The sequence below is a fragment of the Teleopsis dalmanni genome, chromosome X (assembly GCF_002237135.1).
Source record: "Teleopsis dalmanni isolate 2A chromosome X, ASM223713v2, whole genome shotgun sequence".
In the NCBI taxonomy this organism is placed as follows: domain Eukaryota; kingdom Metazoa; phylum Arthropoda; class Insecta; order Diptera; family Diopsidae; genus Teleopsis; species Teleopsis dalmanni.
Genome location: NC_051848.1, coordinates 71705696 through 71849874, shown reverse-complemented (window position 1 = coordinate 71849874; position 144179 = coordinate 71705696). Strand labels below are relative to the sequence as shown.

Sequence of the window (144179 nt, the reverse complement as noted above, 5' to 3'; positions counted from 1 at the left end):
ATTACATATTGGAGCTTCGGCAAAATGTATATTCCATCACAATGGTGATTCCTGATGACAGAGTTAAAGATATTTTATTTTGTGGACGAATGTAATATAGTAGCAAAGTAAGGAGGAACGATTTTTCGTGTTTCGTCAGGTATATGAGGGACAAACAGACCACCTTTCCTATCTGAACTGAGAATATATGATGTATATATATAATTTTATCGTAATCTAAATCTTCTTCAGCAAGTAGAAGATGTTTCTTTCCTGCGACAAAAGCTTTCAAGTCCTTAATATTCAATTAATGATCACTCAATAAACAGCTATCAATTTTGGAAAATGAATTGCTTTTTAACAAACAAGTCTAACTTTTTTTAATGAAACTTAATGCTGATGATAGGAATTTTATTTTGTATGTCAATAACAAATGTTTATTAATTTCAATTACATAAATCGACCATAATAAATAAATTGCTTGATTGCTTCTTATTTGGAACTGTGATAGTTTTGAATTTGATTTATATTTGAATCGAATTATAGTCTTAAATCTAAAATAACTTGGAACACACATTTCCAAATCTATGTATAATATTAATAATAATATTATTTTAAAATAAATTTCTTAAATATTTCTTGAATATACTTATCAAAACTATGCTAAACTTAACAAACCTGAGAGGGAACTGGAAATTCAGTGCAGCAAAGTTTTTTCATAGTCGCATATCTATCTTCTCGGTTGGTTGGAAATATACTAACAACGATTTGCGTTTGTCTCGTAATTGCCTTCCGTAAAGCTATCGCTAAATTATCAATACGATCATTATCCAGCATTACTGTTTTAGGTCTTTGTACTTTTATTCCCATTGCGTTAGTACAATATTCATATTGTTCAATAAATGTCCTTGCTGCATTTTCGTCCCTTTTACAATAAATTAATATCCAATCCAATACATTTATTGGATTCAGCAAATAATTATTTGTCGCGTATTTTCCAAAATCGGTAGATACACCACAGCCGAAATTTTTTGATCCAAAATACACTCGTTCTTCTCCTAATACTCTACCCATTAATGGTTGTGGTTTTTCAGCGAGAGATAAACCCCAGCTTGATAATATTAATTTGGCTTCTGAAGTGTTATTAACATTATCAACAAATTTTTCTAAAGACAGCAATCGTTGATTTGGCGATGCTTTTGTGAATGTGGCGATTTCACGCATTAATTTAAAATCTGAACGTAAGTTATCTTGAAGACCAGTTAGATGACACAATTCTGGAACTAAACTAAATACACATTCTTCAACTGTATTATCGGGACGAGTAACCGTTTTTATGGTTACTAAAAGTGGTTGTTTTTTATCCTTTATATCAATTCTGTAAGTTTTAAAATAATAATCAACATATGAAATTTTTTGTCCTTTCATATCAAATTCATCAAGAGGGTTAGTATCAAATTTGATTTCATCAATTCTGTACGTCTTATTGTTATAACGTGTTATTACTACAGAACCAAGTAAAGCCTTTTTTGCATTAATTTGAAATTCTGATGGTTTTGATTGATATATTTCAGTAAGCAATTCAAGAACAGTTTTTTGATTAAGCAAGCGATGAGATAGATTACAACAAAGCATTAATCCTCCTTCACATTCAGTTACTGCAGTCGCATATCCAGGCCAAATTTCTAACTTTGCAGTTGGCATTATTTTGGGATTTGTGGGATCAAACTGCTTTTTACCAACACGAATGTAATTTAATGTTTTCATAATTCTATCAAATAAAATATTATACAGATGTAAGCAATCTTTTACAGATTTTTTTTGATTAAAAGTAATTTGTATCTTAACTTCAGAACCATCTCTATCGTTTCTAGAAATAAGATGTGTTTGTGTATTTGGTAATAACTTTGGCAATAGTAACTGTGATCCATTGATCATCTTTGTTCTGCCCAAAATTTCTTCGTGGTCATAAAGATATTTACTTTTTAGGCTATTAATTTCAATATTTGGAGTGAATTTTATATTATATTCATACACTCCACTATCTGGCAACACATTAAGTTTGATATAGTTGGCAACCATAGATACTTTAACACCTGTTATATAAAAAAAATATATAATTTTATAATTAATATAGGCGAAATACACTTATAAAAAACTAAAAAAAAATAATTTTCTTTTTCAATATTTTTAATATAATTAGTGATGGTATGTTCTATACACTATTATCCACATATAACCGCCCATGACGATATGTCAGCGATTTATTTAGCGGCTTTAAGCTTTCAGGTCTCTTTATTACTATGAAATATTATTTCGGACATACTACCTTATGTACTCCTTGTGTACGCCCATACCATTTACTATAAACTCGTTTTTTATTCTCAACTATATATTTAAATGACTACACTAAATCCAATACACAAACATATTTAAAAAAATTCTGTCTATTTTTTTTTAAATAAACATAGTCGTCTATAAATGATAGACTCAAAATATTTTGCGTTGTAAAGATCGATTATTTTAATTGATCAAACAATATTTTTTAAACAAAATATACATTGAAAATCATCAATTTTTATTTTTGATTTAAATTTATCATGAAATATTTTATTATAAAACTAAAATTTTCCCGGTGAATTTCTCATTAATTTTTACTTAGCAATTCAAATTTTCAAAATGGTATTATTCTTGCAAGTATTTTTAAAAAATTAACGCGCTTATTTCAAACTATATTTCCCTCCCAGTTAAAAATAGTATTTGTATATATTACTAAGAATGTACAACTATAAAGTCAATACAATTTGTCATCGCATTACCTTCAGAACCTGAATAATCTCCTTGGTTTTGAACTTCCGTTTGTGTTGGAATGGGTTTCTGATTATAAATTTGTGCTCTTTGTTGAGGTTTGTTGCTTTCTTCCGTTTTTGTACTAATACTTGAAACCTCTCCTAACATATGCGCAAATAGTTTTGACCGTCTTCCGACACCTTCAACTTGTCGGAGTGGTACTTCACCTCCTGATGAAGAAGTACTCTCAGAACTTGTTGAAATAGAAACGGCATTTAACTTTGATGATATTGAAGACATATTCGGCGCAGTGCGGTATCCACTGGTAAGGGAACCATCGTTGTCTGAGAGTAATTCAAATAATTTTCCACGACTTTTCCCAGCCATTTTAATATTTTATGTTTCTGAAAATACAATATTGTAAAATATTTGAATAATTTCAAAAAATCCACAACAATAAATTTTAAAAACGTTGTAACGAAAAAAAAAAAATAATCGGAGACCATAGAAACGATATTGATATTGATATACCTATTATCGACATGATATGTCAAACATATTTAACAATGTCCGTATGTTTGTCTTGATGTTGTTAATTTACCCACTTACTAATTTATAAAAAAGTTTGCATTTGGACCCGACCCCATTGAAGTGGCTAGGTTATTCCGCAATTAAAATTCCACATATTCTTACTATTACTCAACCCAAACCACGTATATTCAGAAATAAAATGTTTGCTCAAGCCACATAAAATATTTGATTGAAATAAGCTTCTTATTAAAAATTAAATGCATTGTATTTAAAGTTAAAAAAAATTATAAATATAGTTGAAAACTCTAAATTACTAAACATATAATGTTATAACCATACCATAGGAAGATATTGAAGTTTCGGCAAAAACAAATTTGCCATTAAATCCTTTTATTTTGTTTTATTATTATTAAATCTATTTTATTTCGTCGCATTATATATACCTATAACAATTAATTATTTAAGTCTCTACATACAGCAAATATTATAAGCTCAATATCAACACAGGAAAGACAAAATTTATCATTCTAAGCAAAAATAGACGTCTAGACAGAAATGCAACATTAAGTATTGTCAATATTGAAGTAGGAAACGTTGGTAAATTTAAATACTATGGAGGAATGGAAATGACAAGAGATGAAGAAGGTACAAACACGTATCTGCTTGTATAGTCTTTTTTCGGTGTGGTCGAACTGGCCCGGACGTAGAACCGAGCGTTCTTGAATATATTCATGTACTAAACAGTTACTTATCACACATAAAAACGTCAGTTCCCACTATGTGCCCCTACTCCAGCTTTACCCTCACGAACTGCACTTAGTGGTCGAACTGGCCCGGACGTAGAACCGAGCGTTCTTGAATATATTCATGTACTAAACAGTTACTTATCACACATAAAAACGTCAGTTCCCACTATGTGCCCCTACTCCAGCTTTACCCTCACATAATGTTGCCGATCTTTCTTCTGCACCAACGCACATAAAAACCTGAGACTAATCAACCTTTGGTATCGTCCCAATAGAAGTGACTAAATTTCTCTGGTTAACTTCAATTTAAATCACACCCATCTCCCCAATCCATTTCCATTTCTTAATAATCCTCATCGCTCTTACATAATCACTACCAACTACATTCTAACCCGTGTGTTTGTAATGTAATTCAAACTTTACACGTTACTTTACAGATATCTGCGGGTAACAACAACATCACGAACTAACTGGAAACATTTAATATGTGATGATACAGGAAAAGGCTTAGAATAAGAATAGAAGAAAATAAACAACTATGATGTGACATAAAACGACGAAAAATTGAATACATTGAACGCATCATAGGAGACAAAAAAATGTACTGCAACTAATCTTGCAATTAAAAAAAAAAAAAATATATATACATATATATATATATATATATATATATATATATTTGACAAAAGACAAATTAATTGAAACTATTATTAACAACCAAAAGATTTGTTATATTAATTAATTAATGTCTTGCTTATTGAATAATTAAATAACTTATTAATTCGCCATTAACTGATAACTAATTATTTAAAAATTTAATAAGTTAATAATAACTGCGCTAAAATTTTAAAATATTTTGTAATATTTTTTTTTTTTTTTTAAATTGATATTTAAGAGTCTAAGTCTAGAGCATTTTTTTAATGCGAAATATGATTAAAAAACACATCTGAAGCAAAAAAAAAATCTTGCTAGCAATATATAAACTCTGCATCATCCATTATTTATATGCATCATCCATTATATGATTTGAAAGTGATAGACTAAGTAGCGTTGTGGTCATGTAGACACAATAAATTGTAATTGTACAGGTCGCCTAATGAGGTAATAACTGAGGATAAAGTGGGTAAAATTCATAATCTAGTGATAGGCTTTCGCGGGTTTTTTTTATTATTGTATTTTGAAACTCCATATAAAAATTAAAAAATAAAATTTAACGTATACATATACATATATTTTGTATTTAAATTTACAGCAATATTAGCATGTATAGATTTCACAATAAAAAAAGGTGCACTGCAATCAGTGATCTTTTTTAGAGAATGCATACAAAACGGTCTAAACTTCCAATTTCGTTTACAGATATAACCTCTCGCAAATGAAAATCAGAATACGCAACTTCTGATAATAAAAACATGCAACAATATTAGGCAACTGCAAAAATTGCACTAATAAAAAGCAACGGAACAATGAGTGCTCTTTGCGATCTCGTAAGGTCTCGTAAGATCTCGTATAATTGTTTTTCTGGCTGTTTTAACAAAAGAAACAAATTCTTCTCTACAATATTTTTTGCTAGAAATATGTATCCGATAGATCAAGTATTACAAATCAAGCATTTTTTAATATAATATAATAAAGCTTCAATTATAAATAACATGAAAGAACATGTCCCGTTATAAATAAATTACATTCACTCACATAACTGTAGTTTCCTGAATCATTTGCACCCAGACACCACAAATTTGTATAACTAAATACAATTCTTTAAACTTAGACAATAATATATTGTATTATAAATATTTACACCACTATATTTAAACTAATTTCACACAACTCAAATTACAAATGAATGTCCAATGTCCTCCTCTATAAGAATCAACTAAAGTAATGTAAACAAGCGTAATTTCGCGGTTAGTGAAACAAATAAATAAGTGGAACGATACATTTTATTAAAAATAAAAAATGCTTACTTATGCTGTGCTTACACTTTCAATTATGCTGACGATTACCATAAAATGGACTAATAGCATTGACAGACGAGCGCACTAAATTATCATTAAGCAGCCTTAAATGATCATTTTAAAAATATGGATAAGATGGATAAGAAAGAAAAATTAAAGAAACTTGCTTTAATTATATATAAAAAAAATATAAAAAAAAATATAAAATATATAAAAATATAACGAATATAACATTTACCAATGTTTCCAAATATGTTTTGTTCACATTTTGACAACCAAATAGCTTGAAATTTGTTCCATTTTTTATTTCGTTTCACTTGCATATGCAGCATTAACATTTCTAAAAACCTAAATGACGAATAAATTGGGTTAAATTCGGTCATTTAAAGACCATAAATGATCATTTAAAACTGCTAAATGAGCAAATAAATTATAATTTAGCCCCTTAATGATGATTTAGCTCCCGTCTGTCAATGCTATAAGCAGTCATTACACGTATATTTGTAAATAAATAAATTCAAGCATTTTTAACTGCAATTAATATTAAAATAATTTCTTATAGAATATATATTATTTATAAAATAATTTTTCATAAATTTTTAAATTTTGCATGTATAATATTTTTTAACTTGCGTGCTAAGCTGTGATATTTACACTATTTTCCACTGTTTACTTAGTAGCTTAACTAATTAAGGCCCTGTGCAAGTTGGAGTAAATTTATGGTAAATTAAGGAAAATAGTAAATTATGTCAGTATAGCAACGAAATTGCCGTGTCAATATTACACAAAATTGCCGTGCTTCCCTCAACGACCTAGCTATGTGCGCTAACGTTCAACTTATCTGGATTCCTGGTCATAGGAATATAGCGGGTAGCTGTAGGGCGGATGAGCTGGCCAGGACTGGGGCTCTTCTCCCTGATATTCATTTATTAGAAGTTGGCGTTGCACTTGCAACAGCTAAACTGACAATTAAACAAAAATATCTAAGCATTGCTAAGCAACAATGAGCAAGTGAGCCCAGTTGTCACATTTCTAGGTCGATTTGGTCTAACTTGGATAAAAAGCGTACGGGTCAGCTGCTCCAACTAAAGAGAGATCTGCTCAGTACTACGGTATCGGTGCTGACTGGTCATTGCTTAATAGGGAGGCATGCTATGAGACTGGGTCTTCCTTATAATGATCTTTATCGCGGTTGTGGCTCTGAGGACGAGTAGGAAACTGTGTTCCATCTCATATGTCAGTGCTCATCTTTAGCCAGAAGAAGATCAAAAGTCTTGGGGGCCCCTTTTCTGACTGAGCTGTCATCATACAATGTGAAGGACCTAGCAAGATTCATAGAACTGTCAGGTTGGTTCTCCTTCACCTAATGGGGGAGTCGTTGCCTCTCTGTTGGGCTTTGGTCGTATATTGATCACCTTATCTATATACGAACAACGCTTTTTCCTTGTGGTACCACAACGGGCCATTATTTGTGCTTAAGTGGGCTTTCTTGATAAACAAGGCCGCCACTCCAACCAACCTACCTACCTACCTATGGCAACAAATGTTGGTATTTACCAGACTTTCGAGTAGGGTAAATTAGTTAAAAATCAGGTCAATTAGATGTTACTGTTATGAAAATTTTAAGAAATGTTTAATAAATAAATAAATTTGAAAACTTTTAACCAAAAATAATAAATAAATTAATTAATATTTACATAAGTGCAGTGCAAAAAATCTGTAGTAATTTCAATTTACTTCACCTCAATTTACTCGAACTCACACACGGCTCAAGTAAATTTCTTAAACCATACAAAGAGTTTCCATGCTTTTTCACTTATTATCATTATTCACAGAAGGGATTCTGCACTGCGACCTAAAAGTCTATTGTGCCCCTTACTCGGGTTAACGTGTTTCTCCAAGTCCAATTTCTTTAATAAAAGACAGTATAGAGCCTATCTCTCCTAGTCTTGAATCCTTACGATCCATGAAATACCCTCTTAGGTGTTTTTTTTCCTCTTGTGCATCAGTACCGGACACTCTCGAAGCACATTGTATGCAGTTTCTCTCTCTTGTCTACAGTATCTGCAATCTGAGTTGGATTGAATTCCTAACTTCGTTAGATGATTATTTAATCTGTAGTTATTTAATCGATCAATAATACCGTGATGATTTTTAGGTTATTTTTTATTGTGCTACGTAATCTGTGAAGCATTTTAGGTTGTAAGTCCCTAACAGTATTTTAAATTGTGAGAGTCTTAGCAACCTTTGCAAATAGAGTTCTCCTTTTTTATCTGCGTCATTTATAAGAATGGGATGAGTTCCTTTGCCTACACCACAGAATGGTTCTGGACCTATCATTCTCGAGGCTGCGCCTTTTCTTAAAAGTTGGTCTGCTATTTCATTGCCTTGGATACCAGCATGTCCGAAATCCATATTAGGTACACCTGATTGTTCCAGCTGAACATTCTTGTCAATGCACTCCCATACCAGTTACGATGCTACCTGGTAAGATATGAGTGCCATTATAGCTGCCTGGCTGTCAGTCAGTATTGTAATTTTACAGTTCCTGTAGTTACGTTCAAGGTTAAAATTTCGCATCTATCTATCGCGTATATTTCCACTTAAAAGATGTTTGCATTATTTTCCAGTGTTTCCCAGAATCTTTTTCCTAGTCCATAAAAACCAGCTTCAGCTCCCTTATTGGTGCAGGAGTCGTCTGTATACCATGTTATCATGTTTCCTTTTATTATTTTGGTTTAAAACAATTTCCCAATTCTTTTTGTTGCCAAGTTCAGTTTAGAAGTTTTTTTGTAAAGTTATACTTTACAATCATCCTGTCCGTTGGCATTTCAGTTTCTGGAATTTGTGCAGTCAGAGCATCAAATTTTTTGCTGTTGGTTTCAAGACCAGTCATCCTGTTTGTAATTAATTTTAGAGCAGTCCTCTTCGCCTGTGATTGCACATGGATGTTCCAGGAGTACTTTAATACTTTACTTTAATATATACTTTAATATACTGTACTTTAATATATGATGTGGAACATGTTCTTATTGCTGCTGTTATGCTTACACATGCAAGTCGCTGTACCTTGTTGAGTAAGTTGATAAAGCTTTGGTGTTTTGTGCAGTTCTGCTTGACTATTGGTCCGCAAATGACCATAGATCTGATTATTGCTGTGTATATCCATCACAGTGACTTTGGTGTACACCCCCATTTCTTACCAGTGACGGATCTACATGCCATAAAGGCTTTGGTTGCTTTTTTGTCACTTCTTGGATGTGAAATTTCCATAGTAATTTTTGTTTCAAGATTATACCCAAAAATGTTATCTCCTTTTATGGTTTTATTTCTAATCCATCTAAGCGGAAGGGTTTACGATTTTTTATTTTGTATTTTCTTGTGAATGGCACACTGGTTGTTATTGCTGGATTTATTTTCAGCCCAACCGAATTGCACAATTCTTTTGCCAGTTTTAGAACTAACTGGACTCTTTCGCACAGAGTATATTCGAATTTTGTTCTGCAGATTATTACCACATCGGCGTAACCCTTCATTTGCAATGCGTTCCTATTCAGTTTTACCAATAGTTCATTCACTACCATACTTCGCATTAGTGGTGATAATATTCCACCTTGTGGTCACCCCCGCGAAGTGTTTGCAAAAACATTGCTAATACTGTTCGGAATTTATACTCTCCTGGTGCGGAGCATTTTGCGCATCCAGCTTGAAAGTGTGTCGTTGATTCCTCTTCTGCAAAGAGTTCAGTTTATGATTTTATGTGTTATTAAAGGCTCCTTCAATATCTAAGAAAGTGTAGATGCAGGGCCATTTCTTTCGACCGACCTGCCCTATAGGCGTGTTGGCAGCTATAGTAAGGATGTAAGGTAGATTGATCTGAAGAAGTTCGGGTGATTAGGATTCCTCTTACCAGCCTTCGGAATAATGACCACTTTTACCATCTTCCACATAGAGAAGGGGTATATGGCAAAATGCAATACTGGCTCTAGCTATTCTAATTGTCGGACCTAGTAGCTGTTCAATGCCGGAAAGACACATGCAATACCTGGATATTTCAGTGGCTTGAGCGAATTAATCGCCACCTGATTCCAGGTACTATGATTATATTCTTTGGCAATCTTCCTTCTTTATGGTCCCTAGAGGGTTCAGTGTGTCCTGATTCTGTCCCTAGAGTTGAAGAGGATCCTGGGAAATGTACGTCCAAAAGTAGTCGTACCTTTTGTTCTTTACCTTCGGTGAAACTTCCATCTTCTTGCTTAAGATTGGTGAAAGTAAGGCTACTGCTTTTTGCAAGCACCTTGTAGAGTCTTGATACCTCCTTTGTGCTTTCTATGCTTTCGCAGAATTTTCAGAAGCTTCTGCATTTCCCTATTATGCAGAGTAAGATGTTGCCTATATTCTGACCAATCTCCTGTTTGTTTTGAGTAGTTTAATAGTCCTCTGAAAATGTTTCTAAGATTTTTTAGGTCATTGTTCAACCAAGGCACATCCTTGTTGAAATTAAACGAGATTAATGCACAGTTATCCTCATATGCATTTAGTATGGCACAATTGAGGCTTTCTAGGTTATTTTCTAATTAAATTTCATTCTCAATAATTTTATCTAGCCTTAATTACCCAAGATTTCCTTTCAGATTTTTCGTATAGGTTTCCCAATTTGTTTTTCTTGGTACTATCCAGTTTTTGACTCTTTGCGTGAGTTAGTTACAAATGTTGGTGTCTTGCCTACGTTACATATTTCTAAATTATGGATAATTATAAATTCTAAAAGGTATTCACCTCTTGTATTTGTGTTTATGCTTGCTCATACTTTGTTGTACGCGTTGGAGTCGCAACCAAGTATAAGTGGCATATTCGTCCTCTCGCAGTAGTCCACCAGTTTATCGACCTCTGCAGATGATACCTGAGTGTCGTCTCCTGGTAGATAGCCTGTAGTTACGACCACGTTCCGTAGAAATCCGTTGATGTTGGCCAGAATTTGTATGGCAATGAGGTCCCTGAGGCGAAATTCTGAAAGACAATTAAAGTTAATATTAGTATTCAATAAAATGCACGTTCTTGGTTTATCACATCTTACATTCCAAATTGTCTGCATATTCCTTGCAGGCAAACCACAAATTCGACCCCTGTGGTTCAGAGTTCTTGGACCAGCACTATGCTCAAGTTCGATTTGAGCATAGCCCTTGCAATAACTGCCGATGCAGCTTTTGCATGGTGTAATTTTATTTGGCCGATTTTAGTGCTGGTCATAACAAAAGATGGGAAGACTCAACGATATGTAGACATCTGTATGCAATCTGGCCACTTTCCGATAAAAGGAAATGGAAAACTCTAATTGAGATGTCCCGCAAGGACATTGGTCTTCTGGTAGGGTTGACTACAGGACACTGTAAACTAGGGAACCATGCTAGAAGACTAGGTCTTCCTTTTAACCAAATCTGTCGTAGCTGTGGGGAGGACGATGAGAGCGTATCTCATCTTTTGTGTTTTTGTCCAGCTCATGCACGTCGGCGATTTAGTACTCTAGGTGCCCCCTTGCTTGAGGACTTGAACCAGTTACAGGATCGGGCTTTAAACAGCATTTTATGTTTTGCAAAAGGTTCTAGGTGGTTTTAAACCCTGAGGTTTTTATTATTTATATACGGCATCACAATGGGCCAATAGAGATCACAATAGGGATCACCGGTATAACCTAACCTAACCTAACCTAATGCTGGTCATCAAGTAGTTATTCTTCCTTCGTTTCTTCTGCCAGACCATCATCAATGGGCAACAGAGAGATTCTGTCAGAGTCGTCAACGATGCCAAGTTTAGTAGGGTTTCAATGTCGTCACTCTCATGAGGTAGCACACTGATTTCCTCAATCTTCTCGCTCTTTGTTGCCTCCTTCTCCACTTATTTCGCAACAGTTGCACATATCGTTCTTTCAGCTGGTGTGGTTTTCCCAGCTGAGTTACTTCCCTCCTTGTTCTCCCGGCCCTTTTGCAGGTGGACCGGAACGGAGCTGAACCTGTAGAATATCATACAGCTGTTGGTTTTTATGGTTTCCGATCAATGCCGATCTCTAGAAGTTTGTCATTTTTCACATCCTTGCTGCTAAAAATTTTTCACAGTGTATGTAGACCCTCCTTCTGCCTTATGAGTAGTTTTAGCAGCTTTTCCATGTCGACACCTTTAGCTCTTGGGAGGTAGACCGCTATCATGTGTAAACTCCGTATATTGTCCCCGACACACGTGTTGAGTACAACACATTCCCATCCGTCCAACTTAGGTGCCGCCCTGTGGATGAAATTGGCTGCATTCTCGTCTGAGCAGTCAACCAGTATAAGTCCTAGTCGAAAGTGTGTCCCGCTAAATCGTGGCTTGGCGTCCCATCCTTTGGCATCTCCTCTATAAGGAGTTTCTCGATCTTGCCTTGCTCATCCTTCGAGAGAGTTGATTCTGGGTACGATTTCGGAAGAATGGCTATTCTTAAGGTCTTGGTTGCACTGGCGTAACTGCTGCTCGATGTTGGTTTTCCTTCCCTTGTGGAGTTTTGTCATTCACTTGTCTTTTCTTAGCCGATCGATCAGAATAATTTCTTGGGCAGACCTCTTTGTAGAGTCTTGAGTGCCCTTCGGCCGATTGAGCGTCTTTTCCTTAGCCGAGATAGCGCAAGTACTATTTGGTACCCGCACCAGTAGATTTCCTGGCGTTGCGAAAGCTTCGCTGGAGGTTAGTCCAATGCTTGTCGAGGGCTGTAGTGGTATTTCGACGGTTACATCTTTCGGTGCAACCTTCCATAAATGTCATACGAGTGTGGGGGAAAAAAGGTCCCCCGTGTCATAGTCCCCGACAACACGGTAAGCCCACAGTTACGCACTGTGACGGGCAGAAATCAGTGAGGTGCGACGCTAAAATACATTCTGTTGCCCCCGACTCCAAACAAGTCCGATTAACATGCGCAATTCCGGATTGGGGGGAGATGGAAGTGAAGAAGGATACGGAGAGGATATTGAAATGATTATAGGTAGGAATATTTAGGGATGGGTAGGGTGCAGGTTTGGCTCATATTAGCCGCTAAAAGCGTTACCAGGGATCACCTCAGGACAGGGTTCCTTTCGAAGGGGGTAAGTACTTGGGACCTGCTAGTTCGTCTAGTGAAATACTAGGATCCCCATCTATAAGGTATGAAATTTTTGGGGTGTTCTGTGGGAGGCAGCTAGATGTCAGAGGCATACTATTGGTGAACCATTGGTTGTTGAAATTATCGAATGGTTCCGAAGAGAAGTTCTGGCGGCTCTTGGAAAGTATATAACTCTCGATATTACTTGTGTGTTGTTGAGAGTGATAAAGCTCCTCCATCTACATCTATGCTATGTTTTATTATTCGTGCCCACCACTTTCTTCTCAAATACAAATCTTATTATCATTATATGTCTAGATTCCAATAGACTATTATAATATAAACGTAATCTACAATAATTTAACAGAGTTTTTGCGTAATAGCAAGCAATTTGAATTCTATTAAATCAGTCATAATATAGACAATGACATCATTGTCTTAACATACAACTTGAGAGAACATTATTCAATCCGGATATAAATTTATTCAGAAATAAAAACTTTTCCAAAATACAATTACAACAGAAAATTCTAGATATGCAATATTTGATGACAGCAGCAACGACACCAAATCGGGTTCAAATAAATCAGAACGAACAATAGTTTTGTTAATTGGCGTAAGCTAAACTGCTAAACCAATTTAAGGTTCGCCTGGGTAAAATACCTGGCAAATCCAATGCAGTAAATATAAACGCTAACTCTACGTACACACAACTAAATTTCAAACTTTTGTACTTTTTTGGCTTGTACTTTATTGATATAAGTGTATAGATATAAAAATTATATTATAATTACATTTTATTTAACAATGCAAATTCTTTGCTTCCAAGCAATAGTAAATCATTTATTTTCTTTTCTCGTTTATAATTTATATAATTATTATTCCAATTCAGCTTGATTGAAACCTTCGGTAACAGTGTATAAATATCAATAAAAAAAAATTTGAGAATAAATTTAACACTGATAAGTTAAGACACTTATCTTAATAAAAATCATAATTATATACTTTAAATCAGAAAATTGTATGCTATTTAATTTAATGAATTTTAATAAATTTATAATTTTGCATATAAATATTAAATTCATTTGTCAATATTATATCTAATTAAATTATTATTAAAATTTGTAATAAAAATGTTGATTACTTCATGCTATTTTTAAAGCAAGATATAACACATAATTTTCACAGAAAATTATTTATCATTTTAAATTTATCTTCGGGTACGTTTTAAAGGTGGTTCGAGAAAATTTTCAGAATCTTCTATTTCTTCTGGATCTAATTTCATAAGAACGTATGCTTTTTGCAACATTTGAGTATCTTGAAGCCACGGACTTCGTATTACTTCATCAATGGTAGGTCTTCGATCAGGATTCACAACTAACATTTTTTTTATAAGTGATATAGCACGCTGGGAAACAGTCTTCCAAGATGGATGATTAAAATTAAACTTGCCATTTTTAATTTGTTCGCTAGCTGCAGATCCATAGTCATCTGAAAATGGTAGCGTTCCGCTAAGACTAAAAAAATTTGAATAAAATTTTAAATACAGTTAAAATAAAGTTTACATTATATACCATGTAAATAAAACAACACCGAGACTCCATATATCCACTTTTTTAGTGTACGTTCCTCTACCACCTGTTGATAAAATCTCAGGAGCAACATACAAAGGAGTTCCACATAATGTTTTCATTATAGAATCATTTTGTACAAATTTACTTAGACCAAAATCAGAAACTTTTAATAATGTTTCATCGTCCATACCATCTAAGAGTACATTATCCGGTTTCAAATCTCTATGTGTTATTCCTGCAGTAGGTTTTATGTTAAGGAAAAATATAAATGTTAAAAGAGATTTGATATATACCTTTATGATGCAAATATTTCACTGCGCTACACATTTGAAAGAAGAAAAGTTTCGATATCTTTTCTGATAGTCGCTTTTTATTTATAATTCTATTTAGTAAATCACCGCCTTTCATTAATTCTAGGACCATATATACCGAATCTGGCTTGTCAATTATATCATGCATTTTTATAACACAGGGCTGTAAAATAATATATTTAATAAAGAATATTGATAATATGATATTGTATTACGTGAGCAAGATCTTTCACAATTTTAACTTCGTTCAAAACCCTGTTTGGATCATTCAACTGATTTTGATTCTCCGAAAGCAAATTTTTCTTAACAATTTTCATAGCGTACTGTTCGCACGTTTTTTTATCGTATACTAATTGTACTAATCCACAAGCACCTGAACCTAACTTGCGACTCACATAATACGACGCAGTTATATCCTTTGGTAAACCTTGAGCTTCATTCGAGCCCAAATCCTTAAATACAAAAGCTATAAAATAATTTTGATTAATTATTAATTAATACTAAAATGAAATATTTCTATTTACCTTTGTAATTTGGATGTGAAATTGATATAGTGTCATCATTAACTAATATCCTTTTTTTGTTAATTCCAATTTTTTCACTATTAACAAAGGTACCATTCCGTGAAAGATCCTTGAATAAAAATTTTTTTTTAAAAAGTCTATTGATTGTACTATATTATCTTTGAAAATTTTTTTGTGACTTTATTCTGATAGAATTTATAAATGTGCTAGAATTGAAATATTACACTTAGTATAAATTAGACCAGGAGACAAGGAAAAATTAGGATTATTTTGGTAGATACATGTCAAAATACGTGCCAGCAGTATGTACAGCTTTCTGCACATATATATCGCAAACTAATGGACATCAAAAAAATATAATAGAAAAAGTTAAAGACAAAATCCGAAATTATGAATACTATTTATTATTCATAAGTGCTACTATTAGCCAACACTTCGATTTTTGAGTTAATATAAGTGTAGAATACAGGAAAGAGTGCAATAAAGAGGTTTACTTTTCAATTGATATGAATCCAGTTTAGTATTTATTTTTTACATGTTTCAGCGTCAGTCAATTTGAACGATTCAAGTTGATAGTATAAATTGGTTAGAACTGACCTTTATTTGCAGATGACACATGGAATAATATACTTTGTTTTCCATTATACGTATGTTTACAGAAGTTTTAGCAGTGCTTGAGATTAGATTTTTATTTCTTAATTTTTCATAGAGTTTGCACATCACACCCTAGAAAATCTTTTATTTCGAGGAAAACAACAAAGTTATTAAGTATTATAATTAATCTTGATCAATTACCTCTATGTAAACTGGATTGGATAAATCACAACTGTCACGCGATATACGAAAATGAACCTTCGATATTCGACATAATACTTTTTCTGGTAAATGACTTGTATTAAGTGATAAATCGTTATTTTCACCACGTCCTGTCGAGAAATTTTCATTGTTGAGATCTGTAAAACGGAGTTGTAAATTATTATATATAAATATGCAATTATATTTTCCATAAATAATTTATAATAAATGTTAATGGAATTTACAATATAAGCAACAATAATTAAGTTTATTATTTAACATAACTACATTTATTTTTTTTTAACATAAGAAGCGCTTCATATTTATTTTAATTAAAATAGTAAAAATGAATGACGTGGGTTTTATTTACTAACTATCTATGATTATCCTATCTTAATAATTAAAATTAAAAAGCTATAACATATTATTAAAATAAAAAACACAACTACTATGTTTTATAATTTGAAACAACCAGTTTCAAAATATATCAAAGCAAAAATACCATTAAGCAAAAATGAATCTCTACCGCCAATCATGCAATCTATTACGACAATTGTTACGCTAGTATGAACCTTGCAGCTTTACTACTGGACGCATTAATTTAATATGCCAGAGTATGATCACACCTCATGTGAATACCATATCCGCTTAAGATATAAGATGCTTTTCGTAAAAGGCAACAACTAGAAACTGTTCTGGTCACACAAATGAACGTGTATGAATGGCATAGTTACCAGAAAAGTCTTTCTCACCGTTTCATGCGTTAAGTCCTACCTTCGTATTTTGATACATTTAAAACTTTTACAACAGACATTTCAACAATGACAAATATCGATCTGTGGTATATACTCTACTACACTTCTCTGCAGTATTTTTTTTGATAGTGAATAAATTGGAACTCTATTCTCAAACATATGTCCCAAAATGAAAAACGCTGGTCTAACTAAGAATAAAATAGATGTATATATATATTGAAGTGAGGCAGGGCTTAAATAAAGAGTTAACCTGTAGCTTAGCCATATTTGAAGTGAATATGGCCCGAAATATATAGACTAAAAAAATTAATGGAAAGGCAAAGGCGATATAATTCTTAGCTGAACTATTGAATAAAGACGCAGCACAGTTATATGACAAAATAAAAACTAAGTTATCTGAAACACGTATTATCCAAATAAAATCATGACAAAAATCACTTTAGCTAAGTTCTTAGACTACACATCCAAAACTTAAGATAGTTATTAATGCAAATTATTAAATAAAAGTTGAGCTATATATTTATTTTTTTTTCAATCCAAATATAATGTTAAACTAGGTATCCTTAACAAATTATTGGTAACTAAATAAATAAATAATTTTTATTATTTTACCAAATACTATTCAACAAGTATTGCTAATACTACTTAAAGAATATGCAGGTTGATTAAAAATATTTAAACTAATCTAAATATTCTAATTACTAAAACTGTTTCTAATATTAATTAAATCAATTTATATTATTAAATAACACAAATAGTGCTTTTTAGTGCAATAAAAACTTAAAAGAAATATGTATCGATATAAAGTAAATTGTAAACAAAAATGGATTCAAAGCATAATCAAATTTAGCCGTCTGTCCGTCCAAAAAATAAAAACAAATATCCCCACATAATACACATACACAAACATATAAAAATTCCAAAATTACAAAAAGTCTTCAACCGCCATTTTATCAGCTAAAGTACCGAAAATTTTGGCGGGTATGTAATAAACAAATCACATCAATTTTGTTACCATCAACAATGTTTTTAATTTAACTAATATATACAATGAACTAACGGCATACCTAATGAACTAAATCGGATGTTCTTCCCATACAGACGTCCCCAAACGACACTGTCAATAGGTTGACTTTCCATCTCTGACCAAATGTTTGATGGTTGACTTTGCGTTCCACCATTTAGCTGCGATTGGTAATTGTCGGAATCACAGGCCATATTGTACTTAATATTACTTATATACAGATTTGTTTAGCGTATTATATATTATTCACATCAAAACCCGTTTACGAAAACACGTTTCAATTAAATACCTATGGCACTTTTTTTTGTACTTATTTGCACATATCACTAATTATTTCTACTGCGTTAAGTGTCGGTAAATTGCTAAACTAAGCCCGCAATTCCGTCGCAGTAACTATAAACTAGCGTTTCGAAATTTGCGCAAATATTGCAAAGTTTAATATCACACTTACATTATCAAGCCAATGTGTCAATCATATTACGTAGCTTATAAAACAAACGAACACAATCAATGATTAATGCATTAAAATCTATGGTATTTTATGGCCGTGTGCGAGTTCGAGTAAATTTATGGAAAATTGAGGGAGATAATAAATTATGCCGGTATGGCAATGAATGTTGGTATTTATCAGAATTTCGAGTAGATAAAATATTATAAATTTTCCTTTGTGAAAATTTTATAAGATGTTTAAAAGATAAACAAATAAATTTGAAAACTTTTAAGCAAAAATAATAAATAAGTGAAATAAATAAGCAAATAAATAACTACATAAGTGCAGTGCACAAAACCCTTAGAAATTTCAAATTACTTTACCTCAATTTACTCAAATTCACACACGGCCTATATTACCAAACTTAACGTATTCGATAATTATACAGTTATGTCATCAATGGCCTTAACTCATTAAGCGTGGAGAAAGCAATAATAACATAGTCATTAATTTCTTTAAAAATTAAGAAAGATTTTTAATAACAACATACATTTAAAAAAATTACACATTTCAGTTGTTATTTGATACACGTATAGTACCATATGTTTAAAATTAGACTTATCGCACAGATTGGCATATTTTTATAAGGATTTTGTATGAAAAATACTTTTGCATATTTGTGGAGTTAAGTACAATGGTTTAAACGTATAATTAGTTAATTTATTTAAATATCTATATATAAATATACAATAGTTTTATAATTATAGAAATATGTATAAGTTGCTTATCATCTGATTTGCAACAACTTAATTTATATATTTAATAGTATTAGAGCTTTTAGGGATTAAAATTATTTCAAAAAATCATTTGGAGAAAATAAAGGAAGCTTTTGTATTCAAATTACATCCACGAACTTATTTCAATATAAATGGTATATATATTTCTTAATATAATAATTATGATAAAATAATAATATTATAATGACAAAATAATTAATATTTACTTAATCATTTTAATGTATGTGGCAGATATGACAACCACAGAACAAGAAAAGCACCATGGTACATCACGTTTAAAAAGGACAAAAGTTCCTATCAGATGAAACTGATATGGCTCTTTGAATGAAAGGTTCTTCGTGATACCGGCGTAGACCGTGTGGCAAGCACTATCCTAACTTGTTCGTCCTTAGCTCTACTAAAGTTACTCGTATAGATGAGTACCTTCTAGCTAGGCGATGTTTTACACGACGTTAGAGCCCTCCCGACATTCTACAGGTAGATCCCCTTCCAACAATGCTGCTTTAGATTATGAGGCACAAGCCCCCCAATTTCTCACTCACTATCTTGAAGAAGAGTTTACCATTCCTCGACTTATTTCGCTCTACAATCGTGGATTCGTAATTAGATCCCTCTCGCTATTTTGTGTAAACCCCATCCCCTTCATCAATAATACCAACTCACCTAACTAAATACGTCCAACTTCGGCTTTGATAAATTTAGCTTGCTAAATACTAAGCCTTTCTGCTCTCCTTCTACTCTTGATTACTGAAATGGGGTTGCATCCGCTGAACGCGGCTGCAATCTTCCACCATCATTCCTAGAAGGTGGTTTTAGTGGGTTCAAGTCTCACACTTTGGCTTTCGATGCTTTACATCTACAGTAAAAAAATTTATCGCTCACTTTGACATTCGAGCCAACAACTGATAAGCACTGAACAAGTGAAGCTATAATGGAATTAGCACCTCACAATTGGTGATCGGGATCAAAATAAAATCAAAGAAGTAATAAAATAAAATAAATTAATCGTTTTCTCGACTAAATAATTAAAAAAAGTGAAAAAAAAACGAATCGAGTGAGTGGAATTTGCCAGCTGCATCAGCACCCAGTCAGGCTGAAGAGGGACGGAACGATAGAAGGGATCAAGTTAACACCTTTCCTTCACTCTGATCCCGAATTATGGTTCACACAAATTGACGGATTACTACATAATAACACCAGATATCTCCAAATTCTCTACAGTTATTACTGCACTCGACACAAATACACTTAGCCAAATAGCTATTATGCAAGGATAAACTAACAACCATAAAGTATGAATTAAGCACACTACTCAAACAAGGAATAGTGCGACCATTTCATAGTCAATGGTCTATTCCCGTTCATCTAGTGAAAAAGAAAACGGGCGGTTGGAGAGCGAAGACTTTCGCAGACTAAGTGCAGAGATAAGACAGAAATAATCTGGATAGCAGAACTCAATACATCGTTTGAAAACTGTGAGGCAAGCATAACCCTCACTTGGTAGGTACCTTGTCGTAGTGTGAGGGCCTAGTGCTGCAGTGATTCGTCGGGCTTCATTAACGGGGGTAGCCATACAATGATATGCTACCATGTTAAACAGGCTGCTGATGAGCAACCAACTAAAACCTACCTGTGTGCGTCTGTTTTCTCCAAAGTAGGGGCGGCACACAACGACGTCTGTTTTCTCCATGTTAGAGGCGGTCGAGTCCGAGTCGTTTTGTGCGTGGGGTGTTTTTGTATGACTAATGTCATCTGATAATTTTAAAGTAACGGTGCATGGAGTCGGATCCCCAGTACCGGCGGTAGGTGTCGAGCTCCTGTGACCTCCAAATTCAAAACGCGGACTCCAAGCCAACTTTAGTTAGGCAAGGAGCCGTGGAGGAAGAGGTTGAGGGAAATCAAATCGGATATCAATTTCTGAACTCATGCATCGACTCAGCAACTGACGATGACTCGTTATCACAGATTAGCAACGTCGATGACATTAGTCCAGAGGTCGAGAAACTACAACTTGATCCTCTTCAGACCTCCTCATTCACGGCTTCAATGGTGGGGATGAAGTTGCGGAAGGTAGTGACAATGGAGCAGAAGACTAAAAATGGCCATAAGCGCTCGATCTACTTTCTGTGGGCGAAAGACTCATCCTCCTTCACGAAGAGAAAGAAGGATCTAGTAAGGAAGCATGAAAAGGCTGTAGCAAAGTTCGAGAAGGATAACGCTACATCTCACTCATGAACGGAACAAGAACAATCCGAAGTGGAGGCAAAGTTCGTTAAGGATGTCGCTTCAACTGTAGATAAATCTGATCCAACGAGAGCGGTCAAGAATAGCAGCGTTAAGCTGTCACCAAGGACCAAACCCACAGCACCCTCTTTAAAGTTACCCTCCTCTTCTTCGGTCAAAGCTGCAAAAAGAGAACGGTCCGAGAAAGAGACACATAAAGATTCAAGATCCTCGTCCTCTTTTGAATTCCCAATGGAGCTGCAAGTGCCATCATAGACAAAGTTAAACCTGATAAGAAGATATCGCCTAAGAATTGGGTACTTGTTGAGGCGTTGCTGATGAAAGTAATGACTGAATGAATCTTTCTTCGGAGGCCAAATATCTTGGCGACGTCGTTGATTCCAAACTAAATTGGAGAAAGAATATTGAGGAGAGAACTGGGAAATGACTAGTTGCATATTATGTCTGCCAAAAACCCTTGGAAATCGATGGGGATTGTCACCGTACGTAGTATACGGAATGTACATGCCATCATTAGGCCCATCATTACCTATGGGTCCCTGGTCTAGAATGCCTATGGCAGGTGCTAGAATACAATTAAGTTCGCATCGGAAAAACCCAGAGATTGGCTTGCTTAGGTATCTCCGGAGTGGGTGTTTATTCAAGGCTGCGTTGCCAAAAGTGCTCTCAGGCTTCGAGAGTCTAAGATGAGGAAACCAGCTAACTACGGACACTGCACAATTTTGAAGGAGATTAGAAGGAGGAATAAGACAAGGCAGATCTAGATTCTGCTACAGACTACATGACACCAAGGCCGATATATGGTACAACCTTATACAACAAAGTACAATTCGCGATACACTGATGAGCATAAAACATCACAAGCTCTGTCTTTGCTGGGTTCCTCGACATAGCAATATTGAAAGGAATGAACTAGTAGATGAGATGGCCAGATGAGATTCTGAACTGCATACAAGAGAGGCCGATCTCTCAATACATACGCCGATATGTGAACTGTTTAGGATAATAAAGAAAATCACCAATACGGTGACCAACAATTTATGGGCTAACTGCGTAGACTGTAAGGTTGCTAGATCCTTATGGCCTAGGGTGGACAAAAAAAAACGAAAATCTTTTTAGGATTCAGCAAACCTGCAGTTCGAGTACTAACTGGAGTACTAACGGGGCACTGTGCCATGGCACTTATGCTTCAACGGTGGCAAGTTTCAACTAGTTAACGCAACTAGTATTCTTGTCACCACCAGCACTTATTCGTCTTTTAACCGAAGCTTCCAGCACTGCAATTGGATCAGTCCTGGAGCAGAGAGTCAACGGCCAGTGGAAACAATTAGCGTTCTTCTCCACCAAGCTTAAATCGGCAGAAGTAAGAAAATGCAAGACATTTTCGACATCTGCTTAAAGGGCGTCATTTTGTCATCCGCACTGATCATAAGCCGTTGACGTTCGGTTCTCAGCAGAAAGTCAGCAAGGTATTTCCTCGCCAATTGCACCATCTGAGCCACGTAGTAGAACATACTGTCAGGTTGTAATACTATCTTATGTTTTTTATCTCTTATTGCATTTTTTCTAAAGTAAAACATTTCTGTACTATTTCAATAATTTCATTGTCCTTATTTCTAATAATTGTATGTTTAACAATTATTTTTTTCCGTTTTAGAAACTTTCTTAGTTAAACCAGAGTACAACCTGCGAGTGGCACACGACGAAAGAGACCTCATATTCACAAAACCCTTTAAGCAGCTTTTCGATGACGTTTTGTGAAATAGAGCTTTCGCATTGTGACGTTTTGTAATTGTTTTGTTTACATTTAGTTTTTTTTTACATAGGCCCGTTTTTTCCAATTAAATTAAATTTATTTAAATATTTAAAACTAAGGAACTTAGTTTTCTCTGTTGCGAACTTTAATTAGAGCGCGTCAAGCCAAGCTTTCGTTCTTATCATCGCCATGTTCAGTTTTAACTGTACTTCCTTCACGTTCCGTTATCACTTCACTATCGTGTTTCAGTTGAAAATCTTCGATATTGTCGTTTGACGTTAAATAACAAATAATTGTAAAGTTTCGCCCTTTATCTCAGGTGAAACCGTTTCCTCTACCACTGTAGAGGAAACTGTAGAGGTGAAACCACTAGGAATGCATTGATTGAAGGAATCCATATTGTCACTGTACCTGTTTAGTCATCGATCCAGTTACTATTATCGATCTTCTTATGTTAATCGCTTATGATCACGACGTCATTGTTCTTCTCAGTTATCATATGCGATAGTAGCTGTTGTACCTGTTTAGTCATCGATGTAGTTACTATTATCGATCTTCTTGTGTTAATCGCTTATAATCACGACGTCATTGTTCTTCTCAGTTATCATATGCGATAGTAGCGTTCTGCTTCTGTTTGAATTTCCTTGCAAAATCTTTATCGTCGTTTGGGAGTTTGCTTCTGGTGTGCTGGGCGCTAACTTGAACCCGTCGGGTGCTTCGTTAGTTCTTTCTTAGAGTCAACGCATATCTAGCATGTTTGTATTTTTATGCACTTCTTCAGTTTTGCCTGCAACGGAAAAGTAGATCTCTTGCCTTTCTATCTAGCCCCTTGCATTCATATTGGATGTGTATACCGTCAAAGCAACAACAGCATTGTTTGATTTTTTCTATCGGCAGCATTCTTTATTGGATGAAACCGGTCACTATAGTTCCAATCTCCAGGAGCCTCTTTGCGTTTTCCTCAGTTAAAATTACGTACGCTCGTATTTCTCTACGGATACAGTTGCGGTCACTTCGACATCTTCTTTCTTCCTTCACTGCTTCTAGAACTTCCTCTCTGTTGGTGAGGACATCCAAGTTTCGAACCGCTTCCTTCGGTATAGGCTTTAAATTCATTACACTAGCTGTTTCTTGTATAGAACCCTGGTTTAACGCTTTCGCCTCTTTTTAGCTGTATTAGAAACGCATCTGCCTGGTTCTTACGGATCAATTAACGTTTCGGCTGCTATATTGCTTGATGTTTCTTAGCAACCTCTTTAGAACTTCAACGTAACTGTGCCCTGCTTTAGCTTTATAGACACTGTCTCTGTTTTCACCTAACGAGCTCTTTTTTTTATTTTCTAGCCTCTTTATTCTTTGTCTGTTTGTTTGTGACGGCAGTTGCTCCAACTGGTACTTTGTTGTAGCGGGGTCCTACTGTTTTGCTTTGGCTATGGGAGTTTGGGTCTCTTCAGATTGGCGCTTTGTCACTTTTCGGATTTGCCCATCAGAATCTTTTTTACGGTCCTGCTCTGCTTGGCTGGACTGCTTGCCATTCTTTTCGGTTTACTTGTCGCTGGGGTTAAAGCGTTCTCAATTGCGACAGCAAATGCAGCAGTACTTATAATTTTTCTGGCCTTTTTTCTTCTTCCAATTTAAGCCAGATTGTTCTGCACTGCTCTGTAACGCAAAAAACTTTATCTTTCTTAGCACTGTAGTTGAACAGTGCTTTTTTTCTTCTTCTCTTCGCATTTTCAAGAGGAACTCGTGTTTTGTTGAGCTCACTTTGTGCGACTAATTCTGCTATGCTTGGTGTTGTGCTATCCTTGGTGTTTGTTGCTGTAGCTGTTACAGATATTGCTGTGGTGTTTGTTCTTACTAAGTGTTTGAGGATGCTGGAGGCTGGAGTACCCTTCTCGGCTGCTGCTACTATTTGAATTTCAAGTGAACTTGATATTTTTTTAAGTCGCTATTTCCGATCGAGTGTACAGTCGTCCGTGTATGCGAACCCTGTGGGTATCTATGCAGGCAGGCATGTTTTGCGAGGGTTGACACAGTGTTTATCAGTGCTTGTGTTCACAGCCAGGTTTAAACGCAGGCCTGTACCACCAACTTAATGGTGACGTTCCTTCGAATGTACTTGAAGAGTGAAAGTCTTAACAAGATATTGGCGACTACAGCATTAGCTTGAAAGTCATTTCAACGTGGTTTCACTCAGGTGTACACAGGTAACAGAATACTGTATTTGTCAACTCATAGCAGTCAATTAAAATGGTAATTGCACATCATAATAAAATGGTAATTCCACATAGAATTAGTCTGACTTGTCAGTGTTTGAAGGTAGTAGAGGAGTTATCAAGAGCATTCGGGAAGTGCTCTCAAATTTCCCATGAAGCCTCTCAGGGTGAAGGTGTCAGAGTCGATTTAACTATGATTTATGCGACGTTGCTTTTGATATGAGGAAGAGATGCTCCGCACTTCCTTATCTATCGTTGTTGCTAAAGCCGACCCTAATATGAACATCACACACTGGCACTTCTGGCTCTCTCGCTGGCGCGTCATCCGCTCATAACAAAAGAAGTAGAGTCTGTGCGATCGTGCATATGACAAGCATGCCTTACCGGAAAAATATTCTTATCCCTATTTTGCAATGAGTAACGTCGGGGTGAACAAAATAGCAAAACCGTGTGGGGAAAATTAATAAGTGAATAATTTTTCTTTCTATACTGCGTAATATTTTCACCTCATTACATAAAATTTTGAATATTATTTCAATAATCCAGAAAATTGTATAAACAATTTTTCGAGTACTACTAGTTTCACACTAAAGTTTTGATTGTAATTTTAGCTGTCAAAAATTTTAAACTAACATCTAAAATTAAAATCAAAAATAATTGATTCACACGATGTATCATTGTAATTTAATTCTCAGATTTGTAATATGTATACACTTTTTCACAACTTTTGCAAATTATGTATTTTCCACATATGATGTATAAATATAATAACTAACAGTTTTATATGGCGTTTACATTGGCCGAAAATGGCTCATTTTGAATGAGCCATTTGAAAGTATTTACATTCGTTGTAATTCGTTTGTTCTCATTTCAAACAGCTGATTTTTCAACTTGCTTGTTGATTTGATTTTTGGCCTGTGCCACAAAATATTGTATGAAGGTTAAATATGCTTTCAAACCTTACAATATAAACTTAAAACATATTTCTAACTTCGATTAATTACCTTTTGGGAAGTAGAAGTTCTAAAAAGAGTGCATCGTTTTCAAGAAAATGCAATCACCAAACATTTGTTTACCTTTTTTTGTAAATATGTCAAAAACGGCTTTCTCAAACTGTCAAAATGCCATGAAAAGCTTTTATTAAGGTATGTTCAATGGATTCCTTTGCATTTGGAACATATGTGGAATGCATTCGAACGTCTTTCATACAGAATGTGAGAATATTGCTCATTTTCGCGCTTGAAATTTTATATGCAAGAATGAACCATTATCTACTCATTTTCGGTTTTTGACCAAAATGAACCATTTTCGGCCAATATAAACTCCATATTATTTCAATTTTTATGAAAATTTCATTTATTCTTTAAAACTATTCACAATAGCATAAGCTTGTACTGGACAATTTTGTGCTACGGTGAACTGTTCAAGTTGAAATCTACTTGATTTTACACAAATTAGGATTTAATTTTATTTTCAACTGTCAAAATTTCTACAAATCTTTCTGATTTGAACTTATTTCAATATTGAAATCAAGAAATATTTAATATGACAGCTAAAATTGCAATCAGTACTCTTCTATAAATTCAGTATAGCTCTGTTTCTTTCCTTTATCTTCTTTGATTTACATTATGAATTCGGTGACGTTAACAACGGCTGTTACCATAGCTATTGCTTTTCTCGCAACTTTTAGGCTGCGGTTACACTGCATGCAAATTATGTATTGCATGTTCGTACAAATGTTTTCTAATGCGAATACATCGCATGCTGCGGTTACATTGCTTGTGAATTAAATTTTATCTTGTTTGTTTTGAAAATAAAATGGATGGTGAAGATGAAATATATTGAGCGGAAAATTCGTTATCAAGTTATTTATTAATTTCATATAACAAAAGATGAATTTGGGTACATGATTTTTATTGTTCAAGGTATAAAAATTGAGAGTTTGTCTATTGCTCAAAAAAAGAAATTAGCAAATCGCAATCCATTTCCTAAAAGAAGTGCATGTTTTCAAATTTATTTCCATTTATTTACTTTGAATTAAGTAAAATTAACACACGCCTCAATCAAAATATTTTGTTTAGGCCGTGTTCGATTTCGAGTAAATTGAAATTTCCTAGGGATTTTTTGTACTGCACTTATGTAAATATTTATTTATTTATTTATTGCACTTATTTATTAATCATCTTATAAAATTTTCACAAAGATAATACCTAATTTGCATAATATTTTTGTGGTAAATACCAACATTTGCTACCATATCGATATAATTTATTATTTCCTTCAATTGATGGTAACAATTTTTTCGAACTCGCACATGGCCATAGAAAAAAAATTTTTAAACAGAATTCAAAGTATTGGATTAGAAAATAATAACCTTTTCACAGCTCCCACAATATTATAGACTGCTTTCTGAATTGTTTTAAATTGTAAATTAAATTTCCCTAGGGATTTTTTTGCACTGCTTTTTTGTAAATATTTATTTATATATTTATTGCTCTTATTTATTATTTTTGGTTAAAAGTTTTCAAATTTATTTATTTATTTATTAAACATCTTATAAAATTTTCACAACGGTAACACCTAATCTACCTAATTTTTATCTAATTTACCCTACTCGACATATGCCATATCGACATAATTTATTATTTTCCTCAATTTACCATCAATTTACTTGAACTTGCACAAGGCCACAACAACAAATTAATGTGGAACATAAGTGTTTTGGTTTGACAAAATACAAAATTGTAAACAAATTGCTTTCTATGAAAAACGGCATACATAAGTTTTTTATTTGGGTGGCATCTCCGGTCTTTGATGTACTGATTAGAAAACGTCAGTGATAAATACAACAGTTTTGGGCTAAAAAGTCTGCATATTGTGGAACAACGAAATATAAACCTGCTAGAATAAAACTGTGTTTTAATTGAAAATGCCTTTAAAACTTGATATCAAGCGTCGAATTACATCACGTTCCGACAGAGTCAAATGTGTTGATCTGCATCCATCAGAACCGTGGATGTTATGTGCTCTATATAATGGCCACGTACACATTATGAACTATGACAACCAACAACTAGTCAAGGATTTTGAAGTATGTGATGTGCCGGTGCGATCAGGACGTTTTGTGGGCAGAAAGAATTGGGTAATCACTGGTTCCGATGATATGCAAATAAGGATATTTAATTATAATACATTAGAAAAAGTGTATTCTTTTGAAGCACATTCTGATTATATTCGGTGTATTGCTGTTCATCCGACACAGCCCTTTGTTTTGACTAGCAGTGGTAAGCATATAATATTAATTTAACTTAAAAGCAAATAATTTATTTAAACAGGAACTGTATAAAGCAACTTTACAACTATATATATATTTTCACATATTCCATTGGCTAGTTTTTACATTTTAAAGTTTAAATTATTTTATGAATGTTTATTACCAATCGGCATATATGCAGAGCCTAAGTAAGCTGCGTCATCTTGTAAGGCTCTCTGTTACTGGTATCTAGTTCTTTTAATCGTTAGTGCTGCAGCTTATAATTAAAAAGTTTAGCAGCAATCTAAATTTTTACATCGACTGCATGCAGCTTACATACAAATAGCAGATTTAGTTTAAATTATAAGCGATTTCTTTGTACATTATATTTTCTAATTTAAATCCCATATATGCCTGTTAAATAAGCTTCAACTTTATTTAATGATTAGTCATGTAGATATTTTAATAATTACACAATATTAATGCTTCTGCCATCACTTATACGTGTAATATATGTATGGTGTAAATAATTTTCAAAGCGTTGAAATTGATAATTATAAATTGATAAATTGAAATTGATAATTAATTAAAATAAAAACATATTCTTGTAAAAATGATTCAGCCTTCGTAAGCCAATTATATTAGTTTGTAATTTTTACATAATCTATTTAATACATAATGATCCTTTTTATATTTCAGACGATATGCTGATAAAATTGTGGAACTGGGAGAAGATGTGGGCATGTCAGCGTGTTTTTGAAGGGCATACGCATTATGTTATGCAAATTGTTGTTAATCCCAAAGACAATAATACTTTCGCTTCTGCGTCATTGGATCGCACTGTAAAAGTTTGGCAACTTGGTTCAAATTTTGCAAACTTTACATTAGAAGGACATGAAAAAGGTGTCAACTGTGTAGATTATTATCACGGCGGTGACAAACCATATTTGATATCTGGTGCAGATGATCGAATGGTTAAAATATGGGATTATCAGAACAAAACGTGTGTACAAACATTGGAAGGACATGCTCAGAATATTTCTGCTGTATGTTTTCATCCTGAATTACCTATTGTATTAACTGGTTCTGAAGATGGTACAGTGCGCATTTGGCATTCCGGAACATATCGTTTGGAAACATGTCTTAATTATGGCTTTGAACGTGTTTGGACCATTGCCTGCATGCGTGGAACTAATAATGTTGCGTTGGGTTATGATGAAGGTTCTATTATTATCAAAGTTGGACGTGAAGAACCAGCTATGTCAATGGATGTTATTGGAAGCAAAATAATATGGGCAAAACATTCTGAAATGCAACAAGTATTCAAACGTTAAATATACACAAGGACATAAAATTTTATATATCTTTCTTTAGGTAAACTTAAAAACATTGGCAGAGGGTACTGATATCAAAGATGGAGAACGTTTACCGGTAGCTGTTAAGGATATGGGAGCATGTGAAATTTATCCACAAACGATTGCACATAATCCTAATGGTCGCTTTGTGGTCGTTTGTGGTGATGGAGAGTATATAATATATACTTCTATGGCTCTTCGCAATAAAGCATTTGGTTCAGCACAAGAATTTGTTTGGGCATTAGAAAGTAATGAGTATGCAATTAGAGAAAACAATGGAACTGTGCGTTTATTCCGTAACTTCAAGGAAAGGAAAAGTTTTACTCCAGAATATGGAGCTGAAAATATATATGGTGGACATTTGTTTGGAGTCAAAACGTCATCTGGTCTTGTTTTTTATGATTGGGAGTCATTACAATTAGTTCGTCGAATTGAAGTACAACCTCGTCATGTATTTTGGAACGAATCTGGAACATTGGTGTGCTTAGCAACTGATGAATCGTACTTTATTTTATCAGTTGATACAGATGCAATTGCTAATGCCTTAGAATCTAAATCTTTGGAAGAAGACGGAATAGAAAGTGCATTTAATGTTTTAGGTAAGAACATTTAACCATTTGCAATTAATGTTTATAATATGATATTTATAAGTAAGTTATCAGCAAATTTTTTGTATATGACTAAAATTCCTAGCTTTCACGCTTTTAATATATTAAAAACTATTTTCATACATGGTTAAATTGATGAATTAAAAGCTTTTATGATTCATTATTTTATTTAAAGTAGAACTATCACTTTGTTTTTATAAACTTTTTCAAAGTTTAGTAAAATTATTAATTTCATATATTTTTCTCGATTTATGTAAGGTTAACAGTTTTTACTATTCTATTTGCATATAAATATAGTTTTTGTAATGTTGAATAATAAATGTCATATAGGTCAATTGCAATTGTCTAATTAAGCCAAATCTGTTTGTCTTTTTTTAAAGCAAACTACGTTAATTATACAAAAATGCAAAGTAATGAAAAAATCTTCTTTCAGCTTAAATACAGCCAAATTTTTCACCTTCCGTATTGCCAATTCATTCAAACAAGGATATACCTAGTTTAATAGTCATTTTCCAAACATTTTTTTTCTGATTTTGCTTTTATTAAATATAACAAAAAATTTGTGTCGATTTTAACAATAATGTTTTTTAATTTGTACTCAAAAATGCAATCCGTTTAATTTTTTTTATTCTCTTTATTTTTTTTTGCAGGAGAAGTAAATGAATCTGTCAAAACTGGCCTTTGGGTTGGTGATTGCTTTATTTATACAAATTCCGTTAATCGAATTAATTATTATGTTGGTGGCGAAATTGTTACAATATCACATTTGGATCGAACAATGTATTTGCTCGGTTATGTACCTAAGGATAATCGTTTGTATCTGGGTGACAAAGAGCTTAATGTTATTTCATTTTCATTACAACTGTCAGTGTTAGAATATCAAACTGCAGTGATGCGTCGTGATTTTGATCGCGCTGATAATGTGCTTCCAACAATTCCCAAAGAGCATCGTACACGGGTTGCACATTTCCTTGAAAAGCAGGGCTTTAAAGTTCAAGCTCTTCAAGTGTCAACAGATCCTGATCATAAATTTGATTTAGCTTTACAGACGGGAGATTTAGGTATTGCAGTTAAACTTGCCCGCGAATCAGAAAATCCACAAAAATGGACACAACTAGCTGATGCTGCTTCACGCAGGAATAATATGGAATTAGTTAAAGAATGTATGCAAAAAGCAAATGATTTCAGTGGTTTATTATTACTTGCTACAGCATCAGGTGATAAAGTAATGCTGGATGATTTGGGTCAAAATGCTTTAAATCATGGGCGTCACAATATTGCATTCTTATCATCATTTTTAAGTGCGGATTTAGAAAATTGCATCGAAATTTTGATAAATACAAATCGTTTACCAGAAGCAGCTATTTTCGCACGAACTTACATCCCAAGTCAAATATCTCGAGTAGTTTCTCTTTGGCGAGATGAACTAAGCAAAACCAATGAAAAAGCTGGACAATCTTTAGCTGATCCAGATAAGTTCGAAAACCTATTTCCCGGTATTTCGAACGCCAAGCAAGTTGAAGAATTTTTATGTCAAAAGCAAAAAATAAAAATTCCTGCACAAAACGCTTTTAAATTCCCTCTTAATATTCAGCGCAATCCTTTAGAAGAATTTTTGGCTGAAAGTGAAGAAGGTTTGGTGAATTCCAATGTAGCTGTTTCACAGGATCATAAAAAGAACGATGATTTATTATCTAACAATCACAGCATTTTAACTTCGAATGTTCTTACCACAACGGGAACATTAGGTGATGATGGCGATGACGATTTGGATCTTGAATTGGAAGGTGTTACTCTAGACGACAATATAGATATAAATGATGTAAGCTTAGATGAAGACTTCTTAAGCGACGATTAAATTATATATCAGTATAAAAAGAAAATGTTTGTCATAATTTTATTATCTCTGTTACTCGTCTTAAAGACCATTACATCGGATTTTTAAATCGGTTCGATATATGCCAACATATTGCGCTAAAAATTTAAAAGTTTGTATCTAAATAGTAATATTCCAAAATACATTATTTTTAATCAAATAAATATATATATATATATAAATAAATATAAATGTTTAAAATAGATTTGTTTTTATAATACATATTTAAATATTATACAAAATCATTTTTTCAACTTAAATACTCAAAGTATAAGTTGCACTAAGAGCATTGTTAGCGTATGTTATATATAAAATGGTATATTAAGCAATGTTACATCTCAAGGGCAGAAGTAATTGCATTTAACAATTCAATTAATTAATGCTTCAGTATTCAAGCAATGTTTGTATTTTTAACTTTTAAGACTGCTCCAGTGCTCGTAGAGAAAATCTTCCTTATATTGGATTTATTTATTTTTTTTTTTATATACAAATACATATAACATCAAACGCTCTTGTTGTGTGGTAACCCATAGGCATCAATATAGCAAATAACTTCAAAGGAATTAACTGATGAATACATGGGTTAGAGTGTGCATATGTACTAAAAGGGGCTACATAACAGCAAACTTTAAAGTAGATTGCTGTGCTCGAGTCAAATGACCATCAAACATTTAAATTATCGCAGTTTCGAACGGCACGAAACATTATAGAGGTTTACTTTTAATTGTATTATTAATATTTCTTCGAAGGCAATATTATTATGAATATTAAAATAAGCAGCAATTTTCTATTTGTAATTATATTTGTTAATGGCCATAGTACTTTCTTTAATTCTCAAAAGCCTGTGTTGTGCTTGAAGTATGCTTTCTTTGTTTACATTCCTTATAATTAAATAAAATCTTTAATGCTGCATATATTCAGGTGTATGAATGCGTTGGACTGACACGAATAATGATGAGATTATTATTCATCTGCTTTTATCACTGTGTGTGGCACAACTGAAATGTTATGCCACAAGTCTTCTTCAAATCTGCAAATTTAAAAGTTTTCTTAATATGGTCACCGGTATTCTCTTCTCCGTATCTAAATTAAGTTTTTAGTTGAACTAACATAACAGTGTTAGATTGTTATTGTTGTTGTAGTAATCTGAAGAAACCTGCTATGCTTGTTCCAGTTGCAAAGGGTAAAAAGACGAGTGACTTTGTGAAACGGGCCTGAGCATTTTTACAACCCTCAAAGATCTGCTTATGTGATTCCTTTTGGGTGTGGTCAATAGCAATTTATTGTCGAACTTGGCGACTAGCTTCAGGATATAGATCCGTCTGTTCGTGGAACCAACTATAGACATCATATCATTACAGGATGTTTTATTAAATTTTACAGCACAGTTAATTTAGCAGAACGATGACATACTGCAACTACTGTCAACCATATACATATTTACAAACTAAGATTTTAATTATATTTATTGGTATTGGTAACAAAAAAAATTAATATTAGTCATATTTTAACTGTTGTTTGTCTCTTTCCTCTTCATGCCTAAAATTCATTGTTTCTTTGGTTAAAATAAATCAGAAAACAAAAATCAATTTAAGAAAAATTTTGTGGGTGACCGCAGACTTTTTCTACTGCGTGTATCTTTTTTTTTAATATTCATATAACTATTAAGAAAACTGATTTGATACAGACTATCTCAGATAAACTGTATAGCATATTCAATTTTAATATGCATTTCATTTAAAAATTGCAGTATTTAGATCAAAAATTGAAATACATACATATATATATGGTTAGATCTCTTTTGAGTATTTTATACTGGTACTGTTAGACGGAATTGAAAATTTTTTAGTAAAAAAAAGCATTTATATTTATTTATACTAATTTTATTTATATTAGAAAGTATCTTAGATTATTTTTTGCTTAATGTACGAAAAATAAATTCTTTAAGTGGTTGATAGTATTGGTATCGCAAACTAATCATTTCTGGCATATTTCTTACTTTCTCAAGAAATTCGGAGTCAGATTCCAAAATAAACACAGCAGAGAATGCCATGGTTGCCACAACAAAAAATAACGAAGGAATAAAAACGTTGAAAAGATGAAATTTCCGCACGCTTTTGGCACAGTTTACTACATTTTGACAGACAACGTTGCTATCTATAAGTATTTAAAAATAATTTATTAAACATTTTCTTTTTATTTTATTTAGTAAATTACCAGTGGCAATGGAGTTAATAGAGCTATTTGGAACAATATTGGAAGATAGTGAACTAGCAGGCTGTGAAGCAAAAACAACGTTTTTGTCATTAAAGTTATAGTGACGGTTGGACCCATTCCAATATAATATTGGAGAGTCAGTTTCGTTTCTATTTTTTCCTAATGAGCTTCGATAGTAATATTCTGATTCATCCGGAACGTAATTATTTAATTGATTAGCATTACAAATACGTAGACGTGATTCTTCTGATACAGGTTCGAGATTTGTTAATTGTATACTGCAACCATCTAATGGATTTGTGATGCATTTGATGTTACCACAATTGTCTACGTGTTCAATAGCAGAACTACTCAGTGACTCAGACATTGTAGAACGTGGTAAACTGCTGTAACCTGTGTATGTAATATATATTATTTCATTTTTTCCAGTATAATAGTTTAAAAAAATTACGAATTTGAGATAGATGAACTTTTGGACTGGATGGCGTTGCTGGTACGCTACTAGCCTTGCGATTACTAGCAGCAGAATTTGTAATTCTTTGCTCCTTTAAAGCGTTTATGCTTTCAGTAAGAATTTCTCGTTCAGTTCTCCCAGAATATTTAAATTTGGTACCCCAAGAAAAAAATCCACCTCCAGATACTACCGACGCATTTTGGCTATTTGGAAGACTTAACAAAAAATAATTATAGATTAGTTTTATTGTATTTATTTAAAAAATATTCGAGCTATCATACATAAGCTATGAATATATGGTATCAAGAAAGTAAATATGAGCATGATTTTGATTTCCCGGACACACTCATTTGACAATAAATTATAGTAAAGACAGTTATTTTAAGCAACCTTTTCCATTACGACATATCTTACAATAGCTTCATTTTTTTAAATGTCGCACTTTATAGTTTGACGTGCCAGATGGCCAGTTACTGAGATAGCGTAGTGAAAGAGTTGCTTGAAATAGTTGTTACGAATTCTTTGTGTAATCAATGTAAATATGGCATAGGTATATCAATCCAAAACCTATATATTCAACTTTCAACCTCGATATCTCGGGAATTAGCTATAGCGGCATTTAATGTCGTACAAGAGTAAGCTGAATTTACTAAAATCCGTTGTCAAATCAGTGTCGTAGGAAAATAAGTATCGCACAATATGTAATTAAAAAGTATCTATAAATTAATCTACAAAATTAAAATTTATTTTAAATAAGTTTGTTCTAAAATGTAATAGTAGTAGCTACAAACCTTTTCTAAGTTTTTGATATTTCAAAAACAGTTTTATTATATTTCTTCTTTTTCCTTAATAAGAATCTTATAACTCAAACTGGCGGCAATTTAGTTAGTTAGTTGAAGTGGAGGGAAGAACAAATCCTCATTAATCAACTAAGAAAGTCGTTCTGAATTCACAATTCTTCGTAATAGTGGGTGATAGAAGGTTGAACTAGAACCAGCCAGAAGCATTTATAAAGGCGAGAGTAGGGTCAATACCCATACTGTAGATATCGCTTAGTGAGTTGAAAAAGGGGGTCCCTAATAACCTAATCCTAGTTCTGGCCAGGCCTGGACATATGCACAACAGGTGTTTTGGTGTCCTTTCAGCGAAAGTTGGTAGACATATGTTGCAGAAAATACAACAGAGTAGGCTGACACAACGTAAGAATTCTATAGCAAAGATGAGCATTAATACGATCTAGCTACATTTTGTTGCTAAAAAGAAAATTTCCGAGAAGACTGAATGAAATCTCTTCCTAGCAATAGTAGGTAGCTATCAATAGTAGAAGTGGATCACTTCAAGCTTCTGAAACATAAATCTGGGATTTCACATCGTTTGAAGAGGGCTAATTTTTTACGCTTAACCTACATCTTCAGTACATCAAAAAAGCACTTAGACAAGACTACATTACCCACTCAATATAAAACGAATTACAGGATTTTCTGCTATAATGGGATTGAATCTAATTAATTGTATTGATATATCTTGAACAAATGGTATAACATAACCGTCGTATTATTGTATAAAAAATCATTTAAATAAAAAACTTCAATCAAAACAGATCTCCTTCATATTGAAAAAGCCAGGAGCAATGAATGCTGGTTTTACTGTTTTACTTATAAAAAGCTGAAATATCCGAGAGGCGGCATATATTGCAACAAGACTTATTTGTTGGAAAGAATTTTTTGAATTATGAAAGCGCAAAACAGCTCTCTATGACTAAAAGGAAATTGACAGGTAAGAACTCTAACATCTAATCTTTATGCAATTTGAATGAAATAGAAGATCTACAGTATTTATTGGGAAGACGCATAGTACTGAAAGAGTTTCGATGTAGATATTTTCAAAAATTCATGCTTTGTGAATTTAAACTGCTTGATATATGAAATGGTGTAAAAGATTTACAATGAGAAAATGTATTTGATTTTGTAGAAAACAACATCTTACGGATGGTTCTTAAAACCAGCCGTATTATGATGTTAAATATGAAAACGCAATTATTGTTTTTAATTACTCACTAACTTCAAAGGATAAATACGTTTCTATAAAAATGTAAATGTATAGTTTCAAATTTTAAAAAAAAAACTTAAAATCTAAATCAATATGCAAAATTCTTCTTTTCCCATTTTTCCAAATTCAACACTGGGTAGTTCTACATGTTAAACAGTTGCCAAAGCAAAAAAGTTCCCATATATAAAAAAAACACTAGATGTAGGGCTTTAAATATTATCAACTTAATAAAAAAATATTTTGTAAGATATTTGTGAATTTGCTATTAATAAATACTAACTTTGAGTATCATTAGTTCTTATGATAATATATTCAATAATATATGGTAGTTGTAAAATTTGTACTCACGTAAAAAACAACATTTGTTCTATGGCACATCTCCAGACATATCGGCAGGCAGATCCAGATACACATTTAAATCCAATTGTGTGTTTTTTCTATAACATTAATTTAATTTAAATTTTCACATAAAATGGAATATAATTACCGGTTCTCTACTGGCATCTGTGTAACTAAGGTGGGCTATAAACATTTTACTTTCAAAATTTAACTTATGCACTTCACCCCAGCGAAAGTGTTGCGATCTTTTACCTAAAATAAATGTACTAATGCCTGAATAATTCATTCCAATATACAGTTGTGATCCACGATGGTCCTTAACAGGATACGGATCAATTCCGTAAGTCTCCAGCCCACGTGCAATGCTTATGAATTCATCCATAGCTACAGTAGGACGTTGATTTGGTTCTCGTTTTTTATGCAATTCAATAATTTTTTTTTCTAATGCTTCAGTTTGGCGTAACGCTAAGTGCATTGATGACACATAATCACCGATATTAAAGTCTTCGTTGTAGTCCCCAAGTTCCTCTTAAATTATCATAACATTCTTGTAATAACGATAAACAGTATGCAAACATTTTTATAGTACCTTGCACTATCAGTGAACCTAATGCTGCTGCTTCACCAATTGAGCAATAAAGACGACCATGCCGCAAATCTCGTTTAAGTTGTTGGTACAGCATAACTCGTCCATTGTTAAGTAACCGAAATGGATCAGCTGGGTAAAACTTTACTCGGAAGGAAAATAAGACTGGATCAACATCTAAATAATACACTTATAAGCCGGACATTGTAAAGTTTAATTTAAAAAATTTACCTTTACACTGTTTTATAATTGACTTCGCCAGATCCAACCAATGCTAAAAAAATTAGATGAAATACGTCTTTCGTTTTTTTAAAATCCATGAAAAAGAATCTACTATGATTTAAACTTAAACAATTAAGGTATGAAATATGAAATATTCATTTAAAACTATTGAAAATATTGATGATTTCAATATAGTTATTCAGAGAGTTTTTTGAAAAAGTCTCGTACATTGCGTCGATGATTCCTTGTACCAAATAATCTCGCACAATTTTTTTGTCTGTTTGATTAATGAATCATCTCCGGAATCCACGGAACGTGCTCAGAAAACACCCTTATACATACACAATATGTGACGTAAATAAACATAAACGTAATAAAGATGTGAAACATAAATAATTAATGAAAATTGTTTTTTTTTTCAGTTAAGTTTTTGAGTTGTTTTTTTTTTTAAATTTATATATCGTATATTAAAATTTAAAAACGTCTTTGAGTAGTTGACCCTATCTTCGTGAACGTACACAGGGATTTAAAAAATAACAAAAACAAAACTCATGCTTTTCGAGCTTTGAATCAATAAATTTTAAACACTCAAGTGTTATGACATATTATGGTCATATTATTTCAGATCATTTCTGCTTTTTCTAAGGTAAAAACCACACCCATATAAATTAATATATACTGCTTTAACGTCTCAGTGAAATACAGTGAATAATTTTCGTAATGATGTTATTGTTGGAATAAAATAGATAAAAACATACATTGGTGATTTTAGATAGAAAAAATGGGGGGCGGAAGGAATATATAGGAGATACAGTGTGGAGAGGAAGAGGCGCTGTGAGTGAAATGTAGAAATTATTCAGGGTATACGTATAAAAAACCTTGCTATCTTAATAGAGCGAAGCTATTATTTTATTTATTTATTTATTGCCAGGGCTTAAGTTCGTGTACATGTTATTAAGCATGTATCTAAAATGTGACCTTAGTTCAATACAGTTATTGCTTCCGTAATATTCGATAAGTACACTGATTATATAAAATATATCACAAATATTGAAAAAGATAAAACTCATTTATTCTGAAGGAGAATAATTGATACTATGTAGGTTTACTTTTTAACTGGATATTGTTTGCGTACGTCTAGATTGTACCTAGACGATCTCTGGTTAGGTTAACTTATCAGAGATTTAGTTAATCGGCCAATATTTCCCAGTTAATCAATGATTTTATTGTATTTCGACAATTTTTAATTTAATTTATCATTGACTTTTATTTACATTTTGCATATTCAAAACTCAGATATAGGACTGGGTCGGTTACACTTAGCGTAGACCGACTGGTGACACCACATGAATGGCAATTAAGTGAAACCCGATTGAGAGCAGAAGGAGCAGAACTGCACACACTTAGAGAAGGCAAATTGATATGGAAATGTTACACATGGGGAGTGGAAGATCTTTATTGCGGCCCTAAGCTCCTCCTAGCAGTTTTTTTGTGAAAGAAAATTTTTTTGTATAATATAAAATTCATAATTATTATAAAATTGTATATAACGTATACAATTCACTATTCAATGAAATAAATAAATAATAATATGAAAAATTAAAATTTCAAATCAATGTTTTAAACGCAATAAAATATTTTAATTAATTATGTTAATAAATAAACTGGTTAAAATAGTTTAAAAATAAACCTATTTAAATATAATTTTAAAGATATATCTAACTAATAAAAAAAAAGAAAAATGAAGTTAACAAGTCACCTATTTTGATTTTAATTATTGATTTAATAACCAAAGTATCTAGTCAATCACTTTTTGAAACATATTTAATGCAGTGTGAGATATATATGTATATAATTTAGAATTATTAAACATAATTTATTCTATTTTAATCAATAGATCAATTAAAAAAAAAAAATAAAACAATAAGCCACAAAATGAAATATATATCAAAGTGCATCTTACTCGTTGTTTTGAAGAGTCCACAAAACGTAGGCCAAAGTAGTCATTTTCTTTTATATCCAGTTGTTTGCATATATACTCCACGAGATAACTCCCTTTATGAAAAGACTGTAAAAATGATTTCTAATTAGTTTTTTAGTTTACTGTTAAATTTTTATTTTATATTTTTTTTAAATCCATTTTAGTACAATATAAAATTTTAATAAATTATGTTAAAATAAAAAAGTTTAAACTTTGAGAATTTTTGTAATTTTTTATATATTGCATATTTAGATATATACACCTATTTCTATTCCAATGTTATTATAACAATATATTCATGAATCTGTATGAATTCCTTTTGTTCAATACAAATTATTATGATCTTAACTATTTAGATATCTAGATATCTATGGAGATAACTGAACTGTGAGCATTTCACAAAAAAAAAATTATAGACTGCATAGGTTTATTTAGGATAGGTTTAAAGCTAACTTACATTTTACTAACATAAAAACTATTTTCTGTCACAATACAATAAATCAATTATATCACAAGTTTTAGGCAAAATTAACCTTTATTCACCAATATAGCCTCTTTCAAGAGTAGTAATTTTTTTTTACCTACTCTCTAATAATTCGACAAATTTAGATTTGGTTCTAATCACTACTTAATTGGAACCAAATCTCATTTCCTATAGCAAGTACGGAATATTTACTGGAATCCAAATTCAAAGAATACGGTAGATCTCGAGTAGAGCAAGAGCCAATTATTACGAGAGCACAGAATTAGCTCATGAGCGTGAGCTCAAAATTGACTCATATTGAAGAGCTGCTCAACAGCGTGAGCACGAGCCGAGAGCTCAACTGTACAAGAAAAAGCGATTTATTTTTGATTAGTTTATTTGCTTTATTTATTTTTAAAAACGTTACTTGCTATGTAAAAATATATAATTTGAAATTAGCTTAGCTTGTTACTATTAATATTAAAACAATATAATGGAACAATACAATATAATATAGTTTAAAAGTCTTAACTTAATATAAAACGATTAAGTGCCATATTGTGCTACGAAAACAACAACCTTCTTGTATGCAGCGCATGAGGTCCCATGAGGTCTCATGAGCCTCAGCTTGTACTTTTGCACACGAGCGTGAGCCAATTTTTAACTTAATGGCGGCTCTTGCTCATGAGCATGAGCTCTACAATTGGGCTCGCTCGTGAGTCATCGTATGAAAAAAGTTTATTGCTTGCTCATCATCTGTGAGCAGAATGAGCCGAAAAGAGCCGCTCATGGTTACGCAAATATGAACTTTAATTACCAGTAAGTTATACGAGTATAGGATTCCAGGAGCAGCCGGATCTACATTCTGGAGTCAATCGTCAACAGGAAAAAATCATCACGTCGTTTCTGGTTAGAATACTAGTATATAAACCGGATCTTTCATTTTACATATACTATAGATTGAATAACAAATAAATACTTAACTTCTAACATGTTTTTTCTATAAGTGTGCCGTTCGCTTTGATATTTTCTTTCTTGAAAAAGATTAAATTGTTCTTTTATATAATTTACTGTTATGTTGTTATTTGTAGTGTTATCGTGGAATTTAAGTGCTATATTTCTTATGCATTTTGTTAAACTATTAATTAGTACTAGCTTCAATAGCAGCAGGATCTACGCCCACAGTCAACTCTAAACTTTGAATAATGTCGGTTTGACCATTATTCAAATAAGAAAAAGTGTGACTTAGGATATATTTTAATAATAATAACATAGGTTCTACTATGACTATATAGATCTAATAATTCTAGATAGTAATGTTACATGGTAAGATGAGGTTAAAATCTGAATGTATTGGCATAGTTTTGGATAACACTGTCATAACTATTTGTTTGCTTAGAATAATCGTTATTTAATAATAATTCGTTATATGAATTCAGGAACATATAAACGTATATAATATATATATATATATAAGTTTTGTGTAATCTTTTCTTAAACATTTAATTAAGAATTTTTTATGAGTGAATAAAGTTATCTACACAACTACTATTTTTATTTAAAATTTAAGTGTTTATTTTCTACTGCACCCAGTGATTTTTCCATTAGCACAATTTCAGTTTATTTACTACATAACTTGTGTTCGATTATATTTACGAATATTTTTCACATGCAATTGTTTTATGGAATCCAATAAATAATTTAAATAAAATTCTACTTAAATTTTCACAAACACAATAAACAATTCTGCTCTTGTTTATTGTATTAAAAATATATAAAGACACACTCCTAAATATTTTTTAATAAGAAAAAACTGTGTTTACTTAAAAGAAAATGACTAACTGACCTGAAATTCACATTCCAGGACATCGGAATCCTCCAACAGACGTACTGTGCATCTGTACACAATATTACAGTCATTTTTATTTTTGAACATTTTTTACTTTAACAACAAAATTTATGGCACTAAACATTAAAAAATCACTCATAAAATATTGCACTCGAAGTCACAAATAACTTCAATTTCTTAGTTCATAAAGTTTCACTACTTTAATTCACCTTGTCCAAGGAAGTTGATTTGTAAGGATAAAAGGATAATACAATGTTGCCATCTTGTTAAAAAATTTTATCTCACTTTAAGTCATATAACGTGTTTACACATTGAATAAAAAATATTAAAATATTAAATAAAATATATAAATAATTAATTATAATTATAATATAATTATAATATATTAGAATTAATATTTTTCTTATGTTTTATATGAAATTTATGTATCTTCCCCACAGCGACAAATTTTTTATTTTCTATGCGAATCAAAATGAATTGAAGGATAATATGGACAAAATTTTTTTTATTACATTTTAATAAAGAAGTTTTTCGAACCTCTTACAACAACAAAAATTCATTTTATATTATTTTAATTAATTGAATTTTTTGCTGACCATACAGCTGTTTCGAGTAATGCCAAATACCCATCATCAGTGGTATTGGAAATATTTCTTGTATTTAATTATTTGTAAATAATTTTTTTTGGAACTGCAACTAACTGGAATTGTTCTCGTACCCTGCCAAATTTGAAGCTCAGAGACAACTGACCCAAAGCCGTACTTGATTATATTATTCCAATTTTTATTATTTTGCTGTTATATTATTCTTTTTTAAGTATAGAACCTAATCTAGGAACATAATACGATGAAAGTCATTCTAATGTTACTCAACGGTTAAATTATATTTTAATTTAAATAATATTTAAGAATCAACCACACACTAGTGGTGCGTTTCTGCAACTCGTTAGAGAACTTCTCTATAATAAATGTCAGATTTGGTTCTCTATACCAATTTCTCCACTTTACTATCTATATTTAAACAAATTTTATTTTATTGAAGTACTGTTCCAATATTTCGACTACCGTCGATAGTCTTCTTCAGGGAACTGAACATTTTAAATTAAATGACTAATTAGTTCGTTGTAAAAAAAAAAGTTTTATTATATAATTGTTTGGTCACACAAAAAAACAAACATATATATATATTTATGAGAAATATCCTTTTAAAATATTAATGATAAAATTTTTATATTGCGTGTTATATTGCTTATTTTTAAAGAAATTAAAATTAAGTTAAATTTGTGTAATATACTTTTTAATATATGAAAACAGTACCAGACCCATCCCACTACCATTTGTACCTGTTACCCTCAAGAACAAAAACAACAATAATCCTACTAATTCAAATTAAATAATAATACTTGTAATAAGTATAAATAGCTTGTAAATTGCATAGATGTTTTTAATATTAGGAATTCTCCTGATGAAGCGAATTTCCCGAAATACGTATAGGAATGTACAAAAAACGATTGAAATAAAAATTAAAATTCTGAAAAAACAATTCTGATATTATTGTATTAATATTATATTTATTTATAAATACAATATAATAAATACATATTATATAAATTTTGTATTCTACTTTGTATTTTAAAATTTATTATGTATACTTTCAATTTTTATAATCATAAGCAATATAATAAACAGTATTAAATAAATTATACAGGTTCTCAACTACTTTTATTTTTATTAGCTGTCATTACGGAATACTTAAGTGCTTTTGAAAATGTGAAAATAAATTATTCTATTTTTTTTGTGGAAATTAACTCACCACGCTTATAGCAATGCTATAAACTCTGTTGTGGATAAAACCTTAAGAGAAAAGGTATTGACATTTACTATTTATTTTAACGCAGTCAATATACACATAATAGTCAAGGGGGGAACGCAAAATGGTAAATTGAATTAACAATATAAATATAAACTATCTGTTTTTGTTTAATTAATATATTCCTTATTTTTTCACTTTGGTTAGTTAACCACTGATTTACAAAAATTATACCAGTTATTGCAGTTTTTCTATCAAAATGATTTACTGGTTAAAGTTGTTATTATTGTAGCTCGCTGGAACCTGCTTGTGAAGTTACTTCGATAGCGACGAATGTCTTCGAACGTAGACTCTGCCGTTCTTGGAACCACTGGTTAAAGTCATTTTGCTTTGTTCTTATAGCTAAACTCGAAAGCCGACAAAATATTTTAAAATTAAAATTGTAATTTTAAATACACATATTATTAAACTATTAAACTATATCGACATAAAGCTTATTTACAAAAGTTGCATAAAATAATCGATTACTTAAATCCGAATAGAACTAGGTTTATTGCACAAATTTATTTGTTTAATAACTAATTTATTTTATTTAATAAATTAGTTATTGAAATTGATAAAAAACAATTAAAGAATTTAATATGATTTTTATAAAAAATAAATTCCACACTACAACAAACAAATTTTCAAAGTTCCGAAACTAAACATTTTTCCCACACATGTATTTATGTATAATACTAAGTTGTGTTGAAAATATTGTATTTCCATATATTTATATACATATTGTATTTTTTGTGTATGTTATATTTACAATAATATACATACGTACTGTGTTCACGTAACACCAACGGATTCAATCTTGACATCATAAATGTTTGTAAAATTCCTTTGGGGGGTGGTGAATGACACTTGGTCGTCATGGTTGATAAGAGGCTCTGGGACGTAGACCCAGCCGTTCGTGGAACCCAATATCATATATGAAACTAGTTAAAAAGATTAAGAGGCACAGAAATAGTTGTTTATATATTTTTACTTCCAAGCAACATAGTTTGGATTAAAAAATGTCCTGATGGCAAATTGCATATGTTGGGCATAAAACTTGTAGAAGTAGTTCTTTTGAAACTCTAATCCATAATCGCTTATTCGATTACCTTTAATTAGCTTTAAAAATTATCACTTAATTAGTTGCAATAATTTCCAGATAAATGCTTTTTAGTAACATTACCGGTCACAGAATGATTCAAACTAAAATTGGAAGTGTTAAGTTCCTGAAAATATACAATATATATTCGTAATTTAATAAAAAAGTTTAAACATGAAATTAATGATTTGTTATCTTACCTTATCGTACGAACTGAATATTCTAGTTTTACATGGGTGCATTAAAAGTTTTTAATAACCTACATATCAACTTTTCCGTTTACTCAAACAGCAGCTCCAAAAAATCTTGACAGAGTTCAACGTGACCGCGTCTAAAAGAACTTCCCACCAACACAGTTTAATATAACTTTATTTACACACTATTAATGTACTAAATCTTAAATTAAATAATACAAAGTATAGAATAAGAATAAATAGGACTGAAAATGATTATGATACAAGTTATCAGCGAGAAAATATTTTCTACACTGCGGAAGTTTTTAGGCAACAATTTTTTTATTATCTGTTGCCTTGTTTATTTTCTCTTTTGTTTTTATCCATCATTCGTATCACAAATGTCTTTTTGGTATTCTTTCTTTAGCAGACATCTGCGCCGTTAAAAAGCTAACGCCGTCAAATTTTTAACAAAAATTGTAAACACAATACTTGGTCATTATAATAATTTGTTTTTTTTTTTGTGTAATAAGTACGTACAATAATATATTTATCAAATTAAATATTTCTAAGTGCAATGAAGATGATATTTACAAAAAATCAAAATCAATTAGAATTGAAGTTTAATTGATTAGGGTAGTCAATGTAACTTATTGACACTATTAAAGACTTGAATAATCATATTTATATTTTTTGTTCAATTCTTCAATCTTTGTTAAAAAATTTAATTTTATTTATTTATTTATGAGTTAACATGAAAATTAATTTTAAAGTTAACTAAGAATATGGAACTGGACTGCTAGGTTCTACGTGATTTGTTTGAAGATTGTAAACTATAATGAAATAAGATTTTGCATTATTTTGAAATTTATTGTGGACCGTGTGTGAGTTCGAGTAAATTAAGGTAAAGTAAATTGAAGTGTGTCATAATGTCAAAGTGCCATAATGTATCATAATATGGTCCAGAATTTTACGTTAGTTTTACTAATATGTATCCGTCTGTCCGTCCGAGTAGTTAAAATAGTTTCATATCCGGTACTTTTCATGTTTTCTTACTAATGACATGATCTATAAGTCCCAATTCTTTTGTTTTTATCAAATGTGCTAAAATGCATTTTGTGCTGGTGATATAATATGGTTAGAGGGCAATTCTGACAAACATTTAATTTACGTTATGCACTACACCAAACTTTAATCGTAGGAATATGTTTATAATGCATATTCCACTACTTTGTAAACACTAAGCTTAAAATATAAAATATAAATAGTTAGTCGAATAATGATAAGACATAAAACAACATCGGCAGCTTCCTACGTGGGAGGTCCTTTCGCACAAAAATCTCTCAGTTCGAACTATAGATGCAAGGATTCTCCAGGAATCGTCACACTCCCCCACTCTCTACAACATTTCTACGTTCGATATCCCAATGTTATATTTCTCGACACTGGCGTTATACGCTGTCGATACGTGTATGCTATACTCGGGTAAATGTACTCTCAACATAATCAACACGCTTCAAAAGCATATAAACCTCATCTTGGAATATTTCCAGAAATGGAAAATAAAAATCAATAATGAAAAAAGTAAGGCTCTGTTTATTACGCGTAAGAGGAGACAGAACACGTCGACAATGAGAATAGGAGATATGGTAATAAACTGGGAGGATAACATTAAATATCTAGGCATCACGGTGGACAAACGATTCACATGGCTTAAATATGTTCAATTGAAAAGAACTAGCTATGCCAAAAATATCACCGAACGTAACTTCTATATGGAGCCTATAAACACCGAACGTAATTGTTATTAATTGTCGTGTTGTTTAATGGTAGGTAGGTAAGTAGGTTATACCGGCGATCCATTTAAGCCTATAGGCCCATTGTGTTACCGTATAATTAAAAACTCAAGGGTTAGAACTACTTAGAACCTTTGGCAAAGCTTATAATCCTATTCAGGGGGAGGTCGTGCAGTGCGCTAAAATTCTCAAAAAAGAAGGCCTCTAAAGAAGGCGGCGCCGCGCATGTGCTGGACAAAAAGAAAGCAGATGAGATGAGTGGCACTTTCATCGTCCTTTCTTCAACTGCAGTAGGTATAATTGAAATGAAGATTTAATCTTCCATCATGATAACCTAAAATGTAATATTGTTTGATAACTGTTTTTTGTTTGATCAATTTATTATTTATTATTTATTTATTTGAGAATTATGCAGGAATTTCGTTGTCCTGCTTGGCATGCCTATAATTGAAAGAGTTGCGTTCTTGAGAGATAGCATAACTCGATATTCTTTTAAGGGCTGTAACTTACTTTTTGTCGTTTCAGGGCGAAACAGTTCAGTTCCTCATTCATAGTTAACTTTAAAATTAATTTTAATGTTAACTAACAAATAAATAAACAAAATAAATATAAAATTTTTTCAATTCAGTGCAATATAGACGATAGAATGAAGAGGATGATGTAGATATAGTCTTAATCGTGATCCTGATGATGACTCTCAAAGAGAGTCGAAATATAGAGTATAATAAAAAATATTAAACGTTGATATATTTAACAAAAAAAGGATCTATAGCCAAATTAAAAAATATATAAAAACTATTTTAAAATTAATACTTTTTGTTGTATTTTATTCCGGGTATGGTAATATTACTTTTACGGTTTAGAAATATTTGTTGTGAAGGTTGTTAGTTATATAGCAAAATGTTTAGACATTAGTGTTTGAAAATATATAATGCTTACTTTCTGATAATCTAATGAATTTAGTCGTTTTAAAAAAAATACATGTATCTAGAAGTCTTCCAATAGATCTAAATTTGCATGAGTCGAGAACTAAATATTTTCAACTAGAAACTAATTCTCTTATATAGCATTGCAATAAACAACTTTTTATCAAACATTTTAAATATCGTTAAGTAAAATTATTGACATGAATCTGTAACCCATGTACTTTTGTCTTGTAATCTGTACATGTTGTCTGCTTTTCAGATCTCGGTGGGCTGCAACAATAACAATAACATGCACCTGTCTTGCCACTTATACCGATTAAAAAAACTCCTAAGCTTACAATCGTAACAAACATTTAATAATACTTTACATATTCAATCATTTATTTTACGAACAAATTATAATATAAAAAATTTAAAACTATTTTCTTATCAAACGGTATAAAGATAAATTAAATTTACTCATACGTTATAGTATTTAAATATGAACATCTTTGATTCGTTATAACAAACCAATTTATTTTATGTAATACTAAAAATAAGCATTATATTAAATATAAAATTACATTTACAATTCTATGGAGTTCTCAAAAAATGTTCATAGAATGATTTTGTATAATCTATCATTTGGTCAGGCATTCCGGAAGGAACAAAATATGGATTTCCTTGACCACCTTCAATAGTACCATTTACTGTATATCGCATATAACTTGCAACAGTTGTCTCAGGCGGAAGTATGGCACCTTCTTCTATGATGCAACAATCTTTTAGGACACACCGCCTCCCCTGAAATGAATGACTATTGAAGATTATAATTTTAAACACATAAAGGCGTTTCTTACAATTATGGCATTTTTTCCAATGCAAACATATGAACCAATTACAGCCGCACTCACTACCGCATTTTCTCCAATATATACATGATCACCTATATGCATTGGGAAAAACGCAATGCCCTTACTAAATTGTTTATAAGGCGGTCTTATAACTGCATTCTTGCTTATAACACAGTAACGCCCAGTTCGGACATTTGCTAAGTCGCCTCGAATAATAGCACCACTTTGAACAATCACTTTTCCATTAAGCACTATATTCTGCGAGCCACAAAGAACTGTTTGTCTGCTAACTTTATTTCCAGATGCCTACACAAATGATAAATTTAATTAACATTTAGATAAAATTTTAGAATATAATACCGTTTCAACATATTCATCTTTACTATAATATGAGTCCGCTATTTCCATTGTACAATTTTCTAATTTTCTTTTACAAAATGTTTGAATCACTTAAAAGCGGCCCCTACACTTGAAACAAAATTGCAAAAATAATGACAGCATATGCAAACTTGCTTGCAAGCAAAGAGTACAATCACAAGAACGAAAAACCAAACGTAAACAAAACAAATCAACCAACACACAATCACAAAAGTTGAGACTACTAAACTAAGTGTTGCTTTTTTTAAATCAAGTTGCTTCACCACGAACGGAATGTTGCACCAATCCAACAAGAACGTTAGACTATTACGAACGGTGATTATTTATTTCACCGCGAAAGAGGATAATAAGGGGCACACTTGTACAAAATTAGTTAACATACATTAGTAAGAGAATAAAATAACAATAGATATATAAAACAATAATAGTTTTTGCAATCTAATAAAATCCCATATTATAATTATTGTAACCTTATAATATATAGATAAAAATATATTTATTTATATGTTATAAAAACATAAATTATTATTTTTGTTTTAATTTTTGAGTCGTTACTTCGAAATTGTTTAAATGCGGTTATTTTTGTTTTTTAAAATATACTAACTTTTATTTCGAAAGTTTTTTTTTTTGTGTATCTCTACACGTGTTTCGGCAAAATATTAGGAATTAGGAGATACACAAAAAAAAAAAAACTTTCGAAATAAAAGTTAGTATATTTTAAAAAACAAAAATAACCGCATTTATATATTATTAGTTATAAAATATTATACATATACATTGCAATTATTATTTATTACAATATTTATAACATTAATCAGAATAAATTGTGATAAACGATCATTGCAGTTGAATTATACATAATACTAGATTTATTACAAATAAAATATAGAGTTAAATGTTAAATCTATATTCAGCGAGATTATTAGTTTGTGTATAAAGCGATTAACTTGGCGACAAAATAACCAAATTATATTCTTAGCTAATCATCAAATTTGTATTGGGCTTTGGTTATGTAAAAGTTTTCCGGTTGTCTTCAGAGTTCCACAAGATTTTTTTTAGGCCCCTCTTTTTCATTTACTTAATTCGAACCTTACACTCTTAACATTCAGCGTTAAACTGATTAGTTTTGCTGATGAATGCAAAACACTATTTAAAGTTTGTCAAGCTCAATTGTTACATCAATTGCTCTCCTATCTAATAAAAAAACTTGAATAATTGAAGCCAACCACACAAAAATCCTAGTAATTGCAGATTTTTTGAAAAGTTGAAAACTATTGTTCTTGCATCGCGTGCATTAATTTATAATATTTCACTACACAGTCTCACAGATGGTACTAATCCAAAGTGCTCACCACCCTGGTCCCTGGTAACGTATTTATGTGAATAATTCGAGCCGTTCTAACATCTATCATAACCCTTATCCATACAGACAGAAGGCACAAATTTTTTCACTCTAAAAACCCGTGTAGAGACGGCTAATCAGCTAGAACAAGTTTCATATAAGCTGTGTCAATGAAGTTACTAGATAATATGTTTAATAAAATGAATGCTGAACCGAATGCACCCATGTTATTTTTTTTTTGTGCAGGCTAGTGTTATAGCGTTCAAATTCTAAAATAAAAAGATCGAGGAATAAGGATCGTCACCATTGTAAGTTTGTCTACACCAAAAGTTTCCTTTTCATTGCAGCTTTAAAGGTTGTAGAAACAGGAATGAGGTGCCTTTGCCCATCCCAGCTCCCAGTTTACGGTCCACCGATATTAATGACTGTAGTGACCTTTCAAAAATTTTATATTTCAAAGTAAATTTTATCTCGCTAATACTCGTAAGGATCTGACCTATCTCGTATCCACTTTAAGTAAGAACTCGGTATAACTTCTAATAGAAATGATGGTATTAATATAGAAGAATTAACGGTAGCTGGATCAGAAATACATTAGATTTGTTACTGATTTTCATTTTATAAATAGCAGTAAAGGTCTAAGAAATTCCAGAAGATATTATCTAGGTCTTACAGATACATATTAATAGGTAAACCAGAGATAATTTTGCTAATAACATTTTATTTAGATCTGGAGGCTAGAGTAGGGAAACTCATCGAAGTCACACGATTTAGATGGAATCTTTCCAGTCATAATGCAAAAAGTTTTAGGCTTTGTAGTACCATAGTTAAAACTGATCTACATATGGTGTTTGGAGTATAACTATGCTCCCTTAGATGAAAAATGTCGAGAATTGTATTTACATATATAAAAAGCAGGTAAAAGCAGTTATCTCTATTTAAAAGACTACAAACGAATTAGTCTTACTTTATGTCTTCTCGCAACTTTGGAAAAAGTGTTAGTAATATATTGAGCAGGATAGGTATAGAAATATTGTTGAGAACTCAACCATGTGTATACTTAATGCAGATCCACGGAGAGTATTTCTAGATATACCTGGAAAATTCAATAATGTCTCAACAGAGGTGTTCGGCAATGTAAGGAAGCAAAAGAGTTGTTCGTATTGTTAAAACTTTGGATATACCATATATAAAAAACTAGATATTATATACAGAAACTTTGTATTTTAACAGAACACTGCGTGGTTGCAACGCATACATGTAAACCAAGTTTCACCAGCAGTAACGGTTGTAGGATTACCCCATTGAAGTGGTCAAGTCCCTCCATCTGGACCTTGGTTCACGTTCAATTAAATCCTATCCACCCATTCCACCCCATCCTCATTCCCCCTCCATCACCATCCAACCAGTACCACCCACTTTCCTACTCATGTAATCGTTTTGTATATCGGGTTACAACAACAACAACTTTTAAGGACTCCAATCGGGTAATTTCTCAACACATGTAACGACCAAGGAATAAAACATATCAATACAATCAATTTCCAGATAAAAATGTAAACGTTAGAACAATTATACGAAGTTTTTATGTGGTTGTGAGGTTCTTGACCTGCAGGTTTAAATTATTATTTTAATTTATTAAATATGTTTAAAAATCAAATTATTTAATAAATTTTACAAATATATAAATCAATAAATCTTTTTAACATGTATACATATATATTTAAAATATTTTCTGGTCATATTTCGTTATTCGTTTTATCACTACATATAATATTATCAATGTCAAATCACAACAAATTTAATTTGTATAGTCAAAATAAATAAAATGTCATTATTAATGTATATTCGTCTATCACCAATGTTCCATTCTTCTCATTTGCGCTGCAGCCGCATTCCTAAAATATATTAGATAAGTGAGCATTGAAGAACATGTAAGCATTGAAGAACAAATAGCTGAGACTTACTGAGCCATTCGAGGTAAAACGTTTTTGTGAAAAGGTGAAATGTCAATGGCTATTGAATTAATACTTGAGCCTGAGTCTTGAGATAAAGTTCGTTGCATTTTTATATCATGAGATGCTAATTGTTGACTTCGGCGAAAAGGATATCTCCATGGGCTTTTAGGAACATTGTTTTGAAACATTTTTTTATCAATATCTCCCAGAGGTCCATTAACAATTTCAGTTGGTGGCTTATGTGTATTTATATTAGAATCACGAGCTTTAGAGGAAAGTCTACGTAAAATACGAGAGCCGAATCCTTGCGAATCGTTTAATCCACGCACATTGCGTTTACGATAACGTACATCACTAGACTCCTCCAAAATTACATGTCGATCATATGGTGTGCCATAATATACTTCTAAAACAGTAGAGAAAGTATGTGGCCATACTAAATCAACTGCTGAAATAAATACACCGGCAAAAAAGCATAAAATACCTAGAAAAACAATAAATTTAATTTTTATTTTTAATATTTTAAATAAAAATCGTAATCGCGTAATCAGTTAAAACTTACCCGCAACTAACAATAACCAGTAACACCAACCAAATTTGAACTCTAACCGACCGCCTTCCAAAAATATTGTTAATGGTCGTTTTGGAAGCAAGCAATGGTAACCGAAATTAGTAGTCATAAGTAAAATGCCGGTAAGTACTTTCATATAAGCTCCATATCTTGGTACTGCTATCAGAAGCAAGTTCATAAGTAACCATGACGCAAAAGATGCTGACAGCAATATGCTTGCAAAATATCCCGCTGCACGGTATTGTCCACCCCATGAAAAACCTTCACGCCCAATGCTAAAATATTCCGCAACAGTTAAAATAGGATACGGAAGACCTTTCTGCAGCGCTTCACGATAGTTTGCACTCATATCATTTGCGCCTTCCCAAGTAAAACGTTCATTATAGTCAATATCTGGTGATGTGTTGTTATAAATACTGGAGATTGCTAAAATAGAAATATTATTTTTTTTCCTTTATAATTTTCAGAAAATTTCAGATATTTCAGTGTTGTGCTTTTTAAATATCTAGCAAAAACTAATTTAGAAATGAATATCTCTTTTTAAAATATCTATCTATATAATATCGTTTATTCAGAGAGAACGACATTATCTACTATTTTTACTATGTTAACCGGCAACAAGGTTTTTTATATTGGCTGTCATGTATAAGTGTGAAATATATTTCTTCAAGTGGGCTAAAGTCAATCCAAATAATTGTTTACACATAAACAAAACAAAGTGTCTTTCAAGAAAAGTAGAAATATTTTTAAGTATTTAATGTAAGGTCACATGTTAGGTGATATATTAGTATAGTATGATATTAGTATATTAGTCTCCATGATAAAGCTAGAAGTCTTTAAAATAACTTTTACATTTAGAAAACTCTCCTCTTATCGGCAAATACATTTTTCCGAAATGATTTAACTAGTACGGTACCAAATCAGGTACTTATTAACCTGAATCGACCGCTCTGAAGGACATATTGGCATCATTGTTGTAATCTGTCAAATATTATGTTTTAGTAAGACTTATGTGTGTAAGTAAACTAAATTTTGTATAAATATAAATATTTATAAAAAATATAAATATTTATAAAAAATTAAAAATATGTTCAGTAAAGGTTCATAATACATCACTTATCGCTTTGGCGATATTGGTTTTTGCAGTCTCTTAGATCAGGACTGTTTAGACCAGATAAGATTGCGAGCCAATACAAATCACTGAATAGGTTGGAGGGGCGCATAAAGAAAAAATTGCCTAATTGTGGTAGATTAGAAACATGTCGCGGGCCATACAAATATTAATCGCGGGCCGTGTTTTGGATAACCCTGTCGTCGATGTTTAGAGACTTCATAAGTAGTCTGTTAGAGCAAAATAGTAGTGTTGTTATTTTACGTATAAATTGGAGACTTTACCAAGACATTTATTGTGTTTTGCAGCATTTTGGAATGCTCGAATATAATTATTATTTGTATTTATTATTGTTATTACTGAACACATATAATAAGGCATTTTTCTTAACGATAAAGAATTTTGGAAACCTGATAAAATCGAATTGAACGGAATAGTTACTCAACAGATTATATTAAATTATACATCTTGTAATTGCCTTGATAATTCGTTTAATAACATTTAGACAACGGTCTATTTTCAAATAGACTATATACATATAGACTAAATATATATATATTTATATGTGAGATTACCTGTAAGAGTCACATTAACGTGTATTAATCCAATCTTGCTGCCAATTCGAGCAGGGAGTTTTTCACGGGAAAAAGCTTTGTATGGTGCTATAATCGTTGTATGTGCAACATGCCATGCGGAGCCTAATCTGGTAACTGTAATTAAATTGAAATTACATTAATTATTTAAAAAAAATATAATTTTAATTAAAAAATAAAACTTACTTAAAATCACCAACCCCACAAAGCAACTAAGAGTAACTGTTGCAAATGTTGTAAGTTTCTACAGAAAATATTTATAAGGGAAAACTATAATTTGCTATATATAAATAATATTTTTAGAATCAATAATATTAAATACATTTATTTAAAATTCTAAGATAAGTTTTAAGCTAATAAATGACTAATAATTTTGTTTTTAAAACGGGCTAATTGGTGAATTGTTTAATAATAAATTTATTTAAAAAATTAATTTTTAAATAAATTTAATTTAATTTTTTTCAGCGATCAATTGACAGCGTAAATGAAACGTTAAATCAACAAAGTTCGCATAACAAGGCAAGACGTTTTCGAGCATTAAATTTTTTTATGAAAAACAGAATTAATTTAAATTTATATGAATAAAATCAATTTTTCATATAACATATAATATAACATATCTGTGTTTAGTAGAATGTATACTCTTTCAAAAAGCATCAAATAAATAAAAATATTTGGATCTCATCTCGTAAAATATATATTTATTTTTTTGATGAATTTTATTTCATTTAATTAATTTTTTATGTTGAAACATATATATATATTATATTATTTTAAAATGTAGTTGGTCATTTTTATTCTATATAAGTATTTTTATATTTTTGAAGTTGTTTTATTTTACATTTTTTCTTTTGGTGTAAGATATAAGTGTGTATGTGTTATATTGTGAATGTTTACCTGCTTTCTTACTCCGGGAAATATGACTAAAAATGCAAAATAAAAAGTTCCAAAAAGAACTGAAGCCGCTACTATTGAAACATCTCCAGTAACAGGCGTTCGATTAGAGAAGGAATATAATGTAGGTCCACCATCATCTCTGAATGCATCGAACCATCCCTTCATTTTATAAATATCTTAAAAATATAAAAACAAAAAAAGTTGATCAATAATCGTTCCAATTGTTTATCATTAGCAACAAAATATTAAACTAAAAATTGAATATTTTAGTATACAATTATATATATATATTAAAGTTCAATCTAGGTACATATTTTATTAGCCACTATTTCATCCATAGAAAAATTAAGATACTCCTCAAAGAAACATGTAGACGTAAATGTTCTTGTTAAAAAAATACAAAATATATAATATATAATATGTTCATCTTTAAATGTATAAAATATATAATATGTTCATATTATATAGTCCGTCAAAATGTTCAATCATATATATATATATAATTAAAACAAAAACACACAATAAAAATTTTAGCAACTTATTACAATTCGTATTATCAAATCTTTTTAATTTCTTAACATTTTATTGTAGGCTTATGAAAACCGATATTGAAATACTCAAAGAACAATGTTGTATTATAATCACAATTTTATATTAACATTTTTATAACAAACAAAGCTTAATACATCAGCATCTTTTATAAGGTAAAATTTTTAAACAAAACGAGAATCATATTTCATAATCATAATCATATGATCATATGTTATACACCATCATGTAGAATAAATTCTTAAGTAAATTGTTTTAATATGAAAAGGGAAATGCAGGTCAGAAACATAAATACAATTATAAGTAAAACTTTAACTCTAAAACTAATAAAAATAACTATTTAAAGAAAAATTATGAATCAAGTCAATACTGCAACCTTTTCATATTAAAAATAAATCCATTGAAAAATGTTAAATTAAAAGTTTTTTTAAAGAATTTTGGAATGTGACTGGAAATTTAAAGAAAACAACATATATATATGTAAATGATACATAGACACATATATTTATATACAATATTATGAAATGTTGTTTAGACAAATCATTATAGTAGAAAAAAAAACAATCAGTTTCGCTTAAGGAGGGTCGCGATTTCCTAAAAACGAATAAACAAAGTAACTGGTCTGATCACTGTTAACATGATCAATACCCGCACAACGCTTGACGTGCTCAATGCAAGTTCTCACACAACCTCCAAATGACACTCCTAGATAGTTACCTGACAACCGCTGGATTAACAATGCGATATACAGACTATGATTTACGCCTATGTATATGAATGTGACGGCCCTTTATAAAAGTGCCTCTGTCCAACTAGCATAAGCTCTCAAGTCCTTTAAATTGGTTATAGAGCTTTATTGTTAACAAACTCAATCGAGCGATTCATACCAGTGAATAAGGGAAATATTACCTCAGTATACGTACACGCATCTATTCACTTTTATTTGAGATTCTAGAATATCTGTACTAGATATAGGCTTCGTACCAACAACAACTTACATTTGCCCACACAGAAAAGAGTGAAAAAAGTGACAACTGCAGTCTTCGTCGATGAAAATGCTTCGAACAATGCTGCTTATACAAGGATTCTTCAGTCAGCTACTCCACGAGCAATGGACGAGCAATAGCAGAAGATGATAAAAGAAGAGAAGCGTTTCTTTAGATAAAAATAAAATAGTTCAATAAAGACGCTAGAAAAAAATACAATAAAAGACATGTTAATCCCTTAACAAGGCATCTCGCACTTTTATCCATTACTTACTGTCCAGTCATTAATTAATAATCAGTAGTTTGAAGTAAAAGCCACACTCTTCTTTAATATGCTCCGAGAGCGTTCTTCAACCTATTTGCAGAATATTTTAATATTATTATATGTAATAGTGCTATATTGTGAGTGTAATTGGATACATAGAAGATCTTTTGCGTAGCCTTTTTTCCTATTTAAATTCTTAGACTATTTATAAATCTACAAAAAGGTGACCTGAAGATCTGCACTAACTATTGCTTTACGATTTGGACGCTCAACCAACGACTAGATATTTATATTGCTGTAAGTCTTGAAAAAATCATACAAACATATCATCGTTTTGTCAATTGTAAAGCAGTGTCAATATTTTCATATATTGGATATCATATACTGGATACATATTGGATATCATATACTGGATATATATGCAAAACTAATGCTCCTCCGCAGAATAAGCAGTCGTAATATATTTATAATTAATATAGATACTTAATAAATACTGTGGGGGGACTTCTGCTTTTAAGTACCCTCACCTACAGCTGGACACGTGTCTGCATACCACCTTTTTCTGCTATTTGAATCGTTTCGGTTATAGGCGCTCATAGTGTAGCCTGGTATTTCTATTCCAATAACGTACATTTTATTGGTTGTGTTAAGTTTAGGTGGCTCAAACTTGATACATTATTGACGTGTTTTGTAGATTTTTTTCTCCACATTTTGAGGCATTACTGCCAAATAAATTTTTAACAATATGGATTGCTTTTAGTTAAATTTATATCCTTTTAACATTTTGTTCTACACGTTTTGCTTAGATATTAATTAACATTTCTTACTTTATTAAATTTTTCTAAATATGCTATTAAAAAAATAATTCATATGGTCAATAATTCAATTTTGTTTTTCAAATTTGTTATTAGTAAATTAAATAATTACATTCAATTGATATAATATGGCCGTGTGCGACTTCGAGTGAATTGATGGTAAATTGAGGGAAATAGTAAATTATTTCGGTATAGCAGCGAAGGTTGGTATTTACCAGAATTTCGAGTAGGTTAAATTATATAAATAAGGTGTTACCATTGTGAAAATTTGATAAGATGTTTAATAAATAAATAAATAAATAATAAATTTATAAAATAAATAAAAATTCATATAGGTGCAGTGCAAAAAATCCCTAGTAAATTTCAATTTATTTTACCTCAATTTACTCGAACTCGCACACGGCCTATGATACTACTTTGTTCTTAAATACATTATTTAAAAGAAAAAAATTGAAAAAAGAATTACATACACACATATGGTCAGTAGTTCCGCCTGTAATTTTTATACAAACGGATCTTTCTACGTTACTCACTTTATTGCACCAAATAGGAAAATTAAGAATAGTTTCTTTGTTTTTATTTTTTATATAATAAATATCTACCGAACTGGTTATTATATATTAGTTTTTTTATGAAAACTTTGAACGAACTTTTTTGATATATTTTACTTATTTACTTCCACTATTCCACTAATTTTTAGCTGTTTCCTTAACGTTAGGGTCAACCACATTCACATACACATAACTATGTAAAATTTCTTGGCAAAAGACTTTAACATAAATAGAGTGTTAAAACTAATAAAAGAATAAAACTTCAAACGAAGTTACAATGTTGAATATATGAAGCATATAATATAAGATATAAAATTTTAATTAAAAACAAATTCAAGTTCCATTACCGATTTCTTCTTTAATTTCTCGATTAATTGTTAAACAACGTAACAGAGCTGTCTACAGTAACGAAAGCAATAACTATGACTTAACATGGAAGCTGTTTCATCATAAACAAACTTTCAATGACAAAGCCTAGGTCAAAACAACAAACAAAACGTTATTATCCAATGTGATCGGCTAATTATAGCTGAAAGAAAATGTTATAATTTTCTTCTGGATTAAACTCAACGTTTTTACAGACAAATATTTCACAACGTCATTTTGTTAATAAATTTTATTAATTCATTTATACCTCAATTTATTTTTCTAAAAACTTTGTCACTGCACAAAATTATTTAAAAACTGCCTGCTTTAACAAAACACGACTTTACAACCACAGCGCTCAACTGCTATTGAGCTGCAGAATTACAAAACTTCGTGAAACTTGTATTACTGCTTTGGCTGTGCAAAAAGTGTTAGCGATGTTAACAAAATTTTTTTTTTGAAAAATATTTATAGACTTTCATTTAAATTGTAATTAATTGTTTGAATTTTTTAATAGATTTCAATGTTATTATTTCAAATTATTTAATTTTAAAGGCTATATATCAGTGTTAGACAAAGTGAGTCACATATATTAGATATGTTAACTTTAACATTGCATGCAAAATATTAATTATGTTATTTGCAGTCAAACAAATCTTCGCAGTCAATATCTTTAAATGTGCAATTTTATATTTTAAACGAAAAAAATTAGTTTTGACTTTACAGAAGTTTTAATACTCCGCATATAAATATTTATGTTGAATATAGTGTTTGTTATTTACATAATAAATTTTGTTTACCTTTTTTAATTTTCTTTTTACTTGGATTCGTAAAAAACCCAATACAAAATAATATGAATGATTACCTCCAAAACGGAGAACTAATTTGCTTATTAACAGAGAGAAAATTAAACAGATCGAAATCGCTGAACTGCATGACAGCACGACAAAACAAAACAATTCAGCAATTTCGATCTGTTTAATTTTCTCTCTGCTAATAAGCAAATTAGTACTCAGTTTTGGAGCTAATTATTCAAATATTTTTGTATTGGGTTTTTTACGAATCCAAGTAAAAAAAAATATGTATATACAGTCAAATCTCTTTATAACGAATCTCCATATAACGAATCTCCATATAACGAATTCCTCTCTACAACGAATTTTTTCAGGTACGCAAACAAATAATCTCTCTATAACAAATTTATGAGAAACTTCTTTGCAAGGATATGTTATTCAGTTTATAATAGGGAATAGGCACACATTTTTGGCTCACGAGTGGAATGGTAAAGGAGAGGAAGGAACATCACATGTATTTGCTGGAAGTAAAAATATTAAATGAAAGAGTGATCACCAAACACAAGTGTGTGTGCTCTCGCTTTTAATATGAGAGATAAAGAATTGTTAGAGAGGTTTAGAAAATTTTGAATCTATTAATTTGTTGGAAGAGTTTCTTGACAAGGAAAATATTAAAATGTTCATATATATATATGTATATATATATATACCTCTATGTATACCGCTATGTATAGCAGTATATATGCTGTATATAATATAGCATGTTAAGTTAATTATGATATTTGTAACGTTTTATATAAATATAATATATATATATATATATATACATATATAGCATACGCTGGCTTGGTCATGTCGTGCAAATGGAAAAAAAGCAGTAGAGGATTTTTGGTGAAAGGACCAGGTGACCAACGATTTGAAGGCGCTGACTGGCGTCAAAAAACAATGTTTTATATTTTCTAAATTACAAATACATGTATTAAAAATGTATACGTACATATTTGGAAAAATAGTTGGAAGAACAAATTATAACAAAGTGCTTCTATAAACTAAATGTAACAAGCATCAACGATTTTCATATATAGTCATGACAGACAATATGAATTCTTTTGTTTATCTCTAGTTTCTATGAAGATAACTCTAACCTTTACCTAACCTTTACCTAACTTATGATCAATGATTGATCGTTGGTTGCAACAATTATTTATTTGTCAACTTGAGAGATTTTAATTATGATTAAATTGCATTTGTTTCATTAACTGTCTTAGGTGAATTTTACTCTGGTTAGTCAAATTATTTAATATTATATAAAAATATATTATAGTCGCCCGTTATCGTAGTGAAGTGAATTTTATATTGATTAGACGAATTGTGTCACATATTAAATTTTCTATTTCTGGATATGTCGAATACTATATTTTATAATTTTATGTCAAATCAAATAATCGCTATACCATATTTTAAATTAAGATTTATTTGCCTAGCCAAGGTATCTACCTAGCTAAAATAAAGCGAAAATTGTGACGAAACTGTTCAGCTGTTTAATTTCATAAATTTTTGTAAATAGTTTGCAAGTAATAAACGTAGGTGTTATTTATTTATTTGTAATTACGTCGTATATAATTTAATTTAAATAACTCAACATCTTTATAACCGTTAAACCGATAAACAGCCATAACGGATGGTTGCCAAAACTATAAATTAGTCTGTTTTAAATTATTTTTAAAAGGACGCAAAATCTCCAGTTAGATACAAAAAAAATTTTGATATTTATATATACCTAGTTTTTTAAAACATTTTATATGGTTATTATGGTTTTAGCATATATATTTTAAGTTTTTGGTTAAAACAAATTTTTTTTATATTTTTTAAATTATATATTTGTGCAAGAATTTGAGTTTTTCGAGTGTTGCCACTGTGTTGATTTTTTCAACATGTCTACAGAAGATCAGGCTTAAATATTTCTTGTAAATTATTCCTTTTGAAAACTTCAAGTTAAATTTAAATTTAATATTATATGTAATGCAGTGGTAACTTGTTAGCTCGATAAGTACATCTAAGTATCAATATTATGACTACATTGTTTTATAGGGAACAATATATAGTAAATCCGTTAAAATTTATTTTTGTAAAATTTTTGTTTTTATAATTTTTGTTTATATCGTTGGAACTTGTATATATAAATCTTAAAATTAAATTATTCTAACCCATTTCTAGCTTTGAATATTTTTTAAAAATATATTAAAGGAATTGATTAAATGTTTTTTATGACCGTGTGTGATTTCGAGTAAATTGAGGTGAAGTAAATTGAGGTGAAGTAAATCGAAATTTACCAGGGATTTTTTGCACTGCATTTATGTAAATATTTATTTATTTGTTTATTGCATTTATTGATTATTTTTGATCAAAAGTTTTCAAATTTATTTATTTATTTATTAAACATTCACAATGATAATACCTAATTTACCTAATTTTGATCTAATTTACCCTACTCGAAATTCTGGTAAATTTACGTAATTTACCGACATAATTTACTATTTCCTTCAATTCACACATGGCTTATATAAATTACTAAGTTTGATAGATTAATAATAAAAAAATACATATATAGAGCAGTTTCCATCAGTCCATAAGTTTATCTGGTTAGACATAAAAAGTATCAAAAAAACGCCTTTTTTAAATCAAATAAATATTATATGAAATAGAAATAAAAACTAATTTATTTGATAAAACATGTGTTTACATAAGACTAAATTTAATTTTCGTAATTTTTACCGGCGCCATAGTAAAAGTTACTTGCAAACAGACGCCGGCAAAAAAAGGCATGTGATTATCCATACGTTGAGTCCCATTGTACTATAATGATTAAATAATGCCCGTGTCGCAAAAACAAAATACGTAAAAATAAACCTTCTTTGCTAAAACTGCTCAACGAATAAGCCACTCGCATTACAATGGTGACAAATCTTAAAACTGATCTATTGTGAATGATTTTTGGAAGCAAATGGAAAATTTCAGTCAGCTGACAGAGGAGCTTATTTATTATTTTCAACTTTTGCGAGTGTTAATTAGTAAATTTAAATATTTTAAAAAAGTGTTTTGTTTCATAAACTTTGTAAAGATGACTGATAAGTTAAAAATTGTGTAGAAGCCATTCGTTAATTATTTAGGAATGTATAATTTGTGTATTATGTTCATTAAAATATGCAATAAATGAATAAATACGAAACACAATAGTTAAGAAAAATAAAATAGCGTTAAATACTGCTCATTTAACATTGACAAATTATGTAAGAAGTTTGAAAATTATATAAACGAACTATTAAAAATTTTAAATATATGGTCATAATATATATAATAAAATTTTGACATATGACTGGAATATTCATTGAAATTTCCAATGAAGGTTTACAATAGTTCGCTTATTGCTTTGGTAACACTTTTGCCACTTTTACCAAAATGTTTGTCCACTTCACAACTAGATGCTTGGACAGAGAAAGTAGTGTTGTTGTTTTGCATACATATAAACAACTTTATGCGAGCAACTTTTTCATTTATGCCACACATAAGAGCTGCCGAAATCAGCTTTTATATCCATATAACTTATTTTAGAAGATAAAACATTTACAGTTCAAAGTTATAAAAAATTTTTAGTATTGAGAAATAATTTAAAAAAAGAAATTATGTAAGAAAAGTAATTTTATGTACAAAAATATAAATTAGGGTGTTCACGGGGCATTGGTTATCTAGTTATGTAGTTATGGCTTATTTTAGCAACAACAAAAAGCACTGAACAAAAATAATTAATTTTGCACAATCTCTACTATTGTTTACAAATTATGTGGTTGTGTGGTTATTTGTAGTGTTGAAATATGATATAAAATTTAACCAAATGGCATCACAAATTCTCCATACCATTATCCGAATGACATGACAAATTGTAAATTTTAACTTGGCATCGCTTAATTTTACAGTTAGTTTCGTTTGCAAGCATACATTTAAAAATAGCTACAGTAAGTACAAATGGTCTACGGAAAATAAAAATATACATATAACTTATTTATATTCCGTTAACAGTGTTTAACGAAATCCGAAATCCGAACAATGTTTGGATATAGACTTATTGCATTTCTTAAGCATATTTTTTTAATTAATTATGTATCAAAAATAGCACATATTGCGGCATTATTGTCAAATTAAATACAATATTCTAAACATAACATTATATACTAAACAAAAAAAATTGTTTTCAGTTTGCAATGGAGAAATATATGAATCGTACATTATCAATTAAAATTTTAAATGTGGCAACTATGACATTTATTAATGATAATATAAACTGTCAAAAAGAAACATTAGAGTCGAACATTGTTTTTACTAATAATTGGTCGATTTGCTGCTCTTTATTTGAAAATAAATTAATTACAAATCGTAATTTATTTTAAAATAAAAATCATTGCAAATCACCTTTTAGAAGTCTAAACTAAATATTCAAAAAATTTAAATCTAAACTTCGTATTAAAATGTCAAAATTTTGAAGACTGTTCGATTATTGATTTTTAGTCAGAACACGAAACGCATATGCATAAGTATATTATATATGTATTAATTTATGTATATATCTGTATATAATGGAGCAAACTGCACGAAGTGAGCCTCATACATTAATTCAAAAAAGTGGTTTCGCCCCAAGACGTCAGTATAATGCAAATAATAATTCGGTGGATAGCGAAAATGTGACAAATAGACCATCACAAACCAGTCAAAAAACTGCGGAGCCTATACGTAAATCGAGGCATAAGCAAGTGAAGGATGTGGATGAATCTACGGTTTCGGCACCTGTTTGCAGTAAAATTTCTGTAGAAGAGAAACAAGTAAGTTGCACATTATTTTGTCAAATAGTGTAACGTATTTACAGAGAACTACAGAATGCTTTCGATATTCCGTCTTCCTTTATTTTGAATGTAAAGTGAATATGTTTTTTTAAAAAATAAAGAAAGTGAAAAGTTGGCAATTGTGAATAATTGTAGGAATACTATTTTATATAAATATATTTGGATAATTTGTCTTTGAATTGTCTGAACTATATACCTTCCACGATTTAAATTAGCATTTCTTCAAGCACAAATCATATTTAATCATATTCGACAACTGTTTACAGTAAGATTTCTGTAGAAAAGAAATAAGTAAGTGTCTGTTATTTATTTTAAATAAAAATTAACGTAAAAAGCCAAATAATTGTATATTATTTACAAAAGACTACAGAATCGCTTACGTACTCAGTCTTCCCTTATTTTGAATACAAACTGAATATATGTTTATAAAAATTAAAAAAAGTAAAAAGTTGCCAATTGCAAATAATTGTGGGAATAATATTTTATTTAAATAAATTTGGGTATTTTGTCTTTTAACTGTCTAAATTATACATTTACCACGATTTTAATTAGAATTCGTTCGGGAATCTTTTAAAATAATGTTTGACTTGGGTAAAAATTGATGTCGTTGAAGGTTTATTTTCGGTATCCTAACCAGTCTTTTACCAACTTTTGTTCTCTGCATATTTTCCATCGACTTGGAATGTTAAATACTCCATCAAGCATATTGCAACATCAAACACTTGAACAACTAAATGTGTGAAGGAAATGTGTGTATCTGAAATATTTGAATATTTTAATATTTGAAATATAACAGAAAAAAATTGTATTTCACAAGCACATAAAAATATTAATTAAAAACGTAATGGCAGTTTAAATTATTTCAAAGCATTTTTGTTTTGTTTGTAGCCCCCAAAGGATTCAAAAGGAATAAAGACACCTGTTTCGATTTTACAAGAATTTCTGAGTCGACGTGGCATCACTCCAACGTATGAATTGGTTCAAATTGAAGGTGCTATACATGAACCAACTTTTCGTTATCGAGTGTCGTATAATAATAGAGATGAACCAATTACGGCCATGGGCGCCGGGCGATCCAAAAAAGAGGCTAAACACGCAGCTGCCCGTGCATTGATTGAAAAAACTCAAAATCCTGATTTTGGTTCTTTAAATATAGGATCTCATACCATTTTACCAAATATGTGCGAAGGTAACGGGACTACTATAGGCGGCGGAGAGTAAGATATCTTTTATAATTTTTTTTTATTATTATTTTATAATTAAAGTTGTTCTTATGCAGTGGTGCGGATAGTGTTTTGGGTAATCCAATAGGATGGCTACAGGAATTGTGTATGTCAAGTCGTTGGCCACCACCAACTTATAATACAGAAACTGAAGTTGGTTTACCACATGAGCGCCTGTTTACAATAGCATGCTCCATACTTAGCTATCGTGAAATTGGAAAGGGTAAAAGTAAAAAAATAGCTAAACGTCAAGCAGCCCATAAAATGCTGGTTCGCCTAAAAAATAATCCATTAGACAATGGCCAAATTAATGAAGCAATACAGTTTGAATTAAATGCAGAGGTATGTTATTTTTTTTTTTTTTAGAATAGTAAATAAGTATATGTTATGTAGTTTTCAAAATAAAATTCGTTATAAATTTTTGATAATATTTACATTCGTTCTAATATTCTTTATAGTTGATATACTCGTATAACAGTTATATTTTGAATTCGTCAAAAATAATAAATTTTATTATTTTAACATCGTATAGAGCGAGAAATAAGACAATAGACAAGGCAATAGAAAAACAAAAACCAAAAAACTTTTTACGTGCACCATCCCTTAAATACATTTTCTATGAAACTACAAAAACAACTATCTTGTATGAAAAATGCATTTTATATATTTTCGTTTTTAAAAATATTCTGCAGGCCAGTGTGAGTTATATTTTATTTTTCAGATAGAATTTACTTTGGACAATCCCCTTCCATATGAATATGTTCACTTCTTGAAATAAGGAATCGCTGTCTACATTAATGTTACAAGTGTGAAATTGATATTTAATAATATTTTATATATATAAATATATATATATTATATACAAATATATACAGATATATTTGTTTTCAAAAAATAGTTATTTGTTGGGAAGACATCTATTTTCTATTTGCTATTTACATGCGTTGGTTACGTATATCCTTCGCTAATGTGATGTCAAAACTTAGTGATGATTTTTCTAAACGTTAAATTTTCGCATAATGTTGCCCAGTTATATTTTTTTTCTAAAATATTCAATCAGAATTATGCCAAGTGTATCACATTACCTTAAAATTTCGCACACCTCAAATCCATGTATATGTATTATTAATTCTTTTCATGTTTCCGTGGGATATAACAACAACAATAACCATAACATTTATCGTTTCCAGAACTGTCTGTCTATTTTAGAGTGTATTCATCTGTACAAAATCTGTTTTTTTTATTGGATGAAAAAACTCTTAACGTTACGGTAATATTTTTGCAAGCATTCCTTGGAAGTAATAACCTTATTTGAGGTATAAATTTACCAATCGAAGAGCTATATGTAATAATATTTAGTTCAAACATTTTTAACTATAACGTAGCACATAAAAGTAAAATTGGCGTTTTTAAAAGTTAACTGTTAAAACTAAAAGGTTGGAATTTCTATTTAATTCATATATATAATCTAATTGAATTATATTATTTTCTTCTACACTTAAATTTTTATTCTGTACGATGTCAATAAAATATTCTTAAGTTTATTATTTATTATATATCTTTTTTTTCAGACACGTAATAATGCTGATTACTACAGCGATTTGAAAGACTTTCCTATAAATACCATAACCACTCAGCACAGTGCGAAGGTATCACAATTCCCCAAAATGTTGAAAAATTCTACCGGAAAGAAACTTTTGAAATTGCAGGTGAGAGAATTTTTTTTTTTGTAAGTTACTATTATTAGAGTAACTTTATTCAATTGAAACCAATTTATTGTGCGATCACAATTTACTATTATATTGTATAGAACGCAATTTTATTTTCTATTCCTTTGAAATATTTTTAAGTGAACTAAAATATCTATTGTTTCTCATTTTTTTTACAATGAAAATGTTAATTTAAACATGTCATATATTTTATACAATAAGATTTGACTTATATATACTTGAGAACTTACAGTATTAGTAGTTTTTGCCTTAGGTTTCTAAACACTATTTTCTATTCTAAGTTAGTTAAATGAATAAAGGTACTAATGCAAAAACATTGAAAAGCGCATGAGTGCTAAGTGTTTTGCCTGCTGCAGTATACGCCTCTATTCGTCTGGATCTCTCGTTTTTGCTCTCCAACATCTCAAACCTAAATCTTCTACGTCTTGGTTAACTCCATCTATCCATCTTAGTTTTGGACAACTCCTGCTTTTACTTCCTGCACACTGTCCGATCATGATACGTTTTGGGGGGTTATTTTGTTCTGCTCTAATAATGAGTCCTGCCCATCTAAGCTTATTTGTTTTAATAACTGTGATTATGTTAAGATTACTAAATAAAATTTCCAATTCATGATTATATCATTGTTGCTAGATTCCGTTCTCTTGCGTGCCTCCAAAAATTTTTAGTATTTTTCGTTCAAAAACAAGAATTTTATTTTTATTCGCTTTGCTTAGGGTCTTTCTATCTAGAAAGTTACTTTTTAGATGCTTTTGTAACCCAAAGTCGCATTTATGTGCCGAAGTAATTCTTTGACTTATTTATCGGGATATATTGTTTTCAGTGTTGAGGTTGACACCAAGATACTGGAAATTATCCATAACTTCGAAATTGTCTTCGCCATATCTATGCCGAATTGATTCTGTTGTTGTTGAGATGAAAACTTTTGTTTTTTGTTTATATATCACAAGTCCCATTTTTTTTTGGCTTCCTCTAAACCTGCAAATGTGTCTTTCAATGCCACTGCGTTTGTGGCGTTTAATATCAATATCAATATCATCAGCATATGAGAGCACTTGCACCGACACATATTCTAATGCAAGATTGAATAACAGGCATGAAAGTTTGTCTCCTCGATGTTGATCTTTATTTGACGTATACTATTTTGAGAAGTTAGATTGGGTTTTTTGGTGTTTCTGACGTCAGCTTTCATTATCTTGGCGAATTATTTTTTCGGGTATTCCAAGCTCTGTGAGGGCTTCGTAAAGGTACTCTTTTATAACACTATCGTAAGCAGATTTAAAATCAATTAGTAGGTCGTTTTGTTATGCTCCTTTGTCTTTTATAGAATATGGCGAAGAATAAAAATTTTTTCGGTGGAGATCTACCAATTTGAAAGGCGGCTATACGCATATGGTCCCAATTTGTCATATATAAGACTTGACTAGTGTTTAACAACTTTATAGATCTATAATTCTTGCACTGCATTTTGGTCACCTTTTTTGTGAAGTGGGCATATGACAGCGGTCTCCCATTTTGTGGGCATTATTTAGTAAATCGAAGCTTCTTTCATTGTGACGAAAATACGCCCAAGCACCGTATCACCCATATATTTTAAAATTACGGATGAAATCCACCCTTCCCATCAGCTTTATTATTTTTAAGTTTATTTATATGTTAGTTTCTTTAAATTCTTCAAAAGTTGGAAGTGCAATTTCTTTATTATTTGTAGCAAGATGAGTGAAATCTGTCAAAATTTAAGAAAGTCAATATCAACCATCAATTTCTGGATTAAATTTTTTGCAGTTCGAACTGCAAATTTTTTGCTGTAAAAATTCTTTATGTCTTACAGAAACATTCAAGTACAGAAGTTTGAAAACCGCAAATCAATGTCTTTAAATATTTTTATCATGACGAATAACAGTCCTATTTAAAAGACGCCATAATATCAGCAAATGTTATTATTCAGTTATTCAGCTTAAAAATTGCAAACCCAATTGCAAAAAAAAGTAGTATTGGATCCAATACAAACCCTTGTGGAATTCTTATATTAATATTTGAGAATTCACTTCAGTGATTGTTCAGTTCAACTCGCTATACTGTATTAGCTAAATAAGACGAAATAACGAAATAAGTTGAAAATGTATCCTCTCAAATCACAATTATAATATAAGGTTTATTTAATAAGATATGATGATTGTGTGGTGATATCTTCAAATAGAGTAAAACAAAATTGTTTATTATTTAGACCAGAATATATGTTATTAAAAGAATATAGAGATTATCTTCAGTAGACATTCCATATTGTTAATATTTGAAAAAACGTTATTTATTTAAGAAGGATAGAGTTCTACGCGTAATTAATTTTTCAAAAACTTTTGGGAAAAGCAGATATAATCGATATTGGGCTATAAATATTTAAGTCCATTTTATCATTTGTTTATAAAGACAAAACTTCAGCTTTTTTAATTCTTCCAGAAAAGAAAATCTAAGAGAACACTGCGAAAAATTTCGCAAAAAATATCAATAATAGTGAATGGACTTTTATTTTATTAAACTATTTACGGTTTGCAAATGAGTATTTTTAATTGATAGTAGGAGATAAAACTATTAAATTGGAAAAATAAATAAACTATTAAATTGGAGTCAGATACAAAGAGTTGTACTGGCTAATACCAGAAACATCATTAGATCTTATCGTGTTTAATAATCTATTAAAAGTGTTCCTTCTTATATCATAACCAAGGTTCGTATTTGCTCGCTCATGAGCAGTTCAGGCTTATGAGCAAGCGCCAATTTTTTTGTGAGCCCAAAAATTTTCCAAAACACAATATAATGTAATTTAAAATTCTTGAATTTATAAAAAACGATTAATTAAGTAAAATCACAAAACTCAAATAAATAGTGGCACGTGCAATGAAAACAAAAATAATGCAATATATATTTCATTTTCTAGCAGGGCATAAGGTCCCATGAGGTCTCATGCCCTCGGCTTGTTGTACTCTTGCTCATGAGCGTGAGCCAATTTATAACTTAATGGCGGTTCTTGCTCTTGAGCGTGACCTCTACAATTGGGCTCGCCAGCGTATGAAAAAAGTTTTTTGCCTGCTCATGAGCCGTGAGCAAAATGAGTCGAAAAGAGCCGCTTATGGGTACGCAAATACGAACTCTGATCATAACCTTAATCATCAATTATTAAAATTTTCTACGTTTTGAATGTATCTTGTTTGTTTACATTTTACATATAAAGCATATGACAAATATTTCAAATTTCGGTAATTTCCCTTTTGGGAAATTTATTTTTAAAGGTTGCATTCGACATTAGACATTTTTGGTCTAATTTTCCTAACGTTATTTTAAAATAAGTTAAAAAGCATGAAAGCCCTCTGTATGATCAATAAAATTTACATAGTAAGGTAAATAAAATAAATTCATCTTATTATATATTTCCACTGCTTACTTAAGTAAGTTGTTTGAGTAGCTTTAAGATTTTGTCGTTTAGATTGGCACAAGCTATTTAAGGCATGTGAATGAGCTTTTATGTGTCAAAAAATTGTGTCTAAGTTTTAGGAGAGCCTTTTTTTGTTTGCATTTCAATTGTAAACATATGAAATTAAATTTTGTGTTGGTAGAAGAAAATAAATCAGCATAAAAAACGCAGAAAAATTAAATAATTGAATATATAATGTTTGTAATGTTCACAATATGAATGCAGCAATTATGGAACGTGTGCGAGTTAGGCTAAGTTGCGCTCTAAATGAGGGAAATTCTAAATTGTGCCGATAATGTAGTGATGTGTCGATACGTGTTGATAAATGGCTAAATGTGTGCAGTGCAAAAAATCTCAAAAAATCTCCAATTTGGTTTAGCATCAACTTAGCCTATATATATATAGGACTATATATGTATATCAATATTAGCCTATATATATATATATATATATATATATATATAATATAGGACTAGCATACGTCCTATATTTGCATATAGAAAGGAACGTGATATGATTTATAAAAATTACAAACTATTACAAACAATTTTCAGTAAGTTCTATTTTAACATATAATAAAGCTAATAACTTATAAATTAAAAATAAAATACCACAAAACTATATTAATAATAAATGAAGATATAAAAAAAAATTAAAAATAAAATACACTATAATTATATTAATGATAAATAAAGAATTAAAAAATTAAAAATAAAGAAAAATATGGTAATTCGTCATAAGAGTCTTCTTTCCATTTTCTTCAAGATTGATAAGTCTATCCACTTTTAGTGGATCTTTAGCATCTTTTAATCGACCGTTTTTCTATTTTTTCTAGTTGTTTCTTCTATTATATGGCTACTATAAATAACTGCTCACCGCCCTCAGTCCACATACTCATGATTCTTTTGTTTGTTTTTTTCTAAAATTAATAACATTTTATTTTATTAATTTATTTATAATTTATAAAGAAATACACAATACAAACTTGTGAGCTCTTATCAATTTTTTTGTTCTGATATTTCACTTAAATGAATATTTTTGTTAAATAATATATGACATTGTATGATGATATCATATACATATTTGATATATAAACTCATTTTTATATTTTTATATATCAATTATGTTTACATTTTGTTTCACATGTCAAAAATGTCGATAATTTCGATAATTTGCAATGTTGCACTCGAAATTTTTGGTCTAATTCTGCTTACTATATTTTCAAGTAAGTAAATAAGTAAGTTTACTTAGCAATTTCAAGTAAGTTAACTGGTTTAACGAAGCTAGTGGAAACATACTATAATAAAGGCAATTACATTTCAGCGCAGATAGTGTAGATAGTTGTTGTTTTTTATATGTCTACATATGAGTAATAAGGACATTTTGAACGTGTGTCTTTATATTTTAAGCAAATGATCTGTAGAAACACTTTTTTCTTTTTTATTTTGTTAAATATAATTAGTATGGCACTTCGGATGTTTTTTCTGAAATGAAACTGTTTAAACAGAAAGTTTTTATATAAATTTTGAATGTGTACCAGAACTGCAACGAGTTATAATTTCAACACTCAGAGTACATTCATCAAGTATAAATGCACATATGGTAAATGTTTTTCTCATACACTACTTACATGCATTCATATTCGCCACAGAAATGATTCTTAAGTATATTCGTTAAGTAGAATATATAGTAGATGACCGTGAGTCATAGCATATACTGGAGTGGTATAAGTGTACTTGAGTGTACTTATAAAAAAGGAATGACTGCCAATTCGATCAGTTTTGGCATTCGTAAAAATTTTATTTGATTTTATTTTTTTTTAATTTCATTTTTATTTTATTTTTATTTAAAATTCTATTCTTTTTGTGTGTTGGTATTATGTTTTGCGTTATGTCATGTGTTGTTGCTGTTAGCATTATAAGAACATGTATTTTGTTTGTGTTCTCTCTCTCTTTCTCAGGAACATTTTTGCCGAATGTGACGTAATACTCATGAATGATTCATAAATCACTTGCATCATTTTTGTTTCGAGTGTCGTTGTTTATGAGTATCACGTGAGTGTTGAAAATGTTAAACATTATGGTCGTGTGTGAATTCGAGTAAATTGATGGTAAATTTAGAGAACTAGTAAATTATGTCGGTATGGCAGCGGTATGACAGTTGGTATTTACCAGAATTTCGAGTAGGGTAAATTAGATAAAAATTAGGTAAATAAGGTGTTACTATTGTGAACATTTTATAATAAATAACATAAGTGCAATAAATAAGTAAATAAATATTTACACAAGTGCAGTGCAAAAAATCCCTAGTAAATTTCAATTTAGTTTACCTCATTTTACTCAAACTTGTACACGGATTATATATTTAAATCAGTTATAGTGTATATCAGCTACATGTATGAATCAGGTGAAGTCGAATAAACGAAAGAGAGAGCCAGAAGGCATATAAGTGAATGCAGCCAATGATTCGAATATAATTTGAGTGTTGAGTACCTTTTTATATGTGAAATATGAACAGTTGTATAATTAGTAGTTTTTAATTAGATAGGTAGCTAGATAGCTCTCAGTAGAGTTAACATGATATTAATATAGTTACTTACAAAACAATATACAAAAATATTTAATATAATTAAAATATCATGATTCACTATAATAATGTTGTTATCTTTGTAGAAAACGTGTCTAAGCAATTCCACACACGATTTTATGAAAGAACTGGCAGAGATAGCAAACGAAAACCAATTTGAAGCTACTTATGTACATATTGATGAGAAGACAATGAGTAATATGTTTCAATGTTTAGTGCAACTATCTACATTACCAGTAGCTGTCTGTCATGGCACTGGAAAATCAGCGGAGGAAGCTCAACACCAGGCAGCGCGCAACGCTTTAGAATATCTACAAATTATGACCAAAAAATAGCTTCAAAAATGAACAGATAAAATCAAAACCCAACTGGAAAAGCAGTGGTGGAAAAGCAGATGCTTAACATTAAGCGACACATCTCACAGCACAGTATATGAATTTTATCAGGAAAAAATAATTTATCAAAAACGAATAGATAACAAAGTCACATTTACGTTTACTTCTGTTCACACTTTTTATTAATTATTTCTCTTTACTTTTTCTCGTTATTGTTTGCACACATAAAATTTCAATATTTACAAATAATTATGTTCTTCATATTCTTATTATTAAAGAATAAATTCTTACTTAAAAAAAAAAAAAATCAGTTGAATAAATAATTGTCATAATAGTACTTAATGAATTATAATTATAAAAAAAATTAATTATGAAAATGAAAAATATGACTTTTTAGCACTTCTTGTAATCATTACGTATGCAAATTAAATTTTTAATAAAAACTATTTAATTTTTAACAAAAATTATATTTATATTGTATGATATTCTAACAAATTTATTATACTACGAAATATTGAATATTGTATTTTATTTTTTAAGTTAAGATTTGTTACTTATTAATTTCATTGTTTGTACAGGCTATGTTATTACACAAAATATTAACATTATTTAATTAATATAAAAAAAATATTATTTCAACTACTTTGTCCGCTTGACTCGTCACTCTTTTAATCCTTGCTTTAGATTAACTCTTTTGATTTTTATGAATAATGTTTAAAGTCATTTTTGAAAGATTGAAGATTGGATTAACCAATCGAATTATGGCTTCTAAAATTTGTATGAATTTTTCAGAAGCTTTCTTATCACCATCCTATAGGATTGGAGCGTCTATTTTCTAAAGCGCCTCGTAAGCGAGATTAATTTCCAATAGTGTTTCGACATCTCATCGATCAAGTATTTAGAATTTTACTTGACATCTTTTCTGCAAGATACTTGCAGTTCCAAAGAGAAACATTTTGCAACGATGTTGCCATAAACACACGTGGACGTTATATTATAAATTTTATATATAATATAATATAATATAGTATAATATAGTATAATATATAATATAATATATAATATATAATATATAATATATAATATATATAATATATAATATATAAAATATATAAAATATATAAAATATAATATAATGTATTATATTAGATATTTTAATGCGCGACATCTAGATGTGCATTCTCAAAATACAGAAATGTGAAGTGATGGCGCAGTGCCGTTATATTATTTTAGGGTTTTAACTTGCATGGAACTTTTTTTCTTTTAATATATTTACTTGTTAATATTTTTTATAATTTTAATGCAAAAACAAAAATTAGAATTATTATTTTCTTATACATTCTCTTGTATTAATTAATATTATTATTATTATTTTTTAATATATGTTACAATTTTATTGTAAGTTTTTACTTTGTTTAAATTATTTTATTGAATAATGAATTTACAAAAATTATGAAATATAATATTTATAACGTTTTGAAAAAAAAATTTGAATTCTTTTATTTTTAAATGTTTTTTTTTTATTGTTTTCATAAAACTGTTTAAAATTTATAAATTATCGTAAATGATTTTCTACCCAAACATAAAGCAGATATTATGTAGTAAAAATATTTTTTCAGTTTAAGGAACGTTTTGAAATTTAACTCTTCAAACTTATTAGATGATTTTACTTCTTCCGACTTCGTTTGTTTGGTAGGAGGGAATAACAAGTAGATATACCTAACATGCATCGAAAGTTACTGGATCATCGTTAAATAATAATTAGAGAATTAAACTAAGGCCGTGGGCATAAAATATTGCAAAAGAACTAAGATATAAGCAATTCATATGTATGTTGGGTGTCGTGTTAGCTGATATTATTTTAGTATATTTTATTATATTTCTAACGAGTTTTGTTGAAAATTTAAGCTAAATAATGTTTATTTGTCTGGAGGGCAAAGAATAATGAAAACACCGAAAAAATTTTGTAAGAGGTTTTCTTAAAGCTTTTTTTCAAGTAATTTCTTCTTGCATACCACACAAATGGATAACTCATTACGACCACAATGAGTAGTTCTCATGGTGCTTCCGCTGATAGCTTTCTTGATATCATTATTATGTCGACGACTATTACAATGGAACTAATATTGGTGAAATCGACTATATATTAGAAATAGCTGTCGTACATGATGAAACAGCATCTTTTTTGAGAACTGTTTGCATTACAACAGGAGGTCAAAATACAAATAAAGGTAGGTAACAACAGTAACTTGTATCGTATGAATACATTAATTCCTAATAATATGAATACTACTCTAACTGCAGCATTACTCATATCCCAACTCATCTATTCATTTGACCAATATTGATTTATGGCTCCATCCCATCATAGGTTTTTTCACACAAATACATACACACAACAAACACAAACAGCATACATACAACAGCAAAATGCTCCGAGCAGTTCAAATAATATTTGAAGCTCTAATGCGGATGTGGCTTAGGTTAGGTGGGAGTATTATCATTGCGCATCAAAGTTTATTTAAGCATAAATACGGGCCTGTTGTGGTACCATTCTTACGCCAGATTTGAAGAACCATTGCAAAGGTAGCAGTCCCAAACATCTAGTCTAAGAACGTCCGTTTGGATAATGCATGTAAAGGTTTTACATATTAATTTTAATAATATTTTGCTATTATAGTCTTTTAAAACATTTAAAAATTAAAATTTAATTTAAAGTGTTTTTATTATCAACTAAATAAATGTGTGTTACCCGTACTTTCTTAAATTAAATATATCAAAAGGTTATATTAAAATTAGAACTGGTTTTTTATATATAATATAGTATAATTTTGGTAATGATTTTTTTGTTTATAACTTTTTGGTCTTTAAATGAAAGTAAATTCTAAAACAAATTTTTAATGGCAGCATAAAAAATATAAATAAAAAAAAAATTTTATAGGAACAATTAAATCCGAATAACATTTCCTTAGATTATATTTTCTATTAGATCCTTTCCTATTATTTTTATCATGTCCATTATATATTTACGTCCAGGTTGCATATATGGACACACATTTAATTTTTATAACATTTACAGTATTTAAATAAAAGCGAAATAAAATCTCTAGAAAGTCTTAAGAAAGTAATTATTAATTATTAATTAAGAAAGTTCTAAAAATAAAAATCAATATTTATCGGTTTTTAATAACCATCTTCAATGATGATTGACATATACCAAACAACAGTATATGAGCTAATAACCGAGGTGATAAAGTCGGTACGTGCAAAGCAGATAACTCGACTACTTACTCATAAAAACTCGGAACTCCAAATATTACCGACGAAAGAAGCGGCTCATACCAGAAGAGTTAAACGCTCATTTCCAATAGACTTCCTAAATAGTATGTTCTAAAGTGAAAATTGTTACATACGTTCTTAACTTACTCATTGAAAAAATTGTATATTGATTTAATATTATGTATAGTCCTTATATACTAAAATATCTTCCAATTACTTATTGCCATTTCTTCTAAAGCAGATGTAATAATAAATAAATTACAAAGAAAAAAAACGAGGGTTGCCTTTTAAATCTTGTGCCTAACAAAGAAAACACAGTGATTAATCACAGTGGTGTAAATGGTTTTATTGTTTTTCGAAGTGTTCTCCATGATATTCAATAATTTTTGCATTTGATTAAACGAATTTTAGATATAGTTTTGTCATACTGAAGTTGGTATCTCCAAAACTAGCGTTTTGAATATCTCGAGCGTAGAAAAACGAGATATGCATGCATTTTTTTCTAAATAATTCGGAATAAGAAGACACTGGGTGCTAAATCGGGACTGTAAGGCGGATGAGTGACCTATTTGGCGTTTTGAGTGCTCGAAAACTTTTGGGTGAGCTGATGAGCTTACACTATCGTGTTGGAAGATGATCTTTCTTCGACGGTTGGTTTTCCTTAATTTCCGATTAACAAATGGTTATGTATCAAACACGGTTCGGATGGTGTTTCATCGCCAAATGTCGATCTAAGTTGAACGATGCATTCTTTTCTGGTTTCGCTTTGAAAATAGTAAAAAATCATTACACGAAAATATTCATTATTTAATTTAATTTATTCGTAGAATAAATGTTGTCACGACATTCATGCTAGAAAATATAAAGGTTTGATATACAGTGACAAACAAAATTATTGGCACAGCAAGCAAATTGAACTTTAGCATTATTTTTATTTTTAAACAAAAATTTTTTTTAGATAAAATGCTTAATTTTCTTTTAAATTCATTTTATTTTCTTTTATATTTAATTTTTTTAAAATTAAAAAACCAAAAAAAAAAATAAATTTGGCTGAACAAAATTATTGGCACAGCTAACGTAAAAATTAACAAACATATTAAAATAAAATATTAACGATAACAATTAATATTTAATGGCCAAGATCTTCTATTTAATAATAGCTGCTATTTGTTATGGAATCGAAGAAATTAATTTTTGTGTGGTTTTTGGTCCACAATTTTGCTACTCTTCAACAGTGCTACCTTCAGTTCTGCCTTTGTTGTTATAATGGGCTTCTTTTATAATTGATATATAATTGATATATTAAATCATTTTTATATACTTAATATATCTATTACATATATAATTAATAAAAATAAAGATTTTATTAAATACTTACGTTTTTAGATCATCTGTTTAAAGCTCAATTTTTGTTTGTTCATATTTAATTTATAAAACATATAACCAATATTTCAAATTTTGGTAATTTTCCTTTGTGGAAAATTTATTTTTAATGGTTTTGGAGTTTATTTTAAGTTTGCATTTCACATTTTTCGCTTTAAATAAGTTAATTCATTTATAATAAGCTTATTTATATGAAAGCTCTTTGTATTGTAAATTATTCTCATTTGCGGTCTTAATGAGCAAAACTGCTTGAATGAGACCAGTGCAAACATGGTTTAAGTTAAATAGCATGAAAGCTCTTTGTACTGTTAATCAAATATCATTTTAGCGACCTAAATCAAATAAACTGCATTAACGAAGGCAATGGAAACATACTATTAGGATTAAAGATAAAATAATGTGAAATTATTAATTTTTATTATTTTTATAAGACTTGTCCTCATTGATTAGGGTTGAATATAATTCTTTGATTTAAGTTTAAAAAAGTTTATTATGGCCGCAGGTCTTAGTAGTCAGTAATACCTCTATATTAATTTGAGTCTAGCTATTTAAACTCTTCTAAGTCAAAAAAAAACTCAATATGTAAATTTTGCAAAATCATTATGATTAATTAATTTTCAGTAGATTATGTTAAAGATATTTTATGAGTCATGAATGTGATTTATCAATGTATTTAGTTATTGTTGTTGTGGTTTGAGTTAGTGCTATTAAGCACTTTTATTTTTTTATGTTTGGGGGGCTTATCCCTGCCCCACACTAAGTTTTAACTATACTAGAATTATTATCATTTATTTATCTTTTAACTGATGACGGACTGTAGATCAGACTTTTGTGAATAACTGTAGGGCTTTGTCCTTGATATGTTTTTTCACTGAGTCGATTTGTAGATCTCTCTCCATATCTGTTATCCTAATATACCAAGGAATCTTAATTAGTCTTCTTAAAGCCAGATTTTGTGCTATCTATAATTGTTTTATGGCAATAGTTGAGGCTTTGCTGTATGTTACACATCCGTAGAGTAGTGCTGGCCTAATTATTTGAGTATATAATAGCTTTCTATTTTTGAGGTTGAATCGATTATTATTAAACAGCAGTTTTAGGAGATGTCGAAGTTAAGCATTTCATATGTTTATACCAATTAAGTCGTTTGTCAAAAGTGACCCCCAGTAACCAGTATTTAAAAAATTGAAGTTATACTTATCATGAAATAAATTAAAACTCATTGAATATATTTTTCAATTATTTATTATCTATTAAATAACACCAAGAAGTTGAAGTTTGATGTACATAACTCTGTATCTTATGGCAAATAGGAATAGGTTTATTGCCAATTTAATTGTAAAAAAAGATATAATGGAAATTTTTTTAATTCATAGAATTACAATGACTTAAACTAATTTCTTTTTCTCAATAAAGGTAGTATTTAGCTTAAAATAACTATAATTTAATTTTAGTTTTTAACAAATTTGACATTCACTACTTTATTTTATATGTTATTATAATAAGATATATTTTTGCAGTTTAAACACAGCTTTCAGGCACTCTTTGTGTCATTAAGCAATCTTTAATGGCGTTTATATTTATATTATCATCTAAATCAGTGGATGTGTTGTAGGAAGTTGTAGTTATTAGAGTGGCTGGAGCAGCAGGAATTATATTTCTACTTAAATTAAGACTTCCTGTTAAAAGTAAACCAACTTCTGTGCTAGGTGAACTTCCGCAAATACTTAAAGTAGATGAGGTTTGTGAGGGTAGTAAAATGGGTGAAGAATGATGAACTCCATTATTGTTGGACGAACTGGTAATGTTATTATTATTTGTGTAATTTATGGAAGAATGTCCCAAACTGCTATTATTGATATGCATGTGGTTTGTGTTACTGTTGCTAGCAAAGGCATTTGGAGATGCATAGCCATTACCTACATTTATAGTACTGGTGAGGGTATTAGTTCTACCAGTTCTTAATCCTGTTGATGGTAAAGTGCCCTCTATAACACTCGGTTGCAATGGTTGTTGCAAATGAGCTGAGCTTCCAATCATTACAGTAGACGAAGAAGATGTGGTTGAAGCTTCAGGTATATTACTTCCAGCTGTGTGGTAATGAATTGCACTTGCCGTAGGGCCTGTGGGTAAAATTAGGGCAGATGATGTTATAATATGAGCCCGTGCATTGATCTGATTAAATGTAATTGGAGCACTTGTTTCATTTAGGGAATAACTTGACTGTTGAAGAATATTATCATAATTCGAAGTGATATTCTAAAAAAAAAAAATTATTGAAAATATTAGTGTACAAATTTAAAGCATATTTATAAATTTTTTCATCAGTTTTTCTGAAATAAAAAGACAAATTCTAAAAAAATCTGAAGGAATGGGCATCAGATTTATGTTATGAGCACACAATAACATGGATAAACTATATTTTTGAGCGTAAGAGGTAAGAATTTGAAAAGGATTATTTTGGATAAAATTTTTGATCATAAATAGAAAATACAAAATGCATACTACATTCTAGATTGCTGTGTTGTCCACATTCTTTATATTGTTCTAGCAAATTTAAACAAAAATATAAAAATAGAAATGGAAAATTCAGTTTTCAATGAACGGCCTTTTTGTGATCGATTCAATACCTTGTCACAGCTAAAATGTGTATGTTGGAAAGGACCTCTAACAACAAAAACTTTGGTAGGCATAGAAACCCTAAAGTTATTAAGTTGCAAGCAGGCGATTTAGACGAAGATTTCGCTCCTGATTGACTGAAAAATTCACGTCACCATCCCGCTAATGACAATAGATAATGTCTCCTTCTTCCTATGTACTTTCTTTGAAAATTTTCTATGTTCTCAATACTTCCCACCATGAAAGTAATGGTAATTTAAGGAATATCGACAAGTAACTAGTGTGGCCTATAAATTTCATCATTAGAGTAACAGAAATAATGTCATTGTTTTTTTTTATCACTAAAATTAATAGGTGGAAACTATTAATGAATTCTTGTACTTTGACAACACAATTAATAATAACAACGACATCAGCTTGAAGATGCGATGAAGAATTAGCCTTAGTAGGTATTGATTCGTTACAAGTCAATAACCGGTAATATATGGTTTACTTACTAACTCTGATTATAGTCACAGAAAAAGTAAAAGTCGTTTACTTTCACTACATATAAGTATTTTATAGATACTCTTGTGATTGAAATGAAATATCGATAGATTGAATTTCATTAGTGAATAGAATACGGATAGGGATATCTCTATCCCTATCCCTATAGGGATAGTGCTTCAAGCGATAGTGTTATAAATAATAAATAAATTCTATAGTTACTTGTACTTCAAATATAAATCTAACTGCAATATTATATAAATTTAAATCTACAAAATAAGATTATAATACTTACATTTGAATTACCAGACCATTTAGAAGTGGAGGATTGAATTAAGAGACAATTTGGAGCAACAGTAGGGGCACATTCAGCAATTTCTTTTCCAGCAGTTACATTACCTATATAGAAATAGATATCTGTTAATAATAATCAAAAAAGAATTTAGAATTAAATAGGTTTTGATTCTTAAGTTTGCAATTTCTATATTACTTATAATTCTGCTTGAGAGGAAGATATATTTGCTCAATGATAAAGGTTTTTTTTCAAAAACGATGACATATCATTCACATTATAATGAATTGCAAGGTGATCAGATTGAACTGAAAATTTTAGCATATTTCTCTGTTTTATTTAAAATATGAATCTATCGAATTTAAAAAAAAATTCAGGAAAATCAAATGCATGCAACATTTTCGAATATAACCACCTTTTTATGGATGGTCAGTAGTGAGCCTATGGATCTGACTAAGTAGATAAACGAGTTGCACGTTTTATGAATGTGAAGCTGCGGAATCTTTAGAAAAAAGGACATTTTAAAAACATCAGCGATATGGTATTTTTTAGTGCCGATATTGGTCTGCCAAAAGACTACGTCTGGTATTGACAATCGATTTTAGTTTATTTTGAATATCGTTAAAATCATCTTCTTTTTAGAACTTGCAGGTTTCAATTTAAGTTTTTCTTTTTTTTTCAGCTGAGTTACCGCATTCAATTTGAGGCTTACATTTCCGAATAGTTACTAATATATTTTCAACACAGGCAGTTCCATTATAAAGTGCTATAATCACGTTAAATTCAAAACTTTTCATTGGCGGCAAATCACACATTTAGGTATCCTCGCATCCTCTTTTGTATTTTTTTAAATTAAACCATTTTAAGTATTTCGTTGAAATAATTATAATAAATAAGTAACTATAGTAACTTAATATAATAATAAATTATAAAATACAGTATGTCAGAACAGACCGAAAAGACTAATGTATTTTCTAGTTACTGAAAACAAGTTCAGATTTTTAGAATAATGAGTTAGATTTACAAAATAGAGTTGAAGAGATTATTAAAATATTATTTATAGTATATTGCAATATAACAGTTCTTACCATATTTTGATGGGATCACATCAGGATCACGTTCGTCCTCAACAAGATCTTCAGAAGATTTTGTTTTGAGATCTGTATGTTGCCATCGTGGCTTTTCAAGATTTCCGTTTTTCTAAAAGAAGTATTGGAATTTAATATATCGACAAGTTGATCACTGCATAAATTTGAAAAATTACCTTGAAAGCATCACCTGAATGCGCTACTACAGCAGCCACATTTGCTTTATTGTCATGCTGTCGACTCCGCCGTATCTTATGGAAAAATGTGGTCAAAGATATTCTTACTGTAATGACCAGACTAATGACCAGAATTGTAAAAACACAACCAAATAGTACTGGTGAAACCATTAACGATACTTCTTCGTCTAATTCATATTTGGGCAAGATTTTTTTTGAGATGAAAAAAAAAACGAAATTCAAGTTATTTTTAAACTATAGATTATTGAAATAGTTATATATTACCTGGCCTATATATAGTCGAACCAATTCGAAAGTCACGCAAAAGATATGAGGGCCCACGACCTTTCTGATTAAAGGCATAAATTCTAGTTTTTAATGAATTGTTTTCTTGTGCAACTAATGACGTTAATGTGTCCAAGTTGTCCAATGAGAAATGGGGTTCTTCAGGATTTGTTAAATTAAATCTAAAAGTTAAGAAATTGATATTATATTATTTTTTTGCAATAAAAAAGGTGAATATTAATACATAAATAAAATTATTTGAATTTATCAATAATAATATTAAGTTTTATTTAATCGTAGGTGGTAAAAAATCTGACTATATCAACTATTAGTTGCTATGGTAATATGCTATATACTTATCAAATATAAAAGTTCTTAAACTAAATGTAACATTTTTACCGGCATTGCTTTTCTTAAAATACTTTCCACAGAACATATATGATTCAAGCTGTTGAGCACTTTTTCAAAATTAATAAAACCTCCATACCCAACACTATTTAAGATTGATTCAAATCGCTACAGAAATTAGTCAGTGTAATGTTTGTGCACTGAAAACATATCCAATTACAGCTTCAGAAACCACAATATTTTAGTTTATATTATCAAATACAATTGTATCGTATAAATGATTTTTTATTCACCCTGATTTTTTATATAGCTTACCTTGTTAGTCCTGTGCGTGCCGAAAACATTTCTAAAACAAATATTTGTGGTAGACCTCCATCATATCCAGGAATGCACTGAACGTCCACACTTAAATCAGTTCTGTTATATACAGTACAGTTAAAAACAGCATTTGGAAGGGCTAAAAATCAGAGGTTTTTAAGTTTAATTTTACATCATGAAATAGACTGTATATTAAGAATTACCTGCAAGAACAACCTGGAAGAGGCATGGCTGGTTCTGCGTACCGACTTCATTTGCCGCCCAACATGATAGTGTACCATAATCCTAAAAAAAATTTTTTTGTTATTGAATTTAGCTACATATTTGCAGAGACGTCTATTTACTTGATCATTCATCGGCGTGTATTTCAACATACTTCCGCTGCCGTTAATACTAAACCGATCACTGCCGATATCAAGAGTTTCTCCGGAATTGTTAAATTTCCAACGAAACGTTCTAAAATGCGTCAAATATTTTTAATAATGTTTAGATTTTATACTTCAATTTAGAAGTGGCACTTGTATGAAGAGTATAAGTGAGACTTCAAGAATAACTTTTACCTTGTCTTGAAGTTGGATAATTATGATTATAACAACTAAACTAGAATATATGCATTCTAAATTTTTTGCTTATATTTTAGTTGTTACAAAAAAATTATATTTAATGTATATCATTCTTTCCTAATCTGTTTTTAGTTGTAAATATATTTTCTTATTCATGTCCATGATAATTTTGATCTATACGATTTATTGTCCTATTTCTGAAGAAACTCTCCTAACCTAACTAAGATAAATGAAGACTGTTGATAAATCTCATTCGATTTTATGAAAACGAGATACTCTCTCCAAATATAAGATGGTGTGTATAGTATGTGTTAGTCTTTCCTTTAATCCTGTCCTATTAATCCTATTTTTTGAATGATATATCAAGTCATTCTCACTTGAACTCTCTCTTCCGCTTAAGCACCTCAATAATACCTCAATAATGTTGCATACTCTTTTTTTAAGTTCATATTTCATCATAACTTTAAGATGACTTTAAGGTTGATATTCTTTTTAGATTAGATTATCTATTGTTTTGAAAAATGTGACTTACTTGGGAGAACTCTTTATCGATTTCTGGAGTAATTTATTGAATATATTAAAGTTTCTGAAGAATTCTTTTATTTGAACGGTATAAAAAATTGAAATATAAATTTTTTATAAAATTTTTTGAATTTATTTATCGACCTGTTTCTTAAAATGGTTTTTTACATATTTTTTAATCTGGCTGTAGGTCCATTCTTGTTAAATAATTCAACGTTTAATATTTTTTATTATACTCTAGTGCAATATAGATGAAAGGACAAAGAAGATGTCGTATATGTAGTTTTAACAATATTAACTTATAGTGGATCGTAATCCTGATGATGATGACTCTCAATTTTTTTTTTATTATTATTTGAAACACAATATGTACAATAATATAAATACATGTTTCATTTGACTACAACTAGTTTATACAAAACTAGTACTATCAAGCAGTTTTGTTACATTTTAGAATACTTATTAGAATTGTCAAGTTGTCAAAGACTTAGTACTAATAGTAGTAATCTAAATTATTATTAGACTGCTAATTCGGTAGAATTCGGAGTAGATCTGAAGGCTTTGTTCATTTAAGTCTCCTCAACAGGCCAGATGTATTAGAGAGATGGTTGACTGTCTCGTTTGGATGCTGTTGTAATCGTTTTTGGTGCTTCACCGCGAACTTTTGAATTACTGCAGCCACAGATTCGATCTTCAAGTCCCGATGGAGGTCAGTATTCCTAATAAACCACGGAGCGTTGACTAAATTTCTTAAAACTTTGTTTTAAAAGTTTTGAATGATTTAAATAGTAGATTTTGGTGCACATCCCCATAACTAGATGCCATACGTCCACACCGGAGCTAAGACTGGATGACTCTCAATGAGAGTCGAAATATAGAGTATAATAATAAATATTAAACATTGAAATATTTAACAAGCAGGGACCTACAGCCAGATTAAAAAATTTATAAAAAACCATAACTTTTTTATTTAACTGTTTAACGGATTTGTTATACGATATCAGTTGAACTTATTTAAAGTGTAAATATATTAATTCATACTGAAGAATTTTTTCAATATTAAAAAATATTTAATTATGGATTAATTATTAGATTAGAAAATGTTTACATCACATTTTTATATCACTTTATATAATTGGGTTAATCAGTTCTTTCTTAAAATAGCTCAGATATAGGTGCAAACAATAATAGATAATGTTTAAATTATTACAACGAAGACAATATCGTTCAACATTTAGCTAGATCTCCAGTCTGTAAGATACAGCCGAAAATTTATATAGAATGACTTAACTGTATGGATTATATTAAAAATATACTTGTTGGAAACAGTAAAACTAGCAGGAATACTTTTCCGAAAACACATTATAACTACATAACGATAAAAAGCTTACTAAATATTTTATTTTGACTATACTACTCATAACATAACTTTTAAGAACAAAATAATAGTAAATTTTTAAACAAATTGCTTTATAAATATATATTTTAAAAGTTGATTAAAAGTTTTTTTAAAAAATTTACCTTGGTGGTGGATCGGCTTGAACTTCACAAGGAACTTCAACAGTTTCGTCTTTAGATGCGCCAATTAGTATAACGCGATCCAAGTGCCTACAAATAGGCGTATCTGAAAGAGATTATGTCTTATACTGTGGAGCAATTTTATTTAGTGAAATTTAGAGTATATTTGCTGATGTCAGTTCAAGAGAATAGTAAAATTATAAAGAATATCAAATGTTCTAAACTTTTGAAATACACTATTACATGGTAAATAGAAGAGGTAAAAATATTACTACAGATAATTATTTCGTTTACTGCAAACGAAATATTTGTCAATTGTTTTTCGTTTGCGTGAACTGTAGTTCAATCATCAGAATCGAAAAAATGGTTGCGTTAATCAATTATATCGTCACCTGACAATGTTTTCCTACTAATTTATATTTGTAGATCTTTAAATCCCTTGCAGAATACAGATTTTATTCTATTTAACAATTAAAAAAATTTTTTAATGCAATGAATGTATTTTTCATAATATGCTTTTTTTAACCTATTGCTGGGTAAAGTCTCTTTTAACTAAGTCAAATGCATTTTTCTTAATTTTTGACAACTAGGATGCCTAGGAGTTTAGATGCCTAGGAGTTTAGATGCCTAGGACTAGATACCTTGAAGTGTGTTGTGTTAGATACGTTGATAATAGAAGTAATTTAATCAAGAAGTCAATTACAGGGAAACTTTGCGTGATAGACGTCAATTTTTTTTTTACAAAATATGTTAATAATGTGATATTGATCTACAATATTTTGTAAACGATAAAATTTTTTGAAAATATTTGAAAAAGTTTACTTAATTTGAAAATAAAAAATTAATTTGGAGCTATTCTAATTTCAGAAAGATATATTCAACTTTAAATTAATTAAAAAATTGAATTTACTATAAATTAGATTATTACTTAAATTATTTGGATTAACCATTTTTGAAATATTCAGGGCTTTTCAACAGCAGCTATTTTATTTATATGAATTTTTTCGATATCCTGCAATTTGGTTAATATTGAAAATTGACTAGTCTCTCATTTAATTGATGGTGACGTGAGATATATGGTACGTTGCATCATCTTGTTAAAATTAAATATAGTTCAAATAGAAATTGTCTGATTTAAGTCACGAATACTCTTTTCAAATACACGAATACTCTATCAAAAAAAATTGTCCAATTAATTTTCCAAGTCATAAACATCATCAAACTGTTTTTATCGGGGATTTAATCAGAAATGAGCTTCATCGCTAAAGATGATTTTTCCATCTAATATTGGATCTGTTTCAGGTTGCTTTGAAGCACTAGATTTTTGCGTAAATAATTGTCATTTAGATCAAATGAATTTTTTACAATTAAAAATTTACAATTATTAAATTATTGTTAAATTACAATTGTTTTTTGAAAAGGAAACTTAATAACCCAAGGAAAATATTCCATGTGATAACATAAGAAAGTCTTGGTTCTTTGCAAGGGTGACGATTTCATTCTCCGTTTATTTTTTTTTTATTTTATTATGTGAATACATATTGTAAGGCTTAATTTGGTATAAAGTCCTCAAGGGACTACTTACATTTAACACGTAGAAGTAGTTGATTGCTTACGGTTTCCCCTTCGTCATTAATAGCACTGCAAGCGTAATTTCCGGCAAAGTGTTTCGTAATTTTCTGCAGCACCAAGCTCTGATTAGAGCGTATGACGCGAGCCGAAGTATTATGCTCTAGTTGCATGCCCTGGAAGCAATGGAAATTATATATAAATATTTAAATATATAATATATGATTCAGGTTTCGAAGATGCGAATAGGTGATGTATAAGAAAAAAGTGAATTATTTATACAAGTGAAATAATTTAATATTTATTATTTACATATAAATATATAAATTTGCATAAAAATAAAACAATTTTTATCCTTTGCAGAAAAACAGTAATTTTTTTTATACATTTTGAATCACTAATATTTTTACATGTTCGACATTGACTTACAAATTATTGTCCATATTCAGGTAAAGAACTCAATAAATAAATTAAGTGCCTAAAGTTTAAAATTGATTATATATTACAAAAAATATTACTGGCCCTTGTACGAGTTATCAGGTACTTTAATGTTGCAGTATCTCCGATTGAGTCATAGGCACATTCATGAGCATCCCTGATTTTGATTGCCTGTTTATATTATGTTTAGTCTTTAATCTGAAAGTAATAAAAACGACAATCGTATCATAAAATGTTCATCAAAGTACCTTTAACTACGCGTCAGTGACCGCGGTCTTGAAAAGTTCCAATTTCAATACTTTTTATGTATTGTATTATAATATTTACTAAATTGGAAACACTATAGGAAGTGTACGGACAATATTTCACATATTTTAATTGACTGTGTTTTAAAAAAAATTCGTTTAAAAAAATAAAATTAAAATTATTTTAACTTTTATATAAAAAACAAAAAAATTAATATATAATTGAATTTTATTTTTATATAAATGTTATTGTTCTTTTGCAAAAGATAATTATTGTATTTTTTTAAATGCTATATATAACAATAATTTATATGTTTAAAAATAAACTGCATATATATATAAATATATAAGAAATTTTTTTTTTTTTTTTAAATTCTTTTATATTTTTTATGTATATTAAATATTGCTAATAGTATCCACATGCTGACATTATGTAGATTTACTGCCAAACTCTGCAAAATCTAAAATCTAAACAAGTATCATGAAGTAAATCAATTTTTATATATAAAAAATAATATGGCGTTATATATTACGTCCAAAGTATATAAAGTTTAGGGAGTTTTCGCATCATTATATAAAACAAGAAAAACGTGGTAGACACCCACGTTAAATGTGATCATACCAACTTAGTTGATGACATCTATACAGGTATATACCTGTATAGACGTCATCTGTAGGTATTAAAACTCTTTGATCGCAACTCTTTGATGCCCTGTGTGTTACTCTTAAACCAAAAAAGCAAAAATGTTCAGATTTTCAGAATTTTTACAATTCCGCTAAAACCTTTTCAAAAATGTTTGATCTAAGACTATAAATTTTTTATAGCTGTAGATCTATCACTATACCTAAGAACTGAAGGCTTTGAAGACAGAGGATTAAAAAAGATAGAAAAACGCTGTGTGGTGATTCGTAAAGCAGTTGGTTGAAGCTACACCACCAAATGAATTACAGGATCACTAGAGCATTGTAAGCAATATTAATAGAATAATTGAATAGTTTAATCAGAGATAAAGTCCCGGCATACAAAAACTTCTTGTTATGTTACATAAAGACAATATATTCCAGCTATGGTCAGGTGTATATGCTACAGTTATTCATTGTGTAGACGATATCGCTCATATCAGTCAGTTATACCACTCATATAGTCAACTGCCTGACTAATATTTAAAAATTTAAGATTCAAATTGATTGACCATTTTTCTTAGGCCTTATGTGATTATTCGTGTTGTTTGGGAAGGTAAAAACTCGTGTCAAATTAGTGTTATCTGCCGTAAGTTATATTTGAAAGGTTTTAATATAATAAACTATTTAGAAGTGAAAGAATTTATAGAAGCAGTAATGGCTGAAAACTTTTTTGAACATTTGTAGAATAATTAATATCTTTAAAATTAAATTTGAATTAAACTCTATAGCGCTAAAACTGGTACGTATAACCTGATGTTGCTTTTCTTGGAACATATTAATAATATAATATTATTAGATATATATATATTTTTTTTTAGACAAATATATATTTGAACTTACATTACATTTGTGTGGTTTGTGTGGTTAACACAAAATCAAGGTTTTATTATTTAATTGGGAATTTTTTAAGACCTTTACTACGATTATTAATAGATTAATTACAAGTATTTCTTACTCCATAGAACTGATTAGATTTAAAATCTCACCATTAACTTCATTTATTTTGCATATACCTATACATTTAATGTATATAAATAAGTATTAATAATGTATAACTTTCATTCTCATCACTTAAAACATCTATAGGTAATTTAAAAAGTTTTAAATTTTTTATTTTTGATTTATTTAATATAATAAAACCATAGCTATATGAAGCACCATTTACTTACATTATGAAGCCATAGTAGTTTTCGCCATTGTGGATTGGACTGCACGTGACATTCAAAGTAGACATCATCTCCTTCTTTAATGTCATCAGGGGATAGAGTTGAACCCAATCGTAACGTCACAAGCGGAGGATCTAAAAGATTAAAAAAATTTTTTTTTAATAATATATATCAACAATAATAATATACACAATTTAATAATAATAATAAAATGATATACTTAAGTAAAAGAATTGCAGTGTTTCAAGTATATTTGTATTTAAAACATTGCATATTCAGAAGAAAATATGAAAAGTTTTTGATATCACCACAAATAATAACTTATCTCTCATACTTTGAAATTGTTGTTAAAATAAGATAAAAACAAAATAAGATACAAGTATAAATATTATTTTTGGCATCCTGTGAACTCTTTGAGTGATGTATTATTCTACCTAGTTTTTTTTCATTCTCTACTCCTATTGATTTTGCTGATACCTTTAATTATTCCGTAATAGAATGGATCTTATTAGATTTTCTAGATTTAGAAGTATTATTTCACATGAAAGCTAGACGAGCAAATTTATTTTAACTAGTTAGTTATAATCTAAGGAAAATAGAAAGGGCTAACTTAAAAAATAAGTGAATTTCATAGCGCTTATTTTTAATAACTTGTATCTATCCATGATATTGCAAATTACATATATTGATGATATTATATTTGTAGTTATTGAATCTGTAGCTTCTTGTTGCAATCATTGATTGATTTATATATTAAATTGTCGCATAGATAACATTCATATATACAAGCACTTTTCTCAGGAGAATCAGAAGGATTACTATTTTAAAGTAAATAGTTATATATTAAATTTAATTTTTAAAGTCATTTGTGATGATTCAATCCAAAATCCTTCTCTAAATTAAGATCTGAAGATCCTAAAGACTTGAAAATACCACTCATCAAAGATGAACTTATTAAAATCAAATGCAAGTACAAACAAAAACTTGGAAATTCATCCGATCCACCTTGCAAGGAATCTACTGCTAACCCGGCCTTCTTCAAGATTACGCGGAAAAGACGTACTAATGCAGTGATTTTCTTTTTTCTTTCTTTTTTTCATATATTTATTAAATTATCAACTTAATTTAAACTTTAATTTACTTTAATTAAAATTTTTTATTTTATAAAATAACTTTAATTATTATCAATTAACTCCAACTATAGTTGTCAGTTAATTTGTTTGCTTTAGTTTAGTTTAGATTTGAATATTTATTGTAAATCTTCTTATAAATGAGGTTCAATAATTAGAATAGACATACTAAAAAAAAAAGGTTGTGATGATAGAAATAATTTTCTTTATAGAAATTACTACTGTTTTTTTTGGAATAGTAGTGAATTGCAACAACAAAATTTTATTATTTTTAATTAATTGAATTTTTGGCTGACCTTACAACTGTTTGGAGTATCAATGGTGTTTTTGGAAATATATATATATTTCTTATATATAATTACTTATAAATACATTTTTGAGACGGGAAGTATCAAGGATTGAACTCGTACTTTGCTAAATTTGAAGCTTAGAGTCAGTGTTGAATACCCAACTGACCCAAAGCCTCAGTTGATGTATATATTCTGATTTGGAGTTACTTAATTGTTGAGATTATCGAATGCAATTTTGGTCAGAAAATGTTTTTGAATGCAGGCAAATCGATTCTAGAAATCAGTAAAATTTACTATACCACATAGTCCCATTTGAAATAACTGCCGAAAATGAATCATAACATGATTGATTAGGTTATGATTGATTAGATTTTCTGAAGTAAAAAACTTGCAAAAAAAAATATAATCAAAAAATGTAACCAGTTTTTTCTATTATTGTTTGTGTGAAGAGTGTTGAAAGTTCTGCAAAGCCAAAACTTTTGTTATACTTACAGTCCAAACAAATTATATACGGACTATAAACTAATTAAGAAATTCGAATATTACCTAAGACCACTGATGATGAGTACTTGACAATATTCGAAACATGTATTTAAGCTAAATTTCAATTAATTAAATTAAATTTTTGTCCTTGTCTTTTCTTTGCTATTCGACGTCTAACATCTATGTATTTACTTTAATTGTCTATTCATGAATGTAATAAATTCATAATATGAATCTGTATAATATTGAATAACTATTTTTGAGAGTACATATATGCCTTGAAAAATTAAAATAGGTATATATATATTTTAATAAAGTTTTAGTTTGTTTGATTACTGTTATATGCTTATACATCAATCTAATATTTTATTATATTGAAATATATTAATTTAATTTATTTCATATAAATTTAGTACTTACACACGACATTCAATTTCCACATGGTTTCTAGATATAAGCCGTTCACATTTGGGTTTTCTGCGCGACAAGTAATTGATTTATTATCGTCATCAGTTATGGGAACAAAACTTAATTCTGATCTTGTTGTGTTCTTAGAAACCTCATCCTGTAAAAAAAAAATGACATAATAAATTTATCTTAATTAGTTTTATCTATTCTATATTCTATATTCTATATATCTATATTCTAATACGCCATATTACATAAGTGAGTTTTAAAATTTCGACCGTTTGATCACCGTTCAATCTACAACGTATCATTAATCACACATATGGTATAAACTAAACACCCAGAAGCCACATTAAGCCACATTAAGTCTGTTAATAGAAACACAGATATTTTTATCTGGTGAAAAATATTAATTCTTATATTTTTAATAAACATTATTTCTTTTAATGATTAGCATTTAGTTATTGGTGGTAGTGTATTCGTATTATAATTTATTGAAATCTGTAAAATTTTTTGTAATTGTAAAGAGGTTCATGGGCCACATGCGGCCCACGTCTAATGTTTGTGTGGCCCGCGACATGTTTGTAATTTACTACAATTTTCTTTTGGTCTACTGGTAAAACTACATTATTTAAATTAATTTAATTTAAATTGATAAATCAATAAAATTAAAATTAATATTATAACCGTATCTAAATATTAATCGAAAAGAACTATGAACGTATGTATTGGTTTCTGCGGCCCTCCAATGTGTACAGTGATTTGTATTGGCCCGCGATTGCATCTGGTCTAGACAACCCTGCTATAGACAATAATGAAAGATATTTTGGATTAAAAAATGAAAACCAACTAGAGTTGTAGAACAGTATATTTCGAATCAAACGTCTAGCCAGGAGATTAAACGCTTTCCAGCATGTACCTATATATTCATTATTAATGCCAATAAAATATGAAATTAAAGCACAATTAATTGTAGACAATAGAATTTAATTACTTATAACAAACTACACTTTATTATATATTAAAAATAAAAAAAAACTAAAAAGGTTTTAAGAGAATTACGGTTTTAAAAAAACATTTAAAAAAAACTGTTAAAAAAACTTATGTGGATATATAAGTTCATAAAGAATATTTTACTCCTTATATCTCGGTTAATATTGAAAATGGAACTGCTCCTCCGATACGATTGTGTGCAATTGAACCGAGAAGTCATCTACCGATGTTAAAATAAAACACCCCCTATGCACCCTGTACGTACATCATTAGTTTAGAAGTATAAAGTTTGTAAATTTAGTTTATAAGAAATTTAAAGTATTTTTTATCACAGATATATATTATAGACGCTATATATTTTTATATGCGTTTTCATTAAGTTTATATTTGATTTTATGTGATATTTGCTAAATTAAAAAATTATTTAATAAAAATATTACATACTTTTGTACGACGAAGTTGACGTTTACCCTTATACCAGGTAATAATGGCATTTGGACGGGAACCATTAGACTCACATACAACTTCATAGCGTCTATCGGCAACCATCGATAAGGGAGGATCTATTATTTTAACTGTTAATGGTTTTACTGGAAATAAAATAAATAAATATAAGATATCAATAATATTCACTAAAAATATTCGAAACTATAATAAAACTTAGTTATAAAGCGAATTACTGAAGTAAATTTACAGAATTTAAGGGAATAATTTTTTTTATTTTAAATTAAAGTTAAATTATATTTCGAAAAATTTTAAAAAATTTAATATAAAAAATTTTAATCGAAAATTAAAAATAGATAAGCGTTTGAGATAAGCGTCTATGGACTATAATAGAAATGGATAAAATACCGTTTTAATATTTCTTGAAACATTTTTCTTGAAAAAAGTAATGTTATATGGAGCGTATATGCTATATATGGAGCATATATGCTATATATGGAGCGAAGATAATACTTAAACCGTTAACGAATAACCATCACAGCAATTAAAATATATTGGTGCGGTTAACACGTTGGCTTGAGAAAGGAGCTGCCGTTATGGTGAATGGCAAGCGCTATCGAGCCATGCTGACTGAATTTTTGTCTCCAAAAATATGTCAATTAAAATCGATGACATTAATTTCCAACAAGACGGCGTGCCATGCATAGCGCTTAACAATCGATTTATTGGAATATCAATTTGACTACAACTTTATTTTAAGATGTGGTCCTGTTAACTGTCTCTCTCGTTCGTGTGATTAAACGCCTCTCGATTACTTTTTATTAGGCAATGTTAAGTTATAGGTTTATGTCGACGAATCAGTAATTCTTGAACCATTGGAAGCCAATGTGTTAATGTTCATGCCATCATTGATGCCATACGGCCACATTTATGGCAAAAAATAGTCAAAAATTAGTATGATCGAATGAACCATGTAACTCGTAGCTGTAGAAGTGGCAGATATATGCAGAAAATCATATGCGATATATGAAAATCATATAATAAAAAAATTTCATTCTAACAATATTTCTATTTTGTATTATCATTTCAAGTTCTAACCTTATATTTGGTTCAATATATTTTTAAATAAATAAGGGTGTTATTATTATTGTTAGGGGATGTAGCACTGCGAACCTACTTTACAGAGTTTTATTGCCTCTTCCGTAAGAATATACATTCTTAGGAGCCTATTTCTTATGTGCATTAGCGCAAGGCATTCTAACAGCACATGTGTGGCCGACTCCTCTTTCCCTTCACAGAATCTACAGTTTGCATCCGTAAGTACACCCAGTTAAATAAATAAGGGTGTTATTGAAGGGTGGAACATAATTTTTGAATGAACAGTAAGTAAATAATATATATGTTTTTAAATATTGTGTTGTTAACTGCTGTTAGATGATAATACTTATTTTTTATGATGGTATAAACAATTTTCTTTAACTATTATATATAATGTATGTTAAACTTACAATGCATATCAAGCCAGAAGCTTTTTTCTCTTGGTTTATCCAATTGTGTGTTAAGAGCCTGACATGTAAAAACAGAATTGAGATCTGTACGTTGAACAGAAGGCCAAAGGAGACGATTTTCTATAACGTCACCAGAATTTTGTTCGTATTGATTATCAACAAGTAGTCCATTGACAAGCCATCTAACTTGGGGTTGTGGCCGCCCTAGAGTGGAAAAATTAATTTTAAAACAATTTTATAAAATATATTTGATAAATAAAACTTTTGTGATAATATTGATCACATATTATCAATAGTGAAAACTATAAATAATATGAAATTATTCTAAATTTTTACAAATTATTATGAATTAATTTATATAATAATGCAAATACACATATATATGTATAAATAATTAACCTACCACCAACTACTCTACACGTGATCACAATATCATCTCCCTCTTGCTTTGGGCCAAGTTTCGTGCCATTTAATTGTCTTCCCCATCTGTCCAGTATGATTGGTTGTTCTGGAAGAACTGTTAAAATACGTATATATAAGTATTTTAAATAAAAAAATATTATATATATTATATAAAATTAATTATTGATACACAAGTGTAAATTCTTTGTCGCTCACCTATTACTGATAAATTAAAACGAAAACTCTGCGTTTGGCTAGTACGGAAATCGATTCTACATCTATATATTCCTTGATCGTGGCGCTTAATATCCTAGTGTTTAAAATGAAAAATAAATCGTTATATTTGTCTTATATAATATGGTTATTATTTCCATATTTACGATATATGGAAAAAGTATTTAGATTCTTTTGTGAAGTAATATTATTATATAAGTTGTTAAAAATAAAGTTGGATTATATGATTTATTTGCAACTTTCATAAGTACTATAATATATATGATACTCAAAAAAAAAAAATGTTTTTTAATATATAAAAGTGAAGTAAGATAACTTTTTTTTGTCTCTAACTATTTAAAGGTATTAAGTTGTAAATAAAATAATAATTTATTTATAGTTATAAATGTACTAACTGACGTTCATCTAGTACATTTTGGAAATATACGCTTACTTTAATTTCCAATGTCGCTGGATCAGTATCGAAATTAAATTTGGCACGTGAACCGAACACTTCGGGAGCTGACCAATGTCGACCTTCAGAACTCAATTTATCTCTTAAATCGAAACTAAACGAAGTGGAGAATAAAACATGAGAACTACTCTTAATATATGTAATTTATATATATATATATTTACCTATAAAGAGGAATGCCAGCATTATCACGAAACCACAAAACCATATATACATCGTCTAAGGGTGATGACAATGGACATGGCAATGAAACAGATTTGCCTTCAACAGCGTCTATATCCTTTGACTTAACTAGAAGAAATAAATTAATGTGCAAATATTTGTTAAAATAATTTTTTTATATTTGTGTTTTTGTTAAAATAATCAATTAGTTTTTATCAAATAATATATGATTCTATGTTATATAAAAAATAAATGAATTTGATTATATTAAGTAATTGCGCCAGTGAAAATGTGGAGAGGAACAGTGCTTCTAGTTAAAGCACGATATATATGGAATGATAACAGATTTAAAAGAATTATTGAGGTCCTATGTCCCACTGGGGGAATAGGATAATAAAAGTATTAATAATAGGACAATAGTATTAGTATATTAAGTAATTATTTATAGCTTATACATAAACTATATTTTACACATTATAGCAACAGATTTTTCGGATAGCATTGAATTTGTATTAAATACAAGTAATGTAAGCATGTCTTTCCATTTACTTTATACTATGAGGTATTAAAAAATTAATAATAATTTTACTCGAAAAAAATTTCAAAATTATTTAAGCATTTCATAAGTTAATACGAATTTCAATAGATGACGTTCCTATTGTAAAAATCGTATGATGTTAACAGAATGGCATTAAACGAGATGTGTCAAAATTTCAAGATAATAGGGATTTTAATTGACAAGTGTCATGGGTTATAGTGATGTTACTTTTCACTATTTGTTTTATTTTATTTCTAAAACAATGGAAAAATTTAAATTTCATGTGGAAAAAATACTATTAAATCTAACAATGACTGTTATGTACTGAGTTTTAAGACGAATATATATGAACCGAAAATACTGAACACTCTGGAAGTCGAAATTCGATGCTTAAATCTGACACATCAAAAATATTTTTGAATTTTGCAAAAAAATTTGTTTATCAGAAAATTCCTTTGGAAGTAAATATTGCATTTCTCGTAGTTCATCAAAAACAAAAATGCGTCTCTTCAGAGTGTTGTATGGAGCTGTTTTAGTGCAATAAAAAAAATGTCTCCGTATTTTTATATGATTATGTATGACACATGAATCTATTATTATACTTGAGTCAAACCGACTCAACTGAAAGTATAGAAATCATCGAAGGCCGTCCAAAGCTAACAAGAATGCAAATGTCAGTTAAAAAGATTTTGATGATTGCATTTTAGGATGTGTGATATATTTTACTCATCGATTGCTTTTAGAAAAAAAAATATGATGTGCCTATCGGTACACCCAGAAAAAGAAGATAGAAATTAAATATTTTTCAACAAAACTATATACCATTTAACAAATCGACTGTGACTTTATTTCAGATTTTAAGAGGATACTTTGTGGTAGGACAGAGATTTTCGAAACTGAAGCTTATTTCGAGGATTCAGATAAATAGTTCTATAAAAATGATTTCGAAATGTTATCGATATCTTTTCATTTATTCTTGAATGAAGACTATGTTATTAAGTAAAGTCGAATTTTGGATTAAAAATTTTCTATTATTTTTGAATTGATGGTAGACAACAAAATTTTTTAAATATTTTTTTTTTAAGTGACAAAGAGTACTTAGCAGACAATAGATTTTTATAATTTATATTATTTCTTATATATATCACAATAAGATTTGTTTGGTGTAGTAATTGAAAGAAATATATAGAATGAGTTTTATTTTCAGGTTTTCTAATCACGATTAGCGAACTTGTAGAGTAACATTTGCGTAGCTTCTTTAAAATATTGCACCCAAACTAGGCGCTTTATATATGGTAAATAAAAATATGCAGAATAGATGTTTTCTCAAAAAGAATAGCTTCAAAATAAAAATAGGCAACCACAAAATTTTACTTTCCATATAAAGCTGCAGTTTATAGATTTGTTCAAATTAAAAGTACAGGAAGTGCTTTGGTTAGTGTCACCTAAAATGGAAAAAAAAGACAAACAACTTGGAACTTGAGAAGTGAAAGTTTTATGCATCCTTGGCTATTTGTGGAAAAACGCGATTAATCATCGCTTCTAATTTTACAGGCACGTATTCTAAGCCTGGTACTTGCAGTCCAAAAATATTATATACGGACTATAAACTTATTAAGAAGAAATTCAAATATTTCCTAAGACCACTAATAATGAGTACTTGGTAATACTCGGATTGGCATTGCCTGATCTGCCAAATTTCAATAAATCAACTAAATTTTTGTTTTTGTCTTTTTATTTCTATTTAAATTCTTCTACGTATTATTTTGTTTGCAAAGGTTTTGTAGCTGTGATATAATAAAAGATAAACTACGGATGACTTTCTTTTTTATTATATGAACTTTGGAAATATAAATGAACTTTATATTAAGAAATTATTGAAGAAGAAACTATTCAGAAACTATTGTTTCTCCAGTATCAAAAAAAAATGGTGTTATAGTTAGATATAATATTAATTATATAGTTTAGAAATTTATTTCAAAATTATGATATTATGCGTTTTTGACGTAGATACTTCACAGCGTGTAAGCTGTTCAAATTCTACTTGCCTTTTAAAATAAATGCTTGAGTTAGTTTTAGAATATGAGATATAATATAACTCACATAGACTATTTTTTATGATTTAAATTTCTTAAGACAAAATTAATTAACATATATACAAATAAGATCTAAAGCCATCAGCGGATTGTAAAAACTTAGAGTTATTTTAATATTATCGCATATTCATAAGAGACTAGTTAATCTTCATAACCTACTGACAGATTATGAGTTTGGTATATTTATGTTCCAAATCTGATTTAGAGAAGTAAGTGTCAGCAACTGCTTTAGATTTTCTTAAATTGCGCTTTATGATTAGTAAGTATTTTTTTTAATTTATGTATCCTTCCATATTGGTCTGTTCTTATATATCGTACGCTTTTCTTGATCTCCTAAGAACAGATTATAATTAGTAAAAATGTTATGTTTATTCTTGTTAATGGGAACAGGATTCTCTTTTACTATGTGCCTGCGGAATAGGATTCTCTTTTTATATGACTGCAGACAAGCTAAACAATTCATGCCGAATCGATCAAAAGCCAGTACTAGGAAGCTACTAAAGCTGAACAGAAATGGCATTCGACTTGTCACAGAATTTCTCACTGAACATTGTGGAGTAAATAATCATCTATCGAAACTAGGTATTACAAGAGACGATAGCTGCAGACTTTGTTGCGAAGAAGAGGAAACAACAGAACACATTCTGTGTCACTGTGATAGTCTCGTCAGACTTAGACTTCGATACTTATCAATTGTCTATCCACTTATAACGGAATTAGGCAACATAATGGAGCTCTTAACTCGTCTATGGAGGAGTAGCAGTGTCACATTAATCTTCAAAGGATGCAGTGACGTGGTGAGTTCCCAACCTGTTTTAAATCTATCTTTCTATCTATGTGAATATGCTATTAATTTTACAGAAATAGCTATTAATCAAATCATTACTATAGTGCTATGAAAGGACAAATATGGTGTCTCTTCTTAGTAAATTCTGGTAAGGTAAATCAGAGACTTAACTAAAGTCTCATTTTTTAAATACTTCAAATTCAAAATTTTATATTCTTTGTGAAAAAATCTATGCTCGAATATAAAAAGTGACGATAGTTAAGATATTTTTAATTCGGCGGTCAAAGTAAAGTTTGACAATATTTAAAATTCTTTAAACAAAATCTTGCAGAATGCAAGCGATCTAAATTAAGTATTCAAAAATATAGACAGTAGAATAAAGAGGATGACGTAGATATAGTTTTAGTAATATTAATGTTAGATCGTGATCCTGTGAAGACTCTCAAGGAGAGTCAAAATATAAAATATATTAAAATATATTAAACAAACATTGAATTATTTAGCAAAAAGTGACCTATAGCCGGATAAAAAAATATATAAAAATCATTACAAAAATATTGTCTATAAGCAACTATAATTCATAATGGTTAGGTAAATTTATGTAACTGCGGTTTATGCATTAATTATAAATGCAACACTGGAAGTGCAATTATTTTTACAAAAAGTCCAAATTTGAATAATAAAAATTAAATATAAGTTGCTTGGTTGAATCGAGTTCACGGTTGAAATTTGATGAGGTCCAACACCAGATGCCAATAGTCCTAAAATTATGTAGACAATAAAGCCAAAAGATCTTTATACAGACCACTGATAAGAAATATTTTACAGTATCCGAAAAAGCTGTATGATCAGCCCAAAAATTTATTTGCATAAAAATTTAATTTTTGCTCATGGAAAAATTGTCTTAAATCAGTCCTAAATAAATGATAATAAATTTATATTGACACTATTCACAAGACTTCATTATATCTTGCTGATTCATTTCACCTTCTAAGAATATAAGAAGTAAGTTATTGTCCAACTTGATCACTCTTTTTTTCTTTTTCTTTTTCTTTTTCTTTTTATTATTTGAAATACAATACAATAAAACACAATAGTTCAAGTTGTCAAAGACTTAGTGCTAATAGAGTAGTAATCTAAATTATTATTAGACTACTAATTCGGCAAGGCATAATTCGTTTAAGTCTCCTCAACAGGCCAGATGTATTAGACAGATGGTGGGCTGTCTCGTAAACTTTTGTATTACTGCATCCACAGAATCGATCTTCAAATCCCGATGGAGTTTAGTATTTATAATGAACCAAGGAGCGTTGAATAAATTTCTTAAAACTTTGTTTTGGAAATTTTGGATGATTTGAATAGATCTCTCTGATGCATAAATTATTTTCATTCGACTTCTTATAAATTGCAAGCTTAAAATTATTTTAAAGAAGTTGAGTTCTATTCGTTAAACATCTTTAACATCTTAGTCAGGAACATATTATATTGAATAAACATTCTGTATGCTTTAATACTTTAACAGCTGTTAAAAGTCTGTTGTGTGCGTTTTTTTTCTTAAGTTTAACTCATTTCAAAGATGATAAAGGGTAATTGTAGATGGATTTGTAACATAATAGTCTTTGTTTTTTGATAAAAAAAGGTTGAATAGCTGTTGAAAGACTTGACTGCCATTGACTTTAAATGTTTTAAAAAAGCACCTACAGTGAAGTGCTATGTTTGCACCCGTCAATGTTTATGCAGCGTTAATGCTCGAATACATAAGTTCATATCATTATTTACATCATTTATGCTTTACTTTATCATATTTTACTATTTTTAAGCTACTTATAAATGGTTTCATGTGTATCGTTTCATTTTGTGGTAGAGTTTTCATTCATATCTTTTTTGAAAACTTGTGTTTTCAACTTTAATCCATGTGAGATAAATTTTAAAAGCGGAAAAAAATGTAATATTTTAGAGTATTTAAGAATATGTAAGGAAAGCATTTAAATTAAATCCCAGCAAGCGAGAGAGCAACTATTTGTTGTTGAAAAATTCAGGGATTATTCAGGAAACATGAAAAACCTGCTACTGAAAAATTAATGATAATTACAGATTTCGTAGAACAACTAATATAAAAATGATGAAATATAAAGTTAAAAGCAACAAATAAAGCTATAAAGGATAATAACGATTCATGTATTCCGTTTTTTAACGGAGCTTTAATGTTCGTATAAATACTGCATAAAGCATCTCTTCTGATTGAAATAATTTTAAATATTTGAATACCACAGGAATTTACCAATATAAGTTTTATTGTCTCAAAATATTAGCACTTATAAATTGCAATGATATATATAATAACAAAATCGAAATTCCTGAAGACGATTATAAATTTTATTCAATTTAAGTAAAAACTAAGTTTTAAACAAAATTCCTTTAAAAACAAAATAATTTTAAATTTTTTAATTGAGTATATTCCGCAATGTTTTTAAAAGATTAAATAAGTATTACAAACTGAAACATATCAACACTAAAATAATCCAGATAAACTCTTTTACTATAGCAGTGAAATGACAAAAAATAAATAAAACCGAATAATGGCAAGCACATGAGTGCGAAAGGTCCACAGTGCGTATGAGTAATTTAAGTATAAGTAATTAAATGAACTAATGGTTATTTAAATGATGACGATGATTTAAATGATGATGACATTATGTGGAAGTGCCTTCAAATAAATAAAAGTATTAAAAGTTGAAAAATATGTTATATATACCTATATAAATAAGATATTAACGACTTAACAGAGATGAAGGCAATTTATGTTCGTACAATAGGCAGATCATATATATAGTTATGAAATAAAATCAATTATTTTCTTAGTTGTAGAGCAATAAATACGTATGTTATTAATATAACACAATATAAGTATACATATTATAGTATTATATTGTGTAAACATCCTATATACCTATATAATTATAAGCAATTACTATCAAATTGTCATCACACGTAGCTGAAACTCTCAGTAGCCAGAGCTATATATATACATGTTAGTAATAATGATATAAATAATCATTATTAATGAATAAATAAATAGAAATAAAAAACCAGTTATTATTAAAATTGATCTAAACATTGGAGAAAATATTTAAAGTCATGCACTTTTGTATAATGCTCTCAAGATTACTGAAAGAATATAACATGGATGAGTAGAAAGATTTTCTCTATCACAAAAGCAGATAATGTATTACAATCATTTGGCAGGAAATTACATTTCCTGCTTTAGTCAATATATCAATGTAGGAAGGGGCGTATGGATTATCATGTAGTATTGAAATTATGGTTAAATTTTGAAAAAAAACAATAAATAAGCAGTTATATTGTAAGGGAACTGAAAATCTATCAGAAAACTTTTTATTAAACTGTTTAAAAAAAGAAGTACTGTTTTCATAAAATGAATAATAATAAATTTTATTATATACCATATTCAAAAATATTGCCTAGAAACGTTGTAAGTTGAAAAAAGACAAAGTTCCACAAATTATGGTAAATTAAAAATTAATAAAAGAAAAGCAGATGCAGTAAATTTAAAGAAAAATTTTTTAATTTTGCATTAACGCTCATAGGTCAATACGTCAATGGCAAAATTAAATGATATTTCGGTACGAGTTGCTTTCTTATCCACCGTATTCTTCAGATTTGGCTCCCAGTGTTTATAACCTCCTTCTAAACTTAAAAAGATAGCTTCAGAGAAAGAGATTTGCATCAAATGATAAAGTGGAATGGGAAAATGAAGTATATTCTGGAGCACTTCATAAATCGTATTTTTTAAAAGGTAACCAAATATTGAAAGATCGTTGGACTCAGTGTATCGAGCTAAAAAAAACTATATTGAAGCATAAAATATGATTTTCCAAAAAAAACACGTCTTTATTACTTAGGTCGGCTACATATCAATCCACCTAGTATATATATACATATAGTTGTTTGGTTGCAGTGGCAGGCGATCAGATAACTTTCCATATACTTCACCTAGTGATGTTTCACTACCACATTTTGCGCAAAAACCCCTAAAAATAGAAGAGTCCAGACTAAATCCATCCTGTCGAATTTAGATAATTCAAAAGGACTCTTGTCTTTACCGATGAACAGTCGGATAAGCTGTGCAGGAAATACCTTCCTAAAAACCATTTTCTTCTGGAGACCAAAGCAGTGCATATATAAATAATTTTTTTTTTTAGAGATATATTAATAGAATAGAAAAAGATTATGTTATTTCACCAATATTAACTGTAGTAAATAACTGTAGTCAATAATTAAACTGAAGGTAAATTACGAAGCTAACTAATGCAATTAGCTTAGGAATTGGTAAAGATTCATTATATAAAGAAATCTACTAATTAGTACTACTATTAGTTTGTAGATAGCATCCATTTCAGTCAATTATTGAACAAGAGAACTTGAATAGTTGATGGAACTTAAACTTAAATTTCTTGCTATTTAATTGAAATATAAACATGTAATGCTCTTGGGTAAGAAGTAAAGGGAATTTATTTATATAGACCACATAATATTGAAATTAGAAATTTATTTAATATTTGATAGATATTAAATATAATGTCTGAGTTTAAGATAATTTTCGTTATGCCAACATTTTAATAGATCTAGGACTTTGGTTACTTCGGATTTTTTTGAATAAATTGCTAATATTTTTGAACTCATTATAGATATTCCCAGTTTATATATTTATTTTATTGATTTATAAAGAACTCATGTAATCAGTTTAGAAATCAACTTGTTTTTTTACTCTTCTATATATGAAAACTGTCTTCAAATGCAATAAAATCTCCAAAATACAATATAAAACACCAAACTATGTGTGAAATTATTTATATCAGTAAAAAAGTATAATTTTATTAAGAATGCATATATGGTATGATTCAACGAGGTGGGTTGAATATATTCATTATTCATGCTCGTATTATGGATGCATTACAAAAAGTGTTTATATAAGAATTAATATTTTTCAAAGATAAAAGCATATGAATATTTATAAAATACGTACATATGTAACAATAAAAAATATAACTTACCATGTGAATCTTTTGTTGAAAGCAATCCAGTGCCATATCCAGATAAACTTAAAGTGTGTAGTTTAGCGGATGCTGTTGATATTAAAGCAAATGTTACCAACATCTGCCTCAAAATGCGATACACTTTAAGATTCATTTTGTTTGATGAACTTATTCAGCGACTCTCCGAAATTTGCTTTAGTGCGTTTATTTTAAAGATATCTGATTTTATGTATAACTTGAACTATTACCGGTGTCCTACATATACACTATTATTGTTCAGACCATATATTATTCTGCAAATTTTTTCATAAAAAAGTTCATTTCACGTTCCAAACAGTGGACATATGAGCTTCTGTCTGGCAGCTGAAAAGAAATGAGAAATTTTATTATTTTTTGTTGAAAAATAAAATTAAAACTGAAATAAAATATAATTTTTTTGTTCTTGTAGTAAAGAAAATATAATTACAAGAGTTTACAATTGAGTGCTTTCAAAAACCAAAGAGTTTCAGATGCGTTAATAATACAACTCACAAATTAATTAAATAAAAATAATATAAATGAAATAAAAAAGACTAAATTTGAAATTTAACAATAAAAAAATAACTATAATTAATTAATTTAATTATTCTATCGTTTATGATTTCGTTCTAATATAACACAGCACATGAATTTGTTAATGAACTTTCATAACAAATTAACGAAACTCTAACTTAGAACAAAACAAGTACGACTTTGCATTAGTTGACTAATGAACACTGACTCTGAGCTTAAAATTTGGCAGGGTACGAGTTGAACCCTTGGTACATGCAGTATCAAAACGTATTTACGTATATTAAAATATAAGAAATAATTCCAAAACCACCGATGATGAGTATTTGGCAATATTCGAAATAGCTGTATGGTCAGCCAAAAATTCAATTATTCAAAATAATTAAAAATTTTGTTATTAAAATTCACTACTGTTTGAAACCTCTCTTTAAATAAAAATGTTGATGATTTAATAAATTTTTTTTTGAGTATGTATAATCGTAAGTTTAAATTGTCTGTAGTTAGGATACAGACAATAGTTATTTGTTTTAAAAAATATTTATTTCTATAAAATACTATCAAAGAAAGGACGAAACTTTCTGTTCGGGTTCTTTTGAGAAATATTTTCTTTTTGTTTCGGCGTATAAGTTAGACTATTTGTAATATACAATCAATAATAAAAAACTTGCAAAAACAGTTTAACAGCAGATTATCCTATCATTACTAGGTTTAGTAAAGGTTGAAGTAAAGGTTGTTATAAGCATAAGAATTTTGAAACACATATTATATATGAGTACTTAAAAATAAAGAAGAATCTGCAGGTACTTAGCGAAAAGTTAAAAATCTATTCTAACACTTTAGGTATAAAGATTGCTTGTTCGACTATATAGTCATGCCTAAAATAATTAACCTTCCTTTGAGTAATAACATTATTCATTATTAATGTTAGTACTGCTTTTCTTGCTTGTGTTTATTTTTCTATTCAAGAACACATAATCCATAAACCAGCTATTCATAAACATGTTTCTTTCTATTCTAATCAGCCCAGTTTTACCAATAACAATCTGTTATCGGGTTTCGATCAGACGCAACATGTCTCTCCAGGCGCCTCTGTTAGAGGTTTAGTGCTCCCTCAACTTGATCACTATAGACTTGGGTCTACATTTAGACCTTCCTCTTCCTTCCATCCTCTAACTGTCGCTCCAAATATCTTTTTCCAAATATTTTTTTTGCTATAGTATCGAAAGTGCTGTACATCTCAATTGCCTACTGAACCTATAGCACCTATTAGCAACTGTAATTGTTCGTCTGATCTACAATGTGAAGGCTGATGAAATCCTTGACAGAATCGAAAATATGGTCTTCAGCTACTAGCTCAATGTACCAGTAGCCGACATATACTTCGTTTTGCCCTCATTCACTGCTAAGTCTATTTTTGTATATTTATGTTCGGTAGCAGCAAACGCTGGTATAACATTACGTTTGCTACGCCCAATGATATCGATATCGTCGGTGTAAGCAAGGAGCTAGACACATTTTTCTAGATAATAATACATCGTTTTAAAGGTCACCTTATCAGAAATTTATAATGTTTTTGAAAAAATTGTTTCGTATTCGAAAAAAAATACAGTCGCATTTAAAAAAAATTGGTTTTTTAAAAGGTTTACAGGTCTATGCGGTCTCAAACCTGTACTCTCGGTAATCAATTATCTCCCAGATCTAAAAAGAGGATTAGAAAGATGATTTTTCTTTTTCTAATTATTACATCTATTAAGCATTACAATGGTAGAAAATAAATCATTAATTAATTCATTTCGAAAAACATTTGTAATTATATATAAGTATTTAATGTTATAATTATTTGTTCTGTATTTAATTTCTAACTATTTACAAGTATCGTAACGGTTATATAAAAATGTACAATCGCAATAAATTAGTATATATTCATTCGTAAATACATCTTCTTTGCAAGAAAGCCTAACAATTTTAATTTGATCCAATTGTGAATCATAAAAAAGTTTGTTATGGCAACAAGCAGTGAAACAACAGCCAGTAGTGGTGAATGTACAAACTTTTTCCTGATGAAAACCAATATCTTTGTCAGTTGATACCACAAAATCTGGCTAATAGAACTGCAACATTGCAACAGTTGTACATCAGTCGTGTTACAAAACAAAATTTGATTAAGCGTAATAAACAACAGAGCACAATAAAATTACAAACAGTACGACAAAACCGCAATGAAAATTGGACCCACAGTACTCTAACTGAAAGGAATAATAATGTAAATCGATAGCTTACAATCAGACCAATGATAAAGTAAAATTCGTCAAAAACTGCAACCTCCAACTTAACATAGAAACCAACCAAAATGTCACAAACGAAACGCGGTAGCTGCAACTTCACAAGAAGAATATTAACTCTCTACACAGGTTTATATATAGCAGATAAAAAATATTCAAAAAACTGTTTTTGAAAACGGATTAGGAAGATTTTGATCGATTTAAAAGGAATAAACTCAAAGGCAATACAGAAATGCAGTTGAAGTCGATTGGAAAATTGTGTGATTAAAACTCATTTTGGATGGACGTTTAAAGTTTTGATTTAAAGAATTTCCTTATTTCAAATAATAAATTTTGGGTTTTATGATTGATATATGCATTATACAATAATTAAGTTAGCAACTGCTTCTATTAAAAAAGAGACGAAAATAATCAGACATTAATTTAAGGCTAAAATATCTTTATTCAGAGTATATTAAGAAATACGCTCGCTCAACAAGCATTAATGATAGGAAGGTATTTCGGACTAGTACTGTTCATATTATTCGGATACTTTAAAAACCTAAGTTATCCGATTATTCGATTAATCAGATTCTCAGAATACTTTGTAAAACTGAATACGAAGAGCACTATTCCGGATTATCAAACCGGTACTTACAGTTTAATACTTTGGTAACACCGCAATCGTCTTCTATGTTTTACTGTCAAGACCAGACTGATTATTTTAACTCTCTCTTAATATCTTGCTTTAGACGTTGCTTTAGACATGTTGCATCATTTGAGTGCTCAAAATATTCACGCAAGTTCTGATTTTGAGTACATCTGTATTTATGTTACTGAGTTCTCTCTGTGCTTAAATTTTCAATAAAAGATGAGAAGACTCAATGATATGCAGACATTTGTATGCAATGTGACCATTTTCCACTAAAAGAAAATCCAATATACTCATTGAGATACAAGAGCTCCCACTAAACCGCTCTCTGAGCTTCGCTAAAGGTTTTAGATAGTTCTAAACTTTGAGTTTTCCTCTATATACGTTAGCACAATGGGCCAATAGGCCTAAATGGATCCTTTAGGGATCGACGGTATAACCTAAGCTAACCATACATTTTCTTTATTTCTTTGTTATTTAGACAACTGTCTCTTCTCTGTTAAGTTAAATTATTGCAAGTTGCGAAATTTTAACAAAATTACTGCGTGAGTGAATTAGAAAGCAATTGATCCCGAGTTAGAGTAAAATAAATATTAATAATTTTAATTTAAATAAATTTTATTATAATATAATATATATTGGAATTTCAATAAATATAATTAATTATAAATACGTGATTTTTTATAAGGTAAGGCCTTTGCTTTAAGCACTTCAGAAGACCTTATCAGTAAGCCTGTTTTAGTACTTGTGCTGCAGTACTTTCTAAAAGCCCTTTCTACGCAGCGAGAAGGTAAGGTCTTTAATTTTGGCTCATCAGGAAGAAAAAGGCGTTAGTAAAAAAATACCAGCGTGAAAGGACTATTTACTGCAGTAAAAGGGTTTTGTACTCCTTATTCCTTCTGGGAAATTTAAATATTTTGTTGTATGAGTGGAGTACACTCATACACTAAGAGGAATTAATTTACTCAGTCCTTTTTATAAACATAATGTTGATAGATGTTTTCAACTTTCCAATAAATACATTTTTCTCAATAACAAATTTAAGATTTAACAAGTAAAAGTTGAAAATAGCAAAAATCATGAAATAATTACTACAACAATAGTAAAGTATTAAAATTGTAAACACATATCATAAATTTATCTTTGTTTATATTCATCTTTATTAGTAAACTTATTAAGAATTATAAATTTTTAGTTGAAATATTTTTAGAATGTTTGTAATCAGTGTCCTTACACGTTAAATAAACAAACATATTTATATTACTGGCATATTATACTTATACCTACACTTTTCTATAATTATACCATATGACTACAATATGGTATCTATACAACATCTATTTAATATAATATAATAGCAAACTTAATATAATTCCAATATATTAATAAAAAAATTTTTAATTTGTGTTTAAAAAATTTAACTATTCATTCAGAAGTAAATATTCTGGGGACCCAAGATGACATGAAACTAAAGATCCATATCCTTCAAAACATATTTGCAGGGTATACAAATATCGTATATGTAAAAAAGCTAGCAGAGTTAAGCTAGCAAAGTAAAAAAAAGCAAGCAGGCATAAGATAAGAAGTAGTTTTAAAAATAGCCCATCTTTTTAAGGATACAATGTTCATAAAAGTATACAATCTTTAATTATACAATCTTCCTAAAAATAATGTCAGGATTTCTTCAGTAAGGTATAAAAATAAAATATTACCATGTATTATAATACTGTAACTACACAAACTTTAGTAGTTAAAGTATGATATGTATCATTATTCAATAGATCAGTTATAATTTCAATTGATCACCATGTATGACAGACGCAAATACATAACTATTACCTTCTGCGAAAATAGCGGCAAGTTAAATGAATAGATATAAGAACCGAAATGGGATGAGAAATTGCAATTTGCAGAAATAATTTCTACTGGATAATTTTCTATACTGGATACACAAAAATCCAAGTTCTTTAAGCATAATTAAAAATTTAAAATTAGACTATTTAACTTCATTGGTAGTTAATTAGTTCTCGCAAATCTCGAAATTTCTTATTCGCAAAAAATAATAACAGATGACAGTAATTGAAGTGTTATATTATATATATCATATATAATATATCATATATATATATCATATATAATTGAAAACTGATTTGTATTATTAAGATAAATAAATACCGTGGTTCTTACGAATTACTTAAGCCTATTGGTCTATTGTGTTGTCATATAAACAAGTTTTAAAACTAGTTTAATAGCATAGCCGTTAGTAAACCCTACGGTGCTCTTTTGAGCAAATTTTCTGAGTTTAATTTATATCCCCTGAAAAGCTAGCCTTTAGCACGTTTAATCCATGAAATGCACGCCTTGAACAGTATCCAAACATAGGTTGTAAACACAAACAAACATATGTTCTTTAACACAACTGCTGTAAATTTCCTTGAATCATGCATTTAATCTCCTAACATGGTTTCTTAACTATCAGTGCTCCGGTTGCATGGGCGCTATAAGACTGCAATCTTTGCAAAGCATTACAATAAAACTGTTACTTTTTTTTCTACGAGTATGTTATTAAAGAGGAATTAACTTAATAAGCGATTCTATAATATTTGGATCTATCTAATTTGTCAGAGAAAGTTTCACATATCTTGTTACCAATGCTTTGAAGAGTTAATATATATGGTAAGATTTCCTTGTTATAAGAGACTTCTCTACAGTAAAATTTTTTGCCATATTATCGGTAAATATTTACTCTTACAATGATGATCAGAAGAGCTTTTGTTAAGAACGATGTTTGGATACTCACATAAAGCGGGTATTACATATCAGACTTAGTCGTACAACTTGTGCGCTGAAATGCGAAATTTGTGCCAAGTCTCATGTGTAATAGCAATATTTGCAGGTCTGACGACAAGTCGGATGAAAATCCAAATATTTTGATCTTTCGTCCGACTTGTTCGTATTTTTTCGTATACAGTCGGATTTTTGTCGGCTTGCATGCATAATTTCATTCTATTTTAAGGTATGGAACCGAAAACTTCGTTTCAACGCATGCATGATTTTACTTTGTAGTATATTTGTTGTTTTTTTTGCGTGGGGCGTGTTCAAAATAATGTCTACTATGTCGGATGTGTAAAAGGAAGTAGAAGCGACGTGGAACAAGTTGTATATCCAAGTCCGATGTGTATTACTCGCTTAAGATGTAAACAAAACTATGACTATTTTTTAAATAGGAACGGTATTGTCACAATAGTGAAATCTATTTTGTTGAAATTATATTTGATCATATATGAGGATGACTTGTTGTACTATATACAATCAAAGGCAGCAATACGATATGGCTGAAAAAAATGTTGTTCATTAAAAATAAAATAAAAAAAGTCAACTTTTAACTGCAATTCACTCTACTAAAAACATTTTAACTAGAGATCTAGAGATTTTACAAACATAATCTTGTACTGGGATTGTAAACGAACTAATCAGTGAATCAGAGTTTGAATATTTGTCGAAATGACCCCATTAATTCGACTAAATTTCATACAACTGTACTTTTAATTATTTATTATTTAAGTAATAGGCTATCAAGGCACCCCGACCTAAAAGATCTATTGTGCGCTTAAAGGTCCAACTAGGACAATTTTAGACTATTTATAAATCTTGTAATTGCTGTGGGCTTAATTTAACCTATTTGACTTGGGACTAATATCCCGCTTCCAAGGTAATCGAGTCAACGTCTTGCTATCGCTGGGCAGTTGCATAGAACATGTTCTGATGTTTCCTTCTCCTCATGACAGAGTCGACTGGAGTCACTTTTTACCACACCTACTGTACTTAGTTAAAACTTAGTAAATTACGAAAATAAATGAAACTTACTATCCTTACTGAATTTAGTTGAAAATTTCTAAGTGGGAATGGGAACGTTTCGCAAAATAAAATCTTAGGTCTTTAGTTGCTTCGATTGAAATTATGACTTTCCAATAAGCAATTTATTGAATAATAATAAATATTATTACTTATTTAAATTTAAGTTATTAACAAACACTATTGAAACAATATTATGAAATGTTTTGTGATGAGGATGTACCCAAGAAATTTACTAACTTGGTTCCAGCACTCTTCCACGGCCCCAAAACGAATACAAAGAAAATTTGAAAATTTCTTGTGATAAAATTGCAATTGAATATATTCCTTAAATGGTGTCTGCATTATTTTTTAAAAAATTGAGTAGGAAAATGTTGTCGTGTTCCTCCGCCAATAAATACAAACTCAACTTTGTTGCACGCAGAGTATTAAAGAATATAAGAATAGAAACACATCAGGTAACAAGGAGCTTTGAAATTCATTTTAGAAATTGAAACGGAAAAGAATCGAGAAAAAATTACTCTAAATGGAAAGGAATTTGTATAAAAATTCCTTGGGGATGTGCAAATTGCTGAGCTGTTATAATTTTCAATGCAAATTTTAAAGAAATTTATAAAAATTGATGAGCTAAAAAAGTTGTGTAAAATATCTTTGGGAAGTGATAAAAATAAATTTAAATTCAATCCTCAAAGTACAATGCATCAATTTAGTAACTAAGATGAATTATCCTTATTAGTGATAGACATTAGTGAAGAACAGTAACACGATTGCTTTTTGTTATAGTAATGGTGCGATGTTACAATAAATCATTTATTTTAATTATTATAAATAGGTTTGTAATTAACTCGAATAATATGCAGCAACCAAAACTATTTTTCATATTAAATCAATACAAAATTCACACAAAATCTATACAAAATCTATACAAAATCTATATAAATCTATATTCACAAAATATTGGTCTCGCCCGTGCGAATCGTAGAGTAATACCAACATGACTTTTTTAATATTATGTTCCTAGATTAGGTTCTATACATAAGAAAGAATAGTATTGAAATTTAACAATTAAAAATTAAAAAATATAATTAATTCAATTATTCTACAGCTGGTTTATGATTTCGTTCTAATATAAATACAGCAAGTGAGTCTGTTAATAGAACTTTCACAGTAAATCAACAAAACTCCAGAAAAAATGCGAACATAAAAAATCAAGTACGGCTTTGCGTCAGTTGGTTAAGGAGCGCTGACTCTCAAATTCAAATTTGGCAGGGCACAAGTTCAATTCCTGGTTCTTGTAGACTCAAAACATTATTTACGAATAATTAAATATAAGAATTATTTCCAAGAGCACTGATGATGGGTATGATGGGTCAGTTAAAAATTCAATTAATTAAAATAATACAAAAATGAATTTTTGTTGTTGTAGCTCAATACTTTTCGGAAAACCCTTTTACAAAATCTATAGAAAAATTACACATATAACAACATTATAAGAGTATGTCACGAGATTCATAAGTATATAAATAGAATTAGATATTATTGAGTACCATTTCAAATTGTAAAAAGGAAATAAAATTTATTTGATATAGATGTATATTATTTAAGATATTTAATCTTATTTCCCTTCTGACATTAAGAGGTCCCCAACGGCTGACATTTTGGTTTTCATTCGAAGTGTGAAATGTCTTCCGTTCGGTTATGGTCTGTAGCAGCATTAAAGATTAACTGTGATCACGGAGTTCCGCTCCGTTTGGAGCCGGTACTCTGTTTATTTCTTATCTTATATCTTGTCTTAATTTGATCTTACATATATAGATATACCATTTGATATATGTTTTATATAATAAGATATTTTGCAAATAAATGTTTACGCTGATAAACAGTTTATTTTCAAAAAATATTATAGGACGAGCGAGGATGGTATACATTAAGTTTAGACCTAATAAGTACAAAATAGAAGTAAACACTATTTTATAAATACCAAGAAAAATAATTTCTTTACATACATTTTTCATCCTTAAAGACTATTTGAAAATATTTTATTTAACATTCAATAATTAACAAAAATTAAAATAATTAACATTTTAATAAAGAAGAAAATGTGTATAAGTGACAACATCAAGCAGCAAAAAATGTTGATAGAAAAAATACAAGTACCAGAAAATAAAATTATTCACATAAACACATATATCTCTAATCTCAATCCATTACATCTTCAACATAGCAATTAGTCACATAAAAGCACAAATCAATACCTCTAGCTGGTTGTAGTTACCACCAAAATTTTAAAAAGATGTTCTAGACAATTGAAGAGGTTTTGAGAACATCTTCCATTTTATCTACCTATCTATCTGTTAGTAGATAATCAAAAAATTATAGTATGTAGTATGAGCATAATTTAATACAACTGTTACTTAACTAATCTGTGTTAAATAATTATTTTTAAATTCTAGATGGTTAGTCAGGAATGTAATGTCTTTTAAGACGTTTTATTCCATTGCTGTCATCTAGTATCTAGTAGTATAATGTAATTACAATCACGTTGCTGTGGTTACTTATTCTGTTTAAAAATAGTTTTAAAAATTTATTAATTTTATTGGACACAAACTTGTCATTATTGAAATTTATTTTGATTAATATCTCTCTCTAAACTTGGAACTTGAGTATTGAAAGTTTGTGCAGCCTTAGCTACTTGTGTGGAAAAACACGATTACTCAACGCTTCTTCTTCTTCTTGACAGGCACTAGTTATAAGCCTGGCACTTGCAGTTTAAACAAATTATATACGGACTATAAGTAAGAAGATAAATATATAAATATAAAACATAAATTTAGCTTTTGCTTATAGAGTAGACAGCTGTGATAATTTATTCTCAATAGATATGCCTGAAAATTTATATATTGTGTTTATGCAAAAAATCTCTATTTTTTTCATTGCTCCGCTTCCATATGAGTTTCCAGATTTATGCCCGATTATAATATGAATAAAATAAACTTTAAAGTATTTTGTTTTGTAAAATTTTTAATTTAATTTTTTTTTGTTTTTGTTATATAGCTGAGCTAATTTAAAATAAAATCTCATTAAATTATTAATTTTACTAACATTAAAAAATATTTCAAAATATAATTTACTATCAATTTGTATGCACTTTGTTTTTGATTTGCTCTACATATAATTCGTGGAAAACTACAAAGTTTATTATTTTATCATAAATTTTAGTAATTAATTTTTTACATTCCAAAATATTTTGATTTTCATATTTGTTTATTTTTTTTGCGGTTATAAATTTAATTTAACACAATTCCCAAGTATAATGTGGAAAATTTAAATCTAGTGAGCAATTATTTTGAACTAAAGTGGTCTTTCCTTAAATCACTCGAGATCCCGTGGGACAAAATTAGATAAGGAACAATCATAAACACACCACCACGTCGCTAGAGGTTAGTCATGAATTATTCATGAAGTTAGTATTTAAGTAAAATATTTAAATTTATTATATAAATGAAAGCTGATTTTAGTTCATATAAAAATAAAAATAATAAATGAATAACAATCCGATATTTATAAATCTTTAGTACGTGCAGAAATTGTGGAAGAAATCTTGTAAGGAGTATCCGCAGAGGGTATATATATGATAATACATGGAACTTGTGTAAAATGGTTTTAAAAATTTTAGTAAAAATTTAATTAAATTTTTTACGGCCCATGACAAACAAAAAATCTAAAAAATTAATGTCGAAAAAGGGATAATACAGAGAACATTTTTAAATCAAATAATTTAATTTTTAATTAAGTGAATACTTGGGCCGACCTTAATTCTATTTCGGAAACATGTGTCAAAATCCATCCAACTTATATTAAAGAATAATTTAATAATATTTTTTATTTATTTATAATTTAAATAATTTAAAATAATTGTAATAATTTAAATATAATTTATATAATAATTTAATTTGAATTATTTTAATTTAAAGTTTTCTCAGTTATGGTTATTTATAAATAACAAATACAGTAGAATAATATTAATATATATAGAATAGAATAATATTAGAATTATATAATATGTAATAATAATTAAAAAATTTATTTTTAGTTTTATTAAAAATCTATGATTTGTTTTTGTAATTTTTAATTATTATTTGTAGAATTAACGAATATATCACAGTTATATAAATAAACTTAACTATTATAAATAGCTGTTTTTTCATATTTAAACAGTGACGTTAATATAGTAAAAATTTAATAAAATTAGTCTTATTAAGAGCAGTTTAATACTTTATTAAGAGTTAGCATTAAAATTTAGTTGCTAATTAAATTATAAAATTGATTAGTGCAGTAATTACAAAATAACATTTAAACTAAATATTTAGTTTAATTTATTAAGAACTCTATTATTTAGATAATAAGCATTTTTGAGCTTTCTAAGCTTTCTGAGAAACTATGCAATTTAGTAAGAAATATATATATTAAATCGTAATTAAATTAATATTTAATTAAATGGTATTGTTAAGTAAAAATTATTATTATTTATTATTATTTTATTTATTTATATATATTGATTTAAATACGTATAATTATAGTTATAACACAAAAAAAATTTTCTTCGTATGGAATTTCGTATGGAGAAGATAAAAAGGGTTCATTTTTATATGTGTATTCCAATTAGAATACCAGATTAGCCTAAATAAGATATAACAAGATAATATTAATTTATAAAATTTTTGTGTTTTAAAACGTCACGGTTAATAATATGTGATATTGTTACAGTTTTTAAAAAATTTTAGAAAGTCAGTTTAATAAAGTAAGATGTTCCTACTGAAAGCAATGCATATATTTAGAAACTTTTAAATAAATAGAAGACCCCCACTTCGAAATTAGAGAATAAATTTCCACAGTGATTTTTTAGATCCATGCTTGAAAAAATTAAGCATGGATACTCATGCAGTTTAAAATTAACAAAATATTTTGATAAAATTATTTATAATTCTCATGTAGTTTTCTTAATATTGTTTATATATAGACTTTAGAGATTACTGAATATTGTTACATTTTTAATAGAATTTTTTGACTTATAAAACATAATATTGGGTTTCTTTTTTTTAGTCTACGATATGTCTACGAAATATGGTCCTACACCTTAATCGTTATATTGATTTAATGTAATAACTTAAAATTTATTGAGTTATGATTTGAAAAATTTGTTTTAACTTTGATAAATCTTAAATAAATTTCGACAAAATCAATTTTTATTTACGTCTAGAGCTCTGTAGCGATATACAGCTCTGACGTCAGAATATATATATATACATAAAATTTCATCGATTGAAATGCATAAAGTATTGAAAACGCACATAAATAGATCTGCATTAGAAACCTTTATAGTATCTCAGTTGGGTAGGAGAAGGGTTTTTCTATTCATAAACAATATTTTGTAGAATAAAATAAGGAAATAATAATGAAATTCGGAGAATGGAATATTTATTAACTTGAACTTTTCAAGTTATGCTTTTATCGGTGAGTTGGAATGAAGGGTTTATCGAAAATAGAAAAGCTATTTATTTTAAAATATTTAAAATTGTAAAATCAAAGGATATTTTTTTTATGTTTAAAATTCTGTTAGCGATGTTAGTTCGACTGTTAGGAATAGATAAATATTAGCCTTTCTATTTGAGACTTACAGTAGTCGAATAGTGTTTAATGACGTAGTATTGGCTTAGTCATAGTTTATGCTTGGTTCACAACTATTTTTTGTCATTCTAGTTACCTAATTTGGAGACCTAATAGGTATGAACAGTTCATGATTAAAATTAATGAAGCTATAATCACAAGAAAAAGCTCGTTGGACAGAGAACTTCGTGTTAGCATCGAACCGTATCTCTCAACAACTAAAGTCTATACCTTTTAATATTTCTATAAGCCTCTAAATTATGTTTAGGTATTATAATACATACATTCCTGTATTTCAAAAATGGAACCAACAACGATTTTATTATATGATAACGACAATCATATCTAATACCGTCTGAACAGATTACTGCGTTATGTTCCATTCATTGTGCAAGACTTTCGATATCGAATAAATGCGTCACAATAAAAATTGAACACTAAATTAAAATGTGATAGGAAAGGGGGAGGAAAAGTGTTGCCATACTTTAACAAAAGAAGAAGACACTCAAATGCTATGTAAGTGATTTGACCCAAATTATTGACACAACAAAAAGTGCACCTGAGCAAAAAGTGCGAATATGAATAAGAAAACGCAACGCATCTCATCGCAACGCAACGCAACATTTTTACCTATCCACGCAGTTATCTGTTCAGATAATTGGAGATACCGGTGTCATCTGCAGGCACTAAACATCTTGTCCTATTAGAATATTTTTTAATTTTTTGTTCACAATTTTTATGACGAATGTTATGTATTTCTTATTGTAAATCACGCATAACGCTACTATCTTTTTGGGCAAATCTTCGAACTGAAGGAATAATAATATTTCGAATATTTTACAAGGGGACAAGTATTTATAAAGACGAGTTTAAGACATACTTCCGGAAATGAAAAATAAATTTGACTAAAACGAAACAGAAACCAATCGAAATTAAATTTACTTAAAGTAAATATAATGAAAGAAACTAGTTTTTAAATAAAATAGTAATGGAATCATATGGACTTCAAGTTACAGGTTCAGAAACTGGAACCGGTTGAATATTTGAAGTAATAACAACGCTCATATATTAGATAAGCTTCTCTAAAGTGTACTAATCTTTGTGATATAAATTTTAAATGTTTTTCTTTTCTCAGAAGACTCCTTGTCAAATTTACTATTCATTAAATTCAGTAGATAAATTAGAGAAATTTGTAGAAACTTGAAAGTGTCACAGTAGGGAAAAACTTCAAGTACAGAGTCGTCAAAATTTTTCGAAAAAAAACCCGTTATTCTAAAACTCTATTTTCTTTAATATCGTTAATATAAAAAAAATCAAGTCAATTCTGTTAACGAAGTATGATATGGGGTCATAAAGATACTTATAATGGTACATGAAACATCACAGTATTACATTGATGTCTACACATCTTGAGGGAGACATACACAAGTGTCCTCTCAAGAAATCGGGCAGTTACAATTTAGGACGACATAATTAATGATTTGAGCTAAGGTTCAGGACATCTTCTGACGTAATTAAAGTATTACGGTAGTTTTAGGAGGGACTTTCTGTCTGGACAGGACGTCTTCTGACGTAATTAAAGTATTACGGTAGTTTTAGGAGGGACTTTCTCTCTGGACATGTGAACATGTTTTTAGTGGGTTAAAGTCCCGTACTGACTATGGCTCCTGAAGCTTTTGAGTTCTCGTTAAGAAAAAAGAAAAGAAAAAAAACATACACAAGTGTCTAAATATAGAAGTGAGTAAAGGGTGCGAGGGCACCAACCACACCAACCAAACAACATTGTTATGCTTGTAAATATATATATATATATATATCAAAACTTTTTTTGCGAAAATGATTTGTCTAAACAATGTATTTTATTATATGTGTTATATATTACTTAGTTTTAAGCTAAAAAGTCAATTAGTAATTTTATCACTTCAGAATACCACATGTTCTTTGAATTGGAAAATTTTTTGCTAGAAGGAAAACATATAACATATTATTATATGTTTATTATATGTTATATATTATTATATGTTAACATATTAAAGTATTTAATAAAATATTTAAAATATTAAATCTCAACGTTTCGCACAAACAAAAAATAACCATTTTGTTTACTATTTATTTTATGTTTAGTTTCATTATTATTATTATTATTTTTATTATTATTACTTTTTTGATATTTATCTAATGGCCTGATTAAAATTGGGTGTTCTTAATAAATGTATGTGGCACACTCACCTAGACCATTTTCTGACAAATTATCCTGCCACCCTTACAATACCATAGAGTGTACATATATGTTAATAATATAATTCTATAAAACTTTGTTGAAAAGCCTATGAAAAATGAATAACTGAATTAATTAAATCACTGGTTATATATGTAAAATGACAACAGCAGCAAAATAAAAAACCTTAACAAATAATGAAACTTCGAGTTTAATAATTTTGAAATATTTATGTTTCAAGTACTTATGCACATTTAAAGTACAATTTAATAAAAGTGATGAAAGTGATGCAGAAGTTCTGAAAGTCGAAAACTAATAAATAACAATAAAAGTTATTATTTCGATAAAAGTTTCATTATTCAAAAATTAATTTTGTTCTAATAAATTATTAAATAACAATTTCACAGTTTTTTGTCAATCAAAATACTTATTATTTACTCCTATATTATTATATGTACTTTACCCATTGCATTATATGAGTATATAATTACGTGTCCTTTAGGACCTATTATACCATTCCATAGACACAACATATCCTTTATTCTACTTCTATTTGAAACAAATACTAAAATAAGTAAGTTTCTTCCCTCATTTTAAATGACTTCAAAAATGAATCAGATTAGATATTGATTACCATATACGATACTATGGTACCACAGTCTATTAAAAAATGTGAAAAAAAAAATATTATCAATAAAGGGGGTCGCTTGAATGCAACCTTTTGAACTCCAACCTCTTGATTAAATACATTTTAATTTGCTGTTAAGTAAAAATTGAAATGTAAGATATTTTATAATCTTACCTTCGGAACAGTGAAATTACCATGTTATCTGTTCCATTTACGATTCTATTGCAATAACTAATGAACTCGACCCATATACAGCAATAAATGCTATTTTTTATATAAAATCTATACAAACTCCATACAAAAATGTACTAATGACGTTCGATAACTGTAAGTGTAAACAATTGATCTATTGATAAATAAAACAGACGTTCAGAACTCTTATTTGGTGTCTAAATTTCGCCAAAATTTTTATGTGTGAATGTAAATATATATAATTTTCGTATTTTGTTTATGAACAAAAATTTGTAAGTACTTATGAAAATTTTGGAGTGAATTCAAACTTACCAAAGACTATATAAGTACTTGTAGAAATTTGAGAGTCATACAATCTCGCCAACGACTAGCCAGTGTAGAAGTTGGGCTAATGCATGTTTCATTTTATGATTAATATATAATTATATGAATACATAAGAATATTTTAAGTTGAACCAGTTCTTTCAGTATTTTCGTTCAATAATAATTCTTTTTTATTATGCAAATTTGTGTATCAATTATTGAGTGAAATGAGTGAAACAGATATAAGCTGTTTTCAAAATTAATACCAACTCTGTCGTTATTCCTATATTACATGGAATACAGTAAACAAATAGTTTCCAATATCAATTAATCTATTTTAAATTATTTAATTTTCAATATATTTCCATAGAAAGAGAAATTTTACAAGGTTATGCTAAGTTAAGATCCTAAAAATGTATTAAGGTTTATTGGAACAATAGCTATATTATGCTACCGTATAGAAACTTAAAAGGCCGGAACCTTTAGTGAATCCTAAGATACTTTTAAAAAAGACATCATGTATCTGACTACAATCTTCTTAAAGAAATGATCTAGTGTATTTATTCTATATCTACGAAAGTTTCCAAAATGTTGATATTTTAATAGCAGTTAAAATGTTGTCAGATTTAGATTTGAATTTGATGTTTCGGTTTCAGTTATTTGGGTACTCAAACGTAAATTTGTCGCCTCCACATCCGATGCGTCTGCTGCCGTGCCAGAAGAATTATCCGTAGACCGGTTATCCCGTGGAGAGATAGTTCAGCTGTGGTTTTGATTAATGCCTTATGCTCCACTAGGAGAGAACGACAGCAGTAAGGAGGTAAGTAGTTAATTTAATATTTTAAAACTGTTAGTACTTTCAAAATAATATCATTTAATATAAGGTAAGTGGGACAGTCCACAATCAATCAATGTCTTATTTTTGACAAACATTTGAAAATACCTAATTAAGGTAGTTAATAGATATTCACGAATTATAGATAATTAAAGACATTAAAGGACAATACCATACAAAATCATATTAGGGATATACTCGTAACAAGACGATAGTTTATCTACCCTGCTATCTCCCCTTTTTAATAAAAGATACAATCCTTTCTTTACAAATAAAAAGTAAAACCTTAATATTCTATAAGTATTTGTTGTTATATCCATAAATTAAAAAAATGCAGTAGAACAGATAATAAAAACAAGACAGACAACGTTTAAAATCAACTCTAATGGAAATAAGTTCGTTAGCTGGATGATGGCATCTAACTTCGGAATAATTTGTCAATATTGTCGAGAACGTAAGACTTTAGATATGTAGACATTGTGCTCAGTCTATAAAAAGATAATACGTTGGCGATTTATGGGCAAATATTAGCAGCTTGACTTAGTCATTAAAATATAGAGATTTATTGAAAAAGCAAAGATATCTTACAGGGATTAGGCTGGTACTACCATAGAGTTTTCTCAATGTGGGTTCTAAAAGTAAATAAAGTGATTTTGACCTAAAAGAACTTGAAAAATACTTGGGAAAAATTGCAGATACACACAGTTGGAAGATTATACATACCGTGTATGCTCTAATAATAACTTAGAACAAATAAATAAGTCGCAAAATATCATAAGATTTATTAAATCCAGAGTATGTTGGTATGGACTCGGATAAATTGAAGAAATTTTATTCAGTGGTGCAGCAAGTAGGTAGGAAAAGAAGAAGTCCATTATTATGATGGTGGCAGAATATAGAAGATAACATCCTTACTTTAAGGCTTACGGACTGTTAAGATCTAGCTAAATATCGTAAGATATGGAGTTGTTCAGCGAAGAAAGCGGTGATTAATCGCGAACCGTGTTGTTAGGACGGTTAAGAAGAATATCATCATAAAAATAATAATAACAAATACTTTTAAAGAAAAACTGTTTTGTAATTATAGTTTTAAAAAACTTGAGAAAAGTAAACAAACATGTATATATTTCAAAGAAATAATGGAAACAGTTTGTTTTTATTCTCATAAAAAAGTCAAGAAAAGTGTAAAACTCATTTAATTTTCATACATATTAATGTTTTGCGATTTTGATTTAGAAAACTGCATTCTCAGTAGACGATACTGTTCTATTATCTGCGGGTGAAGCAATAGATGTTGCAGCTTATAATGTAGAAACCGATTAATGGCATACAGAGCTGGGGAAAGAGATAACAAAGTTTAAATAGTTTAAGGATAAGTATACTTCAATTATAAAGGGTTTACATCAAAGCTGTAATTATAATGGTATACCTATATTATATTTAATCAAATAATATATATAGCTATTGTTCTGCATTTAAAGCTTCGCTTGAGAAGCGTTTAAAGGGAATGCGTAAAGCATTTGAAACCAAGTTTTTTTATGTTATCGTAGGTATCAACTCTATCTTACTGAAACAATATATTCTAAAGTTATATTAGTGAGTTCTGAAGTTAATCGGATATTATGGTGTCTAACTTATAATTCGGATAGTATTCAATGGTATATAAGTTTAGTAAATTTTTTTAGAGTTAATGTAAATATGTAAATATGTTTCTATAAATTAGTATGTTATCACGAAGGGTGTCTTAAAGCGTATAAAATTCTATCGGTACTTCGATCGGTACTAGTGACGACAGATGTAACTGATTAACTTTTTAATTTTCATAAATAATTAAATAATAATTAGTACAAAAATTTGTGTGATATTAATATAACTAGTTAGAGATGCATAGGTGCACAATAGATCCTTTAGGTCGGGGTGCATTCATAGCTTATTATCTAATAAAAATACAATTGCATAAACTGTATTGTTATCTAATTATAGAAGAAAGAAACAAAATAAATTAATGAAATTGATTATTTCAAAAATTAGAATTCATTGAAAAGGATATCTATTTTACATCTCACATGTATAAATAAAATTTATGGATTTCTGGAAATTTCTATGGATTTATTATTAGTATTATTTAATGAAACAATGCTATGATTATCTTCATAATGATATGAAGATTAATATCTGACAAATGTCTGGCATACATATACAATATATTGTATAATATTCGTATATAATATATATTTCTGTCGAATATATTAACACAAAATGAAAACTGTCTTAAATTGACAATCTTTAGACTATATTTAGACTATACAATACAAATTTATACAAGATAAGTGCTAAGATAAGTGAGTAATAAAATTAAAATTCTAGACATTTGTAGACTTAATAGTTCAATTCAAATAATAAACGATGCGATTTTAAAGTTAAAATAAAGTCAAGAGTTTTAGACAAAGGACAGCAGGATTACATATATATATATATATATATAATCCTGCATATATCCCTATATGCAACTATTTATCCTTGTTCTATAATAAAGAAACTGAATTGTAGATTTTTGGAAATTTTTCTTTTAAATGAAAAAGGAAAAAAATTGATATTTTAAATGAAATTAACTATAGTTGACATTTATTGCGAAATTATATTAAGAAATATTTAGAGTAGAGAGGATTATTTAGTTTTTAGTTAAAATTTTAATTCTAATTTTAATTTTAATTTAGTAATCATCTAATTTATACTATATTAAAAGTAAGCATATTTAAACGATTTTCCAAAACTTGGCTAAAGCCGCCTCGTATGTTTCTTAATTAATTATAGTTTTAATTTAAACATAAGCATTCAGTATTAGTAATTAACAAAAAAAATATTATATTATACTCTAAATCGGCTGTATAGCGAAAATAATTAGATTATTTGTAATTTAAAAAATTCGAAAAAAAATTTTATTTAATTAAAACTCATTTAACTGTTCCTCGTAATCTCCATAAGGGGCTTTTCCTATTTTATCAATTTATTCGCATTTAATTAGAATATGATTTTATTATCATAAGTTACTTTGGACATGAAATTCTATTAATAGCATTTTTTGCACAATAAATTTTATTAACTTAAACTTTATTAAAAGTTATACGCCATTAAGAGGCTATTAAAGGGAAAATTTCAATTATTTGTAACATAATTACTGTTCTTAAATGAATTTTGAAGGCAAGCTAATGCCTCTATTAAGTAGAGAGCCAACCAAATAATCCATTATGTTTACAAGTAAGAAGATGGATGTGACAATCCCTTACAATTGACATTCCCAATTACATACAGGTCATTCTATCTGTTTCTTGTTAAGTGCGTAAAACCGAAAAATTAATTAAATAATATGAAAAGCAAATATCCTTTCAGTTAATTAGTTCATTAGCCAAGTTGATAAATACCTACATGATGGACAGTTTTTTTAATATAAAATAATATTAAAAAATACATTATATTTTTAGATAATTAAGAAAATTTATTTATTTTTATTTAAAAATTGTTTACTATTCTTAATTATAATCATTCAAAAAAATTTAGAATGGAAAATATTAGACGTAGTGCTAAATATCGCCCTGTTAGTCGTAACCACAGAAGAAAGATTAATTAATAATATGGAAATAATTGTATTTTACATTTTAAGATAATTAAGAAAATTTATTTATTTTTATTCAAAAATTGTTTACTATTATTAATTATATCCTTTAAAAAAATTTAGAATGAAAAATATTAGACGTAGTGCTAAATATTGCCCTGATAGTCGTCACCACAGAAGAAAGATTAATTAATAGTATGGAAATAATTGTATTTTACATTTTAAGATAATTAAGAAAATTTATTTATTTTTATTCAAAAATTGTTTACTATTCTTAATTATAATCATTCAAAAAAATTTAGAATGGAAAATATTAGACGTAGTGCTAAATATCGTCCTAATAATAGTAACCACATACGAAATGTTAATTGTTGGTAGGCAAATTATTGCATATTATATTTTTTGATAATTAAAAGAATTTGTTTATTTTTATTCAAAAATCGTTTACTAATTTTAATTATTTTCTTTAAAAAATTAAAAAATAAATTAAAATTGAAAATATTAGACGTAGTGCTAAATATCGTCCTTATAGTCGTAACCACATAAGAAAGGGTAATTGTTGGTATGCAAATTACTGTAGGTCAATGCTCCCTCCACGAAACAGTTATAGGTTTACTAGCTGTTAGACTAGCGCTAGCACCATCGGAGTGTTTGTAAATTTGTTTGTTAATAATTTTTTTGGGTTATTTCAATAAAGTCTTTGTTAGTTCAAAAAGATATATAAATCTATATAGAATTGTAAATTCATGAATTAATAAACATAAAATATACATTTTATATAAAGTTTTAAAATAGCAGTAAATTAATTTATTATAATATAAGCTCTTAGTTACTAATAATTTTTTATAAATTCAACAATACTAAGTTATTTTAGAGCTCTGTGTAGCTCTCAATAACACAAAATAGTAGAAAGTATTTTTTTAAAGTTATGTGACTTGAAACCATAGAACAAGTTAACTATATATTCTAAAATGTTTAAAAACTTGTGGCTTACCAGGAAACGTTTGTGAAATGTCCTATCTTAGGATAAATGACTATATTTGCTCTTGTAATGATGGAACACAATTATTAAATATGAACTAAATTATTTTGTTCAAATCACTGTTTTTGTTCATATATATTTGTTATATATATATGTATAAACACCTAGATAATGATATACATATATAGATGTATATGGAAGTTAGCATTCATATGTATTTATTTACGAGTATTGATATGTATATATATATATATATATATATTTACGTTCGACAAATTTTTTTTAAATTGTTAACAATTCATTTTTTGTTTTTTATTTTTATTTATATTATATAATTATTAATTATATATTTAATAACTTTATTATTCACTTCAAAGTACGTTAAACACAACACTCACAAACTACTCCCGCCCTAATTCAACGTCACACTGCGACGGATGAGCTATAACTGGATTGTCTTTGCAAATTATTTTGCGTTTAAGGACGAAACGATATGAAAAATTTCAAGTCGTGTACATATTAGAAATAAAAGCTGAATTAAGGAGAGTAAGTGACACGAAGTACCTGTACAGTGAGTAGATGTTTTCCTTACGTGATTTCGACAACGGGGATATTTATATTCTGTACACCTAAGAAAGTCTCAGAAAATATTAAATTCAAATGTTACTACTTTATATTCATTGTTTGGCTTCCTACCGAAATCCTTTTCATATGAGTATTCTCTTTTTAGGTTCCTTTAATAGGTATTGACTTCACACATCCATGAAGAATATTTGGGTTTACTATTTTGTGATAGTATGTTATTCCGTAATAATAGACAATTCATAGGAATTAAACGTTAACTGTGTAATAAATTATTTATATGTTTATATAATATAGTCATATAAATAAAATTTTGCAGTGAAATTTCTGCAAGGACAATATTATGAAGTGAATGTGAGTTTGCTCTTTTTTGTCAGCAAGTCCATTTCAACTCCCTTAAGTGTGCAGAGAACACAATCGTGTACTCTCTTCATTTAGTTATTATCCTATGAGTGTAGAGTTTTTTAATTCCCCTGCAAGTAGAATTTATATTATCTAACCGCTTACGATATAAAATCTAAAGATAGTCACTTCTTCTGCACGTTTTATATAATAAAAATTATATCGTGGAGACTATGATATATTCTATTACAGATTTTTAGTTTAGATTTTTTATTATATTTACATTATATTATATTTATATACTTATTATATTATATTATTGTATATATTGTGTTGTAATATTATATATATATTATATGATTATATTTATAATATTATTATGTTATTAGACAGATATGATTTTTATTCCATTCTAGACATAATGAACAAATGGTGTCATGAAAATAATCATTAATGTTTTTTTATGCTATTTTAGATTAATTTTATTTTGTACTCTATTTTGAATGAAAATGTCATTTTACAACAATTTTTAATTAGAAAATATCAGAAGGTAGAATGATACCCTACTAAAGTTTAGAACTTCATTGCTCTGAACCCTGTGCTATGAGCGGGAATGGTATGTTTTCTTCGTGTAGCGGTGGCTTGTGAAGACTTTTGAGTTTGACAACAAATTCGTATAGTTCAAAAAAGAAAAAAGCACCTTTGGAAGTATTGTTGACTTTTGAGCATAACGGCAAACTTGAACCCTCACATCATTAGGGTCAGAACAATATTTCCAACGAGGGACGTGTTGTTTTACAGATGGAGAATTTAATTACCAACAATAGCAATACGAAATTAGAGTTTTAAGGAAATAGCGGTTCTGTCGGCATTGGAACTATGGTGACACCATAGTTTTTTATACTTTGTCATATTAGAAGTTATTAAGTATGATATTATTAAGTAAGTTATTAAGTATTAAAAAAGAAGTTTTAGGGTTAGACCAGTCTCACAAGTGGACATTGTAATTATGCACGGAGGCAATTTTAACTAAGATTTTTACATGAATAATGGTGTTTTCAGCATTAGGGCTATTTGATATATTGTTTTATTACATGTTATTAAGTAAGTGTGAGTGTAGATCATTTGTAGGAGAGGTGAATGATACAGACTCTGCTTTTTCTCTTATATAGCCATATCATTTCATTTTCAACATTTGATATTACGTTTTTAGCTATTAACTTATTTGTAACTTTGCAAAAAATAGAAGATTGGATTGTAGACCAAAAAATAGAAAGTCGGAAATAGTCTGCTCATATGTACCTATAAGGATATATTGATTACATTTATAATTCAAACTTTTGTGTTTGCTTTTCTTTAATTTCCACAATATTTTTATTATAAATGAATCTCTGTTGCATTTTGACTAAATTGACTAAAGAATCAAATCTTAAGTTATTATTTGGAAGAGAAACAAAAAAAAACGAAATTAAAAGTGAATAAATAAATTATAATAGGAGTTTTCGAAAATCTTAAATGGAATTTTAAACTGTATGAGTTTATGATTATTTTCTCTAAATGAATCTTAACGTCACAGTAATATTTTAAGTAGACAGCAATCTCCAGACAATTACTCCAGTGGAAATAACCTAAATATTTACAGAATGTGTTTCTACTATTACCCGACATAATAAAGGTTGAAACAACTACTTACAATCCAGAAAACTATGTACATCGTTATGTAAGTGACACTACAAAAATTCACCCGTGAGAATTTCTCAAACTAATAAGAAAAAAATTAACACCTCATTTTTATAGTTTTGCCAAACACACCTATAACTTCCTATAGAAAATTAGTTCCAAAGTGGGGAAAAAATATTCCGGAATTGGAGCAGAATAATCCCATTCTTCTTCAAATGATCCATCGGTTATGTGACCCTTATAATGAAACAGAAATCACGTAAAAATAATGGTTAAACTGAAAAATAATTTTAACAATATATCAAGTTTTCTTATATCTTAGCTCTCACCTTTTTAATTATTTAGTATTTGTTTTATTTCGTCTCTATACATAATTGTGTGGAGAATATTCTAAAGGTAAGAATAAAGGTTAGAATATTCTCGAGGTAAAGCAATAAATGTAGTTAGATGCGACCAAAATACATTGGGCTCCGCCCGTACTATTTTGGAGTATAACTGTTAGTAATACTGTGTCACTGTTAGTAATACTGTGACACCCGATCAGAGATATACACGTGGTACCTTGGAATCCGCAATATTTTACTGTCTTTGAAATTTGCGTTGAATCTTTCAGGGAGCGTCATAGTAATTGAAATGCTAAATGTAATATAGGTAAGTATTAGCACTTTTGCTTTCATACAATTTGGGATTGAATTTCCAACTGCGTGCTGAAGCCCACAGAACAGAAGCATATTTTAGGTCGATTTCGCTCATCAGCCAGGGAAAATCATGGCTTCAAGTATTAGTGGCGGAATTTGCTGCAATTGGGCATTGATGGGTGTTGATAGGCGTATACCAATTCGAGTGTTGAGAGCACAGTGGTATTAATCCACTACAACAGCTGATCACGTAAATCATTGTAGTCATAATCCATTTGGATAATCAAAGTATTATCAAATTTTCATGATTTCAATCATTTTAAAGAAAATATTTTAAACTCAATTTTTACTTGTTTAATTAAAAAAAAATTTAATAATTTTTTAGCAATTATTTTTATGAATGTATTATTTGGTTAAAAAATTTTAAGTCAAAACATAAAATTAATATGAAATTATACATAAAAATTGTTCGGTAAAACTGATCAGTTTTAAGTTAAACATTGATTATAATGTTTACTATACTTGCTAACACTATATTGATAGGTGTTGCAGGATATGGAATCTACCACTTAAAGGCAGCAGAAGTACCATTCGCTTATTCAGCGTGTGCATATGGACTATGCCATGGAATAATTGATCTTGTGTCGTATCTAAAACAGGAATGCAATTTTTGCCAAAAGATTAAGGAGATGTCTGGCAGTATTATGCGTTTAATGCCAATATCAATGGTAAACATAGAATTCTATTTGAAATCTGAAGAGAGCAAATCTTTAGCATTCTGCCATGCATTTTTCGTAGTTCCATTGATTTTCGAAGTTTTGGTCTCTTTCTTCGCTGAGGATGAGAGGGAGATAAGCTCAGCAGATACCTTGAAGGACTTAACAATTTTGGGTAACATTATATCTCTTATATTTTTATCATTGAACGAAAGGAATGTTTTGTATGGCGTGATTGCAATGATTGAAATTGTAACGAACTATAGCTACATACTGACGGAGAGATTTTATGATGATGCTGATGATGACCAATCCACGTTAGGTCATATTTTATTTTACTATTTTGTAATTAAAGCACTTTTGTAATTCAGGAAGCAATATTAGCGATTTGATGTCTTTGTCCACTTATATTTGATATTAAAGTTTATCACTAAAATTTAAAAATTAACTAGTTTTATTAAGTTTTTATTATTCCTGTTAAGAAAGTTTCATATATAATATATATTCATATATAGAGTATATGTAATATATTATAAATATTAATATAAATTTATGGATTGATAAAAACACTACTCGGTTTTCCTATGACACGGTGTACTGCTAGTATCAGTTCTTTTTTAACTGCAACTGTTCTTTAGCGATCAGTGGCTATAACATTTTAAGATTAAAGATTATATATAGTAAATTTAAATCCTTGAAATTATTAAAATAAATATTGATTGTTAAATTATTTAAGTTGTTAGCAAGCATAAACATATTTATTGTGATTATTTGTGATTATATGAATAATAATGTATGGGGAAAAGTATGTCTGAGAAGAAGCAGGAGAAAGTATCTGTATAAGGAGATGTCAAAATTAGGAAATACAATATAGAGATTACATGTAAGCAGTGCTTTCTTTCAGCAAGGACATATGACCTGCGATAAACTTTTTTGGTGTTTTTTTCAAAATGCTAAAATCGTTATTTACAGAGAAATAAGAGGAGCTTAACTTGTGGTGTAATTTTATTAAGCATTGTTATAAGAATTTCTAAATTAAAACTAGATAAAAATTTATATTGAAAACCAGATGAAACTTCTAAGTCTTTGAATGTAGTGAAATCATATCTTACAAGTATGAATTTTTAATCCCACATTTAGTGAAGGATGAAGACCCTTTGTAGAGATTTGTGTAATTTTTATTTATGAAATTTTCGGATTGATACTTTATGAAGTTAGAACCTATAGTAAAGAAACACCTTCTAATGCTGGTTCAAATATGATTTCTGATCTCTAAGCTTATTAATGGAGATTGCTTGAATCGGTAATGAATACTTAATAAAAATCAACAAATATTATTTTCTTCTAAGTTAACAATATTAAAAGGATGATATGATATGATATGATTAATTTTAAATAAGATCGGATAATAAAATAATTATGTTATAGAGCGGAAACTTAAACCTTAATAATACAGTAAAAGATTTTCACAGATTGGTTAAAATAACAAACCATATATGGCTGGAAAGTATTCCGGTCTCCAGGCAAGATTTAAAGAAAGGTATTAAACCAGCCGACTGTGTTTCAAAATCAGTAGCCTATAGTACTTGAACTCTTATTTCAATGAAATTTACTTATTAGCCCAATCAAAATAAGATTTTTGGTTTACTTTAATTAACTTATATGTTTTAAAGTTCGACCAATTGCTGAAAATTTATAACATGAATACAACACAGAGATCTAAGGAACGACGACTCAGTGAAAAAATATATCAAGGACAGAGCTCTAAAATTATACACAAAAGTTAATAAGCTGTCCAATCGCACCCTAACAAACCTGAAGTCTACGTCAGGATCTACAGGAAGCTATGCTGACCTACGGTCCGTTATCAATTAAACGATAAATAAACGATTTGAATTCCTGCATAGTTAAAGCCTAGTGTGGGGCAGGGATAAGCCCCCCAGCCATAAAAGCGTAAAAATGCGCCATAACACTATCTCAAGAAACCACAACACAACATAACAACACAATAACAATAAACTTATTTGTCAATATAGAAAACTATATCGTTAAAACTTAAACTTTAAAGATATAATATAAAATTTTTCTTTATAGAAATACTTATATCATTCTCATTAACATAGTTTGATTTCACAACACTGAAATCACGTTATTGATATTTATTTGTTTTCCATTAATATATTATTAAAATTAATATATTACAAAAAGAAGTTTTTTCGAACAGTAGTGAACTACAACAACAAAAATTAATTTTATATTATTTTAATTAATTGAATTTTTGGCTGACCATACAGCTGTTTCGAGTATTGTCAAATAGCCATCATCAGTAGTCTTAGAAATAATTCTTGTATTTAATTATTCGTAAATAATTATTTCTGAGAAATAATTATTTTTGCAAGTACCAGGAATCGAACCTGGGTTCTGCCAAATGTGAAGCTCAGAAGCAGCGCAGCTTAACCAATTGACCGAAAGCCGTACTTGACTTTTTATGTTATTCTCTGTTTTAATACAGATATACGATATATATATATATATACGTATATAATACATATATATACTAAACGCTATTTGCTATTAAATCAAGATAAGCTTTATAAATTAAAAACTATTCTTTAGTTTCAGGCGTTGTTCTTTGATTTCATCAGCATAGCATCGCAGTTCGGGGTCAACTATTGTTAACTACACTAAACGCCTGATTTCTTTGTTCTCTGACGACTGAACTACGGATATTATCTTTTACATGTGTATCTATCATTTTTCCTCTTCCCATCTTTGCGACATATCCATTTAATAAATCTATTAACAATGTGTTTCTAATTTAGTGTCTCTAACTCTTTTATAAAACGTATGTGGTATTTACCATATTTCAGGTGTGTGCGTCTCAAAATTTTTGGGATAACTTTTTTTTTGAATCGGAACAATTGTATTACTTCTTTTGCTTTTAGGATCCATATTTCGAACTCTTTTGTTAATACCAGTCTGTTCATTGTATGGTATCTTCATAATTTTACCGTCTTGCAATAGTCTAGATTTTAAATGTTTTGATTCCCCGAAAGATGCTAAGATTTTATCTTTTTGTAGACTAAGTATTATGCTCAGATATTTGGAATCTTGTAATCTTGCTATTAAATAGTGTCGGAATTTTTAAAAATACATTGTGACCGAAAAGTTTTCGGAAATTCTCATTTAAAATTCGCGCGCTGTATATTTTTCGATATTTTAAGTTTATGTAGTTTGGCAGCACTGTCCTTAATTACTATGCCAAAAATGAGCGCGATCTGTCAGACAGTTCGTTTTCGGCAGCTGTTGAAACCAGTTCACCTCAGTAGTGCGTTGCGAAAAAAACAATGGAAAAAAATATTGAACAAAGAGTTTGCATCAAATTTTGTGTTTCGAACGAATTTTCGTGTGCAGAATCGTTGCGAATGCTACAAAAGGCTTATGGGGAATCAGTTTTATCGAAAACTCAAGTTTATGAGTGGTACAAAGCCTTTCAGGACTGTCGTACGACCGTCGAAGACATGCCGCGTTCTGGACGACCTTCGACCTCTACCACCGACGAAAACATTGAAAAGGCAAAGGAAATCGTGTTCAAAAATCCTCATGTGAGTGTTAGAGAGATAGCACGAGAGCTAGGCATCGGTCGTGAGATGGCTCGTTTGATTTTGGTGGACAATTTGTGTATGCGACGTGTCAACGCTCGGCTTTTTCCGATTCACCTCAATTTGTTCCAAAAACACCATCGTGGACAGGTCTCGTTAGACATGCTTGATCGTGCCAATTCCGATCCAACTTTCATGGAACGCATCATAACGGGTGACGAGACATGGGTCTACGAGTACGACATGCAAACAAGCCAACAATCATCGGAATGGAGAGGAAAAGACGAGCCGAAACCGAAAAAACCACGCCAAAGTCGCTCGAAAATCAAGGCAATGCTGATTGTTTTCTTCGATATTCGTGGTGTGGTGCATCATGAATTCGTCCCTGAAGGACAAACAGTCAATAAAGACTATTATTTGACTGTTTTAAGACGTTTGCGTGAAAATATCCGCCGTAAACGGCCTCAATTGTGGAAGGATAATTCATGGATTTTTCATGACGATAATGCTCCCTCGCACCGAGCCAACATTATCAACGATTTTAAGGCCAAACATTCAATAAATACCATCGAACAGCCACCGTATTCACCTGATCTTGCACCGTGTGACTTTTTCCTGTTTCCCAAACTCAAATTACCACTCAGAGGAACGCGTTTTGAATCCATAGAAGACGTAAAACAGAATTCGCAGAGCCATACCGGAAAGCGCCTATAAAAAATGTTTTGATGATTGGAAGAAACGTTGGCATTTGTGTATCGCTTCTAATGGAGCATATTTTGAAGGAGATAAAATAAATATTGATGAAGATTAAGAATTTTGCGTTTTATTTAAAATTTCCGGAAACTTTTCGGAAATTTTACAATGTATATTAGTTGACATTGATAAAATTTGTTAATTTGAATTTAAAGAGCATTTGTCTGTCGATTTATCTGTATCTCGTAGTAGTATCTCCTAATTATATATATCATTTTTATGCAATAAGCAGTATTTTATTTATTCTTTTAAATATTTACTTCTTTAAAATTCTTAAAAGTGGTAATCTGGTATTAATTTTTTATCTTTAAATTGTGTTGGTTATTTAGATGAAAGGTTTCTTGGCAAGTGAAGTGTTATAAAATCATAGAATTTGTTTCAAGACATTACTTGCAAATAAGAGAACACGATTTTTCGGATGAACATTCTCCAATAAATGTATGTACTCTTCCTTTACCGGCAGAGTTCTCTTTTCTTGTTCTCTAATCTATGATATCGTATTTTGTCTACCCACATGTGGTGTTGAAAATATTTCCTCCTTTTGCTTCAGAGCACGGAAAACTTTTACTGAACGACGAATTTCTGCACTTCGTGTCTAGTTTTTCTTCACAATCCTTAGTTATGTTTTGCACGTCATGGAATAAATGTGCTGGTAAAGTGGTGGTTGGTTCGTGGCCACCAAAAAAATTTATTTTTTAAACAAAAAAAAAAAGAGACGTTACGTATTAATTTTTTTTAGTAAAGCAACTTTAAAAATATGTAGTCTTTTAAAAATTTCAAATATATTATATTTCTTTATATCTCATAGATAATTCTTGTTACTTAATACATTCTCTATCGCAAATATTTAACGTGTTGTGACATTCGTTCATCATACACACTTTGCATGACCTATCTCTTGTCACCTTTATTGCATATATATAAACACTATGCAGCTTTCCCAAATGAATAGAATGTCATGTAAAATGAGTTCCGCAATCGTCTTGCACATATAGAATTAAACATACTTTTAGGTTAGCATGAGATACTAAGTCGTTTTAAAGCCCAATAGGCCAATTGCCTTACTTGTAGTAAGGCAAGTTTGAATTTATTTTATATATTGTTTTCGTTTAGATTTTTTCTAGATTTTAAAACCATTGTATATTATTTTACTTTATGGAAAAGCTAGACGAAAAACCCAATTCAGTCAAGTCTGATAGACACACGAAGGTGTAAATTTTAAGTACTGAAATCAAGTCGATTTTTCAGCGTTCATTCATTTGTACATTTGTATCTTGTCTGTCGCAATCAATTTGCTAATAATGATTAAAATACTTTTAAAGAAAATCAAACTCAAAAGGTCAATAGTTTGATAATATGCATAAATAATTACTATAGAAAAGTAAAAGAATTCTAGCAAAATAGTTCTGAAATGAAAAATACATAGGATGAAAGTAAACCGAAACCACCTCGACCAATGTTATTATAATAAACTTAGTCAAGAAAGAATTATGTCGAAAATCTTGGCTTGCAAGATAGTTATTAGTAGGAATTTACATTAGACAATATTAGTTATAGTACAAAAATAAGTATTTATTTAATCCTAAATCGTATATTAAATGCTGTTAGTCAATGCAATCCAGCTAAATTGACTCCAAAATTGCTTAATAAAATAATAAAGAAAAGAAAAAGTTTTTGGCTTGAAAATGAGGAATAGTGGATTAATTCTGTGTACTCAATGTTTTCGGAGCAAAGTCATTTAAAGTTTGTTCTTACATTATATGGCTCCACTATGTAGACCAGGGCTGTCCAAAGCATGACCCGCGGATAATGTTTATGTGGTCCGCGATATGATTTTAATCTATTACAGTTGTGCAAATTTTCTTTTGGTGTTCTGGTAAAACTATATTATTTTTTTTTATGGTATACAAAATAAATTAACTGAAATTGATAAATTAATTAAACTAAATTTAACATTAAAGCCACATTTTTATTTTTGCCGAAAAGAACTTGGTCTGTATATTTCATTCTGTAGCCGTCCAATCTGTACAGTGATTTGTGTTGACCCGCGATAGCGTTTGGTATGAACATCCCTGATGTAGACAATAAAAATATCATAAAAATAATATCATAAATTGTAATAATTTCACTTATTCTCATATCAAATTACAAATTAGATATCACCAAAAAAATGATGTTTATATGATTGTTAAATAACTATTCTTACAGTTTGATATAGCAAAATTAATACAGATAATGCAAATCCTTAATCCTTGCGTGGAAGTCCAATAGGGTTATAAGTTTCCAAGAAAGTAATATAAAACTTGAAATTAAATTAAAAGATGATCAATATGCTGCAGCATATTGTTTTGTAAGAAATTCTTTATTGAGAATTCTAATCTTCAATATTATAGAAAATAGATTTTTCCGCAAGTTTCCTATTTCTTGGGTGCCTTTATTTATTTATTTTGAGAAATTATGCTATATGTGGATATAACTCAATATATTGAGGTTTAAAGTTGCTCACTTTTTACTTTCATTACAATAATAAAAACTACACATGCAATCCAACATCGCAACATATACAATTTTTACATTGATAACACAAATAACTGGTAACAATGTATAGGCACGCCATCTGGCAGGATCTGACACATGTACTTGACTTAGTTTACTAGCATGGTTACATAGAATAGAATAACCTGTAAGTAAACCTACTATGAGGCATCTTAATAATAGAATTTCGTTTTATCGGAGCGTGTCCAAACTACATACAGATGCCTGCAAATTGTTGAGTCTTCAGAAAAAACACAGTGACAGTTTGCATGATGTTAACGATATGTCCAGATTGTTTAGGTGTTCCGAGTGGTTTTCTGAAGCACCCCGTTTGGCTAGCGGGTCTGCTTTACCATTGTTATCACCTCAATCCCAGATTAGAAAAGGACTTTAAAGTAGCTTAATTGTCCATTAGTAGGTGTATATTCCTATCAAGTATATCATTTACTTCGTAACAAGCTATAGCTATATGTCAGCATATAAATTACTTGAAAAAATTGCTCAGAATAGGCAAATTTAATTTAATTAAAATCAGTTGTCAAGTCAAGACACCCCAGAACCAATACTGTTAGAGCCAATTAATTAAACTCCATTATTTACATGAATCAATGATAAAATAATAAAACTTTAGCTATTCGAAACGAACAGTAATATTGCACCTAGAAACTAACTAAAGCAATGTTAAGCTACGCTGTGTGATATAATATATAGTACATAATTGAAATATCAATGCCAAATAAAAGTGTTAACATTTTAGATATAATAGTGAGTTAAACGTTTTGAAGTAGGACCTCTGCTTTAGGGTGCTTAACCATGTGAGAAAGTGTCTTGGCAATCGAGTTTCCATACACACACTCAATACTTTTTATATCAAATATAAATGACTGCACTTATGCAGAGAGCGAGTGTACATTAGGTTGATTCCAGTAAGCAAATAGCATACGACGACAAGGTAATGCATAAACAAAGGAAATTAACTGTAGGAAAATGCCTACGCCGAGTCCATGTGAAGTAAAATTTATATGCACGCATTATCGATTGTTGATTTCCCTAAAAGTTAATAGAACTCAATAATTGCACAGTTAAATAAGAGCCGTTAAACAAATAGTCGTGTTTGCTTCATGCAACTTGAAATTGCACTTATTAAAGTTCCAGGAAAATACTTCTTTAGCACAAACAGTAGTAGAAACTTCCCCACACTAATGTAGTATTTAATCTTTAATTTAAAGCCAACAATAATCTTCACAAAACTAAGTAGGTCAATCACTAAATTGACTGTGAACAAGGAAATAGCTTAAATTTCTTTAGAAAAGCTTAACTGTATGATTGATATATATATTTATGTTATATATATATATATATATATATAATTAACATATATATTCTATTCTATATTCTAAAAACTACAAATTATTATCTGAATCTTAAAATCATTTACAACCACATTACATATTTTTATTATTTGCCAATACAATTGCAGTAGTTCTATGGGTATTAATTAAAAAAAAACTGGGCTGCAGACATTAGAAAAGTATATAATGTCGTACAAATGAATGTGAAGGGGCTAGATTACTCTCGAGGTAAAGCGTGCCTGCTGTAAGAGGCGATTAAAATCCCGGCACCATTTCGGACACTTTTTGGAGTGTAAATCTTAGCGAATTAGTTTCACTTGCGGCACTCGATTTTATGCTGTGAATCAGCTGCGCCCCCTGCGGGTAAGGGATTTAGAATATTCCCGCAGTAGATATGCTTGTCGTAAAAGGCGACTAAAATTCCGGTGCCAATCCGGTACTTGTATAGGAAGTACGTATGGTAGTAAGTGAACACGGCACTTGCGCCACCTGACCAGAGATGATGCGATCTGGTACCACGGGGGTCAGTGGCCCGACAGCTTCGGCTGTGCTGACCATTGGTGTAGGCCTCGTGGTGGCTGTGGTTGATACCCAAACTTACGCGGGAAGAATCTTTGCTTGTCATTCATTCGCCGTGGAGTTGCGGTTTCACCACCGGGTGCTACAGGCCACATTGTAGCAGAGGTTGTAGGTAGGCCTCGCATTATACAAAGATGGAAGTTATGACCTATACACATTTTTTCATTGGTACCTGCGGAATTGAAGCAGTTTCGAAAGGGGCGCTTATTGACGCTTTGTAAAACCTCTGAAGTTTCCAAAAGTGAGTCTGTGAGATGCATTACTTAACTATTTGTTATAAACAAATAGAGGCTCTTCAAATCCCTAGTGGCATTGACATGACCGTCAAAGGGTGAAATCACGACCTATGAAAAGTGATTTTCTGATTATAAAAGAATGATAGATTGACTTATTTGGAAGCTAATTTTTAAGCAATTTAACAGATTTTATTACACAGATTTTTGAAATCAGATGTTTATGGAATCTCGAAATAGTCCTAAAAGCAAGGCTACTCTATATAAATCTAAAATAAAGGATATAAAATTATAGGGTACTTTCAGAAATTCTACTAATGAAGTTTTCCAGAGTTACTGGTTAAAAACATTGCGAACTGCAGTTAATGTTTTCCATTATGTTTCTAGCACAAATTTCCACAAAGATCTGAACATTTCTTATGTAGTAACTATATACTGAGGTATCTTGATGATCTCCGTAACTACAACACCAGTATCTCAAAATTTAACACAAAGTAGCATAACAATAAGAAAACAAAAAAGAACCTACATTTAAAAACAATCGACTATATATTTATTAGTTTATGGTAGAAACCTTTGCAAAAAATTATCACTTTGCGAATGCGGCTTGAGCCAATTCGGGTAATTTACATATAAAATAAAGTTTTATATATGGTATATTAATATAAAAGCTAAAAATAATACAAATATAAGGCGGGGATATAATTTGACGAGATTTAATAATACGTTATTTTAAACTCAACTTGTCTTCTTATTTAGTGGTGAAAGGACTAGAATATTTCTTAGGTATAAATTTTGTAAGAGACAACTAATGTTCCGCGCTATTCCAACGCTGTTTAAAGTGTGACTGAGGTTATCAGTGTCGTAGTGGTTGTAGTTAATACCCACACTTACGTGAGAAAAATAATTATCTTTTATTTTCATTCGGCGTGGAGTTGCGTATTCACAGATGGTGCTGTAATCCAGAGATAAGCTGAGGTAGAATGGGCCTCGCTTCTTATCAAGGGGAAAGTTATGCCAAACACATAATTTCAATTGATGCCGGCGGAAATTCTTTGAAATTTATAATGCGGCTATTATCAGGGTATGATCTTGATACGTGTGTTTTCTGGAACACCATGGTCTTGTGCCTTTACTAAATCTTCACGTTAAACAACAATGGGTTCTGTCAAAAAATTGATAATCATATATTTAAACTAGTTGAATAATACCGTCATATTAGTGAACTTTGTACTCTAAGCTAAAAGGGCACTGGCTATTAAGTATCCAGTATAAATTTAATTTGTACTTTTATCGTTTCTATGTGATAACGTCTTGCTAGTTCCTTATCCAAATATAACTTTAAAAAGGTTTCGATTTTTGGTTAGAGTAGATATATGATGTTAAGTGTGTAATTGCCGGATGATTGGATAAGTTTTTCAACATACAAAGTGAATAATTTAAAACTATTCCACATCCGTCAATGGATTATATCAATTCTAACAATACGTATAGTCTTTCAATTTCTTTTTTTGAACACCTAAAGACCACGAATCCATTAAAATTGTATACTAATTCATGATATTGTATATGGAGTATACACACACACACACGAGTCTATATATTAAAAAGCATTAGAATTTATTATATTTCACTGTTAAAAATATAATAATCAATATATTTTTAAATTCTGTACTAAAAGGAATGGTTTGAGAAATTCTAATGACAAGCCAAAATTTATAAAATGTTGTGACTTTTAAGGTCCAGACCTCAGTCTGTATATTTATCTCCTCCCTTTATTAAGTGTTAGTAATGTTTCTATGGTCGTTAATCTTATGAACAGAAATATTAAGCTCTGTTGACATCTTCTTTAGGAATTAGGATATAATAGTATTTCCAACGTCCTAATCACTAATTCGTGTGCACATTAGACCTGTCGTTATTTCAATAGACAATTTCATAAATAAAATTTTTTTACTAAACGCTTTCCCATTGTTTTTTTTCATTTTAATTGGAACCATTTTTACTTATAATGAAGTTTTGATTCTAATCTAGTAACATTTGTTTCAATCAAGCTTTTGAAGAAGACGAGAAACTCGACAAAATACTTTACAGCAGCCTAGAATTTGTGTTTAGGGAGAATAAATGGCGTCAACTCTCTTTTTGTACAGATTTTTGAAACTATTTAGTTTGGTTTTAACATGGCTTCTTTGGAACGTATCTACTATATTATAACAGAATTCGATACTCCTCATCAAGTTGTATATCTGCTTCAATTTATCTCTTCCATACATTGTGGAATGGTGTGATATTTTCAGTAATCCACCTAGGATCTGATATCCTTATTTATATCTTCCGGCCATTCTTTGCTCGTTAATCGGAGATTGCTTAGCTTTGAAACCTGTTTCGGTACTTGATATTGTTTTTGATCAGAATATTTGTAGGGTGTGATGAAAATTACAGTTGTAAAAACTTTCTAAAAGTCAGGCTACCGCAGATGAACATATTTCAGCTCTTACTACCAAAAGTGAAGTTTTACAATAGGTATTGAATAATAAAATTTTTGGTGGAATGATATGGTTGTGCATC

At 29.5% G+C, this 144179-nt stretch overlaps 9 protein-coding genes and 1 long non-coding RNA gene across 12 annotated transcripts in view; 3 read left to right on the top strand and 7 right to left on the bottom strand.

Moving 5' to 3' along the window:
• LOC119687767 (protein argonaute-3) overlaps positions 1 to 5941 on the bottom strand; it is an 11356-nt gene extending 5415 nt beyond the window's left edge. Inside the window, exons 1-3 of the mRNA XM_038102232.1 lie at positions 5742 to 5941; positions 2799 to 3173; positions 658 to 2075 (exon numbers count right to left, since the gene is read on the bottom strand). Coding sequence (XP_037958160.1) covers positions 658 to 2075; positions 2799 to 3156 — 1776 coding nt within the window. The 5' untranslated portion in view covers positions 3157 to 3173; positions 5742 to 5941. The remainder of the gene's footprint in view (positions 1 to 657; positions 2076 to 2798; positions 3174 to 5741) is intronic.
• Positions 5942 to 14215: 8274 nt separating this feature from the next.
• On the bottom strand, positions 14216 to 18497 carry LOC119689748 (ovarian-specific serine/threonine-protein kinase Lok). Its single transcript, XM_038104646.1, has 7 exons — positions 18136 to 18497; positions 16314 to 16471; positions 15519 to 15627; positions 15210 to 15460; positions 14977 to 15157; positions 14684 to 14918; positions 14216 to 14626 (listed from the first exon to the last, which is right to left on the bottom strand). Exons 1-7 carry the CDS (start codon positions 18284 to 18286, stop codon positions 14320 to 14322), a joined length of 1392 nt encoding a protein of 463 aa, XP_037960574.1. The 5' UTR covers positions 18287 to 18497; the 3' UTR covers positions 14216 to 14319.
• Positions 18498 to 28248: 9751 nt separating this feature from the next.
• On the top strand, positions 28249 to 32763 carry LOC119687649 (coatomer subunit beta'). The gene is made up of 4 exons (XM_038102054.1): positions 28249 to 28819; positions 29488 to 30107; positions 30163 to 30742; positions 31402 to 32763. The coding sequence occupies exons 1-4, from the start codon at positions 28465 to 28467 to the stop codon at positions 32607 to 32609; spliced, it is 2763 nt and encodes a 920-aa protein (XP_037957982.1). The 5' UTR covers positions 28249 to 28464; the 3' UTR covers positions 32610 to 32763.
• A 1773-nt stretch (positions 32764 to 34536) lies between these two features.
• LOC119689459 (FERM domain-containing protein 5) lies at positions 34537 to 43019 on the bottom strand. The gene is made up of 9 exons (XM_038104294.1): positions 42785 to 43019; positions 40458 to 40562; positions 38504 to 38546; positions 38276 to 38449; positions 37835 to 38214; positions 37696 to 37784; positions 35296 to 35513; positions 34845 to 35237; positions 34537 to 34784 (listed from the first exon to the last, which is right to left on the bottom strand). The coding sequence occupies exons 1-9, from the start codon at positions 42872 to 42874 to the stop codon at positions 34537 to 34539; spliced, it is 1740 nt and encodes a 579-aa protein (XP_037960222.1). The 5' UTR covers positions 42875 to 43019.
• A 2360-nt stretch (positions 43020 to 45379) lies between these two features.
• Positions 45380 to 46234, bottom strand: LOC119689461. Its single transcript, XR_005253432.1, has 3 exons — positions 45938 to 46234; positions 45822 to 45864; positions 45380 to 45757 (listed from the first exon to the last, which is right to left on the bottom strand). It is a non-coding gene; the product is annotated as an uncharacterized LOC119689461 (long non-coding RNA).
• A 2761-nt stretch (positions 46235 to 48995) lies between these two features.
• Positions 48996 to 49944, bottom strand: LOC119689064 (dynactin subunit 5). Its single transcript, XM_038103805.1, has 3 exons — positions 49826 to 49944; positions 49472 to 49771; positions 48996 to 49415 (listed from the first exon to the last, which is right to left on the bottom strand). Exons 1-3 carry the CDS (start codon positions 49871 to 49873, stop codon positions 49206 to 49208), a joined length of 558 nt encoding a protein of 185 aa, XP_037959733.1. The 5' UTR covers positions 49874 to 49944; the 3' UTR covers positions 48996 to 49205.
• A 2938-nt stretch (positions 49945 to 52882) lies between these two features.
• Positions 52883 to 60234, bottom strand: LOC119690045 (dual oxidase maturation factor 1). 3 transcript variants are annotated; one of them, XM_038105027.1, is made up of 7 exons: positions 60116 to 60234; positions 56316 to 56491; positions 55605 to 55662; positions 55401 to 55535; positions 53706 to 54140; positions 53153 to 53627; positions 52883 to 53083 (listed from the first exon to the last, which is right to left on the bottom strand). In XM_038105027.1, the coding sequence occupies exons 2-7, from the start codon at positions 56478 to 56480 to the stop codon at positions 53041 to 53043; spliced, it is 1311 nt and encodes a 436-aa protein (XP_037960955.1). In that variant the 5' UTR covers positions 56481 to 56491; positions 60116 to 60234; the 3' UTR covers positions 52883 to 53040. The 3 variants fall into 3 exon arrangements, with proteins under 3 accessions (XP_037960955.1, XP_037960956.1, XP_037960957.1); XM_038105028.1 differs by lacking the exon at positions 60116 to 60234 and adding an exon at positions 59829 to 59956; XM_038105029.1 differs by lacking the exons at positions 55605 to 55662; positions 60116 to 60234 and having other exon boundaries at positions 52884 to 53083; positions 56316 to 56416.
• A 4769-nt stretch (positions 60235 to 65003) lies between these two features.
• On the top strand, positions 65004 to 74987 carry LOC119687472 (interferon-inducible double-stranded RNA-dependent protein kinase activator A homolog). The gene is made up of 5 exons (XM_038101799.1): positions 65004 to 65515; positions 66425 to 66753; positions 66816 to 67101; positions 68331 to 68468; positions 74631 to 74987. Exons 1-5 carry the CDS (start codon positions 65273 to 65275, stop codon positions 74877 to 74879), a joined length of 1245 nt encoding a protein of 414 aa, XP_037957727.1. The 5' UTR covers positions 65004 to 65272; the 3' UTR covers positions 74880 to 74987.
• A 6008-nt stretch (positions 74988 to 80995) lies between these two features.
• On the bottom strand, positions 80996 to 128707 carry LOC119687471 (neural cell adhesion molecule 1-A). The gene is made up of 20 exons (XM_038101798.1): positions 128612 to 128707; positions 106863 to 107207; positions 98369 to 98495; positions 98184 to 98298; positions 97733 to 97826; positions 97518 to 97631; positions 97115 to 97318; positions 95607 to 95752; positions 94182 to 94326; positions 91862 to 91992; positions 89342 to 89501; positions 87760 to 87862; positions 85498 to 85609; positions 85357 to 85438; positions 85151 to 85292; positions 84488 to 84669; positions 84203 to 84390; positions 84027 to 84138; positions 82942 to 83045; positions 80996 to 81800 (listed from the first exon to the last, which is right to left on the bottom strand). Exons 2-20 carry the CDS (start codon positions 106996 to 106998, stop codon positions 81063 to 81065), a joined length of 3135 nt encoding a protein of 1044 aa, XP_037957726.1. The 5' UTR covers positions 106999 to 107207; positions 128612 to 128707; the 3' UTR covers positions 80996 to 81062.
• A 3576-nt stretch (positions 128708 to 132283) lies between these two features.
• On the top strand, positions 132284 to 132981 carry LOC119690237. Its single transcript, XM_038105254.1, has one exon. The coding sequence runs from the start codon at positions 132351 to 132353 to the stop codon at positions 132921 to 132923; it is 573 nt and encodes a 190-aa protein (XP_037961182.1). The 5' UTR covers positions 132284 to 132350; the 3' UTR covers positions 132924 to 132981.
• Positions 132982 to 144179: the final 11198 nt, after the last annotated feature.

What these genes read in the sequence shown, in the direction of transcription:
- LOC119689064 (XM_038103805.1), bottom strand. Translation starts at nt 49,873, where the DNA reads ATGGAAATAGCGGACTCATATTATAGTAAAGATGAATATGTTGAAACG. An exon ending in AAGATGAATATGTTGAAACG is followed by an intron (nt 49,772 to 49,825) that starts GTATTATATTCT and finishes TCATTTGTGTAG; the next exon opens with GCATCTGGAAATAAAGTTAG. An exon ending in TTGGAAAAAATGCCATAATT is followed by an intron (nt 49,416 to 49,471) that starts GTAAGAAACGCC and finishes CATTCATTTCAG; the next exon opens with GGGAGGCGGTGTGTCCTAAA.
- LOC119687649 (XM_038102054.1), top strand. Translation starts at nt 28,465, where the DNA reads ATGCCTTTAAAACTTGATATCAAGCGTCGAATTACATCACGTTCCGAC. An exon ending in CTTTGTTTTGACTAGCAGTG is followed by an intron (nt 28,820 to 29,487) that starts GTAAGCATATAA and finishes TTTATATTTCAG; the next exon opens with ACGATATGCTGATAAAATTG. An exon ending in AAGTGCATTTAATGTTTTAG is followed by an intron (nt 30,743 to 31,401) that starts GTAAGAACATTT and finishes TTTTTTTTGCAG; the next exon opens with GAGAAGTAAATGAATCTGTC.
- LOC119690237 (XM_038105254.1), top strand. Translation starts at nt 132,351, where the DNA reads ATGTTTACTATACTTGCTAACACTATATTGATAGGTGTTGCAGGATAT.
- LOC119687471 (XM_038101798.1), bottom strand. Translation starts at nt 106,998, where the DNA reads ATGAATCTTAAAGTGTATCGCATTTTGAGGCAGATGTTGGTAACATTT. An exon ending in ACACGCCGATGAATGATCAA is followed by an intron (nt 85,439 to 85,497) that starts GTAAATAGACGT and finishes AATTTTTTTTAG; the next exon opens with GATTATGGTACACTATCATG. An exon ending in GCACGCACAGGACTAACAAG is followed by an intron (nt 84,670 to 85,150) that starts GTAAGCTATATA and finishes CTTAACTTTTAG; the next exon opens with ATTTAATTTAACAAATCCTG.
- LOC119689459 (XM_038104294.1), bottom strand. Translation starts at nt 42,874, where the DNA reads ATGTTCAAAAATAAAAATGACTGTAATATTGTGTACAGATGCACAGTA. An exon ending in TGGACTCTTCAAAACAACGA is followed by an intron (nt 38,547 to 40,457) that starts GTAAGATGCACT and finishes TAATTTTTTTAG; the next exon opens with CATTGGTTGGATCTGGCGAA. An exon ending in AGGTTCACTGATAGTGCAAG is followed by an intron (nt 38,215 to 38,275) that starts GTACTATAAAAA and finishes TGATAATTTAAG; the next exon opens with AGGAACTTGGGGACTACAAC.
- LOC119689748 (XM_038104646.1), bottom strand. Translation starts at nt 18,286, where the DNA reads ATGGCCTGTGATTCCGACAATTACCAATCGCAGCTAAATGGTGGAACG. An exon ending in TTGTGAAAGATCTTGCTCAC is followed by an intron (nt 15,158 to 15,209) that starts GTAATACAATAT and finishes ATTATTTTACAG; the next exon opens with CCCTGTGTTATAAAAATGCA. An exon ending in GAAATATTTGCATCATAAAG is followed by an intron (nt 14,919 to 14,976) that starts GTATATATCAAA and finishes AACCTACTGCAG; the next exon opens with GAATAACACATAGAGATTTG.
- LOC119687472 (XM_038101799.1), top strand. Translation starts at nt 65,273, where the DNA reads ATGGAGCAAACTGCACGAAGTGAGCCTCATACATTAATTCAAAAAAGT. An exon ending in TTTCTGTAGAAGAGAAACAA is followed by an intron (nt 65,516 to 66,424) that starts GTAAGTTGCACA and finishes TTTTGTTTGTAG; the next exon opens with CCCCCAAAGGATTCAAAAGG. An exon ending in AGTTTGAATTAAATGCAGAG is followed by an intron (nt 67,102 to 68,330) that starts GTATGTTATTTT and finishes CTTTTTTTTCAG; the next exon opens with ACACGTAATAATGCTGATTA.
- LOC119690045 (XM_038105027.1), bottom strand. Translation starts at nt 56,480, where the DNA reads ATGAAGGGATGGTTCGATGCATTCAGAGATGATGGTGGACCTACATTA. An exon ending in CGTTAATGTGACTCTTACAG is followed by an intron (nt 54,141 to 55,400) that starts GTAATCTCACAT and finishes TTTCTATTTTAG; the next exon opens with CAATCTCCAGTATTTATAAC. An exon ending in CTGGTTATTGTTAGTTGCGG is followed by an intron (nt 53,628 to 53,705) that starts GTAAGTTTTAAC and finishes TTGTTTTTCTAG; the next exon opens with GTATTTTATGCTTTTTTGCC.